Here is a 144179-nt window from a genome sequence, read left to right as displayed (position 1 = left end):
CAGAAGAGCTTGATCTATGTGTGTCACAGTCTTCATAGATCATTGTGAAATAATATATATTAACTTTACCAAAGTAACAAAAGATTGTAAAAACAAATATAAATCACTTAAAGGCAAAGAAATTCACATAGGCTATTATCAAAAGTGACATTCAAAGAAAATCTTATTCTCATAATGGAGAGAGAAAATCAAATTTCAGTCTGATACCAGCTTACTGTTAATAATAAAATTTATCTAGTTAATTTTAATTTCATCTAAGAGGGTCCTTTCCATAAATCTTGATGAGATGATAGTATTTTTTTGCAAGAGAATCAGAGTAAAATCGTAGCTGTCAATAATAAAGGCTTAAGAAGGCACATTTAAAATCTAATTATATTTCAATTGACACACAAATTCGTGAAGTGTTCCATATTTTTGGTGAACTCTGGGAGTTGGTGATGGACAGGGAGGCCCGGCATGCTGTGATTCATGGGGTCGCAAAGAGTCGGACACGACTGAGCGACTGAACTGAACGGAACTGACCTGACAAAATAACTTTGGTCACTGCTGACATGTAACTTTAATACAATAACTAGAATTATTACTTAGAACATTTTATCAGGACATATCAGATATTTATGAATTCTTTATAATTTTTAGAATATCTGCATTAGTAGTATTTACTGTACACAATAACCTGAGAAGACTTATTCCTTATTTAACAATACTTCCCACATACCTTGAACACACCAAATGAACCTAATTAGTTTAATGTCTTTCTTTGGGAGGCCTCAGGGGCCCTCTGAAGCACCCCAAAGTTAGCAGGGGAAATATTAATTAATTTATTCAATTATCCAAATGTCTGCTCTCCCAGCCTTCCTTGAAGGTAGAGTGCTGCTCTGTGACTGTGGGCAGGACAATTAGATCCAACTCTAGACTTTGAATTGAGATCTTAGGAATCAAATCAGCTAAAAGGTGATTGTGCCAGTGGAAATTTGGAAATTTCCATTATTCTGATAAAAGAAATTCCAATGTCCAGGAGTGGCAGGGCCTGCCAAAGATCCAGAATCTGATATCCATGGTGTGAACGTTCAGTTTAGTCACTCAGTGATTTCTGACTCTTTTCAACCCCATGGACTGCAATACGCCAGCCCTCCCTGTTCATCACCAACTCCTGGAGTCTACCCAAACCATGTCCATCGAGTCGGTGATGCTATCCAACCATCTCATCCTCTGTCGTCCCCTTCTCCTCCTGCCCTCAATCTTTCCTAGCATCAGGGTCTTTTCAAATGAGTCAGCTCTTCACATCAGGAGGCCAAAGTATTGGAGTTTCAGCTTCAGCATCAGTCCTTCCAATGAACACCCAAGATTGATCTCTTTTACGATGGACTGGTTGGATCTCCTTGCAGTCCAAGGGACTCTCAAGAGTTTTCTCCAATACCACAGTTCAAAAGCATCAATTCTTCAGTGCTCAGCTTTCTTTATAGTCCAACCCTCACATCCATACATGACCACTGGAAAAACCATAGCCTTGACTAGATGGACCTTTGTTGGCAAAGTAATGGTTCTGCTTTTTAATATGCTATCTAGTTTGGTCATAACGTTCCTTCCAAGGAGTAAGCATCTTTTAATTTCATGGCTGCAATCACCATATGAAGTGATTTTGGAGCCCCCAAAAATAAAGTCAGCCACTGTGTCTACTGTTTCCCCATCTATTTGCCATGAAGTCATGGGACTGAATGCCATGATCTTAGGTTTCTGAATGTTGAGTTTTAAGCCAACTTTTTCACTCTCTACTTTCACCTTCGTCAAGAGGCTCTTGAGGTCTTCACTTTCTGCTGTAAGAGTGGTGTCATCTGCATATTTGAGGTTATTGATATTTCTCCCAGCAATCTTGAGTCCAGCTTGTGTTTCCTCCAGCCCAGCATTTCTCATGATGTACTCTGCATAGAAGTTAAATAAGCAGGGTGACAATATACAGCCTTGACATACTCCTTTTCCTATTTGGAACCAGTCTGTTGTTCCATGTCCAGTTCTAACTGTTGCTTCCTGACCTACATACAGGTTTCTCAAGAGACAGGTCAGGTGTTCTGGTATTCCCATCTCTTTCAGAATTTTCCACAGTTTATTGTGATCCACACAGTTAAAGGCTTTGGCATAGTCAATAAAGCAGAAATAGATGTTTTTCTGGAACTCTCTTGCTTTTTCCAAAGGATGTTGTCAATTTGATCTCTGGTTCCTCTGCCTTTTCCAAAACCAGCTTGAACATCTGGAAGTTCATGTTCACGTATTGCTGAAGCCTGGCTTGGAGAATTTTGAGCATTACTTTACTAGCATGTGAGATGAGTGCAATTGTGCAGTAGTTTGAGCATTCTTTGGCATTACCTCTCTTTGGGATTGGAATGAAAACTGACCTTTTCCAGTCCTGTGGCCACTGCTGAGTTTTCCAAACTTGCTGGCATATTGTGTGTAACACTTTCACAGCATCATCTTTCAGGATTTGAAATAGCTCAACTGGTATTCCATCACCTCCACTAGCTTTGTTCATATGGATATAGAAATTTCCTCACCCATTTATTGAATAAATACCTGTATTCTTCCACAATGCAAAAAAAAATTCTTAATGCAAAAAATGAGTAAGATTATTCAGTAACGTGAAATATACTGAAGGTATAAATTATGGTTTGAAGAGAACAGAATTTTCAAAAGAGTATAATTTTATGAGTCCATTAAGAATTATAGTCCTCAAAACTACCCTTTATCTTCAAATTTTTAAAATATATTCTGCCTCAGGGTATGGAAAAAAGTGGATGTGCATAAAGTATTCATTAATACGAAAAAATCTTTTTCTTTAAATTTAAAATTCAGTTTATGTTAGAGAAGGCTACATATTTACACACACACACAAAAACCATCTATCCTCCCACAAAGCTTCCTGCTTTTGCTTTTGCTCAAAACATTGCTTTTCACTAATTATTATCTCCCCTTTGGTCAGCTATCTCATCTCTGCTACAGAATATCTTCTTCCATTTACTACAAACTCACAGAGTGATTCTTGTCTCCTATCCTGGAACACTGTTCATCTCCTTATTCCAATTAGTGGAAGGTATACATTCCACGGCAGGTGGCAGAGAGATCTCCTGATAAAATGTGCACGTGCTCAATGAATACAGGCAAAATGAAGGAAGAAAATGCAGTGCCCATGTCTTCAGTTTGCTGTGTGTCTCCAATCAATGTTGCCCACACAGTCAAGTCAAGGCACTGGTACCGTCTGTCACTCTCCTAATTAAACAAGGCATGTGGGAAGAGAGTTCCTCACTTGGCACCTTCCAGACAATTCTTTCTGTCCTTCTCCTGACAGTGAAGAATAGAGAGGAAATCGAGGGCACCCACTCAGGGGAGGAGGCTCATTGTGTACAGATACAAGAGTCTGTAGAGAAGTGTCTATGCTCTGGTTATTCCTATGTCCCTTCTCACTCCTTCCTGCCCAAAGCTTTACTTGCTTGTGCTACATTAAAAAAAAAAAAAAAAAGCACCCATCCTCACTGCAAAAGCTGTCAATACTCACAACTAGGCCACGTTTTTCTCATACTAGATATAAACAGTCTCACGGATGCCAATCTCAAACGTGTTTACTCTCACACTAAGTGAGACTAAGTAAGACTAAGCAAGGCCACTTTTTCATAGTGTCTAAGCAGAGACAAAACTAGGAACACAGTGCTACCCAGAGAACACCAAACATCCCTCTCTAGCTAAATGAATGACTTCTGTTCTTTATTCAACACAGAAGTGCCCCTGTGTCCTGACCACATCCAATCCTGAACAAATCCCTGTTTTCTCAGACCCTATGCCAAATCACTCAACTGAGCCTAAACTCGGTCTGACCCCCTCTCACAGAGACATTCCAGCTCCCATGGGTGCATCTTCCTTTGCTACCACGTGTCATCACCCAACTCACAGAACGACAGGTGTTTCCTGGTGGTCTCTGGGGCCCTGGCACCTGTGTGAAAAGCAGAGTATTTAGTGTTCAGAAAATGTGTATCAAGCACCTTCTGTATACCAGGTTCCCATTCTAAGTACTAGGAATACAGAAGTGAGCAAAACAGGCAAAACCCTCTGCCTCCACAGAGCTTAAATCCTTTCAGGTGTGCATGCATGCTCTGTTGTGTCTAACTCTTTGTGATGCCATGAGCTATAGCCCACCAGGCTTCTCTGTCCATGGGATTCTCCAGGCAAGAATACTGGAGTAAGTTGCCATTTCCTTCTCCAAGTGAAAACAGATAATAAACAAGGTGAATAAATAAATATACAGCATATTGGAATGTGGTAATAGCAAAGAAAAGAATTAAGCAAAGATTCTTTTTAAATATGAATGCATCAGTAATCTGAAAATAAGAGATACAAAAAGAAGATAAAGCAGAAGCTTGTAGGATGCCCTGGAAAGCATGGAGATGGGGAAGCAGATACAAAGCCCCCAAGGCAGGCACATGCCTGTCATGTTTAAGGGAATACAAAGAGCCCACTGACTAAGGAAAAAAGACAGAAAGATAAGAGAGAGGGTCTTGCATGTCCTTGTTGTGGTTCTGGCTATTAATCTAAGTGAGATGAGAAGGGATTGTAGAGTTTGGAGAGAAGAATGACACTGTCTTACTTGAGTTTAATCAGATTCCTCAGGCTGCTGTGTTGAGGCAAGCCTGAAAGGGAAAGTGCACAGCAAAGTAGAGACAGGAAGCTGGTGAGGAGGCTCTTGTCAATCCAGGACAGAGATGAGAGTGGCACGATCCAGTTATTTGGAAGAACTTAACAATATTTTTAACAATCACCAACACAGAAAAGGAGAAAAGGAAAGATATAAGCACCTGAATGCAGAGTTTCAAAGAATAGCAAGAAGAGATAAGAAAGCTCTCCTCAGCTATCAGTGCAAAGAAATAGAGGAAAACAATAGAATGGGAAAGACTAGAGATCTCTTCAAGAAAATTAGAGATGCCAAGGGAATATTTCATGCAAAGACGGGCTCGATAAAGAACAGAAATGGTATGGACCTAACATAAGCAGAAGATATTAAGAAGAGGTGGCAAGAATACACAGAAGAAGTGTACAAAAAAGATCTTCATGACCCACATAATCATGATGGTGTGATCACTGACCTAGAGCCAGACATCCTGGAATGTGAAGTCAAGTGGGCCTTAGAAAGCACCACTAAGAACAAAGCTAGTGGAGGTGATGGAATTCCAGTGGAGCTATTTCAAATCCTGAAAGATGATGCTGTGAAAGTGCTGCACTCAATATGCCAGCAAATTTGGAAAACTCAGCAGTGGCCACAGGACTGGAAAAGGTCAGTTTTCATTCCAATCCCAAAGAAAGGCAATGCCAAAGAATGCTCAAACTACTGCACAATTGCACTCATCTCACATGCTAGTAAAATAATGCTCAAAATTCTCCAAGCCAGGCTTCAGCAATACGTGAACATGAACTTCCAGATGTTCAAGCTGGTTTTAGAAAAGGCAGAGGAAGCAGAGACCAAATTGCCAACATCCGCTGGATCATGGAAAAAGCAAGAGAGTTCCAGAAAAACATCTATTTCTGCTTTATTGACTATGCCAAAGCCTTTGACTGTGTGGATCACAATAAACTGTGGAAAATTCTGAAAGAGATGGGCATACCAGACCACCTGACCTGCCTCTTGAGAAATCTGTATGCAGGTCAGGAAGCAACAGTCAGAACTGGACATGGAACAACAGACTGGTTCCAAATAGGAAAAAAAGAAAGAAAAGAAAAAAAAAGAAAAAAAAAAAGTTCAAATTACAATGGAAAATGTTGACTATATAAAAAAAAAAAAAAGGAAAAGGAGTACGTCAAGGCTGTATATTGTCACCCTGCTTATTTAACTTCTATGCAGATTACATCATGAGAAATGCTGGGCTGGATGAAGCACAAGCTGGAATCAAGATTGCCGGGAGAAATATCAATAAACAAATAACCTCAGATATACAGATAACACCACCCTTATGTCAGAAAGTGAAGAGGAACCAAAAGGCCTCTTGATGAAGGTGAAAGTAGAGAGTGAAAAAGTTGGCTTAAAACTCAACATTCAGAAACCTAAGATCATGGCATCTGGTCCCATCACTTCATGGGAAATAGATGGGGAAACAGTGGAAACAGTGTCAGACTTTATTTTTGGGGGCTCCAAAATCACTGCAAATGGTGACTGCAGCCATGAAATTAAAAGACACTTACTCCTTGGAAGGAAAGTTATGACCAACCTAGACAGCATATTGAAAAGCAGAGACATTACTTTGCCAACAAGGGTCCATCTAGTCAAGGCTATGGTTTACCCAGTGGTCATGTATGGATGAGAGAGTTGGACTGTGAAGAAAGCTGAGTGCCGAAGAATGGATGCTTTTGAACTGTGGTATTGGAGAAGACTCTTGAGAGTCCCTTGGACTGCAAGGAGATCCAACCTGTCCATTCTGAAGGAGATCGGCCCTGGGATTTCTTTGGAAGGAATGATGCTAAAGCTGAAACTCCAGTACTTTGGCTACCTCATGCAAAGAGTTGACTCATTGGAAAAGACTCTGATGCTGGGAGGGATTGGGGGCAGGAGGAGAAGGGGACAACAGAGGATGAGATGGCTGGATGGCATCACTGACTCGATGGATGTGAGTCTGGGTGAACTCTGGGAGTTGGTGATGGACAGGGAGGCCTGGTGTGCTGCGATTCATGGGGTCGCAAAGAGTTGGACACGACTGAGCAACTGAACTGAACTGAACTGAACACAGAAAAATAATATAAATCCATAAATTAATCCTATTAACCTAGTGAGTCAGTGATGTCGCTCAGTTGTGTTCAACTCTTTGCAACCCCATGGACTATAGGAGCCTAGCATGCTCCTCTATCCATGGGATTTTCCAGGCAAGAGTACTGAAGTGGGTTGCCATTTCCTTCCCCATATTAAGCATATTAGAAAACAGATACATTACTTTGCCAACAAAGGCCCTTCTAGTCAAAGCTCTGGTTTTTCCAATAGTCATGTATGGATGTGAGAGTTGCACTATAAAGAAGGCTGAGTGCCAAAGAATGGATGCTTTTGAACTGTGGTGTTGGAGAAGACTCTTGAGAGTCCCTTGGAGTGCAAGGATATCAAACCACTCCATCCTAAAGGAAATCAGTCCTGAATATTCATTGGAAGAACCGATGCTGAAGCTGAAGCTCCAATACTTCGGCCACCTGTTGTGAAGAACTGATGCCTTGGAAAAGACCCTGATGCTGGGCAAGGTGGAAGGCAGAAGGAGAAGGGGAGGACAAAGGATGAGATGGTTGGATGTCATCACCAACTCAATGGACATGATCTTGAGCAAGCTCTGGGAGTTGGTAATCGACAAGGAAGACTGGTGTGCTGCAGTCCACGAGGCTGCAAAGAGTCGGACATGACTTGATCGACTGAACTGAACTGAACTGAAATTAATCCTGCTAGTTTTAATTTTGATCGCAACCCTAAATTTGTGTTATATACTCAGTGTAGCTTTCTTTCATACAGTATGGTGATTCATACTAATCTGTAAGATTAGACAGAATATATAAAAACACACACACTCATATATCTTAATATTAAAGTGCTAGTGGAAGGAATTAGGCTTCCCAAGTGGCTCAATGGTAAAGAATCCGCCTGCCAAAGCAGGAGCCACAGGAGACATGGGTTCGGTACCTCTGCTGGTAAGATCCCCTGGAGGAGGAAATGGCAACCCACTCCTGTATTCTTACCTGGAGAATCCCATGGATGGAGGAGCCTGGTGGGCTACAGTCCCTGGGGTCACAAAAAGTCAGATACAACTTAGCAACTGAGCACACTCGGAAGGAATTAATTTTACAAATCTACAACTGTTCTGTTTGTTTTCTTCATGGTATTGGGACTTGTTTCCAAAACCTTTAAGATGCCAAGTGTGTCTGCCCCTAAATCCATAGGATTTAAAAAGATGTGCTGAAGGTCATGATCCCCATTTTTACTGGAAATTTTTAAAGGCAGTGTTTTATTTCCAAACCTTTAAGGAAAGTGCTTTCCAAGTGATATTTTGTTGTCACTAATAAATACATATGCTAAATATTTATCAAATGGAAAACAGAGCAAGGCTACTGAGTTTAACTCAACTCTGTAGAAATAATTGTTAAGCCGCTTTCTCATAATAGGCTTCTATTTTATTTTTTTTCTCTGATTGATGTTATTACCTTAGCCTGTTAATCACTGTCTTACGCTGATGAGTCTTAATTTCTTTGTCATTAAATATTAACATCATGAAAGCTGGCTGTAAGTGTTCCATTTTTTAAGAGTAAAAAAATGTATATTATAGACAACGTTTTCCCAATTAAGTTTTCCCATACCTTTTCTTAAAAACTTGATGCCTATAGTATTACAATATAATCTACTAAATGATAAGATCTCTAACGTTCCACAATTCTTCATTAGGTTATGAATTTTCTCATAACTCTATTTCATGCCATAATCAAAGAACACAGATGTCTCTCCATCTGAACAAATTTTAGAACTACTGGACTATCTTGATTGTACAAAACTGCTTCTCTTCCAGTCTTCCTAAAAATGAGCTTCTTTTGTAAGTATGTAAAAATGCCTATTTACTGTCACTTGTGCTAATGGGAAAGTCACTCTTCAGTTTGAAAGGCCATGTTTTTTATGAAGCAAGAGTGTTTTACAACCTGAAAGAGAGTGTAATTGTCATTATATAAGTGCATACCCGTGTCATTGTTGTTGTTTATTTGCTAAGTTGTGTCTTTTCGACCCCATGGACTATAGCCTTCCAGGCTCCTCTGTCTATGGAATTTTCTAGGCAAGACTACTGGTGTGGGTTGCCATTTCCTTCTCCAGAGAATCTTCCCAATCCAGATATCAAACCTGCATTTGCCGGGGACCAGCCCCGGCTGATCCAGGGTATTCGAAGGAGAGACGGCGTAGGCGAAGATCAGGAAACAATTGCTTAATTAAATGTTAATTAAGGATATACAGAGTAATAGAATGAGGATAGCTCAGTGAAGAAATTCAGTGGAGAAAAGAGGCTGAAATAAGGATAGCTCAGTGAAGAAATTCAGTGGAGAAAAGAGGCTGAATAATTCAGCCAGAAGGTAAGAGAAAGAACGACATGGTGAGACCAAGTTTCGGTGAACAAGGCCCGCACTTTATTTTCCAAAGTAGTTTTTATACCTTAAGTTATGCACAGAGGATAATGGGGGAAGGGGTAGAGTCTTGCAGCAAACCAGGCTTTCTTCCTGCAAACTTATCATATGCAAAAGCTTAGGTGATTTGCATCATCTTCTGGCCCAGAGGCCTGTTAACATTTTAAGACCTTTTCTTCAGAAAACTTATTTTTCTCTAAAGGTGATTGGTCAGGAGCCACCCTCCAAAAGCATTAGATAAAGTTGCATTCCTACAGCGTAAAGGTGTGGTGGGCTACAACAAGAAAAAGAATTAACTCAAGGGTCCCAGGTTACAAACATTAAAGCTACTATTTACACCAATTATATTAACCAATACACTGCCAGGGACACAGCAGGTAAGGGATATGGAAACTTAGCAGCAAACATTGGCCCAACAAGTGAAAATCCCTTCACCAATACAATTTCTAATCAATCTTTTAACTACTCAAAAGAATCTGTGTTTAGACAGTTTAGAACATCTCCTGCCTCTCACAGTTGGGAGGCTCTGAACAATCACATGTGGCCGGAAAACCTATTCAGGCAGGCTAGAGGATTTCCAAAGGAGTTTGTAGGTTAAACACTGTCACACCCAGGAATTATTAACTGGAGCTGTAAGCTAACTTTTTTCAGAGAGGTAGTGGGGGACAGCCCCCCCCCCCTGTAAAGTCTGAGGTGTAGGTGAAAGCACAAAGCAGAAAGTAGGCAGACTCTGGTTTTGGGGGTAGATTGCTCGAGAATTTCCAGGGAGACTCCTGAGGCTTGATCCCGCCTTTGCGTATGCCAAGCCTCCTTCCTCATGACCTTTGTCATGGGTGGAGTTCCTCACGCTGGCTACCGGCAGTGATAGAATTCCAGTTGAGCTATTCCAGATCCTGAAAAGTGCTGCACTCAATATGCAATATGCACTCAATATGCAATATGCCGGCTCCCGGCATGCATTGGCATGCGGATACTTTACCACTGAGCCAGCAGGGAAGCACCAGTACATGCATTTAGTCTTTGTCAAAAAGTATTACTTTTCTCTTAGGATTTGAAATTTCTTACATTCAAGATCAACAGCTTTCTTGGAAAAGTATACAAGGTCTTAGTACCACATTTTGAATAAACTGTTCCCTCTGTCAAACCAGTTCCCATGACCTCCTCCAGGGATCCTGCTGTTGCTAACTAAGCTGCTTAAAATAACATTGAAAGTGAAAGTGAAGCCACTCAGTTGTGTCTGACTCTTTGCGACCCCATGGACTGTAGCCTACCAGTCTCCTCCATCCATGGGATTTTCTAGACAAGAGTACTGGAGTGAGTTGCCATTCCCTTCTCCAAGAGATCTTCCTGACCCAGGGATTGAACCCGGGTCTCCCGCACTGTAGGCAGACGCTTTACCATCTGAGTCACCAGGGAAGTCAGGAAAATAACATTAGGTTGATTTAAATCCTCAATTTTCTACTCAGTTGTTGAGCTGTAAAGCAATTTAGTGGTCTTTGAAATGTTACTAAGGTTTTTTTTCAATGTCCATAGTCAAGATTATAACTTAAAACACCCCATTATCCCAGAAAATGATGTAAGCCAGAAGAGCTGGGATACTAGGCAGAGTAGGCAACAGAAACTAGAAAACTAGGCTAAGGCCAAACCTCAGGTCTAGGGACTGCTGCTGATGCTGCTAAGTCACTTCAGTCGTGTCTGACTCTGTGTGACCCCATAGACGGCAGCCCACCAGGCTCCCCCGTCCCTGGGAGTCTCCAGGCAAGAACACTGGAGTGGGTCGCCATTTCCTTCTCCAATGCAGGAAAATGAAAAGTGAAGTGAAGTCGCTCAGTCATGTCTGACTCTTAGCGACCCCATGGACTGCAGCCTATGAGGCTCCTCCATCCATGGGATTTTCCAGGCAAGAGTACTGGAGTGGGGTGCCATTGCCTTCTGCACTAATATTTAAATGGGAGAGTTTGATCTGGGTTCTCCAGATACCAGATCTGAATGTCAGGGTACAGACTGGAGTGGCAGGGCAGGCACTTGGAGGACAAAGGTTGTGGCCAGGTCACATTGTTTTGTCTTAGGCAAGCATGACTTAATTTCAGTTTCTGCCTTTGTCCTGACAGGAATGGCTTGGAATCTAGGGTTGCCCTTGCTTTGTTAATGGCACTCTTTTCTCTGTACAAACATACAAATTTTGGCAAGGTAGGAAATTTGAGCAAGGTGAAATGTGCAAGGACTGGCTCTAAACTGTAACAAAGAAAGAGTAAAGAATGAGGGCATATTCCTGGTGGAAATAGACAACTGGAAATTTATATCTGAATTACAAAAATGCACAAAACTTTCACCTAGAAATGTAGCTTCTGCTGTTCATTGCAGCATTGCCCATCATTTCCAGTTTGGAAACAGATGTCCATCAGTCAGGGACTGGTTAAATAAAATGTGGCTTTCCACACAATGGAATACTATGCAGCTGTAACAAAGAGGTTGCCTCTCCATATTGATACAGATATTCACCAGGTACAATTACTCATTAAAATACATATTTGTTTTATATATATATGTCTGCATATATATTTAAAATTTTTGAAGTATATGCTTCCATTATTTTTCTGAGTAAAGGATATACATATGTATAAATAAGTGAAGTGAAGTTGCTCAGTCGTGTCTGACTCTTTGCGATCCCATGGACTGTAGATTACCAGTCCTCCATCCCTGGGATTCTCCAGGCAGGAATACTGGAGTGGGTTGCCATTTCCTTCTCCAGGAGATCTTCCCAACCAGTATATGATATATATAATGTGTATATGTAAATATATGATATGTACAAAGGAATATCTCTGGCCATGAAATTAAAAGACGCTTACTCCTTGGAAGAAAACTTATGACTAACTTAGATAGCATATTGAAAAGCAGAGACATTACTTTGCCAACAAAGGTCCGTCTAGTCAAGGCTATGGTTTTTCCTGTGGTCATGTATAGATGTGAGAGTTGGACTGTGAAGAAAGCTGAGTGCCGAAGAATTGATGCTTTTGAACTGTGGTGTTGGAGAAGACTCTTGAGAGTCCCTTGGACTGCAAGGAGATCCAACCAGTCCCTTCTGAAGGAGATCAGCCCTGGGCTTTCTTTGGAAGGAATGATGCTAAAGCTGAAACTCCAGTACTTTGGCCACCTCATGCGAAGAGTTGACTCATTGGAAAAGACTCTGATGCTGGGAGGGATTGGGGGCAGGAGGAGAAGGGGACGACAGAGGATGAGATGGCTGGATGGCATCACTGACTCGATGTACATGAGTCTGAGTGAACTCCGGGAGTTGGTGATGGACAGGGAGGTCTGGTGTGCTGCAATTCATGGGGTCACAGAGATTCGGACACGACTGAGTGACTGAACTGAACTGAACTGAATGCTCAAGAGTTGACTACATTGTTTGCCTAGAGCAAGAAGAACATCTAGGAGAAGGAGAGGAGTGGGCAGGGGTAGGCTAAGACTTTTGGGAGAGGCAACTTCTGTTGAAATTTTTGTGCAGTGTTGATGTAACAGCTCTTTGAAACTATTACTCAAATTTAAAAATATATTAATAAATTTCTTTGGAAACAAGAAAGAAGATGCACATTGATTCTATGAGGAATAGGCATGGCTTTTTAAAAACTGGGTTGATTTTATTACAAAGATCATTTTTAATAGAGTTACTTGAGAAAATGGTATGTTTTTCTGCAATCAAAACTCTTTTCAGGAAATAACAGGGGCTTTTTTTTTTTTTGGTAGCTGAAGAAAACAGCATCAGCCAGAGCTTTAGGTTACCACTCTATTCTGACACATGGGTATTAAGTGCTAATTATAGGTTGTTTAATTATCTATGGTAAAGGAAAGCTAACTGTGGTTAATGGCTTACTAGGTGTTCAGTAGGAACACAGAGATAGACCTGAAGAAATTGATTAGTGTCATTATGCACCACAAAATACAATGCACAATATCACTACATTATTTATTACAAGTGGGAAAAAACACTGTAGAGTAATAGGATTTCTCAAACTGTAAACAATACAAAGCTCTAGTTACAACAATAAAAGTATTTGGAGGAATTGGTAATGAAAAAGATGTTGTTCTTTATTTCCTTGACTATGTATTGATTTTGGTGATTTATCCAAGTAATTTTAAAAAATTAAGTTGTATTTCACCTATTCAACTTCAGATCATTTTTAGTCTTGTATTTTCTTAACCACTTCAATTCCATTGTATCTTATCCAATTGTACCTGTCTGATGGAAATTAACTATTGACCTCTCTTTTTAAATTCTTCAGTCTTTATGGCATTGTTTTTATTATTTTATTCTTTGCCATACCTCCCTATCGTAAACCCTTTCTCAAATCTAATTTCTTTCTTTGAATTCTCTCCAACTACCCTGGTGTGTTTACAACACAAAATAAGGAAATCTCAAGGTAATATAACAGAATTATCTTCTCCATAACAGAAGCCAGTATGGAGCAGAGGTTATAATCTTAGACTCCAGGGCCAGTTACCATCATTAGCCCACTATAAAAAGTTTCACTATCTCACTTATTCAATTTTATTCACACAGTTTTAATTTGCCTCCCCAGCATATCACAGTACTGTCTTTGGTGGGAGTGGGGGATGGGGACAATGGTATGATGATAAATAATGAGAGTGTTTTATGTATCCAAATATAGTACTGACATCCATCCTCTGCCATGAGCTGAAGTCCAACATTTGAAATTTATTCTTGTGAACTTAAACCCTAATTTTTAAATTTATGAATATAGAATGAGATCTAGCCATTCACTCCTTCCTCCACTCCTCTCTGCAACTTTATAGTGCTTTGGTTGACATTTTCATACAGGGCAGATTTTCTAACCAAGATGGCAATCCCTCTGAATTGAACTGCTCTCTGGACATCTCACAACCATGGCCTGAATTCCTGATACTCAGTCATTTCATGCCTGAGTTTGCAGTGCCCTTTGGCATTGCAGCTAATATCCTTGTCAACCTTCACTAAGCTTGCCTATAAACTGTCAAATGCATTAAATTAAGCCATCTTAAAAGATTATGGCACATAAAAAAGTATGCATTGGCATAATTATGTTGGCATGCATTTTTCTTCACTTTCCAGGTTTGGATCTTGTATGTTTAGCTATCTAGATATCTCATATCTCCTTTTAAGGCTCCTGGCTTCCACTTAGGGTACAACTGGTGAATGAATGATAAAGTTCTTGATGTTGCAACTGGATGTGTTGATCAGCCAGAGATCCATCAGATTTTAATAACAAATAGTAGCTACAATCATGTAACCAAGAAATCATGCTTTGTTTTTAAAAAATTATGATAAACTATTGAAACACAAAATATAGTAACTAGTCATTAATTAGTATGAATTTGAAAAAAAACATTATAGAACTTATGCTCTACTATGGTTGCCTGTTCACATGATATGAGAAATGCATTCTACTTTAATATTACTAAAGAAAATTGAGTTTCTGCATTACTTATAGTAACATACTAACTATAAATGTGAAGTAAATGCTTTTTTATACAATGGATTTTTAATTCCTTAAAAATGTGTATTTGTTCAAGACTGTTAATTGCATGCAGTCTAATTACATAAGCCATGTAACTTTAAACTACTTAAAATTAGATCTTAGTTTCCAAATGTAACCTTGAGAGAATCTCCTAATACAATAAGAAAATTCAGAAATGTTCCATTCATAGTTTCTGGGTTGGACTAAGGATGAAACAAGTTTATTCTGGAATGCCTGTGACAAAGTCAGAGCAGTTCCAGCCTAAGATAATAGCAAATTCTTGAACCACCCAATATAATACATCTAAGAAATAGTGGTACTTGAAAAGTTGAATTTGGTTTTTTAAAATATACTTGATGAGAGAGAGCATGGGATTCATTAATTTGGATCTATTATGAATACTGGATCAATGCTTAGGTGGAAAACTCCAGTCTGTGAAAAAGACAATTGGAGATTGCTCTTGTTAGAAATTAATAGCATCTGCAATTCTATTATATGTAGAAAAATTCAAGAAATGTGTTAGCTTCTTAAGGAGGCTAGGTTTCAACAAACAAGTAATTATAGATGACGGTATAGCTATAACTTTAATTTCTGAATTTTCTAAAGTTTTTCTTAAGAAAGAATTCACTTCCTATAGGAGTTTATTGCCAAGAAAAATATAGCATATACTATGGCAGAGGAGCCTGGCAGGCCACAGTCCACGGGATCTCAAAGAGTTGGACATGACTGAGTGAATAAGCACAATGTGATTCTCAAAACTATTATAAAGAACATGAATGTCAAATATCTGCACATGAATATTTTATAACTTGTTATTTTTAAAAGTTTTCTTGACATTCTCCATTTAACATCTTTCAATTCTTTCCTTCTGACCCTACTTAACCATTAAGAATCTATGAATACTTCAAAAAGAGACCTTCTTTCTACTGAATTCTAATTTATATACAAGACAGAACTAAATTCTCTTAACTATTTCTACAATATCAGTATTGATTAGTAATACAATATCTCAATTAATAATGGTTCTAGATTACAGTTAGTCGCTTGGGGACTGGCAATGAAGCAGTTAAACATACCAAGTTTCATTGCTTAAGCTATCTGATTCAACTCATAATTTTTCAAAATTTTCACTTTAATTTTGATGTATGTAGCCAATGAAGTAAACAGCTTTTTTTCTCCATCATTAGGAAATTTCTTGATTTTCAGATTTACTCTCTCCAATAGAGTAAATGATTCAAGATTTGTCTTTCTCATATTGTTTTCATACTTGTTTTTGAAAATCACAACCTTTATGTATATGTCTATAGTCTCTTCCCAACTACTGATTTTCTTGTTTGAAGTGCCTGTTAATTTTCATCCTAAATTTTCAGTCCCTTTATTAGTACTTGGAAATAAAATTTAAAACCTACTTTTATAACAACAAAAAAAAAACAATTTCTGAACCAATTTAAATGTCATGTTTCCTGAAAACTGCAATGCTAGTGAAGTCGCTCAGTTGTGTCCAACTCTTTGCGACCCCGTGGACTGTAGTCTACCAGGCTTCTCGGTCCATGGGTTTTTCCAGGCAAGAGTACTGGAGTAGGTTGCCAACTGCAATACTTGTTACAAATAAATCCTCTAATATTATCCAGTAGAGTAGATATATAACTCTGTGACATATCTTTTAAAACATACTTAATTAATGATTGTGCAAAAATAAAATCTTCTGAAATAAATAAATGCATTTATACTATAAATAAAACTGTTTGGGTACATAAAGTTAGCTTGAGGGATTTTTCACAGTTATCAATTATAACAAATATTAAAATTTGGGCTCTGACATAAATCCATATGTTCTATGGTTTATCTAAGTGAGTTTTGGAGAAGGCAATGGCAACCTACTCCAGTACTCTTGCCTGGAAAATCCCATGGACAGAGGAGCCTGATAGGCTGCAGTCCATGGGGTCGCGAAGAGTCGGACACGACTGAGCGACTTCACTTTAACTTTTCACTTTCATGCACTGGAGAAGGAAATGGCAACCCACTCCAGTATTCTTGCCTGGAGAATCCCAGGGATGGCGGAACCTGGTGGGCTGCTGTCTGTGGGGTCGCAGAGAGTCAGACACTACTGAAGCGACTTAGTAGTAGTAGTAGTAAGTGAGTTTACTAACCTGCTTCAGAGAATACATTCTGATGCTATTGTAAGTTAAATATTAGATTATGATAACCCAACATATTACAACCAGAAATCATGCATGTGGAAGAGAAATGAAACAAGGCTTGAATAATTATTTCATCCTCAAATATAAATTTAGGTTAAGTAAAACATGACATGAACTTGAGTTTAAGTTCTATGTATCACCAACAAATTTTTTTTATTTTATTTTACGATGTTAGGTTTATAAAAGCAAACTCACATTTTGAAAGGTATTGAATTTGAAAAGAAGATAAGTTGGCCAAAAAAGAAACTGGGGTATTCCAAGAAATGAAACAAAGGAAGTTTTCTTCTAACTCCTCTGAGAAAGCATGTTTCTAAAAACAGCCCTTAAATTTTTTTCGAAACAAAAAAATGTGTATTTTACCTTTGCTTTTGTTTGCTGCCAGTCCTTTAGTCACCTGATGCAGAGCAGAGATTCAGTGGCAAAACGATACCCTGTGGCTATTCAGAGTAATGTTTTTTACAGAGGTGACTCAGTCCTCCAAGTTAAACTGGAGGCTGGCATTACATCCCTTTATAACCAAAATCAGACTCTCTTAAAAGCACATAGGTATAAGTGACCACTGCTTTCTGAAAGTACGCGGTTGAAATTCACTGACTTAAGAAGAAAACTTTGAGACATCAGTTGGAAAATAGAGAGGTAAAAATAACTGTACATTGAAAAGATTTCCTAGGATGTGCTATCCTTGATGTTATTGGAATTATCAACTCTTCTTGGGGTTTTAGCTCTTATTCAGAGTAAATCCATTAATATGCTAGAATCAGTGGCTCAAGATGATAAACTGGGAATATGTATTTACTGTGTCATCTGCAGTATTTCTCCTTAAAAAAAATATAAAGCTGGAAACGAGAAGGGGTGTCATGTCTCAAAGATCAAAAACAAAACTGAATCAGAGATTTATAACAGTAGAAATTTACTTTAGAGGTGTGAATGTCACTTCCATTGGACAAAAAAACCTTAGGTGCAGAGATAACAGATCCACAAAACACAAGTGCATGGAGGACCAATTGTCTGAGCAACCAACTAAAACATTGCTTCCAGTAGAGCAGAGTCAGTCAGACCATTCAGTTTCCCAGAGTATGTAGAAGGACAAGTAAGAGAGACATGTGACCCCAGGACACTTAAATATAGAGAAAGACCTTCCCAGGGAGGGTTCAGAGGGGCTGTGGAACCAAATACAAGTGAAAGTGAAAGTTGCTCAGTCATCTCGGACTCTTTGCAACCCTATGGAATTCTCCAGGCCATAATACTGGAGTGGGTAGTCCTTCCTTTCTCCAGGGGATCTTCCCAACCCAGGGATCTAACCCAGGTCTCCCGCATGGTAGGCAGATTCTTTACCAGCTGAGCCACAGGAGAAGCCCACCAAATACAACAGCAGTGCTAAACTGAATATAGCTGGATCTTCCCAGCAGGCATGGAGGGGAGAAAAAAGGGAAGGCTGCTCAGTCCTCGAGGGAATTATACTCCTCTTCCAAGATAATTTTCTCCTTACTTTGATAATTGTGAAGGTTCCTAGCAACCTGCCTGTTTTCTGCTCATATACTCCAGATGGACTCTTGCTTGTCAACACACCTCAACCCCTTTCACGGTCTACAGCCCATTCTCTCACTGTAAGAGTCCTGTTGAGTAAATATATACCCACACAAGTGCAGGAGGTTGGCAGGGGTTAGGGGAATCCTTGTGACAGTTTGCAATCACTCTGTTCCTTCATAAATATAAATGGATAGCCAAGGATTACATACACATACAAGAAAGGAATCTTTGAAATTAAAAATATGAGTGTCAGAATATGATAAAGCTAGCATTCTAAAAGAAAAAGTGGGCAAATCCATGATACAAAACAAAAAAGACAAAAGCTTAGAATACTTGAAAGAAAAACAACACTGAGTATAGCTCAAGAAGAGCTAAGATCCATCTGATAGTAATTTCCTAAATGAACAAAGAGAATGAAAATGAGCCGTTTGAAAAATAATGAAAGAAAATTATCTTGAGCTGAAGTGTCTAAATCAGAAAAGAAAGCTAGAAGGCCTTGTAAAGAATATCTCCTATATACAAATAAACACAATGATATGAATTTACTAAGGAACAAAAAGTATGATTATGACATACTACTTCTAAAATAAAGATATACATTCTTTCTGATTTAAAAATGAGTGGTGTTGAACCAAGTATCTCATCAAAAAGTCTGTTTCCAACCAAGCTTTTTAAACAATTAATTGGAGGTAAGAAACAACACTGCCTTAGACATCAAAGTATCTTTGTTCAGGTAATTTTAAAATGAGATGGGCACCCTTAGGGCTCCTAACAGGTATTACCATCATCTTAGAAGGTATATTTCATTTACTAAAGTGGTTTGCAGTATTTATAACTATTTTGCTTACAGTTGTACCCTTTATTAATGTCTCTTGGAGAATTATAACCATAGGGATGGTGTTTAAATTCTGGTCTTTTACTTAAGAAAAATGGAGGTGTTTATGTTTGTCTTTGGAGTAGATATAATTGATGACTTTTTATGAGATGGTTGTCTAGAAACTCAAAGTTATGCAAGTCTAAATAAGTAACAAAAATTCAATGTCTTCCATGATTTGTTTTTAACTTGCAGATTTTTAAACAAACCAAAAATTTGGAAGAACCTGTTGTTAGAAATGTGGCATCCTTTGGTTTTAGTTTCTTCTGCTTCCTATTAAATTTAAGTAAAATAAAATTGTAACTTTGAAAAAATTTTTTGGCTGGGCTGTGCTGCTTACAGGACCTTAGTTCCCCAACTAAGGATTAAACCTAGCCCTTGACAGTGAGAGCACTGAGTCCTTACCATTGGGTTGCCAAGGAATTCCCCAAATTTAATATTTTTTATTTAGAAAAAGTTAAATGATTATTTGTGGGTCATAGGATTTGGAGTTTCCTTTTTATTTCTATGTATTTTCCATATGTCAGCTCTTTTTTCTTGTCTGCCTTAATTCTTCTTACACATTGACTATTAAATCGTGGAAAGCAGTCATTTTAGATTTCAGAAAGAATATAAATGATTCTAATCTTACACATAGGAGTTTATGCCTTTGCAATCTTGCCCTCTACCTTAGGTAGCTCCTCAAAGTATTTCTTCCAGACAAATACTATGCTGCCTAAAAGAATAAATTTAGAAAATACTACCTATCTCATTATATGTAAACATCAATAAAAAATTATGTATCTCTTAAGCTTCACATTCTCTTAACCAAGATATGAAGAGGCTAACCTTAACCCTGACCCTAATCCTTTTTTCCTCTGATTTATGATATGAATCCCACAACAGTTGAAGCTAGTGAAAATGTACTTAAAAATATAATTGCCACATCAAATAGACAGTCATAGGAGTTTCAGGGTAGGGGCTTCCATGGCTGTTTAGTGGTAAAGAATCTGCCTGCCAATGCAAGAGACATGAGTTTGATCCCAGGGTCGAGATGATCCCCTGGAAGAGGAAATGGCAACCCACTCCATATTCTTGCCTGGAGAATCCCAAGGACAGAGGAGCCTGGTGGGCTAAAGTCCATCCATATGGTCACAAAGAGTCAGATATGACTGAGCAACAAACAGACCCAATATCCCAGTTCAGAAAAACAACTTAGAAAAACCTGCATAATTAAATTATCCTGTTTGTGTTTCTTTCAAAAAAAGAAAGAAAGAAAACAAAACAGTGGAGAACAGTGATGTGTATACCATCCTTTATGTATTCACTAATTAGTGAGTAAAACTGGCTATACCTCTCATTCTCTCCTTATCTTCAAAATGATGATAATATTTGCCCTTGTCTGCCTTACTGTAATTCACTGAATATCAAAACTCAAAAAAATAATTGTTAAAATCCTATCATCACTGTAATGATAGAAGGAGCTATTCTTTTTCACTTATCATGGTCTAGTACTAACTTTAACAGTGGTAAAATCATTTCTAACTTGAGCAGGAGAATCTAATTACTGTAATTGTACCCTTGGTACAGCAGGATACCAACAAAATTGAGAAACTTACAAATAGCCCTCAATTTAGCTTACTCGATTTCACTGCCTCTTTAACTTTTTACTTTTCCTGAAAATGCATAAATAAATAGACAAACAAATGAAATGGGAGTCTGAATCTGACTGTGGTCTACTATCAACATTCTACGTGGGCTCAGTCACTTCAATCACACAACTCTTTGTGATCCCATGGACTATAGCCCACCAGGCTCCTCTGTCCATGGGGATTCTCCAAGCAAGAATACTGAAGAGCGTTGCCATTTTCTCCTCCAGGGGATCTTCCTGACCCAGGAATCAAACCTGTGTCTCCTACGGCTCCTGCACTGCAGGCAAATTCTTTACTCTGAGCCACTGGGGAAGCCCATCAGCATTCTATACACCTGGATAAAATACATATAAAAGTGTAATAATTGGAAGATATCAGGCAGGAAAATACCTTCCCTAAACTATGAAGGGAAACAGTATTTGATGGGTTTGGGTGGACTCCAGGAATTGGTGATGGACAGGGAGGCCTGGCGTGCTGCAGTTCACAGGGTCGAAAAGGGTCGGACACGAATGAGCAACTGAACTGAACTGAATGTCTTTTGAGTCTTTATAAAATAAAATTATCTGGATTGTAACTAGGTCAGATCAAGTGCCCAAATGAATTTTACAAAAGACTTGCCATTCATTAAGAACTAAAAGGAAATTAATTGCTTGGATACACTATACTTCAATGAAGAACAAGCATTACAGCAAAGAATCTCCTATATAAATTCCATCTTATGGGAGTATAATAGGGCTTACTTTCTGATATTGATGACTACCAAATGAATTTTCAACAGCCCTAGTGATACTTTGGCTAGAAATGAATCCTAGAGTATTCAGTATAGATTTCCTCTGGTCCCACGACTCGGTATCCTGGGGTCATTTGTATTGTATAGGAATTCCCAGTCTCTGGAGCAGAAACAGCCATAACCCAATGGTTGCCTTCCTTAGCTCCCATGTGCATTCCATATCTCTTATGACCTTATTACAAATTTATCTGCTATTAACAATCGGAGTCTCAGAAACATTGTAGCACCATCTAATCATAATAGATGTTCTTGTTGCTATCCAATTTAAGTGTATATTTATTTTTTAAAAAATAAAAATGAAGGGACATCTTTCTTGATCACTTTCCTTCAGAAATTTCTCTTAAATTATTATTTTTTTTTAATTACCTTCATTTAACCTCTTAGTTCAAATAGTTAATGACCTGACTCACTCTTCCTCCTGCATCAGCCACACTGGCCTAAACCTGCTCTCACATAACAACTCTTGCATTTGCTCTTCCTTCATCTGAGGATGCTCTTCTCAGACCATCTTGTGATCTGGTCCTCCTACCTTCAGGTCCTCTCATTAGGGAGCCATACCTGACCACCCTGTAAACAATCTCCACTGCTCTCTCTTATCCCTTTACCAAGCTTTGTTATTCTCCACAGCACTTAGCACCATTTGATACAAATGAATTTGTTTATTATCGTTCATCTCACAAGAATTTAAGTTCCCCAAGGACAGAGACTTTGGTACATTCACATCCTTATCCTTAGAGCCTCGCATGAGGTAAGCATCCAAGCAAGAATTGCTCTATCTAATGGCCCTATAGAGCCAAAGATACCCACCAACCCACCCCTCCTTTTTTTTTTTTCCACTTTTAAGAGAACAAATATTTTAGAAGTATATTGAAGTTAAAGAAAAAAAACAGCATCTTCTGCTTTTCAGAATTTCAAGGAAAAAATGACATTGTCATGAGGGTAGAAAAATGAAGAGAATCACAGATAAGGTCATGCTGAGAAAAACTGATACTTTAAAGTTAGCAATACAGGCCTTATTCTTCCCTCTCAGGACATCTGAAGAAAGTTGCTGGCAAGACTCTCCATGCCAGCCATGATAGCAATGACACACAAACCCATCCTTCATGTCCTTTATTGTCTTCTGTTTATTGGCTGGGGAAATGATGACTCTCAAGCTCTTGCGTAGGCCATATTTCTTACTGCTACTTCCCGGCATATGCAGATAGGAGGAGGATTCAGATGTTTTTCGAATACATCTTCCATTATTGTTACATAGACTTTGACTGCAGAGTTTGGCTGCAGTTGTCACATTAACAGCATAATGGCCCAATGGCCCTTGAATAAATTTTTGCACAGACAAGCAGGTCTCCTGTGGGAAAAACAGAGATCTATTTAGATCACTTTCAAAACATGATTCAATGGTCCAGGGAGTATTTATTAATATTGACTTTTGTATTTGATAAGCCTGAGGAGAAAGAGTTTCAGTGGATTTAGCATTTAAATGAAAGACTAAGCCCTTATAAAATTCCTTAAGTGATGATCCATGCCTTTGGTTAGGAATACTCTAATGAACCAATTTCATACCATTTTCTGGGGAGGAGGATTCCACATTTTTCCACAAGAGCATCCTTTAAGAGATATTTGTACTGACACTTTAAAAAGAAAATCTTTAATGTAGGGTGATTTTTTTGAATTTGTGAAACAGTTTTGGTGCTGATACTTCATATATGTTAACATCAGGTGAGATTTTTCTCAGACTACCAAGTTATCCCATTCTTCTCCTTATTTCTTCAGAGGTAACAGTTCTCCTGAAGTGGGGAGGGGTACTACTTACATCCATGTTTTTATAACTTTATTGCATGTAAATGTAATTATGAACAATGTGTATAATATTATTTTGTGTTTTTAAATTCTTATACAAATTTATATCATTTGGAATATTTTATTTTCTACAACTTCCTTTGCAAACATTTTCAAGATCCTTTCCCCATATTCATATATGTAGCTCTTTAAAAAAAAAAATGTAGCTGTGGTTCAGTCTCATAGTAAAAATACATTGTACTTTATGTATCCATTGGCTGGGTTGTAGGAAGGATTCTATAAAAGATTATTATTTATTACCAAATTCCTGAGTCATTTGTATAGCATATGGAAAATTAGATTGTCTTCCTATAAATCTGCCACTAGGCACCATTGATTGTCCACAACCTTGAGTTTTAAGGCTAGTACACAGTTCTACCTACTGATGATCACACTGTGCAGCTAGGATGTGCTGGCCAAATTGAAATGACACCATCAGCTAGCCCAGAAGAATCTGGCTAGAATCTTCATCAACAGTTGCCTTAATCCATAAAGGAAGTACCATGGGAAAATCCTAGTAGATTCATTAACAAAAGTGTGTTTTCTATCAGCACTTCAATTATTTTGACCAATACTAACTCTAATGGAAGGGCTTCCCTGATGGCTCAGCTGTAAAGAATCTGCCTGCAATGCAGGAGATGCAGGAAACTCAGATTTGATCCCTGGGTTGGGAATATCCTTGAAGGAGGAAATGGCAACCCACTCCAATATTTTTGCCTGGAAAATTCTACGGACAGAGGAGTCTGGCAGGCTATAGTCCAAAGGGTCGGACATGACTGAGCATGCATGCACACATAACATGAATGCATAATTAAATTCCAATTAATTTAAAACAGTAGGACAGTTTCTCTTTGAGAAGAGGCCCCAAAACTGTGAATCCATGTGGAAAGGATTCAGGGGTTCAGATGGAAAGTCATAAGGCAGAATAAACTACTAATGGCAGGCAGTTGAACAAGGTGTCACTTTGGGCAATAACAAGTTCTGAAAATCGTGTATAATATTTTTGTTCCAGGCACATTCAGTCTAGGTCAGCCTCACATTATGTTTAGGAGTAAATGCTATTTTTAGTCAAGGCATGGCTCCTTATCTGGGGCATCAGAGGAAGTTTGTAGGACAGATGGGAAAGATAGAACAGTGAAACCACTGAACAAAACAAGAAAAGGAGAAGTAAGAAAGAGGGGTGGAAGAGGAAGAAAGAAGACCTGGGGGAGAGATGAATGAAAGAGAGCACAGGGTACAGGTAAACCCAATCAGGTTCAACTTGGGTTTCCCTGTTCTGTCCCTGCCCTCTTCCTCGAAATTCCTTCTTCACTTATCTTCTGGTATATCACACTCTTCTGGATTTTTCCTTTCTCACTGAATGCTCCTTCTTAATCTCATTTACTAGCTCATCTTCCCTACCTCTTAACCCTGGAGTGCCCTAGGCTTAATTTTTCTCTTTTCCAGCTATACTCTCTCTGGTTAAACTTACCCCTTCTCATTGCCTTAAATAGAACTCCCAGATGTGTATTTCCCAGAATTTATCTCTGATCAACTGTACACCCACCTACCTATTACACATCTCTACCTGGATGTCTCATGAACATTTCAACAACCTTAACCCATTCCAATGTGATCCCCTGATCCTCTTCCCAGCATATCTCAACATATGTAAGCTCCCTCTCTCCAATGCCTCAGGAGCAAAACCTGGAAGATGCAAGTTGTGTGGGGGTTGGAAGCATCTCTAACCTCATGCAAGAAAGAGCCAGACCCTACATGGCAGCCATGTGGGATGGTCTTCAAGAGACCACAGTAATTTTAAAAGCCAGCATATAAATAAAAATTACTTTGCCTGCTTTGCCTCCTCTCTATCCCAGTCTCCTGCACTCATCCTTGAAGCAAATGAGCAAAGAAATGAATGGTACTCCTCTTCCCCATAACTGAGACCCAAGCTTGGGGTGTGGGGAGGAGAAGCAAGAAGTTTTAACCTGGATAATAACAACCACCATTTACATGGCACTTGGCATGTGCCAGGTACTGTTTAAGTGCTTTACATGTATTAATCATGTAATTCTTATAACAGCCCTATGAGATAGATACTATTATTCTTACCATTTAACAGATAGAGAAATTGTAGAGATTTGTTCAAGGCCATTGGCTAGTAGGATACAAAAAGTGAACATTGGAATCCAAGTCGTTCAGTCTTAGGCCTCCTCCTCTTACCAATACCAGCATGCTGATTTGTAGAATGCAAAATGAGAAAGAGCTGTTTTTACATTTTTTGAGACAGAATGTTTTAATACTTGAAAAGTGAACTATTTGTTAATACCTGTGCATAAGTGTGTGCTCAGTCACTTCAGTCGTGTTCTAACTTTTTACGACCCCATGGACTGTAGCCCACCAGGCTCCTCTGTCTATGGGATTCTGCAGGCAAGAATACTGGAGTGGGATTTTCCCCACTCAGGTATCAAACCCATATCTCCTGCATCTCCTGCATTGCAGGCAGATTCTTTACCCACTGAGCCACCTGGGAAGCCAATTCATTAATACCTAAAAATGAGGAAAACTGTGGTTTCTGAATTTTCACTTAGGTAGTACAACAGGCCACCAACTGAACATGTTCAAAGTCAGTTGTGGAAAATAATAGAGTTACTTCACGTGAGAATTGCTATCAAGAGTAGAATGTTTATAATAAACGTTTATATTATATATGTGTATATATATATATATATATATTTTTTTTTTTCCTCCCATGAGCATTTCTATGATAGATAATCAGAAAATAAAGAATCAATTTTGGAGAATTCATCCTTTGTGTGGTTGAAAAATATTTGTTTTTAAAATTTGGTATTCTCTCTCTCTCTCTCTTTTTTTTTTTTGCATACGTATTATATCATTCTTGCTGTTGTTTGATTGTTAAGTTGTGTTGGACTCTTTTGCAACTCCCATGGATGTAGCCCCACCAGGCTCCTCTGTCCATGGGATTTTTCCAGGCAAGAATGGTGGAATGGGTTGCCATTTCCTTCTTCAGGAGGTCTTCCCAACCCAGGGATCGAATCCACATCTCCTATATTGGCAGGTGGATTCTTTGCCGCTGAGCCACCATCTACCAAAATTCTTACAAAGTAGGTTTTCTTTCAATACTTTTTTTTTTAGATGAAGACATGGATACTCAGAGAGGTTAATTAATTTGCTCAAGATTACACCCCTAGAATGTAAAATTTGTATTCTTATTTAGGATTGTCTGATTGGAAAATTTATGCTCTTTTTACAACACTGTGGCTGGTACAGACAAATTGCTCAATGTGAGTCCCTGTGCTCTCTGAGTTTTGTTAAAGTCAACTGAGCAGATAATTAGCAACCATTTGTCTCTGACGTGAAAAATTAAAACAAAAACCAGAAGATGGTGGAGGAATAAGACAGGGAGACCTCTTTCTCCCCCATAAATTCATCAAAAGAACATTTGAACGCTGAGTAAATTCCACAAAACAACTTCTGAATGCCGGCAGAGGACATCAGACAGCCAGAAAAGCAGGCCATTGTCTTTGAAAGGAGGTAGGAAAAAATATAAAAGATAAAAAGAGAGACAAAACAGGTAGGGAAGGAGATCCGTCACAGGAAAGGAGTCTTAAAAAAGAGAGAAGTTTCCAAACACCAGGAAATACTCACTGGCAAGTCTGTGGTGAGCCTTGGAACCTCAGAGGGCAACATAACTGGGAGGAAAAATAAATAAATAATTAAAACCCACAGATTAACGTGCCCAACGGTAACTCCCCCAGCGGAAAAGCAGTGCAGATGCCCGTATCCACCACTAGCAAACGGGGGCTGGGCAGGGAGGCACGGGCTGCATTGCTTAGAATAAGGACTGGGCCTGAATGCCCCGAGGGCAATCTGAGGGAACTAACTTGAGATAGCAAACCAGACTGTGGGATAGCTACCCTGCAAAAAGCCCTAACCTAAGACACCGCCAGGCCCGCTCACAGAACAAAGGACTGACTAGAGCTCTCCGGCTGTGGACTTGCCCATCCCCCTGCTGGAGACAGGCAGGCGAGGGCTGCCAGAGCTGAAAGGGGGCAATCGTGGCCCCAGAGAGGCATCATTTACCAAACTGCAAGCAGGCTTCATTGCTAACCAAGACTTCTTGGGATTCTGGATGGTTGACATCCACCTGATAAGGTGCACCAGTTGTACACCCAGAAAACCGAGCGGCAGGGACAGGAGAGGCAATAAGTTGCAGCGACCACACTCGCCAAACACCTGGTCACCTGAGCTGCTCGGACCTGGGAAGGGCACAAAACGCAGGCCCAACCATGTCTGCGCCTTTGAGAAGTACCCGAGTACCTAAACTTGAGCGGCTTAGACCTGGGAAGTGCATACAACCCAGGGCTGGCCTCAGACAATTCCCAGCATAGCAGCCTAGAGCCTAAGAAGTTTAGACAGGGAAAGCACACACGCTGTGAGCAGGGACAAACCCAGTGTGGCCGAGACACTGCGAGCACATGCCAGTGTTATTTGTTTGCAGCGTCCCTCCCTCCCTACAGCACGACTGAACAAGTGAGCCTAAAAAAGTGTCCACCACCGCCCCCTTGTGTCAGGGCAGAAATAAGACACTGAAGAGACCAGCAAACAGAAGCTAAAACAGAGGGAACCGCCTTGAAGTGACAGGTGCAATAGATTAAAACCCTGTAGTTAAGCACCGACTACATAGGAAGGGGCCTATAGATCTTGAGAAGTATAAGCTGGATCAAGGAACTATCTGAAAATGAACTGACCCCACACAGTCCACAACACCAGAGAAAGTCCTAGATATATTTTTGCTATTTTCATTCTTTAATTTTTTTTTTATTTTTAAGTCATCTATTACTCCTTTAATTTTCATTTTTATAACCTATTACTTTGCAAAAAAAAAGAACCTATTTTTAAAGAAAACTTCATATATATATATAATAATTTTTGTGACTTTGTTTTTTTTTCTTTAATATTGTATTTTTGAGAATCCAACCTCTATACTAGATTTTTAATCTTTGATTTTTGGCATTTGTTATCAATTTTGTACCTTTAAGAACCCAATCTTCAAAAATAAAAAAAATAAAAAAGAACCCAATCTTCAGTACCCATATTTACTTGGGAGTGAGATTACTGGCTTGACTGCTCTCTCCCCCTATGGACTCTCCTTTTTCTCCACCAGGTTAGCTCTATCTCCTCCCTTCCCCTTCTGTTCTTTATCCAACTCTGTGAATCTCTGTGTGTGTTCCGGACTATGGAGAACACTTAGGGAACTGATTACTGGCTGGATCTGTCTCTCTCCTTTTGATTCCCCCCTTTATCCTCCTAGCCACCTCTGTCTCCTTCCTCCCTCTTCTCTTCTCTGTATAACTATGTGAACTTCTCTGAGCGGTCCAGACTGTGGAGAGCACATAAGGAAGTGATTACTGGCTAGCTTGCTCTCTCCTCTTTTGATTCCCCCTCTTCTTCTCCTGGTCACTTCTATCTCCCTTCCCCCTCTTTTCTTTTCCATGTAACTCTGTGAACCTCTCTGGGTGTCCCTCACTGTGGACAGACTTTTCATCTTTAACCTAGATGTTTTATCATTGGTGCTCTGTAGATGGAGAAGTCTTGAGGCTACTGTAAGAGTAAGACTGAAAACCAGAGGCAGGAGGCTTAAGTCCAAATTCTGAGGACACCAGAGAACTCCTGACTCCAGGGAACATTAATCGATAGGAGCTCATCCAATGCCTCCATACATACACTGAAACCAAGCACCACCCAAGGGCCAACAAGTTCCAGAGCAAGACATACCATGCAAATTCTCCAGCAACACAGAAACATAGCCCTGAGCTTCAATATACAGCTGCCCAAAGTCACTCCAAACACACTGACATCTCACAACGCATTACTGGACACTTCATTGCACTCCAGGGAGAAGAAATCAACCTGCCTGACTTCAGGCTCTACTACAAAGCCACAGTTGTCAAGACAGTATGGTACTGGCACGAAGACAGAAATATAGATCAATGGAACAAAATAGAAAGCCCAGAGATAAATCCACGCACCTATGGACACCTTATCTTTGACAAAGGAGGCAAGAATATACAATGGAGAAAAGACAAACTCTTTACCAAGTGATGCTGGGAAAACTGGTCAACCACTTGTAAAAGAATGAAACTAGAACACTTTCTAACACCATACACAAAAATAAACTCAAAATGGATTAAAAATCTAAATTTAAGACCAAAAACTATAAAACTCCTAGAGGAGAACATAAGCAAAACACTCTCTGACATAAATCACAGCAGGATCCTCTATGACCCACCTCCCAGAATATTGGAAATAAAAGCAAAACTAAACAAATGGGACCTAATTAAACTTAAAAGCTTCTGCACAACAAAGGAAACTATAAGCAAGGTGAAAAGACAGCCTTTAGAATGGGAGAAAATAATAGCTAATGAAACAACTGACAAAGAGTCTCAAAAATATACAAGCAACTCCTACAGCTCAATTCCAGAAAAATAAATGACCCAATCAAAAAATGGGCCAAGGACCTAAACAGACATTTCTCCAAAGAAGACATACAGATGGCTAACAAACACATGAAAAGATGCTCAACATCACTCAGTATCAGAGAAATGCAAATCAAAACCACATTGAGGTACCATTTCACGCCAGTCAGAATGGCTGCTATCCAAAAGTCTACAAGCAATAAATGCTGGAGAGGGTGTGGAGAAAAGGGAACCCTCTTACACTGTTGGTGAGAATGCAAACTAGTACAGCCACTATGGAGAACAGTGTGGAGATTCCTTAAAAAACTGGAAATAGAACTGCCATATGACCCAGCAATCCCACTTCTGGGCATACGTACTGAGGAAACCAGAATCGAAAGAGACACATGTACCCCAGTGTTCATCGCAGCACTGTATGGAATAGCCAGGACATGGAAGCAACCTAGATGTCCATCAGCAGACGAATGGATAAGAAGGCTGTGATACATATACACAATGGAGTATTACTCAGCCATTAAAAAGAATACATTTGAATCAGTTCTAATGAGGTGGATGAAACTGGAGCCTATTGTACAGAGTGAAGTAAGCCAGAAAGAAAAACACCATACAGTATATTAAAGCATATATATGGAATTTAGAAAGACGGTAACTATAACCCTGTATGTGAGACAGCAAAAGAGACACAGATGTATAGAAAAGTCTTTTGGACTCTGTGGGAGAAGGCGAGGGTGGGATGATTTGGGAGAATGGCTTTGAAACATGTATATTATCATATGTGAAATGAATCGCCAGTCCAGGTTCAATGCATGATACAGGATGCTCAGGGCTGGTGCACTGGGATGACCCAGAGGGATGGTATGGAGAGGGAGAGGGAAGGGGGGGATCAAGATGGGGAACACATGTACGTCTGTGGTGGATTCATGTCAATGTATGGCAAAACCAATACAATATTGTAAAGTAATTAGCCTCATTTAAAATAAATAAATTTATATTAAAAAATAAAATAAAAATAAAAAAAAACACAATATCTGTAATATCTCCAAGATGCTGGTAGGGAAACCACTGCTTACCTTTGAATCAGAATAGTCATATCCTCCCCACAATATTACTCCTGATGCCCCCAGTGCTGCACTCTCACCAATTGTATGCACTAAGTCCTCCTAAAAAAGAGAAGGGTCGCAAGTAGATTCTGCCACTCATATTTAATCACTGACAATTCAAAAATGTTTCAGTCTATCAACTGTGGTAAAGAACATACTGATAACATTATCTTTGTTTCTAAAACAAAGGACTATAGAGCAGAATAGGAAAAGGTAATTCTGCCTGGGATACTTACCTGATAAATATGTATGATGTTCCAAGCAGTATTCTAGACACTAAGAATATAAAAATGAAATAGATTCCATTTCTTGTTCTTGAGAGTGTGTTTTAGTGTGATGATTATGACAGACATATATAATTTCAGGGTAACAAATTAAATTATATATTAGCACCCACAGACATACATAGATTAGAGAAAGTGGTTAATGTTGCATGGAAGTGTATTGGAAGATTTCCTTCAAGAGGTGAAATTTCAGAGTGGTCTTTGGAAAGGAGTATAAATTGATAAAATAGACTTAAGAGAGCAGAGTTTTTTTTATCCAGTAGGAAAAAAAGAAAAGGCAGAGTCATATGTAGGAAAAAGTGCGATTCCTTGAGAAGTGTCAGTAACTCTTATGGTAGGTAAAAAGCACTGGGGATGTGGGGAGAAGTAAATGTATCTGAATCCTTGTATTAGGTTAGCCAAAAAGTTCTTTGGAGTTCAAATAAAAATAAAAGACACATTTTTCATTTTCATGAAGAATTTTACTGAACAAAATATTCACTGTTTTGCTCCACTGCCTTCTGCTATTTTTCAGGCAATTTCATTTTCCCAAAACTTTTTATCTTTTTGAGCAAACAACTCCTTTCCAGGGAGTTGAATTTTTTTCCATTAATAGAATTTTGTAAAGACTGAAATAAATGGACATCCAAATGTGTAGTGTCTGATGAATATGGCAGATGAATCAGAACTTCCCAGCCAAGCTATAACAGTTTTGCCTGGTCATCAAAGAAAGATACAGTCTCAAGCTATCCTAATGGAAGATAATGCATTTTATGTTTGAGTAGCTGTTGGAATTGTTTGGTTTCCAGAAGGAGCTCATAATAAAAGCCACTCTTTCTAATCCCACCATATAAACAACATCACCTTCTTTAGATGAAGATAGGCCTTTGGTGTGGTTGGTGGTGGTTTATTTCACTTGCCCCATGATCTCTTCCATTCCACGTTATTGTACAATATCCACTTTTCATTGCCCATCACAATTTGTTGTAAAAACGGAACATTTTCATTATGTTTAAGTGCAGAATCGCATGTGGAAATTTGGTTAAGATAGGTTTTTTTCTGCTTAACTTATGTGGCACCCATATATCAAAACAATGAAAATAACCAAGTTAGTGCAAATGATTTTCAAGATTTGGATATTTTGAGTATGTTGGCTATCTCCCAAGTGGTATAATGTTGATTGTTCTCAATTAATGGTTTGATATGATCACTATCAATTTCAACTTGTTTACTTCACCTTGGAGCATTGTCCAGTGAGAAATCTCCAGCATGAAAATCTGCAAACCACTTTTGACATGTTTGATCAGTCACAGCACCTTCTCCATACACTGCACAAATCTTTTTATGCATTTCTATTGTTTTTACCTTTCTTGAAATAATAAGCATAATATGCAGAAAATGTTTTGCTTCCATCTTCAGTATTAAAGTGGCTACACAAAAATTCACTCATTTGGATAAGACATTTTTAACTTTTAATTTTTTATATTTTTAATGAAGTATAAATGATTTACAAATATTGTGCTAGTTTCAGGCATTGGCATAGTGCTTTGATTTTTTTATGTATTACAAAATGATCACCATAAGCTTAGTTACCATCTGTCATCATCATAGTTACTACAGCATTATTGACTGTATTCTCTATGCTGTACGTTATATCTCTGCTGCTGCTGCTAAGTCGCTTCAGTAGTGTCCGACTCTGTGCGACCCCATAGATGGCAGCCACCAGGCTCCACTGTCCCTGAGATTCTCCAAGCAAGAACACTGGAGTGGGTTGCCATTTCCTTCTCCAATGCATGAAAGTGAAAAGTGAAAGTGAAGTCGCTCAGTCATGTCCGACTCTTCGCAACCCCCTGGACAGCAGCCTACCAGGCTCCTCCGTCCATGGGATTTTCCAGGCAAGAGTACTGGAGTGGGTTGCCATTGCCTTCTCTGACATTATATCTCTAGGTCTTATTTATTTTATAATTTCCAACCCTCTACCTCCTTCCATGGGACACGATCAGTTTCTTATCTGTATCTATGAGTCTGTTTTTGTTTTCGGTTTGTTTACACTCTGATATGACAGCTGTCACAATACAATCTAAAAAAAACTGTTTTGAATGAAGGTAAAGACAACTAAGTGCTACCAGAAGTATTGTATAGAAAAACACAAATGAACTTTCTGGCCAACCCAATAGATAAGTAACATCCAAATACAAGTGTCTTTTGTGTATATTTTATTACACAATTTTAAAGTGTTAGGGCTTAGCTACAAGAAAGTTTTGACACTGGAAGGCCACACATTTGCAACTAAGATATTTTCAGCTGTCATAAAAACATATTGAAGAAGGAAGTCAAGATGACAGTCAGGGACCCCAATTAGAGATGATGAAAACTGTTCAATGAGAAATGATGAGAGCGTCAACAAAGGCAAGGTCAGTCCTTGTAAAGCATAGAGGACAGATTGAACAGTTCTTTGGAAATTAAGATGGATAAGATTTAGTTACCTACTGGATAATAGACAGAGAAGGAAGGCATCCAAGTGACTCTCAAGTGGGATGACTAAGTAGATTATAATTCACCAGGATGAGAAACAGAGGAGGTCATGTTCATGATTATAGACCAAGAGCAAAGAAGCAGGAAATAGGAAGAGATGAAAGAGAGAAGGAATGATAGATGGACAGTCTGCATTCTTTCCTTCCCTGCAAGGTATGGAGAATCAGAGATCCAGTATAAAGGTAAAATATTCAAAAGCCAGAATGAGAAAATGGCCATGCTTCAGCAAAGCTCCTCTGCAGTATATGAAGTCTCCAGTAACCTAGCACTCTGTTTCACAATTTGTCTACATAATGAAACAAGAAAAAAAAAAATCATTCTTCCATTATACTAACTAGCATTGCCTTCATTAAATGAAAATCAGGTCTCTCATTCAAATTGAGACACTGGAAAGAAAATATCTAGCAGAGTTAGCTTTAAGTGATTTCATAATTACAATATGCAGAACATAATAAATGATGTTGTGCTTAGTCACTCAATCATGTCCAATTCTTTGTGACCCATTGGACTGTAGGCCACCAGGCTCCTCTGTCCATGGGATTTTTCAGGCAAGAATACTGGAGTGTGTTGCCATTTCCTTCTCCAGGGAATAAAAGATGTTATAATAATGCTATTTAAACAATAAATGAGATTCATGCTGTTTGTTCATGTGAAAAGGGAAAGATTCATGTGAAAAGGGAAAGGCAATTGCATAGTATTAAAACACTTCAGTATACTATTACTCAGATAACACTATAATTTTGGTTTTCTGAAATAGAGCTCAGAGGTGATACTTAGCCCATAATTGACTTTGAAAATCAAATATTATCCCAAAAAGGGGACTTTACAAACAAGAATTTCATTAAAATGTGGCTTATCTCATTCTATCCTTTTCTATCAAGACAAAATATCTGACTGCATGGCTTATTATTTTCTACTCATTATTCATAATACATTGTGACATACTGTAGACACTCAATAAGTATTTTTTGAAGGAATAAATATAATTCCCCAATGGATTTGAGAAAGTGACATGATTTGAGAAATCTGTTACTTGAGGAATAATTTATTGAGAAGATTTTGGTAGATCTGACTGACATCATCCAATACTTGGAGAACTGACTTTTGAAATAGAGATTTGATTTATTCTGTATTGCACCAGAAGTTAAGATTATAACTAATAGTGATATGAAGTTATCCAGAGGCAGAGTAGACTTAACATAGTCAAGAACTTTTCAGGGATTAATTGGGTTCCCAAGTGGCAGTTTTCCTTCTAGAATAGGAAGAACCCCATGAAAAAGAAAGTGCTAAAGCAGGTAACAAAAGATCCGTGTTTGAGGGTGAGGCAGATTAGGCATATCTGACATCCTCCAACTTTTTATCATGGTGCTATATTTCTTTTCCTCCTAAACACTGAATTAATATTCCATTTTGAATAATACTGAGTAATCCTACAAGAATAGCAATGTAAAGCTTACTAAACAGTATTTGGGTCAATATATTTTATTCTGAAATATTTGAGGAAGAACTGATATTTCATTTAAATGTTCTTATCACAAATGTAAGTGATTTCAGTACTGCTTCTGTGTTGTGTACTAGAAAAACTGAATTGTGAGCTCACAGCTATTGATGGAGATTTAAGGGTTTTCTCACCTGACCACCCACCCAATAATTGAATCCCTACAAGAATATCCTATATAAGTGACCATCTAGATAAAGCTTGAATACTTCCAAGACTCTACAAACCCATTATCTTCCAAACCAGTTCATTCCTACATCTTTGTGCTTCCTACCTTGTGTATGCAGATGACACCACTCTTATGGCAGAAAGTGAAGAGGAACTCAAAAGCCTCTTGTTGAAAGTGAAAGAGGAGAGTGAAAAAGTTGGCTTAAAGCTCAACATTCAGAAAACTAAGATCATGGCATCCAGTCCCATCACTTCATGGAAAATATATGGGGAAACAGTGGAGACAGTGGCTGACTTTATTTTGGGGGGCTCCAAAATCACTGCAGATGGTGATTGCAGCCATGAAATTAAAAGATCCTTACTCCTTGGAAGGAAAGTTATGACCAACCTAGATAGCATATTCAAAAGCAGACACATTACTTTGCCAACAAAGGTCCATCTAGTCAAGGCTATGGTTTTTCCAGTGGTCATGTATGGATGTGAGAGTTGGACTGTGAAGAAAGCTGAGCGCCGAAGAATGGATGCTTTTGAACTGTGGTGTTGGAGAAGACTCTTGAGAGTCCCTTGGACTGCAAGGAGATCCAACCAGTCCATTCTAAAGGAGATCAGTCCTGGGTGTTCATTGGAAGGAATGATACTAAAGCTGAAACTCCAGTACTTTGGCCACCTCATGCGAAGAGTTGACTCATTGGAAAAGACCCTGATGCTGGGAGAGATTGAGGGCAGGAGGAGAAGGGGACAACAGAGGATGAGATGGCTGGATGGCATCACGAACTCGATGGACATGAGTTTGAGTGAGCTCCGGGAGTTGGTGATGGACAGGGAGGCCTGGCGTGCTGTGATTCAGGGAGTCGCAAAGAGTCGGACACGACTGAGTGACTGAACTGAACTGAACCCTGTGTAAGTCTAAGAATACTTTTATATAAACCACTTTCATTGCCTTGACACTCATCACTAGATTACATTTTAGATTTTTGAAGATAAAATCAACAATCTATATTATTTTTAAGTAACAGAATCAATTAAAACATAAAAATGCAATATATTGAAAACATAGTTGGTAAATAATTTACCCAAGCTCTCCTTTATACAGTTTTGATTTGGAAAATTGCTGCTACTGTTTCACGTTAAGAGTTTCTTTAATATGAATTTTCTTCCTAGTTAAATTTAATCTGTTGCATGATTAAACTTAAACTACAGTTCTGCAGGAAACCCTTGTAAATGCTAAGCTGGTAAAAATCATCACTTACAAACTCTTAAGCAAACACCTAATTGTCAATGACATTGTTTCAGAATTGGCCTGACATTTGAAGGACTACATGGTTTTAGTAATAGAATAGCATTCTGTTATTAAGGGGATATAAGCATCCTAAAACATTATTCCCTAAATTTCATATTCTACTAAATTTCCATTTTTTAATGTGTGACTGTATTTTTTTTTTCTTACCTGTGACAAAGCTTCAACACTATTCAAATAAAATGGTCTGGAAAAAATAAAAACTGGTAAAACATAGTCATCTTTAGCCATTTCAGCAATTCTCATAGCTTCTCTAACTCGATAGTGAACAAATTTCAAAGCATTTAAACTTGACTTCAATATTTTATCCAAATATACTGAAGTATAAAGTGCTCTGCTTTTTTCCCATAGCCACTGAAGTTGGTCATTGCGGAAAATTTCGTCACTTGGGCATTTACCTGTGTAGGTCTGTGGATTTATCCTATAATCATAATTGTAGCAGTCTGGATAGAGATAAAAGCCCCATAGACATTTTGGTCTCATTTCTAAAGCCAGTGTGAGAGTAGCATTCATAATACTCTTTCCAGCAGTTTCAAATTCCTTTTGGGCAACTGTTCTCACTTTCATTTCTGACCAATCAGGATGGTGGTTTCTAGTAAAGTCTAAGGAGTGGTTTTTATATATTACTCTATTGCCCCAATTTCTGTCCCATTGTGGCTTCCAGCTTTCCCAGTCAATGATAACAAGACCTTCTGATCTCCACCAAGGAAAAACTTTTGCAATGTCATCAGCGGTCTTCCTCAGGTGTGTAGGAAGGCTCATATTCTGTGGTATCCCTCCATTAAAGGATTTTCCCTCTGGAGAGAAATAAGGATAACACCCTAATTCATTTGGATAAATTATGGCAATTGTCGATCCACTCTGAGTCTCCAAAGGATTTGATATAATATTAAATAACTGAAGATTCAGATCCACATTGAAGAAATGCTGGCACTGCATTGTTGGGGCGGCCCAGAAAATGTTGAAAGGTCTTTTCGTGATCACTGGAGGCATTGCTGGCTTGAGGGCTGAGTGAGTGAACACCGTCAAGAGCAGCAGCACTCCTAACCATGCCACCCGGGGGTTACACATGGTTCATAGTTTTCACCATCACGTTAGGCAATCTCCTTAAAAATAAGAAGAGGAAGAAAAATTAAACATGATGGAGTCAAATGTTCCTTAAATCAAGTAAACTCATGGTAGTGTTTAAGCTACTCTTTGAGTTGTAGACTGACTTTTTACAAGATTTATGAGATTTATTGATATCTAGGCATAATTTATACTTTTAACAGGGAAGAAAAATGAGGTGCTTTAAAAAAAAAAAAAAAAACTAGAAAAGTAAAAAAAAAAAAAAATCCAGTGAATAGAAACCAAAGTAAAAATTTTCACACAACTCCTCAGTCATGAAAACTGTGTCTGCTACTTGTTCTAGCTTTAATTTCCTATAATTCTGACTACATAACCATCTGGTACTTTTAACAAAAATTAAATGGAACCAAAACAAATAGCTAATGGTACAAACAGTAAATAACACCTTGCTTGCTATTTCGAATTCACTGGACTCAAAAGTGGGCTTCTTCATTTCTTGGTTTGTTTGTTTTTAAAAGATGGTAGTTATATTTGGAATTCATACAGGCTAAAGTAGAAACAGGTAGAAATGGCATTTACCTGCTGTTGATTATGGATTTTGTTGTTATCTTCTCTTGGTACATAAATTTAGAAACCAACAGATTGTTTAATTCCCTGGTTTTCCCATGAAGAAGTTGGTCTGTATTTTCACCAATCAATTCCCAAGTGAAACTTGGCTAAATCCCTTCTAAACAGACAGTTGAGCCAAAAACTGCCAAAGAATCCTCCCAGACAAGGATGGTTTAATAGTTATGCATTCCAGCCAATGAGATTTCACCATGAAAGCAGTGTGGTTGAAGTTATGTATCAAAATGATTTTATCATGAAGATTTTTTTTAATAAATGAATCACAAACTTGTCTATGATGTAATTAAACTCAATGTCTTTTTAAGAGTCAAATCTTCTCTTTTTTTTTTTTTTTTTTTAGTTCTTGCTGAGTTTATCTAATATATTATCTAATATATTAAATGCAGGAAGAGGTACTGACCAAAGTCATATTTTAACTTTTGCAACACAGCATCCCAAGTTTATAAACAAACTTGAATAAGTCATTGTCTCTCTGTACATTGAAGATTTATTCATAGCTATGAATTATAACTTACTCTTTTAAGTAAAGTAGTTATTATTTTTAAAATAAACATCATGAGGAATTTGTATCATGGCATCAGATGAGTCCCTCAGTCACCAGAGATACTCTATTCTCTTCACTCTTCTCTAGCCATGGATCTTAAGGTGACTTCTCCCCTCAAAAAAAGAAGAGCCAATTTTTTTATCTTTGTCATTCAGGGAAAATGAAAGAGGACCCACTATCCACAAATATTACTCTTTATCTCCCTCTTCTCATGACAGCATGTATGGTATAAATGGGTATATATATTTAGTTAAATGTCATATTACATTAAATTTATTAAAGAAAAGGGGCTATAAATCTAAAAAAGTGTGCTTTAATAAAATGCAATTATAAATTTTCTTTTCTAAAGTATTTTAATCATGCATTCTATTTATATAAAAGTTATACCCTGTCTCTGTGTCACTACTCGAAGGAAAACTTATTAGTTTAGCATTATCTTCTTCACCAGCATACATTTTGTAACACTACTTCTACAGTAACAGAATTAAGCACTACGAATTGTTCAGTTCAGTTCAGTTCAGTCCAGTCCCTCAGGCATGTCCAACTCTTTGAGACCCCATGAACTGTAGCACGCCAGGCCTCACTGTCCAACACCAACTTCCAGAGTTCACCCAAACACATGTCCATTGACTTGGTGATGCCATCCAACCAACTCATTTTCTATTGTCCCCATATCCTCCCACCCTCAATCTTTCCCAGTAACAGGGCCTTTTCAAATGAGTCAGCTCTTCACATCAGGTAGCCAAAGTATTGGAGTTTCAGCTTCAACATCAGCCCTACCAATGAACACCCAGGACTGATCTCCTCTAGGATGGACTGGTTGGATCTCCTTGCAGTCCAAGGGACTCTCAAGAGTCTTCTCCATCACCACAGTTCAAAAGCATCAATTCTTTGTGCTCAGCTTTCTTTACAGTCCAGCTCTCACATCCATACATGACCACAGGAAAAACCATAGCCCTGACTAGACAGACCTTTGTTGGCAAAATAATGTCTCTGCTTTTTTAAATATGCTGTCTAGGTTGGTCATAACTTTCCTTCCAAGGAGTAAGCATCTTTTAATTTCATGGCTGCAGTCACCATCTTCAGTGATTTTGGAGCCCAGAAAAATAGTCAGCCACTGTTTCCACTGTTTTCCCATCTACTTGCCATGAAGTGATGAGACCAGATGCCATGATCTTCGTTTTCTGAATGTTGAGCTTTAAGCCAAATTTTTCACTCTCCTCTTTCACTTTCATCAAGAGGCTCTTTGTTCTTCTTCACTTTCTGCCATAAGGGTGATGTCATCTATATATCTGAGGTTATTGATATTTCTCCTGGAAAACTTGATTCCAGCTTGTGCTTCTTCCAGCCCAGTATTTCTCAGGATGTACCTGCCCTGCCTCTTGAGAAACCTATATGCAGGTCAGGAAGCAACAGTTAGAGCTGGACATGGAACAACAAACTGGTTCCAAATAGGAAAAGGAGTACGTCAAGGCTGTATATTGTCACCCTGCTTATTTAACTTTTATGCAGAGTACATCATGAAAAACACTTGGCTGGAAGAGGCACAAGCTGGAATCAAGATTGCCGGGAGAAATATCAATAACCTCAGATATGCAGATATACCACCCTTATGGCAGAAAGTGAAGAGGAACTAAAAAGCCTCTTGATGAAAGTGAAAGAGAAGAGTGAAAAAATTGGCTTAAAGCTCAACATTCAGAAAACGAAGATCATGGCATCTGGTCTCATCACTTCATGGCAAGTAGATGGGAAAACAGTGGAAACAGTGGCTGACTATTTTTCTGGGCTCCAAAATCACTGAAGATGGTGACTGCAGGCATGAAATTAAAAGATGCTTACTCCTTGGAAGGAAAGTTATGACCAACCTAGACAGCATATTTAAAAGCAGACACATTACTTTGCCAAAAAGGGTCCATCTAGTCAAGGCTATGGTTTTTCCTGTGGTCATGTATGGATGTGAGAGTTGGACTGTGAAGAAAGCTGAGTGCCAAAGAATTGATGCTTTTGAACTGTGGTAATGGAGAAGACTCTTGAGAGTCCCTTGGACTGCAAGGAGATCAAACCAGTCCATCCTAGAGGAGATCATTCCTGGGTGTTCATTGGAAGGACTGATGCTAAAACTGAAACTCCAATACTTTGGCCACCTCATGCAAAGAGTTGACTCATTGGAAAAGACTCTGATGCTGGGAGGGATTGGGGGCAGGAGGAGAAGGGGACGACAGAGGATGAGATGGCTGGATGGCATCACCAACTGGATGGACATGAGTTTGAATGAACTCTGGGAGTTGGTGATGGACAGAGAGACCTGGCATGCTGCAGTTCATGGGGTCACAAGGAGTTGGACACAACTGAGCGACTGAACTGAACTGAAGTGAACTCTGCATATAAGTTAAATAAGCAGGGGAACAATATACAGCCTTGACGTACTGCTTTTCCTATTTGGAGCCAGTCTATTGTTCCATGTCCAGTTCTAACTGTTGCTTCCTGACCTGCATACAGGTTTCTGAAGAGGCAGGTCAGGTGGTTGGTATTCCCATCTCTTTCAGAATTTTCCAGTTTACTGTGATGCAATACGGTCAAAGACTTTGGCATAGTCAATAAGCAGAAATAGGTGTTTTTCTGGAACTCTTGCTTTTTCAATGATCCAGCAAATGTTGGCAATTTGGTCTCTGGTTTCTTTGGCTTTTCTATATCCAGCTTGAACATCTGGAAATTCATGGTTCATGTATTGCTGAAGTCTGGCTTGGAGAATTTGAGCATTACTTTACTAGCGTGTGGGTCTTCCCTGGTGGCCTGCCTGCAATGCAGGAGACCTGGGTTCGATCCCTGGGTCAGGAAGTTCCCCTGGAGAAGGAAATGGAAACCCACTCCAGTATTCTTGCCTATAGAATCCCATGGACAGAGGAGCCTGGTGGGCTATAGTCTATAGCCCATGGGGTCGCAAAGAGTTGGGCATGACTGAGCGACCTTACTTACTTACTAGCCCGTGAGATGAGTGCAATTGTGTGGTAGTTTGTGTATTCTTTGGCATTGCCTTTCTTTGGGATTGGAATCAAAACTGACCTTTTCCAGTCTTGTGGCCACTGCTGAGTTTTCCATATTTGCTGGCATATTGACTGCAGCACTTTCACAGCATCATCTTTTAGGATTTGAAATAGCTCAACCTGAATTCCATCACTTCCACCAACTTTGTTCATAGTGATGCTTCCTAAGGCCCACTTGACTTAACATTCCAGGTTGTCTAGCTCTAGTCCAGTGATCACACTATTGTGGTTATCTTGGTCATTAAGATCTTTTTGGATGGCATCACCAACTCAATGGACATGAGTTTGAGTAAACTCTATTAGTTGGTGATGGACAGGGAGGCCTGGTGTGCTGTGGTTCATGGGATCGCAAAGAGTTGGACACGACTGAGTGACTGAACTGACCTGAAGATCTGTTTTGTATTGTGTTGGTTGGTTTAGTCGCTAAGTCTTGTCCAACTCTTGTGGACCCAATGGATTGTAGCCTGCCAGGCTCCTCTGCCCATGGGATTCTCCAGGCAAGAATACTGGAGTGGGTTGCCATTTCCTCCTCCAGGGGATCTTCTCAACCCAAGAATTGAACTCGGGTCTCAGCATTGCAGGCAGATTCTTTACCGACTGAACTATGTGTGCTAAGTCGCTTCAGTCATGTCAGACTCTGTGTGACCCCATAGACGGCAGCCCACCAGGCTCCCCTGTCCCTTGAATTCTCCAGGCAAGAACACTGTAGTGGGTTGCCATTTCCTTCTCCAATGCATGAAAGGAAAAGTGAAAGTGAAGTTGCTCAGTCATGTCTGACTCAGCACTCTCATGGACTGCAGCCTACCAGGCTCCTTTGTCCATGGGATTTTCCAGTCGAGAGTACTGGAATGGGTTGCCATTGCCTTTCCCAGAACTATGTATAGTTTTTCTGTATATTTTTGCCACCTCTTCTTAATACCTTCTGTTTCTGTTAGGTCCATACCATTTCTGTCCTTTGTTGTGCCTATCTTTGCATGAAATGTTTCCTTGGTATCTCCAGTTTTCCTGAAGAGATCTCTAGTCTTTTCCATTCTATTGTTTTCCTCTATTTCTTTGCGTTGATCATTGAGAAAGGCTTTCTTATCTCTCCTTTCTGTTCTTTGGAACTCTGCATTCAGATACTTATATCTTTCCTTTTCTCCTTTGCCTTTCTCTTCTCTTCTATTTGTAAGGCCTCCTCAGACAACCATTTTGCATTTTTTGCATTTCTTTTTCTTGGTGATGGTCTTGATTACTGCTTCCTGTACAATGTCATGAACCTTGGTCCACAGTTCTTCAGGCACTTTATCAGATCTAATTCCTTGAACCTGTTTGTCACTTCCACTGTATAATCATAAGGGATTTGATTTAGGTCATACCTGAATGGTCTAGTGGTTTTCCCTACTTTCTTCAATTTATGTCTGAATTTGGCCATAAGTAGTTCATGAACTGAGCCATAGTCAGCTCCTGGTCTTGTTTTTGCTGACTGTATAGAGCTTCTTCATCTTTGGCTGCAAAGAATTTAATCAATCTGATTTTGGTATTGACCATTTGATGATGTCCATGTGTAGAGTCTTCTCTTGTCTTGTTGGAAGAGGGTGTTTGCTATGACCCTCTTTGCGTTCTCTTGGCAAAACTGTTAACCTTTGAGTTGCTTCATTTTGTACTCCAAGGCCAAATTTGCCTGTTACTCCAGGTGTTTCTTGACTTCCTACTTTTGCATTCCAGTCCCCTATGATAAAAAGGACATCTTTTTTGGGTGTTAGTTCTAGAGGCTCTTGTTGGTCTTCATAGAACCATTCAACTTCAGCTTCTTCAGCATTACTGGTGGGACATAGACTTGGATTACTGTGATATTGAATGGTTTGCCTTGGAGTCAAACAGAGATCATTCTGTCATTTTTGAGACTGCATCCAAGTATTACATTTTGGACTCTTTTTTTGACTATGAGGGCTACTCCATTTCTTCTAAGGGATTCTTGCCCACAGTAGTAGATATAATGGTCATCTGAGTTAAATTTGCCCATTCCAGTCCATTTTAGTTCACTGACTCCTAAAATGTCAATGTTCACTCATGCCATCTCCTGTTTGACCACTGTTTATTTACCTTGATTCATGTACCTAACATACCTGGTTCCTATGCAATATCGTTCTTTACAGCATCGGATTTTACTTCCATCACCAGTTACATCCATAAGTAGGCACTGTTTTTGCTTTGGCTGCATCTCTTCATTCTTTCTGAAGTTTTCCACTCTTCTGCAGTAGCATATTGGCATCTACCGACCTGGGGAGTTCATCTTTCAATGTCATATCTTTTTGCCTTTTCATACTTTTCATGGGTTTCTCAAGGCAAGAATACCGAAGTGGTTTGCCAATCCCTTCTCTAGTGGACCATGTTTTGTCAGCACTCTCCACCATGACTCGTCTGTCTTGGGTGGCCCTACGTGCCATAGCTGACAGTCCCATTGAGTTAGACAAGGCTGTAGTCTGTGTGATCAGTTTGATTAGTTTTCTATGATTGTGGCTTTCATTCCATTGAGGAAGAAGGATAAGAGGCTTATGGAAGCTTCCTGATGGGAGAGACTAACTGTGGGGGTAACTGGGTCTTGTTCTGATGGGTGAGGCCCTGCTCAGTAAATCTTTAATCCAATTTTCTGTTGATAGGTGGAGCTGTCTTCCCTCCCTGTTGTTGACCTGAGACCAAACTATGGTGGAGGTAATGTAAATAATGGCGACCTCCTTCAAAAGCTCCCATGCAGGCACTGCTGCACGCAGTGCCCCCAACACTGTAGCAGGCCACTGCCGACCCACGCCTCTGCTAGAGACTCCTGGACACCCACAGGCAAGTCTGGGTCAGTCTCTTGTGGGGCCACTGCTCCTTTCTGCTGGGTCCTGGAATGCACAAGGTTTTGTTTTTGCCCTCAGAGTATGTTTCCCCAGTCCTGTGTAAGTTCTGGTGACCTCAGTTCAGTTCAGTTGCTCAGTCATGTCTGACTCTTTGCAACCCCATGGACTGCAGCACACCAGGCCTCCCTGTCCATCACCAACTTTTGGTGTTTATCCATTAAGTCAGTGATGCCATCCAACCATCTCAGCCTCTATAATCCCCTTCTCCTTCTGCCTTCAATCTTGCCCAGCCCTAACTCTAACCCTAACCCTAATTTGTCTTTTCTAATGAGTCAGTTCTTTGAATCAGGTGGCCAAAGGATTGGAGTTTCAGCTACAGCATCAGTCCTTCCAATGAATATTCAGGACTGATTTCTTTTAGGATGGACTGTTTGGATCTCCTTTGTAGTCCAAGGGACTCTCGAGAGTCTTCTCCAACACCACAGTTCAAAAGCATCAATTCTTTGGCGCTCAGCTTTCTTCACAGCCCAACTCTCACATCTATACATGACCACTGGAAAAACCATAGCTTTGACTAGATGGATCTTTGTTGGCAAAGTAATGTCTCTGCTTTTTAATATGCTGTCTGGGTTGGTCATAACTTTCCTTCCAAGGACCAAGAGTCTTTTAATTTCATGACTGCAGTCACCATCTGCAGTGATTTTGGAGCCCCAAAAAATAAAGTCAGCCACTGTTTCCACTGTTTCCCCATCTATTTGAAGTGATGGGACCATATGCTATGATCTTAGTTTTCTGAATGTTGAGTTTTAAGCCAGGTTTTTCACTCTCTTTCACTTTCATCAAGAGGCTCTTTAGTTCTTCTTTGCTTTCTGCCATAATGGTGGTGTCATCTGCATATGTGTAAGGTTATTGATATTTCTCCTGGCAAACTTAATTCCAGCTTGTGCTTCATCCAGCCCAGCATTTCTCATGATGTACTCTGCATATAAGTTAAATAAGCCGGGCGACAATATACAATCCTGATGTACTCCTTTCCCAATTTGGAAACAGTCTGTTGTTCCATCCCCAGTTCTAACTGTTGCTTCTTGACCTGCATACAGATTTCTCAAGAGGCAGGTCAGGTGGTCTGGTATTCCCATCTCTTTCAGAATTTTACACAGTTTGTTGTAGCCCACACAGTCAAAGGCTTTGGCATAGTCAATACAGCAGAAGTAGACGTTTTTCTGGAACTCTTGCTTTTTCAATGATCGAATGGATATTGGCAATTTGATCTCTGGCTCCTCTGCCTTTTCTAAACTCAACTTGAATATCTGGAAATTCATAGCTCATATACTGTGGAAGCCTAGTTTGGAGAATTTTGAGTATTCCTTTACTGGTGGCTCTATGCTGGCGTTAATGCTGACCTCCTCCAAGAGGGTTTATGCCACACCTAGGTCTGCTGCACCCAGAGCCCCTGCCCTTGTGGCAGGCCACTGCTGACCTGGACCTCTGCAGGAGACACTCAAACACTCAAAGGCAGGTAGTCTGGCTCAGTCTCTGTGGGGTCTCCTCGTGCACTCTAGGTTTTGTTTGAGCCTTCTGAGTGTCTCTGGTGGGTATGGGGTTTGATTCTAAACACAATTTCGCCCCTCTTACCATCTTGCTGGGGCTTCTGCTTTGCCCTTGGAGGTGGGGTATTTTTTTGGTGGATCCAACATTCTCCTGTCGATGGTTGTTCAGCAACGAGTTGTAATTTTGGAGTTCTCACAGGAGAAGATGAGCATACATCCTTCTACTCTGCCATCTTGGGTTTTTTCCTGGATAGTTCAGGACTCTTGAATTCACTATCAGTTCAGTTCAGTTCAGTTGCTCAGTCATGTCCGACTCTTTGTGACCCCATGAGCACGCCAGCCCTCCCTGTCCATCACCAACTCCCGGATTCCACCGAAACTATGTCCATTGAGTTGGTGATGCTATCCAACCATCTCATCCTCTGTGGCCCCCTTCTCCTCCTGCCGTCAATCTTTCCCAGCATCAGAGTCTTTTCAAATCAGTCAGCTCTTTGCATCAGGTAGCCAAAGTATTGAAGTTTCAGCTTCAACATCAGTCCTACCAATGAACACTCAGGACTGATCTCCTTTAGGATGGACTGGTTGGACCTCCTTGCAGTCCAAGGGACTCTCAAGAGTCTTCTCCAACACCACAGTTAAAAAGCATCAATTCTTCAGTGCTCAGCTTTCTTTACAGTCCAACTCTCACATCCATACATGACCACTGGAAATACCATAGCCTTGACTAGACGAATTCACTATACTCAACTTATTTACTCCTGATGAACTAAAAGATCAAACTGATACTAGGTTGAGAGTCATAGCAAAATAATCAGGTGTGTGGAGCTTGATGTCTTTTAGTTTTGAAATACTAGCAAGGTCAGTTTTGACATATTTAAGAGATAATGGTAATGGTAGCTTTTACAATAGTATTCTACTGTAGATACTTCATAATCTAAAAAGTATATTACATTTGAATAGCATTGTATCTTTCTTTTTAATTTATTAAGCCATCTTATTTTTTTCAAACAGTTTAAAATAGGCATTTGTTAATGTTTAGCTTTGCCTTTAGAACCTTTTGTTTCTGATTTTAAAATTAAAGAGTCAATAAAGGGAAAGAGCTATAAGCTGCTCAACAGTGACATATATTCAAGCTGCAAACTTTTGTAGGGAAGTCTTTAAAAGATGAAAAAAAACAAAAACTTCCCAACTTGGGCTCCCCAACATTGGGTTAGGGTTTAAACTTTGGATTAATAATAAATGTAGCTCTAGAATACACAAAATAAAGTGGTTTGAGCTTGATTTTCACCCTTAATGGGTACAAAAATTCAAAGTATAAATTTAAATTTTATTAAACAGGATTCTCAGAAACAGAGAAGCCATTTTTTGATAATATGGAAAAATGAGAAGAAAGTGTTCATTTAAAGACTCTCTACCTGAAGATTATGAAAAGGTTTATAATAGAGAGAGCTGTAGGGAAGAGAGAGATATTTTTAAATTTAATTTTTTAGAACTCCATATGGATATTTAAATTTAGAATTATCAAGCAAATTTATTTTATAAAATATCAGAAACTTCTGGGGAAATAAAGAAAAAACTTTCTGGGGAAATCTTTATTTTGGGAGGTATCAAGTATTATATTGGTTGCTTTAGCAGTCGTTATACTTGGAGATTTCATGCTCAGCTTTCTCCCAAACTCATCAATCTCTTCTTCTTCAAGGGATGGATAAGAGATGAGGCAGAGAAAAGATAGAAGTGTTCCTACCATACTATTCTGGAAACTTGTTTCTCTTCAGTACATGAAAATGGTGGGAACAAATTTCTAATACATGTCTATAGGCTGAGCAGATGTTCTGATGTGCTGGCTTAGTGGCTCAGCTGTATCTGACTCTTTGTTACCCCATGGACTATAGCCTGGCAGGCTCCTCTGTCCATGGAATTCTCCAGGCAAGAAAACTGGAGTGGGTTGCTATTTCCTTCTCCAGGGGATCTTCCCAACCAAGGGATCAAACTTGGGTCTCCCACATTTCAGACAAATGCTTTGTGTGCTAGGGAATGTCACAATTACACCCATTATCCCAGATGATTATTAGTAGTGCACCTTTTAATTCTTAATTTAGCTACAATTCAGACAATAAATATGTACATCTAGCATATGTAGTAAGTGCCCTATATAGACTGAGGAGAAGAATAACACAGATCTTTCTCAGTTTACCATGGGATTAAGTCTTTGTGGCTCAGCTGGTAAAGAATCCACCTGCAATGCAGGAGACCTGGGTTTGATCCCTGGGTTGGGAAGATCCTCCGGAGAAGGCAAAGACTATCCTCTCCAGTATTCTGGCCTGGAGAATTCCATGGACTGTATAGTCCATGGAGTCACAGAGTTGGATACGACTGAGCAACTTTCACTTTCACAAGTCTCAATAAGGCCATTATAAGTTGAAACTCCATTTAGTAAACCTAATCTATAGAACATCATAGTTGTGTGCAGCCTACCTTAAACATACTCAGAACACATACATTAACCTCCTGTTGGGCAAAATCAACTAGCAAAAGTCTATTTTATAATACAATGTTTAATATCTCATGAAATTTATTGACTACGCTAAGGAAAAGAAAAAAAAAAAAAGAATGGTTGAATGGGAGCAGAATAGTTATAAGTGTATGAGCTATTTACCCCCATGATCATGTGGCCAGCTGGAAGCTGTGGCACTGCAGCTGCCCAGCACCATAAGAGAGTAAGTAAGACAAATCACTAGACCCTGGAAAAGATCAGAATTCAAGACTGGAAGTATGGTTTTCACTGGATGAATATTGCTTTTTGCATCATTGTAAAGCAGAAAAATCATGGAACCACCCTAAGTCGGAACAATCTGCACCAAAAATAGAAATTTCAAATTTCAAGGATCATTTCTATGAGCTTCCCTCATTGCTCAGACAGTAAAATCGTCCGCTTTCAATGCTGGAGACCCGGGTTCAATCCCTAGTTCATTATGAAAGAAGTTTCTCTGAATGTGTAGAGCACCTGAATCCCTAAGTAAGAAGCTCAGTGTTCCCTTGTGAGTGTGAAGCTGCTTTTTGGTGTTGGTTCTGCAACTGCCATTTGCCACTGATGATCATTCTTCTTTTCCTTTGGGGAGCAAGAGGGAGAGGACACTGCCTGAGTAAAACAAAGGACAAAAAATAAGCTTTAAAGTACTTTCTAATTTGCCTACAAACTGGAGGAATATGTGAAATTGCAAAAAATGTAAAATTGAAACAATAAATTGGTGACATCAGTTCATATGAGAATTTTATTAACTTTATTCTTTATTTATGGGAATTTAACAGCTTAGAAATGAGTAGGTTTTTTTATTTTAAAATTTAACTACAGAATTATTAGTAATCTTCATTAAGCCAATTTATACTTTTTCCCCTCTTTCTTCTCATGAGAGGAAAGTCTTCATATAATCTTTGGTTTAAGTTAATGAGCACATTGAAATATTTTATATATTTGCAAGAGAATGTTAACATTCATTCATACAGAGTAAACAAAAATTTCTTTTCTGGATTCATAACTACAATGCTACCCCCAACACCACCCAATACCACTTAAATTTAAGAAATAATAGTTTTGGACACATAAATTGATAGAACAGAATAGAGAGTTCAGAAATAAACCCACTTATATATATAGTTAATTAAATTATGAGAAGGGAGCCAAGAATATACAATGGGGAAAGGAAGCTTCTTCAATAAATGGTGTTGGGAAAACCAAAAAGCCACATGCAAAAGAATGAAATGGGACCACTAACTTATACCATATGCAAAAATTAACTCAAAGTGGATTAAAGTCTTGAATGTAGGACCTGAAACCATAAAACTCCTAGAAGAAAGCACAAGTCACAAATTCCTTGAATTATTTTTTATAATGATTTTTTTTAATTTTATACTAGAAATAAAGGCAATGAAGTTGAAAATAAACAAGTTGGATTACATCAAAGTAAAATTTCTACACAGCAAAGGAAACCATCAGCAAAATTAAAAGGCAACCTACTGAATGGGAGAAAATCTTTGCAAAACATAAAGGATCAAGGGTTAATATTCAAAATATACAAAGAATCAGAACAACTCAGTTAAAAAAAACAATGATTTTAAATGGGCAGAAGACCTGAATATTAATTTTTCCAAAGAAGACATAGAGAAGGCCATCAGGTACATGAAAAGGTGCTCAACATCACAAATCATTAGGAAATCCAAATCAAAATCACAGTGAAATACCACCTGACAGCTATTAGAGTGAATATTACTAAAAAAGCTAGAAATAGGAAATGCTGATGAGGAAGGATGTGGAGAAAGACAACCCTTGTACACTAATGGCTGCTGCTGCTGCTAAAGTAGCTTCAGTCGTGTCCGACTCTGTGCGACCCCATAGACAGCAGCCCACCAGGCTCCCCCTTCCCTGGGATTCTCCAGGCAAGAACACTGGAGTGGGTTGCCATTGCCTTCTCCAAAGCAAGAAAGTGAAAAGTGAAAGTGAATCGCTCAGTCGTGTCTGACTACTAGCGAACCCATGGACTGCAGCCCACCAGGCCCCTCGGTCCATGGAATTTTCCAGGCAAGAGTACTGGAGTGGGGTGCCATTGCCTTCTCCACACTAATGGCAGTAAAGTAAATTGGTGTAGTCACTGTGGAAAACAGTATAGAGGTTCCTCAAAAATTAAATGTGCTGCTTTCACATGATACAGAAATTCCACTTCTGGGTATTTATCTAAAGAAAACAAAAATACCCAACTAGAAAAGATATATGCATTCCCATGTTCAATGAAGCATTATTTACAATCAAGATATGGAAACAATCTGTGTTCATGGATCAATGGATTAAAAAATGTGATACACACATATGTATATATAATGAAATGTTATTTAGACATAAAAAGTGATTGTCATTTTCAACAACATGGATGGATTTGTGGGGATTACATTAGGTAAAACAAACCAGACAGAGAAAGACAAACACAATAGGAGCCCATTTATATGAGGAATCTAAAACCAAGCTCATAGATACAGAGAACAGACAGCTGGGTCCCAGATTGGGGAGTGGGAAGGAGGAGATGGGAGAAATGGGTAAAGTGAGTCAGAAGGCAAAAACTTCCAGTTATAAAAGAAATAATCCAAGGGGATGTAATGTACAGCAGAGTGATCATCATTAATAATACTATATTTCATATTTGGAAGTTTCTAAGAGAATAAATATTAAAATTTTTATGATTAAAATCAAAATTATAATAAATTAAAATTATTAATATTAAAAAATTTGTAACTATCTATGGTGACAGATAGTTAACTAGACTTATGATGGATACCATCTAGCAGTATATTCAGATATCAAATCATTATGCTCTACACCTGACATTAATATAATGTTGTATGTCAGTTATGGGGCTTCCCTGGTGGCTCAGACTGTAAAGGATCCCCCTGCAAAGCAGAAGACCTGGGTTCAATCCCTGGGTCGGGAAGACCCCCTGGAGAAGGAGATGACTGCCCACTCAGTATTCTTGCCTGGAGTGTTCTTGCCTGCTCCTCAGTCCATGGGGTTGCAAAAGAGTCAGACATGACTTAGCGACTAACACTTCACTTCATAAGTTATATCTCAATTTCTTTTTTGTTTTAGTTTTTAAATGTTTTAGTTTAATAAGATTTTTTTCAAGTGTTTCAGTATGAACCAAAAATTAATGAGAAATATATAAGTAAACATCAAAATTGATACCATCCACATGAGTCAACAAGGGACAAGAAATGAGCAGTTGATAAAGGAAAATTAATGAGGCTTCAAGAGAATGAAATAGAAATACAAAATAATAAATTATGTTTCAAAATAACATTGAGATTTGAAATGGATGAGTATTATACTAGAAAGAATTTTTAAATGCAGAGAAATAGTGACTGCATTCTAATTAAATCATAACAGATGATAGACTTTTTTGACTTTTTAAGTACCAAAAGAAACATCTATTTTTACTTTATAATGAATTCATGTACTAAAAAATGTATTCAGAAAAAAATTCATATTGGGATTGAAGTCAAAGAAAGACCTAGTTTAAAATGCAAGACATTCATTGTAGAAAAATGTCTGCTAAAAAGAACAAAAAGAACAAAAAATATGAAGCCAAAATGGATAAATAAAGTGATTAACAAAAATGTTAACAAAAGAATTCATAATTGCCTTTCAAAGTAGTATATATTTGAAAAGATCTAGGAAAATGAACTGCTCATGAAAGAATAATGAATTGAAAATATTACCTAAAAAGGAGTTATGAAAATAAGTCATTTTTTTCTTGCCTCATAACAAGAAAATTACAGGCAATGTACAATTAAAAGATAACACATCTTTATGTAAGGCCGTGAGGGGAAGGAAGAGAAGAGAATACTTTGAATGTGAATCAGTCATAGAGAACTGGCCCTACTATTTAACAATATGAAAGGAGTTTGGAATAAGTCTACTGATGTATTTAGAGTTAACTGATAAATATGGGTGCCTCACCTGAATGATTGTAATACCCTCTTACAAGTCTTCCATGAGCTTCTCAGGTGGTGCAGTGGTAAAGAATATGCCTGCCAATGCAGGAGGCCCAAGAGATGTAGGTTTGATCCCTGGGTCTGGCAGATCCCCTGGAACAGGAAATGGCAAGTACTCCAGTATTCTTGCCTGGAAAATTCCATGGACAGAGGAGCCTACAGTGGACTACAGTCCATAGGGTCACAAAGAGTCAAATGCAACAGAGGGCATGCACACACACACACACACACACACACACAAGTCTCCCAACTTATACTCCTGCATCCTCCAATCTAGTTGCAACATGACAACCACAGAGTCCTCTTAAAATCTTAAGTCAGACAATACCCCTCCTGTGCTCAAAGCTCTTCAATGATGCCCCATGTGCCTCAGCATAAAACAAGGTTTTATATGATTCTGGAAGGCCCTGAATGATTAGGACACAGTTACCTACCTCTCTGACTTCCTCTCCTTACTCTCCCCAGGATCACTCTCTGTAGTCACATGGGCACCCTTGGAGTCATGACAACAGACCAGTGAGGTGTCTTCCTCAGAGCCTTTGCACAATAAATATTATATCTATTGTCTATCTCTACAACTCTAGAATGCAGGCTTTGAAAGGGTGAACACTATGGTCTCTTTCGTTCACTGATCGATCCCAAGAACATGGTAGAGTCTCTGATACATAGTAGATTCTTGCCGAGTGAATACATGAATGATGAAGAGTTAATAAAAATAGATTTCCAAGATATGTTGAAGTAATAGGTTTATAAAATGAAGCAAATGCTACACAAATTCATCAAAATTTAATAATTGGGGGAAATTTTTGCACTGTGCTTAGTTGCTCAGTCATAGCTGACTCTTTTCAACCCCACAGACTGTAGCCCACCAGGCTCCTCTGTCCATGGGGATTCTCCAGGCAAGAATACTAGAGTGGGTTGCCAGTCCCTTCTCCAGGGGACCTCCTCCACCCAGGGATCAAATCGAGTCTTCTGCATTGCAGGTAGATTCTTTACCATCTGAGCAAACAGGGAAGCCCCTAAACACATAAACAACAAACAATAATAAAAAGCAACATAAAGGCTATAGCTTTCTTTGGTGAAACTATGGCAGAGGAAAAAAATCTTTGAAAGACCTTGCATCAGTAATTATATGATCTTGTCTGGGAATTACATATAACACTTCCATCACAACCCATTACCCATTAACTAGAAATAGCCACGTGGCCCCACCCAACAAAAACAGGGACCAGAAAGTACATTCCTACAATTTATCTGAAGGCAAGAAGCTAGAAACACTTGATGAATTAAGTGTTCATGATTAAGTATTGAATCCAAGTTTCCTGCATTGCAGGTGGATTCTTTACAGTCTGAGCTATCAGGGAAGCCCTAAGATATGTTACAGTCATCCTAACAAATTTCATTAATGATTTGGACTTGAGGGCATTAATCTGTTACCCACATCTTTCCTTCCTTCCTTCTTCATTTTCTTCCTTTTTCCCATACCTCTTCCTCCCTTCAGCAAATATTTAGTGAACCCTTCTATGTGCAGCTAATGGTACTGGACTATGAAGACACAACACTTCATAGCAAGATTCCTGCCCCCACAGAGCTTATAGTCTACCAACAATAAACAGGTGAGCAAAATTTTTAAATGTAAATAGTGATGGATTGTGGTAAATGTTATAATGGAGATAAATACTTGATAAAGAATGAGCAGGATAGTCAGGAAAATCTGAACAGATATTGGAGATGAGATCTGGGGACTCATCTGGGGATTGCAAAGATCCAGCTGAATTCTGAAGAGAATTCCAGACATAAGGCACATGATTGAGAAATAAGAGAGTCTTGTATGGTCTAAACTGTAAGAGAGAGAAGGAAAGTGATGAAGAATGAAGTTAGAGAAGCAAGCAGAGACCAACCTATGCAGAGCCTTACCCATGCAGAGCCTTATTGATGAAGGTGATGGGTTTTGATTTTATTCCAAGATCAATGGAAAGTAATCAAAGTTTAAGCAGGATTAATATGATTTGTTTTATGCTTTTAAAAGATTACATTGACTTCTAGGAGAAATATAGAATGGATGGGAGATTATTAGGAAGTCAAATGCAGAAATAGAGTAGGTCTTCATTAATTTTAGGAAAGGAAAGGAATCAAACATATTTAATAAGAAAGTCAACAAGACTTCCTGTTGGATTAGCTGTAGAGATAAAAGGGAAAACTCAAAGACTGAGGAAATTGACTGAAGAGTGAGGCCATGGAAGAGACAGAGAAGAAATAAATCGGAATTGAGGATAGTCAAGAATCCTTTATTTAACACACTAAATTATAAAGGCTTCTCAAATATCCAAGAAGAGATGCCATGTGTGCTAGACGTTTTAACCTTGATTTAACATTTATTAAAGCGTCCCAGTTAGTGCTAGTGGTGAAGAACCTGCTTCCCAATGCAGGAGACACAAGAGACAGGTTTAATCCGTGGTTGGGACGATCCCCTGGAGGAGGGCATAGCAATCCACTGCTGTATTCTTGCCTGGGGAATCCCATGGACAGAGGAGCCTGGCGGACTACAGTCCATGGGGTCACAAACAGTCAGACATAATTGAAGCAATTTAGCATGCACACACACACACTTATTATGAGCATTGGATGCATTATTTAATGTGTATAGCATGGTCATAACTTTAAGTCATATTGTGTCATATATACATTTCACATATATATGTTTATTTATGAATGTACTTATTGTCTTAAAAAGTTACATAAAATGCAACTGCTTTCTCTACAACTACTTTGGTTTTCAGTTTCAATCCTCTACATCTGAATAAGAAAAAATTTAACTGTCCAATTCCATTTAAATTTAATCCAATCCAACATCTTTAAAAGTATAATGTTTCTTTCTATAGTAAAAAAGTCTCAGCTGGTCTTCTCAATTTTGCCTCTCCTCTAGAGATGGTGTGCTTTCACGCAGGGGTACCTGGGGGCAACTCCTACAACCTCACAGCAGCAGGGAGCCATCAGGGGTCTCGAGTATCATGGCCTCTGCCTCTTCTGGTTTCAGTGGAATTTCTTTATCCATCAGGATGTTGCTGAAAGCTCTCCAGCCCAGTGTTCAATTTCTTGAGGTCAGCTTATCCTATATAGGCTCAAAGGCAACGCAGCTCCAGGCCTTCCTCCTCCTGACCTTGGTTCATTCTCAGGTTGGAATATGACCGCCCACATGTGTGCTTCCTCCTAGAGCCTCAGATGGAGAGTAGAGGGTGAAAGTGAACCTCCCCACTCTTGGTGTTCCTCTCACTTAAAGAATGCCCAGATCTAGATGGGATTCACAACCCAGAGAGGGAAAAATGTGGAGAGACATCCGCTTTGTTCGCTCTCTTACTGTTCTCTTCTTCCCATAATTACCCTACCTTTGAAAGTGGTGAGTTTTACCCAGAGAGGGCCTGGCTGCTGTCACAGGTAGAAGGGGTAAGATCTCTCCATCACTGGTGAACTGCTAAGCCAAATCCTCCAAGCTTATAAGGCTGTCATCCTACTATACAATCCAAATGTATAAGTCAGAATCAGAATTTATTAATATATTCTATTTGTATTCCTCATATAACAAATTTTAGATTTATCCTGCACAGAAAGAAACTTTCTTAAGACCAAGATAAAAGTCATGAGTTCAGAGAAGTCAAAAAGAAAATTATTTATTTTAAAAATTACTCAAAATATATTTATTATCTAATTTAACCAACTCTCACATCAAACTTCTAAGATCAGTGTTTTTATTAATCCTATTTTAGAAAGGAGATGAATGATATGAAGTTTCTGTAACACAAGTTATAAAATGACTGTTGGGATTTCAACCAATTCTATCTACCAAGTTCCTGCTAAAACGCCTTTTCTCGAAATTTTTGTGGTTAATCCTTACAAAGAGAAGGAAATGAAAGTCAAGGATTCCAACACAATATGTAATACAGATGAATATAGATCGATTTAAAATCTATACATTAACAAGAGCCCCAAAGCTAAATAAACCTGAAATGGATTCAAGTCATGTATTCGTTAGGAATGATGTAAGAAAGTAGAACATATTTGCTGAGAGAAAGCTGGCGTCATTCTGGGCATGTGCTCAAGGGTTACGATCAACCCAAAAATCTGAGTAGCTTAACATAAGAAGTTTATTTTTTGTCCACATTACATCTTGTACTATGAGGTAGCCAACTTCCTGCACCACACAGTCATTCAGAGACCCAGGCCAGTGGAGCTGCCACCGTATTGGAGCTGCACCAGCCTGAGCATGCAGCTTCCTCAGGTGTTCTGTTAGGGGTAAGGGGAAACGAGCCACTTGCAAAGGTGTTTCAAATAATACAATTACACCCATTAGGATTTCGCTGCTCAGAACTAGTCCCTCGGACCCATCCAATTGCGAGGTGAGGAGAAAATGCAGGAGAGCAAATGGAATGTTTGAGCTGCTCTGCCACGGTGCCCTGAACATAATCCGCGTATCCAGCCTCCTGCCCACTCCTGACTTCAGCTCTTTCATTTCCAAGGTTGCTTTTACATTCAGGATAAATATTATTATCCTTGTTTCAGAGACTGCTTTACATATCATGGTCAAGGAAGAATACTACAAAATCTTTACAAATCTTTATTAAAGGCTACGTTCTACAATCATTGTAGGTAATACCGTGTGAGTGTTTTATAATGAAGCAGTGTTTAGGGAATGAGAAGACATCTATTCTTATACCTGTCAGTGGTAAGGCACCACACAAGTAGAAGAGTGGAGTCTGCTGATTGCATGGTTTCTATCCCCATAGCTTGCCTTTAACTTTGGCCTTACTTCTAGTTTAAACACACAAGAGTGACTTCAGAGTTAAACATCTGAATGTGTTGCAACCGGCTTTTCACCTACAACCGACTGGGTTCCATTTACAAAATTCCTTACTACATTATGAGTCTCGAATAACAGAAGTTTGAGAATTTGAATATTAACACGTGGAATTAAACCTCCTGAAAAAAAGTTACTTCAGAAGTTGAGGTCTTTAGGAAATGTAAGGAAGTAGCACCACCTGGTGGGTAAGAATGACAGGAGAATCCGGAGATTTGTTAGAAGAAATGATAATGGCTATAAATATAATCATGTTCCCAAATAAAAGCCTTTAGAGAGCTTTGGAATTGAGACTTGAGGAATGAAATTCTCTTCCTAGGAAACAGGGACAAATAGAGGGTGTATGACTTTAAAAAAAAAACAACTCACGTTTTCGTTTCTGATTGACAGCTACTCAGTGGGACCTGGGGAAACCCAGGTCAATGAAAGTGGCCTATGGTAATGATGAAAGGGTGGTTTACAACTAACCGGACACTATTATCACCAAAGAGCTGAGTGTCTTGGAAAGCTTAGAAAGTTTACACACGGTAGACCAAGGCACTGACCACGGGCTCCAACTCACTTAGTATCTGAGTCAGCAGGAGGTCCGTCTTCACATCTGTTTATTGGTCAGTATCGGAAATTAATGGTGAGATTTTTTTGACAAAAGCAAGAACAACAAAAATTTTCCGTTTTCAAGTATCTGTGCCTCATTTATTTAGCTGACATTTTCTCACAGTGTGAAGATTGCGTTGTTAACCTGAAACAAATATTTCTGCCAGGTATTTCTCCAGCAAAGATAGGTTTGTTTGGGATCAGTAAAGAATCCCAATTCAGGGTCTGCAACCAGGTCAAGCCACGAGAGGGGCAAAGGAAGTTGGGAGGGCTCTAGTAGACAGAGTCCATGACTTTTCACTGGCTGAGTCCTTGCCAGGAAAGAAGAGGAGTCTTCTCTTGTTGGGGTACAAGCTGAAATGGCTCCCACCATAGCGCAATACCATGACTCTCCCTGGTGATTATTGTACATTCCACTAATTCTATTTCTGATTAAGCCAGTCAAGCTGATAATCATGTAGACTACATTAATAGTAAGCTCTCAAGTCCTGAGGAGCTCTATTTAACAATAGGGACCAAGAGATATTTGGATCTCAGATTTTACCACTGTAAAATCAGTTTGCTTGGCATAAAGATAAAATATGCTTTATAGTCATCTGTCTAGCAAATACATCAAATTGTTCTTAAGCGAAGAATACAGAAGGGGACTTCTATTTGCTGAGAGCTTACTATCTTGCACATGCTAGTTGCTATAAGGAATATTTTGGACCAGGTCAAGGTTCAGCATGTCATAAGGTCCTCTATGTGTGCCTGATAGCAAAACTTCTTCTCACAGAAAGTTCAGAGGGGTTGTGACCATCGCAGAATGCTCTTAAGGACTGATACAGATGCCCTGACACACATTTTGTTTTGCACAGGTCCAGGATATCTGTAGGTGAGAACTTAAACTTAGTCCACATATTGTATTCGGGCATCCAAACCAGTCTAGGAGCCTGGGATTCCTTGAAGAAGGCTGGCCTGGAGAAAGGGACCTCAGAAGCTATAAGAAGATATGGAAGAGCAACTCTAAGCTGGTAACTTGTCTGGATGTCAAAGGGAGGCAGGATGTGGCAGCAGGAGGCTGCACATGACCTTCCCTGATATTGCTCCTCATCAAGTGTGAGTGTGCTATGGCTGAGACCTACCTGAAGACCTGGCTCGAGAGAACTTACTTGAAATATCTTTCATCACGAGACCCGACAGGAGTTTTTCTACTATTCAGAGAGGGAAACATGAGAGCAGTGGCCTGGGACTAAACATAGAGGATGTGAGGACAAAGTGACTGCAGGCAAACCTTACCCATAGGGCCCCCATACAAAATTAAGATAATGGGAAGAGCTGTCACCAAAAACCTGACTTTTTTATTAATTTAGCAGCTATAGACTCAAAGCCTTGAGATTCAGGATATTATCAGAAATGTGAAATACTTATATGTCCTGTCAGCTGAAGTCTAAGGCTATAGATTATGTTCATTTAACCAACACAATTAATTTTACATAAAAAAATTGAGGCTGGATGAAATAAGTCATCTAAGTGCACAGAGATAATAAGCAGCAGAGCCAGGATCAACACCTGAGCTGTGTGACTGCAAAAACCAGGATCATTCCTTATATCCTTTGCTTCATGAGATACAGAAGGTTTGGTGGAGCATAATCAACATGCATTATAGTCTTCCAAATAACACCGACAAAAAGCAACGTATGTTGAGCAACTACTCAATGCCTGTGCATCAATGTAGTTACTGAATAATTAATATATTGATTTTATTGGGTTTTCACCAAAGAACAATGCCAAGGCTCTATGCCTCTGAAATTCAGATTTCTTTTAGCCTCAGAGTGAGAGTATAGAACTCATTCCAAAGTCCTCAGCCAAAATAGGGATTAAACTGGATTGTCCCAAAGGAGATGAAAATGGAGGCTTTGGGAGAGTGGCTCAACCCTGGAGGTGGTCCCTGAAACATGGGGAGAATTGTAGATTTCTTCAAGTGCCTAGACTCAGCATTCTGGAGACAACAAGCCCTTGTATGAGAATGGATGTTTGAATACCTGTGAGAATTATCTTTAAATGTTGCATCTTGAGTACCTCCAGTAAGACATTTTTGGCTATGAAGTCAGCAGAAAGGAACACTTTCAAGTATTAGTATATATTGGTTAGCTCACCCAAGGAGGCCCCTTTCAGTTTATGGTATAGAAGCAGTGCCCAGCTATTGTGGAGCATTTAAAAGACTGAGCTGCCATCCATTTCTTTGAAGGTTGTACCCCAGTGTATAACAAGCAGATGGAGCCAATGGGGAAAATGGTTGTCCCTATTGACCCAGAGCCAGGCCCTTCCCCATTTTCCTAGGAATATGTAAGCCCCAGGGATTTTGTAAGCATCAGTGAAAATAACCTCATCTAATCACTTAAATTGGATTCAGTAAGTTGATCTTAATAAATTGTGATTTGGAGAAGGTTTTATTTACAAAAAGAGAATCATGACATCTCTTGCACCTTGATTGTTATGGAACTAGTCATATCCACTATACATATGGTAGGCTTCCCAGGTAGCACTAGTGGTAAAGAACCTTCCTGCCAATGCAGGAGATGTAGGAGATGTGGGTTTGATTCCTGGTCCTGGAAGATCATTGGAAGGACTGATGCTGAAGCTGAAGCTCCAATACTTTGGCCACTTGATGCGAAGAACTGACTCATTGGAAAAGACCCTGATGCCGGGAAAGATTGAAGGCAGGAGGGGAAAGGGACCACAGAGGATGAGATGGTTGGATGGCATCACTGACTCAATGGACATGAGTTTGAGCAAGCTCTGGGACTTGGTGATAGACAAGGAAGCTTGGCGTCCTATAGTCCATGGGGTCACAAAGGGTCGGACATGAGTGAGCCACTGAACTGAACTGATACATATAGTAACTCACTTTCTATTCACACAACACATCCTTAAGGTTCTAGTATCTTCCTCCTTTTTAAAGATAAATTAGACCTTAAAGAAGTTGAGCAATTTGCCCTTGTTCACACAACTCTTGAGCCTTTCTTAATATAGATAATTTAGGCTTTTTTTTTTTTTGACTTGCCAGCCTTATCAAAGGCACTGCAATATAGCTTCTTCCACATGCCTTGAAAATTTTATTCAATGAGTCTGTCACCGCAAGCTATATAAACAAATGGTTATCAGCATTAATAGGATTTGTAGCAGAATTAATTCTTTAAAAATGTTTATTGATAGTCAATTATATATAGGGCATAACAGGGTTATCTGTAATAAGGCAAGTCTTAGAATTTAGTTGGAGACAATATATATCAATAAAAGTACAGTTAACTAAGTGTCAGAAGAGTGTTACAGATAATAAGTACTATAGGAATTTGGATTGGAAAAGTAATAGATGGTACAATGAAAAGATTAGATGAGGCATAAGATATCAGTTCTCTTCTGACACCAACTGTGCCACTTTTAGCTCCCTAACCTTCAAGATTCTGAATTTCTCAGCGCCTCAGATTTGTCATTTAGAAATTGTTCCCACTGCTGGGCATACACACTGAGAAAACCAGAAGGGAAAGAGACACGTGTACCCCAATGTTCATCGCAGCACTGTTTATAATAGCCAGGACATGGAAGCAACCTAGATGTCCATCAGCAGATGAATGGATAAGAGAGCTATGGTACATATACACAATGGAGTATTACTCAGCCATTAAAAAGAATACATTTGAATCAGTTCTAATGAGGTGGATGAAACTGGAGCCTATTATACAGAGTGAAGTAAGCCAGAAGGAAAAACACCAATACAGTATACTAACGCGTATATATGGAGTTTAGAAAGATGGTAACAATAACCCTGCGTACAAGAAAGCAAAAGAGACACTGATGTATAGAACAGTCTTATGGACTCTGTGGAAGGAGAGGGTGGGAAGATTTGGGACAATGGCATTGAAACATGTATAATATCATGTATGAAATGAGTTGCCAGTCCAGGTTCAATGCACGATACTGGATGCTTGGGGCTAGTGCACTGGGACGACCCAGAGGGATGGTATGGGGAGGGAGGAGGGAGGAGGGTTCAGGATGGGGAACACATGTATACCTGTGGCGGATTCATTTTGATATTTGGCAAAACTAATACAATTTTGTAAAGTTTATAAATAAAATAAAATTTAAAAAAAAAGATGCTAAATCAAAGATGAAGTAATTGATTTAGAAGAAAATTTGATGATATATAGTTAAATAGATGAATATGGCTATATATTAACCTAATAAAAAGTCCTTTAAAAAAAAAAGAAATTGTTGATAGCAATGTGTTCCATGATTTCCTCACAGAGTTTTTAACATTATATGTGAAAAAATGTTTACAAAACTATGATGAACTATACAAAGATACTATTTCTCTCTTTTTATTACTGACAGGTTTTCATGATTCATGGTAACTATTCATATGAAGATACTTTTGTGTGTCAACTTGACTATAATGCCCAGTTGTTTCATCAAATATCAGTCTAGATGTTGCTATGAATTCTTTTTTTTTTATTTTTTTACGTTATTATTTAAATAAGTAGACTTTAAGTAAAGCAGATTACCCTACATAATGTTGCCAGGCTTCATGCAATCAGTAGAAGAACTCAAGAGAAAAACTGAAGTTCCCTGAAAAAAGAAGGAAGTTTGCTTCCAGGCTGACTTCAGACTCAAGGCTACAACAGCAACTCCTGCTTATTGGTCAGCTCTCTAAATATCAGACTTGCCACCCCCTGAAATTGTATGAGACAACTCTTAAAAAAGCTCTCTCCCAAATCAATATAAAATGTATATATATATATATACACATACATATATAAATGTATATGTATATATGTGTGTGAGTATACATAAATAAACAGTCTTCCCTTGGTGTCCATGGGGGATTAGTTCCAGAAGCCACCATCGATACCAAATCCATGGATACTCAAGTCCCTTATATAAAATGACATAGTATTAATACAATGAATACCGTTGGTGCTCCTTATCTGCAGATATGGAGACCTCACCATATGAGTATATATACATCAGTGAATATGTACACGTGCACACACACATGCATCCTATTGGTTCTGCTTCTCTGGAGAATATTGACTAATATAATAACTGTTCTGAATGAGGAGCTTACTTTGACAAGAAAAACGTGTAAAGCAATCCAAGAAAATTCAGAAAATACTATTTTATTCTTAACATATTTTCTATTGGTAGATTTTTTAATTATATATGAAATAGTAATTAAAGAGTATATTTCATGATAATACCTTTCATTAGTTAATGAAATATTTACACACATTTAATATATCCAAGTAGGAAGTATGATGAAATACAAATGTTTGCTACTGGGGGAGCTGATTGGCCTGTTGCGGCCTGAGTGTGTGCCTTTGCTCAAGGCACCCCTTGCATTTGAAATACCTTTCCTCCTAGACACCCTTTGTGTAAATAGTAAGCAACCCATTTTTCTAAGGCATAGTTGAATGACTCCTCTAAGGGGGAAATGCCCAATTGCTCTAGCTGAAAGTTGTCACTACATCTTTTACTCTGTTCCTCTTACAGTATTCATCACTTTATGTTCTGAAGTACAGTTATTTGTGTTTGTGTTTTTCCATCTCTGTAAATCGCAATTTTCTTGAGGACAGTAGTCACTGATAAATCATAGTTTTCATCAGGGTCTGCAGCAGCTTGCCTAAGATATCTTGATAAATACATACTGCATAAATAAACCTTCATGGGTCATTTTGGTCTCTCAATAAGCTCTTTTCTCTAATTTGTCTATAACAAGTGCCATAAGGAGTTTCTATCAGAGTGACTGTGATCACTCACATGTGGCAGAGCTCCAGTGGTGAGTATTTATTTATTAGGTAGTGAAAGAATGAAAAGCAGCATCATGGGGCTTTAGCTGCAAGGTTGAAAGTTAACTTAAAATGCTATTTTAAATGAGGGAATTTTATGAACAGAGGTAGCTGAAAGCTCATAGGCTTTGAAGTGCACTCTGGTGACTTCACAATAACCAAGGTACTTCCTTGTTGTCCCATGTTTTTGATATTTATCAGTGAAATAAACTCACTGCTAAATATGTAACAAAAGCAAACCACAAGTATCCATGTACACATCAAATATTTCACTTTCAAAGATATTTCTGTGTCCTCAATGAACACTGTGTACTTTCTATCTGAATTTAGAGCACTTTATTAACTTTTCTCATTGTTGTCACTCAGTCACTCTTTAGACCCCATGGACTGCAGCACACCAGGCTTCCCTGTCCTTCACTATCCCCTGGAGTTTGCTCAAATTCATGTCCATTGAGTCAATGGAGCCAACTCAATGTCCATCCAACCATCTTATGTCCATTGAGCCATCCAACCATCTCATTCTCTGCTGCCTCCTTCTCCTCCTGCCCTTAGTCTTTCCCAGCATCAGGGTCTTTTCCAATGAGTCGGGTCTTTTCTAATGAGTTGATTCTTTGCATCAGGTGGCCAAAGTATTACAGCTCAGCATCAGTCCTCCCAATAAATTTGTTGTTGTTCAGTGGCTAAGTTGTGTCTGACTCTTCATGACCCCATGAACTTCACCACTGCAGGTTTCCCTGAACTTCACTATTTCCTGGAGTTTGCTCAGATTCATGTCCACTGAATCAGTGATGCTATCTAAACCATCTCATCTTCTGCTGTTCTGTTCTCATTTTGCTTTCGATCTTTCCCAGCAGCTTTTCCAATGAGTCAGCTCTTTGCATCAGGTGGTCAAAGTACATGAGCTTCAGCATCAGTCCCTCCAATGAATTTGTTGTTGTTCAGTTGCTCAGTCATCTCTGACTCTTTGTGACCCCATGGATTGCAGCATGCCAGGCTTCTCTGTCCTTCACTATCTTCCAGAGTTGGCTCAAACTCATGCCCATTGAGTAGATGATGCTGTCCAACTATCTCATCCTCTGTCGTCCCCTTCTCCTCCTGCCCTCAATCTTTCCCAGCATCAGGGTCTTTTCCAATGAGTCAGTTTTTTGCACCAGGTGGCCAAAGTATTGCAGCTTCAGTTTCAGCATCAGTTCTTCCAATGAATATTCAGGGTTAATTTCTTTTAGGATTGACTTGTCTGATCTCCTTGCAGTCCAAGGGACTCTCAAGAGTCTTCCCCTGCATCACAGGTCAAAAGCATCAATTCTCTGGCACTCAGACTTCTTTATAGTCCAACTATCACATCCATACAGGACTACTGGAAAAACCATAGCTTAGACTATATGGACCTTTGTTGGCAAAATGATGTCTCTGCTTTTTAATACATTGTCTAGGTTGGTCATAGCTTTTCTTCCAAAGAACAAGCATCTTTTAATTTCATGGCTACAGTCACTTTTTGCAGTGGTTTTGAAGCCCGAGAAAATAAAGTTTGTCACTGTTTCCATATTTTCCTCTAATTATTTGCCATAAAGTGATGGGACCAAATGGCCATGATCTTAGTTTTTTGAATGTTGAATTTCAAGCCAGATTTTTCACTCTCCTCTTTCACCTTCACCAAGAAGATCTTTAGTTCCTCTTTGCTTTCTGCCATAATGCTGGTGTTATCTGCATATCTGATGTTACTGATATTTCTCCCCGCAATCTTGATTCCAATCACTTGTGATTCATCCAGCCCGGTATTTCGCATGATGTACTCTGCATATAAGTTAAATGGGCAAGGTGACAATATACAGCTTTGACATACTCCTTTCCTAATTTTGACCCAGTCTGTTGTTGACATGTTGCTTCTTGACCTGCATACAAGTTTCTCAGGAGACTGGTAAGGTGATCTGGTATTCCCATCTCTTTAAGAATTTTGCACAGTTTGTTGTGATCCACACAGTCAAAGGCTTTAACATAGTCAGTGAATCAGTAGTAGATGTTTTTCTGGAATTCCCTTGCTTTCAGAACAGAATATAAGCCATTAGAAACCCAAATTTAGTAGAACTTTTCAGTTAAGAGCTATAGGATTAGAAGTTGGCCAGTGGGAAACCCAACAATGTATTTGTTGAAGAAAGAATGCTGCTGCTGCTTGGTTGCTTCAGTCATGTCCAACTCTGTGCAACCCTATGGACTATAGCTAGCCAGGTTCCTCTGTCCATGGAATTCTCCAGGCAAGATTACTGGAATGGATTGCCATGCCCTCCTCCTCCAGGAGATCTTCCCAACCCAGGGATCAAACCCAGATCTCCTGCATTGCATGCAAATTCTTTACCACTGAGCCACCAGGGAAGCCCCGAAGAGAGGATATGCATTATAATAAAATAATAGCAACAGGCAAATGAGAGAAACATCAGGAATTGGCCTTGGAAAGCATATCTTTGGAAGGAAGTAACCCTAACCCAAAGAAAGGCAATGCCAAAGAATGCTCAAACTACCACACAATTGCACTCATCTCACATGCTAGTAAAGTAATGCTTAAAATTCTCCAAGCCAGGCTTCAGCAATATGTGAACCGTGAACTTCCTGATGTTCAAGCTGGTTTTAGAAAAGGCAGAGGAACCAGAGATCAAATTGCCAACATCTGCTGGATCATCGAAAAAGCAAGAGAGTTCCAGAAAAACATCTATTTCTGCTTTATTGACTATGCCAAAGTCTTTGACTGTGTGGCTCACAATAAACTGTGGAAAATTCTGAAAGAGATGGGAATACCAGACCACCTGATCTGCCTCTTGAGAAATTTGTATGCAGGTCAGGAAGCAACAGTTAGAACTGGACATGGAACAACAGACTGGTTCCAAATAGGAAAAGGAGTACGTCAAGGCTGTATATTGCCACCCTACTTATTTAACTTAAATGCAGAGTACATCATGAGAAACGCTGGACTGGAAGAAACACAAGCTGGAATCAAGATTGCCAGGAGAAATATCAATAACCTCAGATATGCAGATGACACCACCCTTATGGCAGAAAGTGAAGAGGAACTCAAAAGCCTCTTGATGAAAGTAAAAGTGGAGAGCGAAAAAGTTGGCTTAAAGCTCAACATTCAGAAAACAAAGATCATGGCATCTGGTCCCATCACTTCATGGGAAATAGATGGGGAAACAGTGGAAACAGTGTCAGACTTTATTTTTGGGGGCTCCAAAATCACTGCAGATGGTGACTGCAGCCATGAAATTAAAAGACGCTTACTCCTTGGAAGGAAAGTTATGAGCAACCTAGATAGCATACTCAAAAGCAGAGACATTACTTTGCCAACAAAGGTCCATCTAGTCAAGGCTATGGTTTTTCCTGTGGTCACGTATGGATGTGAGAATTGGACTGTGAAGAAGGCTGAGCGCCGAGGAATTGATGCTTTTGAACTGTGGTGTTGGAGAAGACTCTTGAGAGTCCCTTGGACTGCAAGGAGATCCAACTAGTCCATTCTGAAGGAGATCAGCCCTGGAATTTCTTTGGAAGGAATGATGCTCAAGCTGAAACTCCAGTACTTTGGCCACCTCATGTGAAGAGTTGACTCATTGGAAAAGACTCTGATGCTGGGAGGGATTGGGGCAAGAGGAGAAGGGGACGACAGAGAATGAGATGGCTAGATGGCATCACTGACTCGATGGGCGTGAGTCTGAGTGAACTCCGGGAGTTGGTGATGGACAGGGAGGCCTGGCGTGCTGCAATTCATGGGGTCGCAAAGAGTCGGACACGACTGAGGGACTGATCTGATCTGATCTGAAAGACGGCTTTAGGTAGAGTAAAGTGATAAAAAATGAAACCTGACCTAACAAAAGAGAGTGATAGAACATATCCAGAGAATAAAGCTCCTTGTGACCATGCTTTGCTTCCTATTCTTTGGTATGAAATAGTTTTGGTCATAGCCTTGGCTTAAACTGTCTTAATTGAAGTTCTTTCTCCAATGAATGATTACATTTTAAAACCTTGACTGGCATAAATCCATAACATATTATAGCCTCAACAATTGTATATTGTTAATTTCTCTCTTTACTTACAGGCTTGGTCTCTTTTTCCTATTCCTGCCCAACTGGCTTAGAAAACAAGATTGTTCAATACAGGCAATACCACCACTTGATTATCTGCTTTCTTCATTCTCAGTGTAACAATTCATTTTTTTAATCACTTGTAGCTTTGTTAATTCAAAAGAAATAAAAGACAAGAGCTTCCAGACAAAGGTATGTTCCTTTTTCCATGAGAAATTTACAAGTTTTCTGATTAATATATACTTTGAATGGTAAATAAAATGTTCAAAATGATCAGCTTCTGTCTTTAATGTTGCATTTTTGCAGAGGAAGTGTATTCTATTCTACTATTATTGCATGCATTTCTATCACTAACAGTCATTGCCACCTTCAAAATAAACTTATTTTCTTTGCTTATGAAACTATCATGTATCAGGAGTGTCAATAAAGTCAAGTAAGATGGGACAGGGAGCTGGCACCTGGCAAAAGCTCTCCCAGTGAAAATGGGAGAATTTTGAAAGAACTTACCTGGCTGTTTTTTGTTTGTTTGTTTGTTTTTCATTCGCTCAGTTGTTGTCCGACTCTTTGCAACCCCATGAATCACAGCACGGCAGGCCTCCCTGTCCATCACCACCTCCCGGAGTTCACTCAGACTCACGTCCATCGAGTCAGTGATGCCATCCAGCCATCTCATTCTCTGTCATCCCCTGCTCCTCCTGCCACCAATCCCTCCCAGCATCAGAGTCTTTTCCAATGAGTCAACTCTTCGAATGAGGTGGCCAAAGTACTGGAGTTTCAGCTTTAGCATCAATCCTTCCAAAGAACACCCAGGACTGATCTCCTTTAGGATGGACTGGTTGGATCTCCTTCCAGTCCAAGGGACTCTAGAGGGGAGCTTTACCATTGATATCTTGATGAATCAAAACAGAAATCTCAGCCGGGATTTAAAAATTTTGCATTGGGAAAGCCAAGATTATTTAGAAGAAAAGGAGATGGAGAACTACACAATATAAAGTAGTTTATTAGAACTCTGAACAGTCTTATTTTAGATTTTCCCTCCCTTCCCTTCCCTTCTATGTTTTTTCCAAATTTTAGACAACAAATATTTATTGAGAATCTATGCTAAGCAATGGGGAATCGTGCAACTGAAAAATTCAGATATATGGGATTGTATGCACATCCAAATATCACTTGCCCACATGTTCATGAGAGTAAGGAATTCTATTTGCAGTGTAATTTCCCACTTACATTTTCCATATTTTAGAAAAGAGAGTTGGGAGAACCCTAGAGAAAAGCAAAAATAACAATGAAAGGGCATAAAATAAGAACTTAATTTGCAATATTGTGGACAAAACCATACTTACAATTTGAAGGAAAGGTTAAATAAATATTTGGGGCTTGAGCCAAAACTTATGGTTATTATAATTTTTCACCTTCTTTTATAGAGAAAAGAGAAGGGCAAGTAGTTAACAAATTGCATTTAGAAATGTTAGGTAGGAAGTTAGGCATGAGTAACGAGGCCTAGCCAAAAAGGATGTAAACTGATGTCTAAACTCCATCCTAGACATGCCCATAAACCAAGTCAACAGATACAGATAAGATGTTGAAAATTTTCTGACAGAAAAAAATCAATTAAGACATATATAGTCAAGGCTAACAAGAGATTGTAAAAGGACTGGAACCCAGCAGTTCTCAGTATGGGATAGATTCTTCAACTCGTAGCTATTGTTCATTCATCTGTCCTCCTATATAGCTTCTTTTTTTCACAATGTTTTTCCACATCTCTCTCCCCCATCTTCAAAACAGTTTGGTAGTCTACAAGTTTAAAAACTGGCATTCTGGCATAAAAATTACTATCTTTCATATTTTAATAATTAGAAACATTAGATTCTTTCTCTAGACTCGTAATTTAAAAAAATTTTGGAATTTCTCCAAAAACACTTCTGGGATACATACAGCCTACATGGCATAACTTAATAGCCTAATTAGAAATTCTGCTAACAAAGAAATTATGCCCCAAATCCACCACTATATATTTGAAGAATTACAATGCAGATTCTTTACCGACTGAGCTATGAGGGAAGTACTTGAAGAATTACATAGGATGCCAAAAATGAAGGACAGTTTCAAAGTAGCAGGCTTAGATGCAACAAGGTAAAAATAACACTTCAACTCAACAACTTGTTCCCTTAGCTAAGTGAAGGCAGAGCAGACCACAGGAAATGATGGTCAATGACAAAACAAATAGTATTTGAGTAACAACTCTGCACTGGTAATTTACACATGCAACCTTGGTGAATTTTATAACTTTCAAGTAGGATTAATGATTTCTATTTCTTTATTAAATAAAAATTATTTTCATTTTATGGATAAGGAAGCAAACTTAGAAAAGCAACTTGGCCAAACCCATAAGGTTAAAGTGGAAGAACCAGAACTCCAATTTAGGACTACCTGAAATCTACATTTTTGTCACTATCCTGGTTCACAGGTTTGAAACTATTAGGGCTCTAATCTCTACTTCTCAGGAATTTATAATGCTTTCCACTCTCAATGCGGCTTTAATTCACAGGAACCTCACTTTTGATACTAGAGGCAAACTGATTCAGCTTCTAAGTTTCTCTTGTTAGTTATGAAATTCAGGGTCAACTCCTGGTGTATATTTCTAATATTTCCCTTCTAAACCTGATTATTTTATAAAAAGTTTGCTTGCTTTAAAAAAAAAAAAAATCACTTTTTAACCTAACATTATTAATGAAGTTTAACCCAAATTTCATGTGAAAATTCCTAGGACTATATGATCACATTTTCTTTTGTAGATTTATTACTACTTAGCTAATTTCATTATGAGCAGCTTTAATTTTTTGTAACATTTCTTCTTGCTTGTGTCCAGGCCTTCAGGCTGTGTGGGATCTCAGTTCCCCCACCAGAAACTGAACCCAGGCCTACATAGTGAAAGTCAGAATCCTAACCAGTAGGCCACCAGGGAACTCCGGAATTTTAACTATATTTTTAAAGAAAGTGAAAGTGAAAGTCCTCAGTTGTGTCCCACTCTTTGTGACCCCATGGACTATACAGTCCATGGAATTCTCCAGGCCAGAATACTGGAGTGGGTAGCCTTTCCCTTCTCCAGGAGATCTTCCCAATCCAGGGATCGAACCCAGGTCTGCCATATCGCAGGTGGATCTCCGACATCGCAGGTGGATTCTTTACTAGTTGGGCCACAAGGGAAGCCCAAGAACACTGGAGTGGGTAGCCTATCTCTTCTCCAGGGGATCTTCCGGACCCAGGAATCGAACCAGGGTCTCCTGCATTGCAGGCGGATTCTTTACCAAATGAGCTATGAAGGAAACCTCATATTTTTAAAGTGGTTTAACAATCTGTTTAGTACATTCATAATTTATACTGCGGCCTTTCAGAAAGGTTAAAATCAAATCGTTCTACCAAATTTAATTTGGCATAGATGTCTTAAGTTTAATATAGGGAACTTTTTTGTTTATTGAAATGAAATAATCGTCAAGCATAAAAAAGTTTATGCAACAAACGCTACTTTGTTTAAAGTGGAGATGCTTACTCTATAATTCACAGCCGTGGTTATCATATATTATTTCCATACTCCAAAACTTCATTTTAAGGCAGTTGTCTAGTATTTAATTTACTGAACAGAGGCGGTTATCCTAGGCAGTTTTCAATATTCTGAGGCATATAAACTTAAACAAACAAACAAAAAAACTCCTGAAATTTAGTGTAAGGATTAGATCGGATGGATGTATTTTTCCTGAGTGACATCCCTAAATGGGTACATTCATTTTCGATAAAAAGAAAACAAGTCCTTTGGGGTCTGAGAGAAAAGGGCGAGGGCGGGGGAAATATTTTTCAATTCACAGAACTTGGGGGTGCGAGATGTGTGGAGGACTCTCAGAGACATAAGCCTGAATTGCAATGTTACATTTATCCTATTAGACACACCAGAAGGCGGTAGAAACTTTTCTATGTACGTTGCTTTTTTGAAACATCCATCAGCAAGAACTCTCACAATCCTGGGAGAGGCCTGTTCGTCCATTCCCAAAAGTTTGGACAAAGTTTGAGAAACCGCGGGCAACTGCTAAGGAAATCGGCAAAGAGCACAGAGGAGCGCGTCCGTTCTCCCATCTTCGTCTCCAGCTTCCTTTCTGATAGGAGGTGCAAATGTCCCGCTGTCACTCCTCAGAAAGAAGAGCTATTTCAGGAAGGGAGAACAGAGTCTTCACTGACGCACCGCAAAGGTGTGCGTCGCAGAAGAGAGCCGGGCAGCTTGGCCGCGGAGACCTCCTCTCTCCGGGGCTCTGCTAACCGAGAACACCGGAGGGAAGAGCCTAAGACCCCGGAGCCGACAACCGACCGGTAGCCCCGCCTTGGACAGAGCTGCCCTTGTCTCTGCCGGAAGGGGCGTGGCCTCGGGCGCCGCCAGCCTCGACGTTGGTGGGGGCGGATCTTCCCCACCTCTTGCGTCATGTGGTTTCACCAGTCCCCGCCTGGTGGGATTGTCCGGCTGCCAGCGAAGCTGCGGTCAAAGGAGGGTTGGAGGAGTTGGGAGTTTATCCCATTCACAGGAGGAGACGACGCTGGCCTTCCTACTCCGCAGGAGAAACATAAGCTCCGGCCAGCAGCAGCCGCCGCCGCCGCCGCCGCCGCGGAGGATCACCAACGTGGGGTTCCTGCTACTCACCCTGCAGGAGAACGAGTCCCTCTTCACCTTCCTTGGCAAGAAATGTGTGGTCAGTGGCCGAGACCCGCATCGCCGCCCCAACCTTAGCCTCCGGAGCCCGGAAGGGAGCGCCGGGAGGTGGGAGTGGGGAAGGAGGTGGGAGCGGCGCGGGGAGGGTCGGACTGCCGGCCAGGCCTCTCTCTTACCCGGCTCCGTGGTTCCGGGCAGTGCGGGCCGGAGGCCGCCTCTAGGACCTGCCGGGGGAGCAGGGAAGTGTCAGGTCCGCAGGCCTGTCCTGGAGCACTGCTCGCTCGGACTCGAGTCCGTGCCTCTGCTGCAGGTTCAGACTTTACTGTCAGGCCTCGCGGGGATCTTTTTTACAGGAGCTGCTTGATCGTAGTAACTGGGCTCCTGGACTGGCCCTCGCTTCTCCTCCTACGACCCCGATGTAGGGGACACCTTTCTTCACCTGGGCTTCTCAGGCGGCGCCTTGGTAAAGAATCAGCCTGCCAATGCAGAAGACTCAGGAGGTAGGGAAGGGGTTGGATCCCTGGGTGGGAAAGAACCCACTCCAGTCTTCTTCCAGGAAAAGTCTCAGTCTCATGGGCAGGGGTGCCTGGCGGTCTGCAGTCCATGGAGTTGCTGGAATGGACTGAGCACGTGTAGTGTTGTGATCTGCACAATGCCAGAGATTTCAGGAGTGGGTAGATCGGGGACTGAAACCCAAATATGAATGAATCGGACCATAAAGGTGGTTTTTTTTAATCTCCCTTTAAGATCTCAGGAGAGAATGGAGCCCAGTGCCTCGGTTCAGAACAGGGGGCAGGAAATGCTATTGCTCACCACTGCAGAGAAACGAGGTTTATTTCTCCAGCAGTCTCGCTCAGGCCTGGTTTCTCTCTCCTCTCCACTGTTTTTGTTGTTGTTTGTTTGCATTGGTGGGAGATGCTGCTCTCCCAGAACCAAGCTCAGGGGAACCGCGATCTCCAGCAGTTCTTGGCCTTTTGGGATCTGAGAATGGGTCTTAGGTCGGTGCTGTGCGGCCTATTCCAACTCCAGATGGCCGGTTGGAGCCAGCAGCTCTTCTGTGGGAAGGGGAATGTGTTGTTGATGGAAGCATTCATTACATTGGCTGCTGGTGCTTCTGGGGTTGGGGAGGTTGTGCTCTGTGGGCACAACCAGTAAGATGTCAGCCTGCATCTTACTGGGGTGGCCGAGTTGAGCTGTGGTTGAGATTGTTGAAACGCTGTTCAGGTCCGTTTCTCCCCACTTAACTGGTTAACACCTGCAGAGTCTGTGCCACTGGCCCCAGGGAACCACCAAGGGAAATGTCAACAGTGGGTGAACATGCTAAGTTGCTTCAGTCGTGTGCGACCCTATGGACTGTAGCCTACCAGGCTCCTCTGTCCATGGGATTCTCTGGGCAAGAATACTGGAGTGGGTTGCCATGCCCTCCTCCAATGGATCTTCCTGAACCAGGGATCAAATCTGTGTCTCTTAAATCTCACACATTAACAAGCAGGTTCTTTACCAGTAGTGCAATGTGGGAAGTCCATGTGTTACATACCAGACACAATAAGTTTAGGCAGAAAGTATATTACATTTATGCACAAGTATACTGTCTAATTGCTTTGTGTTTACCTGTAATGTTTACTGGTTTAGAAAAAAATGACAGGTATAGAAGAATACAAGAGAGTTAGAATGAATTTTTGTCATTTAAGTGCCTCAATGTTGTGAAATCAAGACGCCAAGGACAACTATTCACAAATAGTCCACTAGGTGTTAAACTCTTTGCAACCCCATGGATTTACCAGGCCAGAATTCTGGAGTGGATAACCATTCCCTTCTTCAGGGGATCTTCCCAACCCAGGAACTGAACCCAGGTGTCCCACATTACAGGCAGATTCTTTACCAGCTGAGCCTCCATAATTTCCTTTCTTTGTTTCTGCACTTTCTCTGTATAAGTCTCACCCCTGGCGCCTGACCTCAGAGTGCCCCTAACCACTTCTGGTTTGGTGCTACTGAATTCTCTTTGATTTTTGCTCAGATAAACTTTTTAAATTGTTCATTTGCCTCATTTTACCTTTTAGAAACAAACACACAAATTCACTTCCTTATTCCTAGGGAATTTCTGGAATTACATACAAGAAACCATAACCAGAAGTTATCACTGGTAGAGGGAAGAGGAAAGAGGATTTTTGATTTTCCACTGTGTAATGGGAAATAGATGGGGAAACAGTGGAAACAGTGTCAGACTTTATTTTTGGGGGCTCCAAAATCACTGCAGATGGTGACTGCAGCCATGAAATTAAAAGATGCTTACTCCTTGGAAGGAAAGTTATGACCAACCTAGATAGCATATTGAAAAGCAGAGACATTACTTTGCCAACAAAGGTCCATCTAGTCAAGGCTATGGTTTTTCCAGTGGTCATGTATGGACATGAGAGTTGGACTGTGAAGAAAGCTGAGCGCCAAAGAATTGATGCTTTTGAACTATGGTGTTGGAGAAGACTCTTGAGAGTCCCTTGGACTGCAAGGAGATCCAACCAGTCCATTCTAAAGGAGATCAGCCTTGGGTGTTCTTTGGAAGGAATGATGCTAAAGCTGAAACTCCAGTACTTTGGCCACCTCATGTGAAGAGTTGACTCATTGGAAAAGACTCTGATGCTGGGAGGGATTGGGGGCAGGAGGAGAAGGGGACGACAGAGGATGAGATGGCTGGATGGCATCACTGACTCGATGGACATGAGTTTGAGTGAACTCCGGGAGTTGGTGATGGACAGGGAGGCCTGGCGTGCTGCAATTCATGGGGTCGCAAAGAGTCGGACACAACTGAGGGACTGAACTGAACTGAATGTTATATTATTCTACTGTGAGCAGTAATAACTTTAAAAGAATAAAAAAAGATTTTAAACCAAAATAATATAAAAGACTGTACATGTTGACACATGTATAAAAAATTATTGGAGCTTAAAAATGTACAGTAACACTCTGAATCATGATTGCTTTTGCAATTCCATCAAAGTTTAGACATAAAGAGAAAAAGTCTGTAACAAATAGAGCATGTTCTTTTTTCCTCACAGGAAATAGAATGCCTCAGACAGTTTACTTTTAAGACATTAGTGACTTTGTACCACAACCTGCAAGTCTGTAGCCCCCTTGGATTTGGCACATACCGCACAGTGCCACCGCTGTGTGCCTTCGTGTTTGCTTCTTAAAAGAAATCCGAGGCCCAAGTAGAAGGAGGTGGCAGTGACATTTGTGCAGATGAGCCCAGGTAGGGCATTCGAGTACAAGCACTCTTCTGTTTTACAGGGAATTGAAGGCTAACTGTGGCTACATCTGAAGTTCTTTTCAACCCTGTGCAAATTAAGTCCTCAGTGGAAGCAGAAAGCATTCTATTTCTTTTTCCTTGTCTCTTCTCTCCTTTTCTTTTCTTTTCTGCCAAGCCTCCTTTCTTCCTTTGCCATCTGACTGCAAGCAGAGGAGAAAAGAAAATACTGAATTTTATTGATGGGTTTTATCGATAGGTTTTCAATTTCCAAAGTTTAACCACTCCATATGAAATTGCAGTGTCATCAAAATGTCAGTATCTTGTGCGGATGACTGTGTTGACACAATCCTGGCAGTTTTGCCTGTGAAGCAGATCATGTGAGTCTCAGTCCTCTAAGCTGGGGCCACTGGTGGGCAAACTGCTGAGTCCTGAAATATCAGTCCTAGACCCAGGATTGAGATTGCACTGTTTGTCAGGTTCAAAGGAAACTGCCATTCACCAGGTATAGTAATTCAAAAAGGTCTTTCCAAAATGAGTTCTCCATGAGAGATGCTCCTTTGGGACCCAATCAGTATACAAAGCACACCTTAAAATGGGCATATTGTTCATTTCAGCTACCAAATAGGCTTATGAACTTATTACAGAGGAACACAATACTAACAAAGGGAAAAGAATTTCTGCTTTCCCATTTGTTCTGTGAGTCTTCATTTATAAAGGTGACTGAGTGGCTACATAGAGGACCACATGAAAAACATCAGATTTTGGACAAAACACAGAAGCAGGATCAGGGGAGAACTTATACCAGGGTGAACAGTTCAGTACAGGCTCATTTGAATAACAACAGCTGGCTTTGGGCTGCAGGGAGGAAAACATTCTATTTGACCCTCTTATGGTCCTTGATTGGGTCTGAAAATTAAACTGACAAAGGCAGATTACCAGAAGAAAAGCATACAAATTTATTTAATATAAGTTTTATAGGACATCAGAGCCTTCATTAAAATATGAAGGCCCCAAGAAAGTTAAACCTGTGTGTTTTTATTCTAGGCTGCATTAAGAAGGGCAGTGGGAGAGAAATATAGGTTAAGGAGTATAAGGTAATTGTAGGAAGCCAGGGGAAACAGCAAGGGCTGTTGGTTAGGTTCTTCTTGGCATCCCTTTGTCTTCAGTGAAAAAGCTGCTGCTTTCCTCCAGGTCCACAGGGGACAACTTTCACATGAGGATTCTAGTGTCTGTTTTGGGGAAGAAGGGTGAGGTGGGGAGGTTCTTAAAGTGATCTTCCTGCTCCTGCTGTTTTCTCAAAACTCCTTCAGCTGAAAATTTTCAGTATGTAAAAGTGACATATTTAGGGAAGTATGTTCTGAACTGCATCAGGGCTATCGAGGTGCTCTCTAGTTGCCTGGTACCTGGCCCTGGGATAATGAAGGCAGAGGAGTATTGCCTCCTGAGGCTTCCCTGATAGCTCAGTAGGTAAAGAATCTGCCTGCATTGCAAGAGACCCCGCTTCATTCCTGGTCAGGAAGATCCTCTGAAGAAGGGCAAGGCTACCCAGCCCAAGTACTCTTGGGCTTCCCTTGTGGCTCAGCTGGTAAAGAATCTGCCTGCAATGAGGGAGACCTGGGTTTGATCCCTGGGTTGGAAAGATCCTCTGGAGAAGGGAAAGGCTTCCCACTCCAGTATTCTGGCCTGGAGAATTCCATGGACTGTATAGTGCATGCGGTCCCGAAGAGTTGGACAGTACTAAGTGACTTTCACTTTTCTGTGCAGGCTGCAGAGAGGAGGTAGGACTCTGGATTGGTTAGTTTTCATATCAAATAGCATGTTTTTTGCTACCTCTCAAGATTGACTAGCTTTGGAAGAGACAGTCCCTTCCCTGCAAGAAACGTGTTTTAAGATGTCGGAACATCCAAGTATGCAGAAAGTAAAAAAAAAAAAATTATTAATCTGTTTTTATTAAACAGGAATTTAGGAGTGAGATCATTTTCAGCATGTGCCCAAAGAAAGAGGAGAGTGGTAAGGAGCATTTCCAAAGTTGAAAAACTATTTTTAAATGAAGTAAAAAATAATTTTAAATGAAATGTTTCAAAATAAATACCTTTCTAGCAAAGAAAAAAATGCATTCATCACATGGTAGCTAACCAACTAAATTAGAAACATATCAAATTGGCTCTCAATCCATAGTAATTATATTCAGTAATCATTGCAACATTTTTTCAACTTTTTATTGAGCACCTATTCTGTGCCAGGAATTGTGCTGTGTCATAGGATCTCAGCATGTGGTTGTGCCTTCACTAAGCTTATCTGAGAGTGGGGCGGAGAGAATACAGGTCAGAATCCCTAGAGCAGTGCAGTGTGAAGATACATGTCAAATAAATGTCCTCACCATCCTCAAACATCTAGTCACACGACAGTAGTATGTGCCTAACTGTCCTCCTCCTCAGTGCTGGGTTATGCACCTTCTAAAGTGAAAGTGAAAGTCGCTGAGTCATGTCAGACTCTTTGCCCCACTATGGACTTCACAGCCCATGGAATTCTCCAGGCCAGAATACTGGAGTGGGTAGCCTTTCTCTTTAAAGACCAATAAATTTGCAAATTTATTTTTAAAAATTGAGAAATTTCTTTTATTGCCTCTACGTTACCAAATAAAGCTCAGAATTTTGAAAATACTTCTTGTTCCGTGGCCTTCTACTCTCCCTTTTATCATATCTACTCCTGTGGGCTATCATTTTCCTGTTAGTCATTTTTGTGTTAGCATAAGCCAACAACTAATTTTCCTAAATGAGTATATTTATCCAAAGTTCACTCTTAGAGGTTTTTAACACTACATCTCATTACTACTTAATACCCTTAATTCATTGCATTAGTGAATGTCTGTTTACTTCCCACAATATTGAATTATATCTATGCAGTAAATCCAGAGGTCTACTATATATTATTCTCCTTTCAAATTCACTTGCAGAAATAAAAGCATATATTCTCTGTATAACTTTGGGACCGAGCCCTCTGCTGGAAAGGAGACAGGTTTTGTATGTTAGCTGAAAGTTCAGAGATGCCATGTATATCTAACAAATTAATTCCCTATCTTTTGAAATGAAATTACACAATTCCTTTGTACTCTGTTAATTAGATGAATCTGTGTTCTCGTAGCACTTTTTTTGTACTTCAGAATTATGCCACATTCTGTGGACAAGTTCTGTTTACACACCTAGCATTTCTATCATTGTGCAAGTTCATGAAGAGCAGGGGTACTGTTCTACTATTCTCTTTGTATCTCAGATACAAGGATGATTCCTGCAAAAATCCTGGATCTAAAGGGAAATACAACTTTGCCTCTATGAACCTAACCATATACAAAGTTACATAGAATATTCCTGCCAAGTCTCTTTGTCTGTTTAATGGTCTCTTTTCTCATGGGCTTCATGGCTAAGTCTGCCATGATGGAAGTTTACTGTTTGGACCTTCCCCCAACAATAGTAACATAAGCGTCTTCCATACTCATTGAAAACATATCCACCCCTCCCACAGACATTTACTGTGTTATTTCTAAGGCCAAATGCTTTTCATGTGCTATTCAATAATCTCAAGAACCTCTAAAAGGTATAATTATTGCCATTAAAACCTAGAGAGCATATTAAAAAACAGAGACATCACTTTGCCAACAAAAGTCTGTATGGTTAAAACTATGGTTTTTCCAGTAGTCATGTATAGATGTGAGAGTTGGGACCATAAAGAAGGCTAAGCACCGAAGAATTGATGCTTTCGAACTGTGTTATTGGAGAAGACTCTTTAGAATCTTTAGGACAGCAAGGAGATCAAACCAGTCAATCCTACAGGAAATCAATCCTGAATATTCATTGGAAGGACTGATGATGAAGCTGAAGCTTCAGTATTTCAGCCACTTGATGCAAAGGACCAAGTCATTGGAAAAGACCCTGATGCTTGCAAAGATTAAAGGCAGGAGGAGAAGGGGACAACAGAGGATGAGATGGTTGGATGGCATCACTGACTCAATGAACATGAGTTTGAGCAAACTCGGGAGAGAGTGAAGGACAGAGAAGCCTGACATGCTGCAGTCCATGGCGTCTCAGAGCTGGACATGACTGAGCAACTGAACAACAACAAAATATAATAGGAACTGATCCAAGTTAACATCAGGTTCATATAGCTAGACAGTGTTGAAAGTTGGTATTTGCCCTTGTAACTGTCTATCTCCAAAATTCATACCTTTTTCAATTCATCTTGCTATCTCCATTCTGTCACCTGACAATCATTTATGTATTCTAAGGAACCTAGTCCATATATAGCGTCCTTTTCAGAGCATTATCAAATTGTCTCTTTTTGTGGCTTACTTGTGAAAACATGACTTTCACAGTAGAATCATAATTGGAGAAAAAACTGAAGGACAGAACTAAGGAAAAGGGCAGCATCAGTTCAAGATGATTCAAGTGACTATGACAACTCCCACACTTAAAATTCTTTAGTGGCTCCCCATTGGCTTTGATTTGTTCAACAAATATTTTGTGGGCATCTACTAAGTCCTGGAGAAGGAGATGGCAACCCACTCCAATATTCTTGCCTGGGAAATCCCACAGACAGAGGAGCTTGGTGGGCTACAGTCGATGAGGTCACAAAAGAGTCCAACATGATTTAGTGATGAAACAATGATGACTGAGTTTCAGATGCTATTCATTACACTGTGAATTACAGCAGCAAGATATTTCCCTTATAGGAAGGTGATGGGAAGTAAAAATGGAGAAATATGTCATGCTATGATATATGTCAGAGAAGGCAATAGCACCCCACTCCAGTACTCTTGCTTGGAAAATCCCATGGACGGAGGAGCCTGGTAGGCTGCAGTCCATGGGGTCGCTAAGAGTTGGACACGACTGAGCGACTTCACTTTCACTTTTCACTTTCATGCATTGGAGAAGGAAATGGCAACCCACTCCAGTGTTCTTGCCTGGAGAATCCCAGGGATGGCTGAGTCTGGCGGGCTGCCGTCTATGGGGTCGCACAGAGTCGGACATGACTGAAGCGACTTAGCAGCAGCAGCAGCAGTATGATATATGTGCATGGGGAAAAAATGAGGTAGGTCAAGAAGTTTGGGAGCATCTTCCTTGTAAAGTCCAGACATCTTAGTATGTTTACAGCAGCCCTCACCAGGTGACTACCATCTACATCTACTGAATACCATCGTAATAACCACATTCAGTATTCTCTTCTACTGAAATTCCATTTTTCTCATGTACTCACATGAGCTAACTGCTGTTCAACCTACAATGCAAAGGACACATCATCTCATGATGTCTCTGAAATCTTTCTTCTCTGACACCCTCAGATTCTTGTTTGTATGCCAGAGCATACTGAGCTATATCTGTGTTGTAATTTTCCACTTTCAATGTCTATCTTCAAATATACAGCAAACTCATTGATGGCAAGAAGTATACTATTTCACCTTGAATCTGGGACTCTTAATTTTATGCCTAGCAGAGAATAAACACTCAATAAATGCTCTATGAAAGATGCAGATGCTTAAATGAAATAAGACATTTTAATAAGATATACAAGATTGTCAAATTTGACAATCAAGGATGAAAAGAAAATTATAATAATTTATATAAGAATTCTAAAGACATATTAAACCATGTACAGAAGTTGACAGGGTAATCACTTTTTAAAGATTATCTTTTTATAAAACAGAACGAACACATTATCAAGGTAAAATAAAAAACATGATTCCATGTTTCAGACAGACTAGTACACTTAGGATATTACATTTTAAAAGATAAGATATTGGAATTAATATTTTCTTGACAATTTTATTACATACTACAAACTACTTGTAAAGATATTTTATTTGCAGTAAATTGGTATTATTCACATCTTTACTTTTCTCAGAAGAAAATTAGGCCTCTAAGTATTCTAGGCCTTATAATCAGTCTTTGGTAGAATCAAGAATATAACAGGTACCTCTTAGTATATATACATTCACAGTATGTAAAATATTTGCAATACACTCATGGCAATTGGGCTTCCCTGGTGGCTCAGCTGGTAAAGAATCCACCTGCAAAGCGGGAGACCTGGGTTCAATCCCTGGATTGGGAAGATCCCCTGGAGAAGGGAAGGGCTACCCACTCCAGTATTCTGGCCTGGAGAATTCCAGGGACTGTATAGTTATGAAGGGTTGCAGAGTCAGACACAACTGAGCAACTTTCACATGGCAATTAGAAAATACAAAATTGGATATCTTCCATAGCAAATTCTATCTATCTTCTTTATCAAGTGTCTACTTTGAGTTTCAAAAGCAAAATGTGGTATGAGTGGATTTATTAACACTGCCCCAACTATGAGTTTGAAAGTTAAAGGCACTGGTCACAATTCTTTATCAATTAATAATAACTCCAGGTTCAATTTAATCATGAAAAACAATCTTTGCTCAAAAATTTAAAATACTGTCTTGGCCATGAGTTTTGATTCACATTTCAAATGTAAAAGTTTATATAGGTATCATTACTTGCCTAAAAAAAAATCATCTGGCTAAATATTAAATATAAAAATGTACAAAATATAAAAGCACAAAGCATGTAGACAGGAAACTTAAGGACTGAATTTAATTTTAATAGGTTGTTTGATTTTTAATATTTTGAATAGGTGACTGATAGGAAATGTTCTTCAATTTAACACTTTGACACGCCTTTTGGGTGACGTTGGGGATGACTTCCGAACACCTGACTTTGAGGCACTCAGGGGAGTGTTTCTCAGGAGTACATGGAGATACTGTGGCAGTTGTAGTGGAGGGTGAGATACTGCTGAAGGTGGTAGTAGATGCCTCCTTCTGGCTGGAGGAATGATCACTGGGTTGTAACTTCACAGGGCTGTCTATACAAATGTCTTCTGCCATACATACGTTAACACTATGAACATTTTTTATATCAACTCTCTTCTTACAGTGGATGTTGGCATAACAACTGCAATAAAATGTATCAGAAAACTTTTGCAGGTCTTCAAGTGTGACTGTCCCAGGTACTATGTATTTTCCACCTTCCCCAGTTTGAATAGCAAAATTCATTGGGTTCAGGTGAAGATAGTCGCTTGAATTCCAGTGTTTCCTTGTACACACTCCTTCATCGTGGCAAAGCACTTGGCTGCACATTTTGGCGGCTAGGGTGACGTTGATTATGTAAGGATTCAGTGTAGTGTTCAAGTAAGTGCCTAGGTTCATGCAAGATTGCTGTAAAATTATAAGATCAGATTATTAAGATCTAAGTAAATTAGTTCATATATGAATTAATTCACTACATAAAGCAATTTTAAAGGAAGTACCAAAATATCAGTAAGAGGTAGGAAATATTTCATCTTTTTTGCTTTATCAAGACCATTCCAGCTATTTTTGTGTGTGTGACATTTGTAAGTAAGTTTCACATGCCATTTCATGTCACTAAATCACTGACCCATTGAGGTTTAATACATCCTAGCCATAGTCTCCTCAATAATTCCTACACTAACAGGGATGGAAGGGGCGGAATGGTACAGTGGAGTGGAGTGGGGGTGGAGGGCTTAGAGCATGGAGTCTGGAGCCCATCTGCCCAGATTGGAGTCACAGTTCTATCAATGGCTAGCTATGTGAGCTTGGGAATCCCGTAAGCTTTCTAAGTCTTGGTTTCCTTTCTGGGTGACCTTGGGAAAATTAATTAACCTGACTATGCTTCAGCTTCATCATCTAAAGATAATTATAGAACCTACCTCATAGGGTTGTTGTGAAGATGAAAAGATACAGTACATAAAAGGGCTAAGCACAGGGTCCAGCATATCATTTTTTACCTCAATGTGTAGCTAATATGAAGTACAAATAAAGATAAGAAGTATCACATTGCTCAGACACTTTTAAGCACTGGAAAGAGTGGTTTCTGAATTGCTAGCTCACCAGCTATCCCATCTTAACACCTGAGAGTGTGTATGTTGGTGCTGCCTTCTCCCTTCATCCCACTCTCTCCCTCCCCCACTGCGTGCACAAGTCCATTCTCCACATCTGCATCTCCATTCCTTCGCTGCAAAGAGGTTCATCAATACCATTTTAGATTCCATACATATGCGTTAATATATTTGTTTTTTTTCTTTTACTTTCTTCAGTCTGTATAACAGGCTCTACGTTCATCCACCTCACTAGAAGGGGTGAGAAGTTGCTGTGTAGGTCAAGGAGCCCGATCTGACACTCTGATACCTGGAGGGATGGGATGTGGGGAGGGGAGGAAGGCTGAGGGAAGGGATCTATATATAATTATGGCTGATTTGCATTGTCGTATGACAGAAACCAACACAACCTTGTAAAAAAAATTAAATATTTAAAAAAAGAAAAAAATTGCTAGCTCAAAACACCTAAACAGGTTCATCCGACTATATATTAAATGTTATATATAATTCAAGTATGGTTGAACTATGACAGCTGTTTTGCAGATATACTTATTTGGCAGAGTATGAGTGATGAGTCACTAAAATGATTCATCTTGAAATGGATACTTCTTAAAAGTAGGAATCCATCCTTTTCAAAACATAGAAGGTAGTTGCTTTCTTTCATGATCAACAATTCCATTGAATGAGTTGGCTGTGCTCATCCTTCATTAAGATCAAAGGAAGTGTTTATTTGTGGTAGGTTGGCAGGCAAGTTGAGGAACCTTGGCAGCTTCCACTTGAATCTATTTCTTGTTACCTTCTTGAAATGATGCCATCAATGGTAGGCAGAATAAGATCCTTCCAAGGATGTTCATACTCCAGTCCCTTGGAACCTGTGACTGTGTTACTTTACATGGCAAAAGGGACCCTCTAGATTTGATTAAGGCTGTGGATCTTGAGATTGGGAAAGTCTAAGGCCAAACCACCCTGAATATACCTGATCTCATCTGATCTTGGAAGCTAAGCAGGGTCGGGCCTGGTTAGTACTTGGACAGGAGGAGATGGGGAGAATATTCTGAACCATCTGATGGACTCAATCTAACCACGAGTCTGTAAAAATGTAGAAACGTTTTCTATTTGGATTTTAAAAATGAGCTGGGAGAAAGAGGACAAACACAAAGGTAAGGGAGACTCAACCCAGCATTGCTGGCTTTGAATGTAGAGGAAAAGGCCAAAAGCTAAAGAATATAGTGACCTCATGAGAAACGAAATCACTTTAACCATAGCCAGACAGGAAATAGAGATCTTTATGCTATAAACACAAGAAAGTGAATTCTGTCAACAACCCAAATGAGCAAATGAGGGTCTTTCCCTAGACAGGAACGCAGTCCTGCTGACATCTTGATTTTAGTGCATTAAGGTCCATGTTGGACTTTTGAACTACTGAATTGTAAGATAATAATTTTCTGCTGTTTAAACCACTGTTTGTTGTAGTTTTTATGGCAGCAATAGAAAACCTCTTCTTAATCCTCTAATAGCTTTACATGGTGTTAAGAATATAATTCAACTTGTCTACAGCCTGCTGAGGTGTAACCTCACCCATCTCTTGTACCCTCACCCACTTGGCCTTAGACACACTAGTTGTTTCACAAGCATGGCAGGTTCATTTCAAGCTGCACTTACTGTTTCCTCTGCCCAGAATGCTCTTCCATCTCATTTTAAACATTACTGACTCCATCTTGTCTTTCAGATTGCAGTTTTCATTAGACCAGACCCTTCTTAGACACCTTTCCTGTTCATTTTCTTACATCTCTCTATTTAAATTTTCTGCATAGAACTTACCACATAAAATATTTTTATTGTTTTGTGTTGCCTCTATTGGGCTTACCTGGTAGCACAGTGGTAAAGAATCTGCCTGCCAATGCAGGAGACGTGGGTTCAATCCCTGGGTAGAGAAGATCCCCTGGAGTAGAATATGGCAGCCCACTCCAGTATTCTTGCCTGGGAAATCCCATGGACAGAGGATCCTGTGGCCTACAGTCCATGGGGTTTCAAAAGAGTCAGACACAACTTAGCGACTAAACAACAAGAACAATTATTTTTATCCCTCCAACTGTATGAGCTTCATGAAGGCAGGGACTTTGTCAGTATTCTTCAACACAGTATCACCAGTGCCAAGGGTATATGAGAATTTATACCAAGATCAAAGACATTGATCTGGGCTGCCTAGGTGGCACTAGTGGTAAAGAACCTATGTGCAAAAGCAAGAGACATAAGAGACAAGGGTTCAATCCCTGGATCAGGAAGATCCCCTGGAGAAGGAGATGGCAACCCATTCCAGTATTCTTGCCTAGAAATCCCATGGACAGTGGGGCCTGATGGACTACAGTCCATAGGGTCGCAAAGAGCTGAACACCACTGAAGTGACTTAGCACAGATGACATTAGAGTTGTCTACAGAGACAAGAACTAGGCAGGAAGAGGAGTGAAAGGATGAGAATGTTTGAGAGTCAGTAGCCTACACAAGATGCAGTCTTTGTAGGCTTAAAGTCTTTCTCTAAGACATAAAGTCTAGTTTATAGTATTCATCAAAATCCATGCTGTAAATACTCCTACCATGGCCAATTTTAAGCTACCAACATGACATCACCATTACATAGGACAGGATTATGGTAGGAAGAAACACACCATTGCATAATACCATTTCCACTTACACATATATGATTGATATAAATAAATCAAAAGTATGGATAATAGGACAAGTAAATAATTGATACATTTTTAGTATTTATTGCTTTTGTTTTTAGCATACTTAGCATACTTTTGTTTTTGCATACTTATTCTAAGTTTTTGTAATTTAATTTTTAACAAACAGTTCACAAAATTTCTGAATATTTAACAATGAGGTCTCATGAACTAAAGCCAGTAGAAGCTGACTCTGTCTCACAGTTGGGTCTAGTAAGATGAAATGGAAGGAATGATTTGCCTACATTTGATAACCATTGTTTTAAGTCAATTCCAATCATTGCAAGTAAACTTGGAATTACCAGTTTTTTAAGTTGTCAGTGGATCAGAGAAAACACAAACAATCCATGACAGTATTGATGACATAGGAAAAAGGCAAAGTAATGATAGAATTAACATTCAAAATGATTGTAAATTGGGAAAGGTCTACAGGGAACAAGTTCAAATCAGTGTCATTAACTAGGAAGTCTTCATATTAAAGTTGAAGGACTGTCTCTATGTGAATACTGAAGGTGATTTGAGAGTCATGGTAGAAGAATGCGAATCTAAGATTGAAGTGCAATTAAAAAAAAAAGTGTAGCAGTTGAATTCTATGCCATGTCATACTGCTAATGTCACCCTACTAATTGGAGAAGGCATGATTCATTCCTTATCAGAGTAAGTGTGAAGTTCTCAATTAAAAAAAAATTATAAATGGGGAATTTATAAATGGTTCCATCAAAGAACTAATGGGATCCTTGAGAAGAGAGTTTATACATTTGAGAAAACAACTGATAAAAATCAGGAATATTCCTACGAGAATTATAATTCTTAAATAATTTTCTGACATATAAAAGATATTACAAAAGGGACATATCCCATTATCTGAACTTATAGTCTATATTATTTCCCTTTACTGGTGATCAAACCAGAGATAATAGAATCTACCAAATAGGTAGGAGGGCTCAGATAATCTTGAAACGAATTTCAAAAAGCTAAATACCTTTACAAATGAAGGAGAAATACAGCTAGTGTATCTGAAGGACAAGATACAAAAGATCTCTTTTGGTCTTAGAGTGTAAATTCTGTTCTTTGTAAGTCCTAGGATGAAACCTCTGGACCAAGAGCTTCATAAGACACACTCCATGGCACCTAGGTTACTAGTATTTCCACATCGATCAGAGAAGGAAAGTTCAGCTCCAACTCAGCAGTGTCCATGTGACAGCTCTATTCATGTTTTGAGTCAAGAAAACTGAAGAGGTAAAGGATAAAGACCTGATATGGAGAAGGAAAGAGAGAAAAGAGAAAGAAAGAGATAAAAGGAGTAGGTCATGATAGAATGGTTTAAGGCTTTTTGAAGTAAAGAAAATGCATTAGGAAAAAATGAATACAGTTCATACTATGTAGAGCTAAATAAGCCTTCCTTCCTGATAAAACAAGTTTTGCTTAAAATAGACACTATTAAATACAACCTGTGGAAAATAAAGTGTTCCTTTTCCTCTCCCTTAGGGAAGCTTTGAACAATCTAATACATTTTCAAAGACTAACTGCCAACTGCCCACACCATCCCAGTTGCTGACCCCCCACAGTAAACTGTCATCAACTTAGTAAATAAGTAAGTGCTTAATAAAACAGTAATTGGGTGAATGAAAGAATGAGTGAATGAATGTTGACTAGTTGAGCTCTTCTTTTGAGAAGCAACACGGCACAATAGAGTAAGTAAAAAAAAAAACAAGAATATAGTCCTGTTTTTGCTACTTCTTAGCCAGGTAGCATAGAGAATTTCAATTAATCTCAACAAATTTCTGTTTCCTCACTGGAAAGCTGCCTTATAACACAACCATACAATTGATAGTTTGATTTAACCACTATTAATTGAGCACCAACTACTTTGTGCCAAAGATCATGTTTATTACTCAATCCCACAACAATTCTCATAAACATTCAAAGTAGAAATGTTTTCATCTGTTTCCACATCTATTTTCATCATTTCAACTTACCATAGATAAGCTTAGATTGAGACTGCCCCACATTATAATCCCAGAGGCACCTAGAGAAACGATCTCACCAACCGAATTCACAAGGTCACCCTGGCAAAGGTGATAGGGAGAGTTAACAGGGAGGAATACAATGAAGTGTTATACACAGGACAGTAACGCCAAAGCCAAGAATGCTAACCCAACAATAATTATGTAAGTATTTCTCCACTATTCATTTCTATCTTTTATGCCACCACTGTCCTACTATAACAAAAACATGAATTTTCTGCTACTATTTTAATTACTTTTATTGACAAGAGAGTAGGCCCATAAAAGGAGCTAAATTAATACATTGTTTATACTACCCAATTGTCTATGGTTGCTAAAATATTGTATGATTACATTAAAAATGAAATATATTCTTATTTTACATTCATATAAGGATGCAGATCTACCTGAGTGCATATTCCTAAAGATTATTAAAAGCTAAGTTTTACTCCCTTCAAAAATGGTGTTCCATTCCACTAAACACCATTTGTGGACAGTATTCCATAGCTTTCTTACCTTGCTTTATTTACTTACCTGAGAAAGATATGTTGAAGACCCATCAGTAAAAACTGGACGGGCATATACAAAAACCGGAAGTGGACTTTCGACATTCGCTATTTTAGACAACCGAATGGCTTCCTGGACACGATTACGAACATACAAGGCAGCATTTTGAGTAGATTTTAACCTGATATTCAAATAAACAGAAGGGAAAAGGGCAGTGCTTTCCTTCCACAACCACTCGAGATCATCATTTCTCCTTTTTTCTACATCAGGGCAATTTCCATTGTAAGTAGGTTGGTTATGATTATGATTGTAACAATCAGGAAAAAGATAATAACCCCATAAGTGATTTGGCCGAAGTAATTTTCCCAGTTTTAAAGTCTCTTGCATGAAACTCTTTCCTGCTGTCTCAAAATCCACTTTTGCAATCTTGGAAGCCTCTGGGAAACTGAGTTGCGGATTTTTTTGCAGAACCAACTCAACTGACTCATCCCTGTAAACATCTTTAGGTTTCCAGTTTCTTGCCCAGGTAGGCCTCCAGTTTTCCCAGTCAATGACCGCCAAGCCCACGCTGTCATTTGGTATGTAATAGGCAATGTCATTTTTTGCTTTCTCCAAATGACTTTTTAAGTTTCCCAACTGGGGAATTCCTCCGAATACGGTTTTGCCTGTTTTTTCATCTATATGAGGATAGTAGCCAAGTCTATCAGCATAAAATAATGTAATAAATTGTCCGGTAGCACTTTTCTGGGGGCTTCCTTTTACAGAGAAGAGTCTCAGATCTGGAGGTAGTTGAAATCTTCTGTTAACACAACGTTCAACTGGGGCATTCCAGGCCCAGAGGAAAGAAGTGTTTGAAATAAGAGGGGGTGCTCTGAAGTCCAGAGCCAAACAACACGGAAGCAGAAGGAAGGTGAACACTGCCTGGGGTGTTCCGCTAGACCCAGCAAAGCTCCGAAAGGAGATATGGTGGCGCCTCAGCATTCTCATCACAAAGAGCGATGACTATGAAAGGCACTTTTTTCTCCTACACGCTTTGGTGTACCTAATATTTGATGCAAGATATGAACACAGAATGAAGCCACTTTGATGGATAAAAATGAATAATGATGATTTACATTTAAATATTCTTCTTCCTTCGTATTTAGGAATGTTTTGCAAGTTGCTTCATCTGTAACTGAAAAAAAAAAGTAAATGTAGAATATGTCATTACACTACATTTCCATGTCAGAGATTGTAAGCTTCACAGTCAAGTTCTTGACTTTAAGTGCAGGGAGTTTAATTCAGTGTTTGAAGATGAAGGACTCCTGTGTTTGAATTAATGAAATTATTTTCTCTTATGTGTGATACAGATTGTATAGTGACTAATGCTTGTCTCATGTTTCCAAATCACTGTTGAACCTACAGAGAAATGAAGGTGGCTCTTTTACCTTGTGCCTTCCTAGCTGTGCAGAATGCTGTACCAAACAATGCCTTAGCAACAAACTGTTAAATAAAAATAAATTCCAAGTTGAACCTCTCAGTTTGTTATTTCTTGAAAGAACATTTTTCAGTGTTCTGCCAAAAAGTGGGAAAAAACCTCTCATGGAATGGTGAGATTTCACCATTATTTTTTTTTCCCTTTCTTAAGGAAGGCAGGTAGAAGAGGTAAAAGTCACTTCTGCCAGAGGAAATAAGTCAAAAGTTTGCTCGAAACTATTGAATCAAATAAAATCGCCTTTTGAGGGGTACGTTGAAGTGCTATTTTTTGTGCTCCATACTATATCAAAGTAATGTACATTTGTGTTTAAAGTTAATAAAATATTTTATGACTTTATATCTTCCAGTAAAAGGATTGGTTCTGGCCTACCTCATGGAAAGGAATACATGAACTTTGGCCTTTTATAGTCTTCTATAGTTGACATTGTATTATATCATTTTGATTGTCACAATGTGAAGTGTTAGGGCACATTTTGTGGTACAATAAAACATTCTGAGTCAAGGATAAGAAATTAAACTATGTATTATTTAACATTTGGTATTTGTAAAAATTACCTGCAAGAAGACGTGTTTAAATGTTCTGTAATTCTAGGAGGAAACTAGAATGTTGAATTGGATTACTAGCATACTGCTATGTAACTGTATAAAGAGAATTTAACGTTTTTCCCAGGAACATGTGGTCTTACCATAAATATCCATTTATTCCCATTGCTGAAAAGCAGTTGCTCTAAAGAGACCACCACAGGCAGAATAAAATAAAATCTTAAGAACCATTACAGTCTCATGCTTTGAAGAAAATGGATTTTCCCTGCTAATGTTTAAAACATATAAAAGAACTAAAATTTTTCATAGTTTAAGCCCTTATAAACTTTCTTACTTAGGAGTTAGAAAATCTTCACCTTAAGTAGCATTGGAGGAAACACTCCTCTAAACTACCAATACAAACACCTGAATGGCAGCTGGTGAGACAACTACATGGAATAAAGAAAGGATTAGGTTAAACTTGTTGAAATAAGGTTCATACCTAATTTCCACATGATCATTTTATATAAAAAAAGCTTGGGGAAGAATGAGCCTAATGGGAAGATCTCTACTTACAGAAATTGTCAAAAAAAGAATGGACACTTCTATCCTTAATTGTGAATTTAAATTTTAAAAAGTAACAAAGCTATGACATTTAAAGGAGGATAGTTACTCTAATGGGTTGAACAGTGTGCCCCCCACAAATGCAATTCTACCTCAAACCTCATAAGAATATGACCTTATTTGGAAATAGAGTCTTTGCAAATATAAATAGTTAAAGATATAAGATGATATCGTCTTGGATTGGGGGAGGCCCTAAATTCAGTGACTGGTACCCATAGAAGAAGAGTAAAGGACACAAAGATGTAGGGAAGAAGGCCATGTGACTATGAAGATGGAGACTGAAGTAACACAGCTTCAAACCAAGGCATGCCAAGGTGCCCTGAGCCAACAGGAGCTAGGTAAAGACAAAAAAGACTCTTTTCTGGTGTCTTGAAAGGGAACACAGCCCTGCTGACACCCTGATTTAGAACTTCTGGCCTTCAGAACTAAATCATAAATGTCTGTAGTTTTAAGCCACTAAGTTAATTGCAGTTTGTTTCAGCAACCCTGGAAAACTCGTTCTAATCACCAAAGGTAAAAAGGATTGTAGTTTCTACAAGTTTCTTTTCTCAAGCCAGTTTCATCTTCAAGATTAAAAATTAGCATGTTTATATGCATCATAATGTAACTCTTTTACTCAAACTGACCTAATTATAACAAACCAGTGACAGAGCCAGAACCAGAAACTGCATTTCTGTGGAATAAAACCTTCTTGAAGTCTTCAGAGTTTAAGTAAAACTCCATCCTTTGGCCCACCTGATGATCATCAACCTAACCTCAAATGTCACTGTTTCATACATAGCAAGATGTTTGGTGTCTGTGTGAGCCAAGGCAATGACCAGAGGCAAAAGCCCATGAGGCCAGGAAGACTCACTTGAGCTTGAAACTGATTGCAGGTTTGAGTTTCAGTGGGAATCGCTCTGTGTGTGTGTGCTCAGTTGCATCACTCTTTGCTACCCCTCAGACTGTAGCCCGCTAGACTCCTCCGTCCATGGAATTCTCCAGGCAAGAATACTGGAGTGGGTAGCCATTCTCTTCTCCAGGCAATCTTCCCGACCCAGGGATCGAATGCACATCTCCTGAATTGCAGGTAGATTCTTTACTGTTGACCCACCAGGGAAGCCCTAGGAAGAGATCTACAGGAATTTAATTTTCCAAACAGATAGTTGGGAGACTGCTGTGTTAATTCATAGGTGAGAGAAAATAAACAGGAGCATTTTTAGGTCTAAAATACAAAGGCAAGATTGAGAAATCACAGATCAGAGGTTTCTGACTATAGTCAGAGAATTAAATGGATTACATTTACAGCAGAAACTTCGAGGTTCTCAACATTGACTTCTGAGACCCAGTTAAAGGAACTAGCCTAAGTCCAGAGCTTTATGAGTAGCAAAGAGCATATTTGGACTAGCTGGGATCTTCATTGTCATAAGCAATTCTTGTTAATAAGAATAAGTCATGATGTTTTATAAGTAATGTGGCCGGAAATAGGTAATAAACTTGATTCAATAAGAGAAGTTAATGACATTTGTGGCTGCATTCCATCGACTCCTTTCCCTTTTCCCTTTATCATTATCATCACCAGTATTCTTTATTATTCATTCCTTCTCCTACTTTGTCTCAGGTTTGTCCGTATCTCCCACAGATTAAATTTACACAGACTGGAGACCCTCAAGGCTAAAGAAATTGCTAATTTTTAATCTGTGTATCCCCTGTAAGATAAGTTGCTTCAGTCATGTCCAACTCTTTGTAATGCTATGGACTGTAGTCCACCAGGCTCCTCTGTCCATGGGATTCTTCAGACAAGAATACTGGAGTGGGTTACCATTTCGTTCTCCAGGGGATCTTCCCAACCCAGGGATCAAACATCTCTTATGTCTTCTGCATTGGCAGGCAGGTTCTTCACCTCTAGCGCCACCTGGGAAGCTCCTAGCAAGCACAGTTAAGTGCCAAACAACTTCCAAACCCAGAGTGTTGGTCTTAAAAACAGCACATTACGGAACTTCTAATTTTTTTCACCAAAAGTCATACCTCATTTTCCCTATAAACTTTAATTTTAAAAGACAACTTATTTTTGAAGCACCTTTAAAAGTTTTCCTCTAAGAAGTCAGTAGGTTAGAAACTGTTTCAATCTATTAGCTCTGCAGTGTTTAACCTACTGGGTGAGAAAAGGCAGATCTTTGCCCAGTCAGTTAAAGACTTAAATCTTTTGAGATGTTATTGTATGATGGGGGGAAAGGGGCTTTTCTGTGTGTGCCTGTACATGTGTGTGTATGTTTGAATATGTGTGTGTGAATCCTGGAAACTCAAGTGCCTCCTAACCAAGAGGGTTAGCAATGATGGTAAATTAACATAAGAATGCTATGAATTTTTCTATTAGCATTTGAAATGAGTTTAAGAATTCAATGATAGAACAAATTCTCATTTGCAGTAATTTTGATGTGTTTTGTTAAATAGTGACAAATTTCTGTAGTGTAATATAGATGAAGAATGGACTCAAGGCACCCATTTCAAGGAAGTACAGCATTCACTGCAAAGGTAATCTCTCCTTACAAAATTGGTAAAAATAATTAGATTCCACATTTTCAAAATGTAAAGCTATACTTGATATCTGTTAGCTAAAGGAAAATATTAATTTTCTGAATTCTGCTCCTTAAAATGGGAAGGGAGAGGAGAAAAAAAAGAGCCAAGTAAATAACAAAGTTCCTCAAGAGGAGTTCTGAAACTCTATTTAATGGCTGTAGTGGAACACAGAGATGTAATCTATACATGCTCACTTTATGCAATAAAAGTTTGTCCTATTGTGCCATGATAAAATCAGGGAGTAATATAGCTAAGAAGCTAGAAAACCACAGTATTGTTAAACATGAAAATTCTAAATATTAAAACTGTAAGCAAAGTTATATTGTTACTTTGTAAAAGATATAAATATTTCAGCTTTGGAAAATGCTTGGTAGGTCAATACCTAGGACAATGTTTAATTGAAAATAAGAAAGCAGTTTCATCTTATTCTTAAACAAAAATCCCTTTGGAAAGAATATGAATGTGCTTATAAGGACTTTCTGTGTCCAGAATACCTTTGCAAAATCCAGAGGCCTTGTAAAAGAAGTACATAATATACCTTTAACTGTAGGATTAGGTTATTGTCAACTTTCTAAGCCACTAGTTGATACACAATAGATACACACAGGGATTAGTTATTAAAGGAATGAATGACATACTTTGAATTTCAATAAGCTGAAAATCATGGCTTATGGTGACACTTTAAAGTGAAGATGTTTAAACAAGAACCAAAATGTATCATCCAGAAGCCACAGAACTATTAAATAAAAACCAGAACAAGACAGTAATTAAAGCAGTAAAAACAAATTTTGTGAAGACAAACTACTGCAATAGGGGAAAAGAGACCTCAGCATACAACTGGGCTCCATTTTTGAATACAGCAAGGACTCTGAGAATTTATAACCGAGGAACAGAGGGCTGAGGGTGGTCAGTGGCTACAAAATTACTAAAGGAAACATCAGGGGTGAGGGGAGAGTCTGGCTAAAGACACCTGACAGGATTCTTGCTGAATGCAAGCCAGGTGGTCAGAGGTCATGTGGGGGATGGTGGCAGATGAGGAAGCTGCTACAGGTCCAGGGGACAGAGAAGGAGGATGGGGCATTCGTGGTAAACTGCCTTCAGAAGGTTCCTGCTAGAATTGGACTCTACAAGGAAGGCTACAGAAGAAGCCCAGCGTTTGAGGCAATGACGAAAAGAGACCTTATCGAGCCTGACACGTAGGGTCCAGTGGAGAATCTTTGTCAGCCCCCTGTTTGTAGATGCAGAGTGAGTTAACCAGTTAATGAAATAAATGACTTTAATGTATCTGAAATTCCAGTAAACTCAAAATCATGGCTTGTGGTGACACTTTAAAATGAAGATGTTCAAATAGACTAAAAAAGAACTGTAGCATCCATAGCCAGAATTCAAACATTACTCAGAAAACAAGTATGTCTTCTATAGCCAAGCATGACTTCCTGATACACTCAGATGTGACTGAAATGAAGTAATTGAACAGTGGAATAAAGCCATGAAGAGTCTCTAAATCCTAGAGGCTAATTAGAAGTACAGTAGCTTCCCCAGGGGTGCTCCTGTCAGACTGCAGGCTGAGCGCCATGACGCCTGACTTGCAGTCATCCCACCAACATTCCATCACGTAAAGCTGGGACCAGGGCTGGTTCTTCTGTGGTTCCAGTGCCTCAGCTGCCTGGTACTGATGGACAAAGGGGGCTTAGCAGGTTGGAGTTCAGGGCACACAGCCTGCCCCCAAAGATGCCAAAGCTGCATATTGATTATTTCTAATTAATGTTACTTGAAAAGCAGCGCATATGTGAACCCTTTGATCCTTCTTTGTCTCCTTGAATACAGGAGATAAATCTCCCCTCTGAAGGCTGCTAGTAGAGATATCTTTATCACCAGAGATAATTCATTTCAGGGTTGAGAAGCTCATATACACAAACCCTGTTCCTTCTCTAATAATTTATTACACACATCTAAACTTTCCTTCGGAGAAGGCAATGGCACCCCACTGCAATACTCTTGCCTGGAGAATCCCATGGGCGGAGGAGCCTGGTAGGCGGCAGTCCATGGGGTCACTAAGAGTCGGACATGACTGAGCAACCTCACTTTCACTTTTCACTTTTTATGCATTGGAGAAGGAAATGGCAACCCACTCCAGTGTTCTTGCCTGGAGAATCCCAGAGATGGGGGAGCCTGGTGGGCTGCCGTCTATGGGGTCGCACAGAGTCGGACACGACTGAAGTGACTTAGCAGCAGCAGCAGCAAACTTTCTTTAATTTTCTTATTTATTACGGCTCCAAACCTAAACTTCTTTGTCCTATCCAATGCTCACAAATTTATTCTTTACATAAAAGATATAAAAGCTGCCCACTTTTGATCAATAAGCATCATTTTATGATCTCTGGTGTACATGAAATTAATTTTTCTCCTGTTAATCTATCTTGTGTCAATTTTATTACCTGTCCATGCACAAAAACTCAAGAGGGGTAGCAAGGAATAGTTTCCCCTTCTGGACAATACCAGTCAAGTTCAAATTCAGGAAGAATAATGAAAACCTCCAATCTTACCAGTGCTTTGCACAATGAAATTCACAACAGTAAAATAGATATAACATGGGCCATGAGTTTGCACTTGGCCTCCTATTAGCCATAAGCATCGTTTCTCCTCCCTTGACGAGTCAGATGACTTTTGGGTTTTATTTCTCTGAATCATCAAAGTCCCAGTTACTAAATCTTCTACATATGGGATTATAGCAGAGGTCCAAATGGTCGCTATAGTCTAACATAAACAGAAAACACCTGTCTATTCATAAATTTCCTTTCTCTAGAGACAAGAGGGACCCAATGGCATTAAATGTATGTGAGCACATTTACTCAGGGTGAAGATAAATACTGTTAAAGATGAGCTCAGCTTCAGAAGACAATACAACAAACAGATGTTTTCATCATATCTGTTTAAGATATCTGAAGCCTACAGAGATATCAGGCTTCTACATGGAAGACCCAGGATGCAGACTGAATTTTTTTCTTAGAATAGAGGACTGGTTCAAAAATGTCAGAATTTGAAGTGATTTAACATTATCACCCTAAAAAGCCACGCTCTTCAGTCTACCATAAGAATGCGTAACCGTGCTTTGCTTTTGTGAAAGCAAAACCATTGGCTGAAGTCTCAAGCAACTAGATGATTTCTCAGCAGGCACGTGTGACCATCCAGTCTAGGCCAGCTTTTCAGCCAAGATGCAAACAAAAATAAAACTCAAATTTTTCAGTATACCTGAAAGTTCCTGTTCCTTTGAAGGAGAAGTTTGGGGAGTTACAGGTTCTCACAGACAGAATTAATTCTATATGGAAATTCTATATGTCTTATTCCAGTGAGATCCTGCTATGTACCTTTCATGTTAATCTTTCTTAGATTTTAAAAATCTCTATTACAAGCCTAGGGATATAACTCTATAAGACTGTTCCCACTATGCAGCCTTTCCAAATATCAACAGATCTGACAAGGCTATTTTAAGCGTACCAAAGTGGTCAGAAAAAATGTACTTATTTCTTAGTACACCAGCCACAATTCCTGTTCAAATTTGAAATATCTCCCTCCCTGACAGACTGTAAATTCACTGTTATGTTCCAGTTTCCAGTAGTGTGCCTGTCATGTAGTAGGAGGTCCCTAAGTACTTAATTGAGTGGATGAATAAATGAATCTATCTATCTGTTAATCATTTTATCAAATTATTTTTTTCCTTTGCCTAAGTTTTACTGCATCAGTTTTATTGTCCTACCATTCTCCCTGGCTTCCCTGGTGGCTCAGTCAGTAAAGAATTAGCCTGCAATGCAGGAGACCTGGGTTCGATCCTTGGGTTGGGAAGATCCCCTGGAGGAAGGCATGGCAATCCACTCCAGTAATCTCCAAACCTGGAGAATCCCTGTGGACAGAGGAGCCTGGTGGGCTATAGGCCAGGGGAGTCACCTAGAGTCAGACACGACTGAGCAACCAAGCACAACACAGCACATTCTCCCAGAGGCAAGTTATCTATTGGATAATACTCAGTTTATCTATAGCCACTATGGAAAACAGTATGGAGATTCCTTAAAAATCTACTTGGGAAAGGAGTAGGTCAAGACTGTATATTGTCATCTTGCTTATTTAACTTTTATGCAGAGTACATCATGCAAAATGCCAGGCTGGATGAAGCACAAGCTGGAATCAAGATTGCTAGGAGAAATATCAATAACCTCAGATATGCAGATGACACCACCCTTATGGCAGAAAGCAGAGAGAGGAACTAACTTGATGAAAGTGAAAGAGGAGAGTGAAAAAGCTGGCTTAAAACTCAACTTTCAGAAAACTAAGATCATAGCATCCAGTACTATCACTTCATGGCAAATCGATGGGGAAACAATGGAAATAGTGACAGACTTTATTTTCTTGGCTCCAAAATCACTGAAGATGGTGATTGCAGCCATGAAATTAAAAGACACTTGCCCCTTGGAAGAAAAACTATGAGAAACCTAGACAGCATATTAAAAAGCAAAGATATTATTTTGCAAACAAAAGTCTGTCTAGTCAAACCTATGCTTTTTCCAGTAGTCATGTATGGATGTGAGAGTTGGGCCATAAGAAAGTTGAGTGCTAAAGAATTGATACTTTTGAATTGTGGTGTTGGAAAAGACTCTTGAGAGTCTCTTGGACTGCAAGGAGATCAAACCAGTCAGTCCTAAATGAAATCAGTCCTAGGTGTTCATTGGAAGGACTGATGTTGAAGCTGAAGCTCCAATACTTTGGCCATCTGATGTGAAGAACTGACTCATTGGAAAAGACCCTGATGCTGGGAAAGATTGAAGGCAGGAGGAGAAGAGTAAGGCAGTGGATGAGATGGTTGGATGGCATCACTGACAGATGGACATGAGTTAAGCAAGTGCCAGGAGTTGGTGATGGACAGGGAAGCCTGGCGTGCTGCAGTTCATGGGGTCGCAAAGAGTCGGACATGACTGAACTGAACTGATGACACAGAAATCCCGCTACTTGGCATATAAGCCTGAGAAAACCATAATTGAAAAAGACACGTGTATCCCAATGTTCACAGCAGTACTGTTTACAGTAGCTAGGGCATGGAAGCACTCTAGGTGTCCGTCGACAGATGAATGGATAAAGAAGATATGTATATACAGTGAAATATTACTCAGCCTTACAAAGAATGAATTTGAGTCAGTTCTAATGAGGTGAATGAACCTAGAGCGTATTCCAAGTGAAGTAAGGGAATAGGAGAGCTCACTCAGTGCTTGCATAAGAGCACAGCTAGTCTCTGCACTGAGATCGTCGCTGGTCAAAATCTACTCACAGAGAGCATTTCAGAGCAGAAACTAAATCACCTAAGTAGTCTGTGCATTTTAGGCACAAATGCAGGGTAACTGTGAGCATGATTATCTAAGAAAGTGATGTTGAGTAGGCTTATCCCTAAAATTTCCCTTACAAATTGTAGGTCGCAAACTAACAGTGGACCTCGGAATTGATTTAATTGGTTGGAATGAGCATTTAAAGAAAATAAGTGAAATAGACAATAATAGAGTGGAATACAATAAGATAGAATACAATGGGACAGAATAGGAAACTCAGAAAGTACTACACCCCCACACAGTAAGCATGAGTATGAATTTATAAGCCTTTTCTATATATATTATACATGTGTGCACTGGGTCACAGTGTAAGCTGCATTTTTTACTGTGGAATGGATCAAACCACTTTGATACTCGAAAGCTTTCAGTCTGACACACCTGGATACTGCATCTTCAGTCAGCTGTTTTCTAATTATGTGGTCTTGGGTAAGTTATTAATGCTCTTTAACCTCTTCAGCAACCACAACAGAATTCTGAGCTGTCTCAGGGCTCCTTCATGTCTGTAAATGAATAAACTACTGGACTAAGCAACTTGGTTTTCTATGTGAGGACCAGCAGGCCTGGAATCTGGCTTCTCAACTTGGGAGCAATGTGACTTTGCCCAAACTATTTAACTTCACTACACTTTAGTTTTTCTTGTCTTTAATTTTTTTTCTAACTACAAAAATGTAGGTATTAATAGCAGCACTTTCCTGGGTCTGTTGGGAAATTTTCATTAGGTAAAGTGCACTGACCACTTAACACAAAGCCCGTGAAGGATTCAGACAATGCTACCCCTAAATGTGCCACTTTCCCATATTTGATTATTTTGAGCTGAAGGTGATGCAGCAACAGAAAAAACAGACAGTCTCTCTAACTTCCCCATTTCTTCCTGAAGATTTCCCATGTAAAATGTGTACTCTGTACCAGGATGCGAGGAACATCTTACCACCAGAGGAAGGTAGTTGATGCCAAAATGGACCTGCACAAACCTATGAAAATGACCCTTAGCTTCCAGTAGTTTCCCTCAGATATTTCCTAGTCACAGTTACTGCTCATCAAAGCTCTTTCTCTTTGTCTTGTCACTCCTTCATAATTTATCATTCTCTATTGAAAAGATCTGTAAACTCTTGATCGTAACTTCTCCTTTGGGTCTCCCTTTTTGCTATGGAAGCTTCCATGTACATGTAAAAATATTCAATAAAGTTTATATGCTTTTCTTCTCTTCACCTGGTTTTTTTACCAGTTGAATTTTCAGGCCCCAGTTACAGAACCTAAGAGGATAAAGTTCCTTTTCCACTATTCACCAGACACATAGTACATACCAAATAAATGGAAGCTGTTCCTGTTGTCATTATTAATGAAATCATCCCTTGTCTACACCCTCTTGTATATGAAAGGAAGGAAGAACATGAAAGAAATGGAAACCCAAAGACCATTTACTGATTCTCAGACCTGCTGACATTAAAACTTCCCTAGGAAACCACTGCCCCCTCCCCCCAAGTTTTTAATGTAAATGTGTGACCCACAGGCAGTTGTCCTGGTGGAAATGAAATACTAAGCACAGTCATAGTACAGAGAAGCCAGATCTAATGGTGGCACTGTGCCTCAGTTTATCACTGTGCTATGTGCCCTGAGAGGGAGCCTACATGAGGTCTCCATGGATTCTGAGGTCTCCGTGTGCTTTATCAGCACATCAGACTAACTCAAGCCTTAGTGTGTGCTGTATGTGGCATTAATATGTCTTCCTCTCTTTTTCATTTGTTTGCCTCTTTGCAACTGGTGGACAAGTCTACTAAGTCTGACTGGAATGTTTTTCTGACCTGTCAAATATGACTTCAGTCTTTTAAATTGGATTATGGGACAAGCAAGTGGCATATAAGTAAGTAACATTTTAAAACAAATAGTAGCAGAACAAACGATTAGTATAGATTCCAGATCTTTTTACAATGTTAGGTTTTTAAATATTAGTATGGCCAAACAGTCTTCTATTTCACAGAAAAGAAGGAAGTAGTTACCAAAAACCAAAGCAGCAATAATTAACAGGAGTATTTCTCAACATCAAACCTACTTTGGCTGTTAGCAGGTTTATTACATCTACACAATAAGAGTCATCATTAATAACCATTATTATTGATGTTATAAAAACAAATAGTACACCTAGCACATCACATATATATCAAAACATGTAACAGGTGCTATTGAAAAACCAACTACGATGTCAGCCTTCTAGTGGCATTACAAAGGTGTGTGAATAGACCTTGTCATCTCTGCCCCTCTCCACTACTCCATAAAGAGCTGAGCACATTTACCCTTGCGGATGAGCACAGCAATCAATTCTGTCTGTCTCCTCACCAAGAACAGAGATAAACAGGAGCCCCCTATGATTCCCACCTGAGACCAGAGAATTAGGAACACAGAGCTATTGTGACAGGCGACTGAGAATCTGGCCACTTTATGACAGGATAGGAGGGTCCTTGAGGTTCACCAACTGGGAAAAGGCACTGGGAAGACAGAACTCTGAGAAGACGGGGAAATCAGCCATAGACATATCCAGAAATATTCATTAGGATGGTAGGCTGTTCCGCCTACCATTCTAAAGCAGGATTAGAATTTTTGAAGAGTTTGAACCTAGTTTGAGATTGGGGGATGGATTAACTGAGTTTGAGGGATGGGGATAAGAGCTTCATAAGACCTATGGTTCTTGCAACAACAACAAAAAGCCAGAATAGATGGATAATAAGATAACTTCAAAGACTTAAAAAGAAATTTCAAAGGCATGTGCTTACTTGTCAACTTAATCATAAGGCAGTAGGTCTCCCAAGGTTGCATCTATTTAATACTTTAGCTCCTTAACTGTTTCTATTCATTTTTATGGCTTACTTGATTTTAATGCTTAACTTATAATAGTTTAAAAAAACCCAAGATATAAGTAGTATTTATTGATGGCCTAAACTGCCATCAATCAAGTGTGAAATATTAAATTTTAAGTGTTAACATGAGAATAGCAAGAGTTTCATCAAAATTAAAGAGTGTTTTCACAGGGAAGCGATTTCAACCAAATCTCTAAAACTCAGACAATCAACAATCAGTCATGAAATTATCTAAGGACTCCCAGTAAACAGTTAATTACGGTATTTAAATATTTTAGTAATGCCCTGGTATAGGAATTATCCTCATTTCCCAAATGAAGAAATAAGCATTAGAAAAAGATTAAATAACTGGCCCACCCATCCTAAAACTAGAAAACCCAGTTCTAGCTAATTCTAATGTTCAAGCTCTGCCCAGTGCTCTCTATTATATGAGCTACTACTATAGAGATGAAAATATGAGACAAACACAGGACATTTTCCTGAATGGGTGCTTGAATACTTTAATTATCTAAGTATGTAGATGATGGACATCTTTCTGTTTGTATATTTAGCCATCATATGGCTATTAGAATTAACCTCACTTGAAAAAGGAATTAAAACTGTCTAAATATCTTCAAAGGTATGCATTTAGTTAGACCCTAGTGCAGTTCTCTTGCCCCTAAACTATTATCTGCCTGTTTTTGGTTTAGATAATTTTTACAGAATTGTTAGTCCTTTTATTAATTTTTTTCACTCAGCTATTTGTGTCTGTCTGTGTGTTTGTGTGTGTGTGTGTGTATGCATTTACTCCAAATGATCAGGAGTGTTAGTGTGGCAATTATGTCTTATGTTTTAAGTTAGTTTACTCAGTCTTGATCCAGAAAATGGAAATGCTATATTCATATTTACTAACTTTCCACATCCTGGGACCCAGGAAGTTAGAATGCGAAGTCCTTTAAACTAAAAGACCAAAACTTTACCTAAAGTAGAAGTGAGTTGAATTATTAATCTTTGTGGAGGTCTTTCATCTCCTGGTTAATGTTGTAACCTTCTAACTCTGCCAATAGTGACTAATTAAAGTTATATATTGAAGCCTTGTTCTATTTTCAAAGACATAGAATAAAATTTTTATCATTTAAAAAATTTTGGCCACACCACTCACTTTGTGGGATCTCAGTTCCCTGACCAGGGATTGAACCTGGGCAGTGAAAGCACCAAATCCCAGAAGCCTTGTTCTATAACTTTCTCAGAAAAAAATGCCATAGAGAATGGGCAAGTTTGGGTCATCACTACCGAGCCTACATACCTTGGGGGTATAAAGCACCACAAGGGAAAGGGAAAAGTATACTAGCTCAAGTCTGGTCTTAGCCCCAAACCTGAGAGGAGTTGAAGCGTCATTAATATTTTAACTTTTCTTCTTTTTTATTCCCTCCCTCTTTCTTCCTTCCTTCTCTTTCAGACACTCTACACATATTAATACCTTTAATACTAATAACAACCTTATGAAGTTGGTTGTCACTCAACAGATGTCACTCGATTTCTTTTTCCTCAGGCTGAGCAAATTTCAGTTGAATCCCTTGGATTCAGATTTCAGAACCATTCTTAGTCCATTGGGAAAGTCCTGGAGAGCCGTAGTACAGAAGGTCAGGTGAAGAAAAGAAACCAGTTGCATGAGGCCCTGTGGGTTCTTCAACTCAAGAGATTCATTTCATCAAAAGACTGGTTGGGGTGCTGTCTGAGAATTTCTGGCTATCTTCAAAGACATAGAATAAAATTTTTATCATTTTTAAAATGTTGGCCACACCACTCAGCTTGTGGGATCTCAGTTCCCTGACCAGGGATTGAACCTGGGGCCGTGGCAGTGAAAGCACCAAATCCCAATCACTGGACCACCAAGGAACGCTCCCTTAGAATAAATTTTTTTTAATCTGAGGAAGACAACTCAGAAAGTGCCTGAAGAGCTGTGACTGGAACCAAAATGCCAAACCAGCGGTTTGGCTGAACCTAGGCTGTGTCCGGAGCCCTCTGTCTCCTGTAGCATTGGTCTGCAGTCAAGTGTAGCCCTGGCAGCATCTGGACCATGACAGAGGGTCCTACAAGGAAGGACAGAGACTGCTCCATACCTCAACCCTGCCCCTTCCATATTCCTACTAGTGGTAAAACTGGGGAGTCTCCTTTATTTCAGTCTAAAATCACTGGCACTTCAAATGCTTCCCCTTCACCCAGAAAATGGATTCTACTCTCAGCCTTGCTGTTCTCTCTAGGCTCTTGCTCTAATCTGCTGCTTCTCTGCTTGAATTGTCCCAATGCATTCAGTTTTCCTCTGTGCCCTCGCCTTCACTTCCCTGTTCAGAGCATCCTGATGGACACTGTAGTCTTCCATCTGCTTTGGTTTGGAATCTGGTTTCTCTTCTGTACTATCTTAAGACATCTTTTGTCCTACTTGGGTTGGATAATCTCCACAACCCAAGTGAGGCTCCCCACCCTCCCTCCAAGATCTGTCATCTACTTGTTTGCAATCAATTAAAATCTACTGCATGATTCTGATCTCAACTTGTCCACAGCCTCAGTTAAAGTTTACTCTTTTCTTGCTCCAGTTCCTTAGCTAATTTACTTCTGTTTATATTTTCGTGAAGGAATAGTTTAATAGGCTCTCTCTGTGTGTTCATTGACTGCCTAAATGAGAATTTCAGACATTGCAGGGGGCTATAGAGGAAGTGTTCTAGAATCACTGGGGCATGTCAAACCACACTACAAGTGCCAACTACTTAACGGTTCAACTATTTAAAGTGGGGCATTCATCACATCCAAGCACAGACATGGAGGATACCACATAGACCAGGATCTATTTTTCTGGAGTTTGCATTCTAATAGGAAGAAACAAACAATAAGAAAAACAGTAAACAAGTATTTTCAGACTGATAAATGCTTACTTAATCCATCTGATCTGCTGTAACAAAGTACCACAGACTGGGTAGCTCATGAACAACACAAGTTTATTTCTCACAGTTCTGCAGGTTGGGAGGCCCCAGATCAAGGTTCCAGCATGATCAGATGAGAGCCCTCTTATGGGTTGCAGTCCTCACTTGGAGGAAGGAGTCTTGCAAACTCTTTGAGCCTTCTTTATAAAGGCACCCATCCTTCATGATCTAAACACCTCCAAAAGGCCCACATCCTAATATCATCACAAAAGGCATTAGGAGGTCAGCATATGAAGATTAATGGGCACAAACATTCAGAATGCAGCAAATGCTGTTACAGAATTCAAAGAGAAAAATGAGAAAGGGCAGTCAGAGTTGAAAAGACAATTCTTATCTATATAAAGCTGACTCCTAAAGACATTGTACCAGTTAACAGTTCCTCCAAAAATTAGTGCTTATTCCCCATACCCAGACTACACTGTATTATGATGCTTTGCAGAGCCTCTGCCAATCTGAGTAATGTAAAAATGGTATCTCATTTAATAATAATGTATTTTATTTTGAGAAATTGGGCTATGCATCTTTTCTTTGCTTTAATTTCTGGTCCATCTCCTTTTCCCATGTTAGGTTTGAGATGTTTTGAATTGATTTGCTTAAGAGCTCTTATCGCCTGCAATTCAGGTTCGATTCCTGGGTCAGAAAGATTCCCTGGAGAAGGAATAGGCTACCCATGCCAGTACTCCTGAGCTTCCCTTGTGGCTCAGCTGGTAAAGAATCCACCTGCAATGTGGGAAACCTGGGTTCAATCCCTGGGTTGGGAAGATCCCCTGGAGAAGGGAAAGGCTACTCAGTCACTCCAGTGTTCTGGCCTGGAGAATTCCATGGACTACACAGTCCATGGGGTCACAAAGAGTCGTACAGGACTGAGTAACTTTCACTTTCAAGAGCTCTTATATATCAGGGAAATGAGTGTTTTGTCACATGTCCCAAATGTGTTTTTCCAATTTGTTTTGGCTTGTCTATGGTATTGTTTCCATGCAAAAGGCTAGCTTCTTTTTTTATGTTTGTTTGTTTTCCTAAATATTTGGAGAGTAAACGAGATTCAGCTGGTATTCCCCGTAGCAGACCCAAGGATGAGGTTTCACGTGCAAGTGATTTGTGAGGGAAGGTTTTTCAGGGAAAAAACCTCTTGGAGAATAAAAGCCACAGAAGGAAGGGCATGAAGCTAAGAAAGGGTGCAGCTTCATGTAAAGTCCTGCAGGAGGCAGCATTAGCCTGACTATATCAGGGATACATGTAAGGGCTGCAGGAAGCAAAACCACACTGAATGGGAGAGAGGGAGGAGGGAAGCACAGTGAATCTGGGGGAGGGGATACACAACAGGCAATAGTAGGGACCTTGGGGGAATCTGCCAAGTGTCTGTTAACATTGGGTGGGTCAAGAGTCAATGAAAGGATAGAATTAGAGAAGTTCAAGCCCACGTTTAATTTCAGTGTGGTTATATCTTAGTATTTACTTGTGATTAATTATTAAATGAGATGACAGAAGGAATCTACCCAGTCGGGACAGTTTAGTCCATTCCGCTTTAGCCACTAATGATTAATCATGTCTAATGAATTTTCTCCCCTTCTTCACCTCTTTTTGGATTTCCACAGTCAGGCCTGATGGTGACAAAGTTATTGGGAAAATCAGTTCTCAATAAGTTGAAGGCCAAATAAGTCACTGTAGATATTGATCTTGAGAGTTTACGAAAAGAGGTACTGGATTGAAAAGAAGATGCTTGGTCTCGGTTAAGGTACATGGAATTTGGTCCTGAACTATCACTCATAAAGGACATCCTTGCTATATTTTTGGAGTAACTAGAAAATAGTCCCTGATACTGACTTTAATTAGTATCACAGATTATTTTCTTTCTGAAGGATGTGTAGGGTCCACTAAGTAAATGTCTTTGTTTCCTTGTGGAGAAAATTTTGATCTGTTAGGTATTAAGTAGAGAGCATTGAAAGACTTACAGCTCTTTTAGTGACAAACAGCTGTATAGCAGAACACAGCTGTATAGCAGAACATATTACCCAATTAGGCCTGGTGGCCTCTCTCAAATGTCACTCCCACATATGCCCACGTGTGTTTATGCAGATAAGTGATTCCCTAAGGAGGCTGGGGATTGGGTACAATAGATAGTGACTGCTAATGGGCTTGGAATTTTTTGCTGGGAGTGATATCAGGATCAGTTCAGTCACTCAGTCGTGTCCGACTCTTTGTGATCCTATGGACTGCAGCACACCAGGCTTCCCTGTCCCATTACCAACTCCTGGCGCTTGCTCAAACTCATGTCCATCGAGTTGGTGATGCCATCAAACCATCTCATCTTCTGTCGTCCCGTTCTCCTGCCTTCAATCTTTCCCAATCAGGGTCTTTTCCAGTGAGTCAGTTCTTCACATCAGGTGGCCAAAGTATTGAAGCTTCAGCTTCAGCATCAGTCCAATGTTCCAAAATATGATGGGGTGATGAAAGCATAACTCTGTGAATAAACTAAAAACCATTAAATCATGCACTTTAAATTGATGTAATACGTGAGTTATATCTCCATTAAAATATTATAACTTTAAAAACTCTTTCTGAAGGAAAGCAACCCAAATTTTGACACTTAGAATTCCCACACACTAAGTTTAACAAAATACAAACTCATAATCAAAGGTTGGGCTTCCTGGATGACTCAGCAATAAAGAATCCATCTGCAATGCAGAAAATGCCAGGAGTTGCCATGGGTTTGATCCCTGGGTCAGGAAGATCCCCTGGAAGAGGGCATGGCAACCCACTCCAGTATTCTCATCTTGGAGAGTCCCATGGACGGAAGAGCCTGGCAGGCTACAGTCCATATGGTTGCACAGAGTCGGACACAACTGAAGCAACTGAACATACAAAAGTAGCCGAACACACAAATAAACAAACTACCATGACTGAGCTCAGCAAGAATTTAAGATGTGATAGCTACGAAGTCATTCAGCATCTTGAGAAGCAGTGAGTCTGACAACTCTTGTCCCTCTCTTCTTTGTAAAGCAGAGCCTTGAACTATCTGCCTCCAGAGGGAAAAATAAACTAATATTTTTTTAATTTTATTTTTAAACTTTACATAATTGTATTAGTTTTGCCAAATATCAAAATGAATCTGCCACAGGTATCCATGTGTTCCCCATCCTGAACACTCCTCCCTCCTCCCTCCCCATACCATCCCTCTGGGTCATCCCAGTGCACTAGCCCCAAGCATCCAGTATCGTGCATCGAACCTGGACTGGTGACTCATTTCATACATGATATTATACGTGTTTCAATGCCATTCTCCCAAATCTCCCCACCCTCTCCCTCTGCAACAGAGTCCATAAGACTGTTCTATACATCAGTGTCTCTTTTGCTGTCTCATACACAGGGTTATTGTTAGCATCTTTCTAAATTCCATATATATGCGTTAGTATACTGTATTGGTGTTTTTCTTTCTGGCTTACTTCACTTAAAAAGGGAATGAGAGCAGATTTCTTAAATCGAGGGGGAAATATGGATTGCTAGAATATAGGCAAATTAAAATTGACAAATGCTTCTAGGTGAAAAACTGTAGCACCCAATTATGGTTAGTTGTACAAACACAGTGCAATCATTAGAAGACCAGAAATACATCTGCTATATATATATTTTGTCTTGACGAAACAATTTTAAGTTATTTTCTTTCAGTATCTGAATAGAACAAAATGTAATCAGTGGAGGAGGTCTTCCCTGGTGGTCCAGTGGTTAAGAATTCGCGTTCCAGTGCAGGGGACATGAGTTTGATCTCTGGTTGGGGAACTGGGATCCCACACGCTGCAGGGCAACTAGGCCTGTGCATTGCGACTACTGAGCCCACATGGAGCCCATGCCAACACAAGTAGAGAGAAGTTTCAGTGCAATGAAAGATCCAGCATTCTGCAGCGAAGATCCAATGTGTCACAGCTAAGACCTGACCCAGGGGAATAAATAAATAAGTATATTTTAAAATGCAGTAACTAGTCTCAATAATGACCTAAGACTTCTACTTTCCAGACACAGAACAGAGTACCCTGTTCTAAGTTTGCACAATAAAAGTGGTATTTGAAATGAAAAATTGATGGTTCTTGGGCTCGCAGAGAGGAACAAAGTGTCAAGTTCATAAACGAACATTCAGTAACATTAAACATTTTCCAAGTTCTTAAGATTAGTAATAAAGACAAAGGAAGAAGTAACTTTTTATATATTTAGTCCTCTGATAGAAACGAAAGGGATAATATTAATATGAGCATTCACTTTGACAAACTATTTTCCCAGTATTAGATTTTATTCTGTAATTTTAAGTTATAATAACAATAGAGCTGCTGCTCAACATTTAGAATAAGCAAATAGCTTAAAAATTGATAGCTCTATATATCACTTTATATTTGATGTACATGGCTTGGTAATGTTTTCTTCTGGTTCTCTTTTCTTAATGAGATTATTATGTCCTTGAACTTAGTTGGCCAGTCACTTATGGCTTTTATATTTGTGTATTTTAGAGTTGCATCCCCAAAAGATGCTTAAGAAACTTCAGATTAGTTTAACTATCTCTGGGAATTCTTTCTAAAATGTAATTGGACATGGGTAAGATTGAGTCTCCCTCAATATGATCAGAGAGAAGTCAAAATAAAACCTAAACAAAACACTTGTATTTTAGACTTCTTTGACATTAGCAGATAGAGAGCTTCCTCATTCCTTTTTAAGCTGAATGCTATCCCACTGTACTGTTGAAAGTGCTTGGCAATACATTTGGTAGGGGATTTCTATGTGCCAGGTATTATGCTAAGTATTTTATCTACTTGATATGATCAAAACTATATAAAAGGGGAAAGGATACCATTATCATCTTCCTTCTGTCAAGGAGAACACTGAAGATCAGAGAGCCTGAACACCTTGCTGTTTCCATAAAGGGAAGTTAGGACAGTCCCAAGAAGCTGTGGCCATCATTAAGCAGCTTTTAAAGGTGGACTTCCTGTCCAGGAGCATTGAGCCAAATTAAACAGACCATCTGCAGCTGGGAGATCTGGAGACTGACAACATAATCAGTAGTCACAGCCCAAATTAGTAAACACATATTAAGTTGATGGTCAAAAGCTGAATGGATATATTTGGATTGTGTTGCAATAAGAATTATGGTGAAGAGAAAATGTGGCAACTCAGATTTCATATTGCTCTCTTTTGCAAACTGGCTCTTTGACTTTGCTGAGTGATTTATTCTCTTCAGGCCTCAGCTCTTCACAGGGGAGTTGAACTATGTGATTTCAGAGGCTCATGCACTAGGATAAGAAGAGAACGACGCTGGAGAATGATTTGCGGTAACTATCAATGTGCAGAATTTTTTTTAAAAATCTGTAACATAACTTCCACTGATTCAGGTTTCTGAAACACTCATTTATTCATTCACTCAAGTACTTATTGGGCACCTACTGTGTGCCAGGTACTGTACCAAGCAGTGTTCTGGCAGTGAACAAAATGTAATCCTCATTTTCCTAGTTTACATTCTAGTAAGAGAAGACAGAAAATAAGCAAATATGTATAACCTGTACTATGTCAGATGGTAATGAATGCTAAAGACCAGAAAATGATAGGGGAAACTGATGGTAAAGGGAAGTATTCCACCACAGTGCACTCTAGGCTCTGCCTGAACATACCAGGCCCACTCCCAAATGTGCACTTCTGATACATTTGCCTGCAATACCCTCCCCCAAATATCCCCACAGCCAACTCTCTATCATTCAAACATTATCTGCTCAAAGCCACCCAACATATGAATATCCACCCTCCCCAACTCTGTTCTATTTTTCCCATAGATCTAACATCTGATGCAAACTGCTTTTTTGTGCATTGAAAGTCTGTCTTCCCAGAAAGACTATGAGCTCTATGAAGGCAAGGCCTTTTGTTTTGTTCAGGATATATTTCAAAGCCTGATGAGAAGTAATGTTTAATATGTTGATTAATGTCCAAATTAATTAATAGGTGAGTGAATGAATGAATTAGAAAGATGATACAGAAATTGTCTTCTCTAATGAGGGGTTGATGTTATTGTATAGTTGCTCAGTCCTGTCCGACTCTGCAACCCCATGGACTGCAGCACGCCAGGGCTCCCTGTCCTTCACCAATTCCCAGAGATTGCTCAGACTCATGTCCATTGAGTCAGTAATGCCATCCAACCATCTCATCCTCTGTCGTCCCCTTCTCCTCCTGCCTTCAATCTTTCCCAGCATCAGGGTCTTTTCTAATGAGTCTGTTCTTTGCATCAGGTGGCCAAAGTATTGGAGCTTCAGCTTCAGTCTTTCCATTGAATATTCAGGATTGATTTCCTTTAGGATTGACAGTCCAGGGGACTCTCAGGAGTCTTTTCCAAAAACCACAGTTCAAAAACATCAATTCTTCAGTGCTCAGCTTTCTTTATAATCCAACTCTCACATCCATGCATGACTACTGAAAAAATCACAGCTTTGACTAGACGGACCTTTGTTGACAAAGTAATGTCTCTGCTTTTTAATATGCTGTCTAGGTTTGTCATAACTTTTCTTCCAAGGAGCAAGCATCTTTTAATGTTATGGCTGCAGTCACCATCTGCAGTGATTTTGGAGCCCAAGAAAATAAAGTCTGTCACTGTTTCCATTGTTTCCCCATCTATTTGCCATGAAGTGATGAAAGGAATAAATAGTAAATGTTTGATATTTAAAAATCAAAATTTAAGGAAAATTGCTATGTCCAGATATGACCTTAAAATAATTTAAATAATATTTATTAAGACTATGAATTAGCATGAAAACTGTAATGTATAGATAAATGAAAAACACAAGATGCAAAGGTATGCATGTATTTTTATTTACAATCATGTTTAAAAAAGCATTTTTAGAAGAAAGGTTAGAAGGAAATATACCAAAAGTTACCAGTATATATTATAGTGATTATTGGTGATTTCCATCATTTCTTTTAGTTACAAATTTTCTATAAGGTTTCATGTCTTTGATATGAAAATTACAAAATGAAAAATTTTAAAAAGTTAACCTACATGATGCTACCTGTCTTTAGTGGTATTATAAAATTTTTTATTTTGATTTGATTGTATTTTACATTTAGAAATTAGACCTTCACAGTGTCACAATGTCAGTAACCCCTGACAAGCAGGGACACAGAGTTGAAAAGGGCACACCTGTATCATCTTTCACAGAAAGACAACAGAGGCAGAGGCGAATGGTGAATCAACTCTCACGCCTTCTATAATAGCATCATACCTTCTTGAGTTTACCTTCCAAGTAGATCATCTCCTAAAAGGAAATCCTATCAACTGAAACAGGCCTTTCAAGAGAACACATGCATAAGTGATTATATATAGAACATAACATCAGAAAGACAAAATTGCCCAAGACTCTGCTTTTTCCTATGTGTTTCCATTACTTTGGTGATCAAGAAAGATAACTGAAGATCAGCAACATGTATTAATAGCTGAAGTATGCATGGGATGTGTTATCCCACTTATTCTTCAGAACAATTCACTGAGTTAGGAATTATATTAACAAATTTCAGATGAAAAAGGACTATGAGTAACCTGCCCAGAGTTACAAGGCCAGAAGGATAGTGAAACAGTGATTCAAATCAAAATTAAACTGATTCAAAAATCACTACTCTAAACTTACATATGAGGGCCAAAATATTGAATATTTCTTAGTAGGATCCCTTCACAACTGCACTTCTGGGTCCCTTAAATGTTGTTTACTAAAATATTTTTTATTAATGATTTTGGGTTACTAGCATGGCTCCAGTTTCTACATCTAGAGCAATGTCAGCCTAGGCAAGCATGAATACTATCCTGAAGTCTTCCACTGTATCTACATGACCAGCGTCTATGAGGGAGGGACTCATGGTGGGTGAGAGAGGCACCACAATGGAATAGATATCTTCACAGGAAGTTGACTACAGCTCCCCTTGCCTCAGTTCCCGTGCCCTTCTGAGAAGTTAACATCAGTCACTGGTTCTGCATTCACTGACCCCGGGCAAGGAGAAGAAGCCAGAAGAAGTTTGAACATAGGCTTGAATGGGAATTCTGCATTTGATCCTCTTCAATGGACCAGATGACCAGGTCACACCCTGAGGTGACCCCATTTGTTAAAGCAGATAATTGCTTAGTAATATACACTTAAGTAAATTGCTAGCTGGAAAACCAGTCTTTGAACTCAATAATTTAGTATTTATATGTACACTTTTATGTATTTATATTCATGTGAAGACTAAAATATATTAGTTCTAGGTTAAATACAGCTTAAACATTCCAGTAAGGAAGAAGAGTGCATTGATTTTACTCCTGGGTCTGGCTTCTTAGCCAAATTGGAGCCAAAGAATGCAATGTTTCCTGTTTATATCAAGTGACACACATGTCTACGTATAGTGCCTCTCAATGGATTTCATGTGAGAAAAAAACTGTCACAAGTTTCATCTCTTCCCTAAGTGATGACTCTAGAGACCAAACAATTCCCTTTAAGCTCAATTATCTCACCACTGACGGCTCTGACAACCTGTGGAAACCAGCAGACACAGTGTGAGTAGTGAGCCCGAAAAAGAGGAAGGCCCAGAGCAGCCATCAGCCGTCTTCATTTCCCTGCAGTCAGCCCCTTGGTATCCCTGATAACAATGACAGGAGAATCTCTCCACCAGCACTGCCAGGTCTGTATCAGATGCTCTGCCTTTCACAGTAAATTCTCCATCCTCAGAGGCCTCTATGTGGTAATTCGCAGGGTTCAGGTGAAGGTAATCAGGCCTTTTCCATACCTTCCTTATGCATCTCCCGTTATTCCTGCAGACATGAAGGCTGCACACCTCAGCGGCTCTGGTTACATTGACTATGTAGCTCCCTAAATCAGAACTCACAAACTGCTTCACCTTTGTACAGTTGCCCTAGAAATGTAGAAACAAATGGGATTTAGTGTTTTTTCTAGTACTGGTAGGGTGGGTGCATCTAGACCCACAAGGCAGCTCGTTGAACTGGATTGAAACTTAATGGCTTGGTTCCTGCCTGTGAAGTTTTAGGCTCAGGTGCTGTATCACAGGGGACCCAGACCTGAAAATGTGAGAGATGGTCATGACAGGAGATGGAGATCAGGTTACGGTAGGCTAACTGAGCTTGAAAATGGGCCCCAGCATCAGCATATGTGACCATGCCTTCTTACAATTTACATCCTTGTTTCTTCTTCCTCCTAGATCCCAAGTTAATCAGTGTGAAAAAAAGAGGAACAAGCCGAAATTTAGAAATCATGCCAGATTTCTGTCTTCTAGCCACCATTCAGGTGTGTGTACCTTTCAGCGTTGTGTTAGAACCTGAATCCTCCTGTTCTACCAAATTATTGTTGACTGTCAACCTGAGCCTTCTGGATTTTCCTGTTAGTTATGCTCTAATATCTAACGCCCTGGGATCAAGCCACCTCTGCACAGTTCAAAGACAGGGATGCCTATAAGGCTGACCGGGTCATTTGTGCATTCTTCCTATTGTGTGTTCCAAATGGAGGCCACCTGGTTGTGCACCCAGCTTCCTGATGACCATCTTTTCAGGAACCACATGGACTGGAGGGGAAATATCACAGCTGGAGAGTCAGATACTGATCCTCTCAGTGTCTACCTAATTCTCATAGGTGGACAGAGGAGACTTAAACTTTATATCGTCACAAATAGTTTCATGAGCAGCATCTTAGGAGCAACAACTTGAGCATGTGAAATTTAAAAAATATCAAATCACCATGAACTTGCAAAAATTCAATTTAATAAAATCATTGAGGAAACAAATAGTATAATTCAAAGCAAAATGTATTACACTATAGAGATATGAACAGACAGCATTTGGAAATACAGAAGAGATTGCAATTACTGTGGACTGGAGAAAACTAGAGAGACAGAGTAGATAGTATTTGAGCTGGAAGAAATTTGAAAAAAAACATACACCTTACTTTAAATACTATTAATTTTCAGCTAATTTCTCCAAAGAAGAAAAATAGGTTCAGTGTAGATGTTAAAAATTACTATCTGATTCCATTTTTCAAAATACGCTATCACACATTTTATATAACGGCTAAACGTAAGGGCTCCAGAGTTGTACCATTTGTGGTTAGTGGCAGCTTCACCGTTAGCAAGCCTAAGTAGCTCTTATAGTTAGATTTCCTTCCATTTCCTCATCTATAAATGAGGATGCTAGTCCCTACCTCATTAGGGTTTTATGATTAGTGAGCAAATCCAAAACAAAAAAGCACTTAGTACAATCCTCAGTTCAGTTCAGTTCAGTTGCTCAGTCGTGTCCCACTCTTTGCAACCCCATGAATTGCATCATGCCAGGCCTCCCTGTCCATCACCAACTCCTGGAGTTCACCCAAACTCATGTGCATTGAGTCGGTGATGCCATCCAGCCATCTCATCCTCTGTTGTCCCCTTCTCCTCCTGCCGCCAATCCCTCCCAACATCAGGGTCTTTTCCAGTGAGTCAACTTTTCGCATGAGGTGGCCAAAGTATTGGACTTTCAGCCTCAGCATCAGTCCTTCCAATGAACACCTGGGACGAGTCTCCTTTAGAATGGACTGGTTGGATCTTCTTGCAGTCCAAGGGACTCTCAAGAGAATTCTCAAACACTACAGTTCAAAAGAATCAATTCTTTGGCACTCAGCTTTCTTCACAGTCCAACTCTCACATCCATACATGACTACTGGAAAAACCATAGCCTTGACTAGATGGACCTTTGTTGGGAAAGTAATATCTCTGCTTTTGAATATGCAATCGAGGTTGGTCATAACTTTCCATATAGTAAGTATTCAACAATGGTCAGTATTATGATTAATATCTTAGCAAAATTTCCCCTTTATTGCACCTTCTATATATCAGGTGCTAAATTGGACTTTAATCATAAAACAGGTTTACTATGGGAGACCTGAGAGATCTGATTAAAGTTTTATTGGAGGACAGAGCAAGAATTTAAATAATAGTAACTACACCCCTAAGGTACTATCTTACCTTAGATGAAGTCAAATTCATGTCTCCCCAAATAACAATGCCCGCAGCTCCCAAGGCAGCACTTTCTCCAATAGTACTGATTAGATCTTGCTAGATTGAAGACAGTAGAGTTCATTATTCATTTAAATATAAAACAACATGCCAGGAATTAGGATTGGAAGCTAAATTCAATAAAATAGGATGACCCTATTCTCCAACTTCTTAGAGTAATGCAAATGTTATAAATAAGTGAACCAGGGCTCAGAAATTATACTCTATAATCATACAGAAAACATATTAAACATATGTTTTTAAAACATATTTTGCCAAACAGGATATTATTTTTAAGACATGTAAATCCAAAACAAACAATCCATTACATGTAAATGTAAATAGCCATTAAAAGTTGTTTAATCAAGTTACATGAACAGAGGAACCTGGAGAGCTACAGCACATGGGGTCTCAAAGACTTGAATACAACTGAGCAACTAGTACTTTCCATCAAAGTTGACCAGGCCATACACACACAAATCAACAATAAGTATATGACCTGGAAACAGAATCCAAAGTTTTCCTTCTCTAAATGTGAGGAATGCCTTGCAGTCATCTCAGCCAAGTTCCCTTTTCAGTTTGCAACTCTCCTGAAAACTTTGCTTCTGCAGTGGCCTGGGGTGGAGGGTGGGGAGAGTTGGGTTTTTTTTTTTTTTTTTTTTTCTTTTTTCTTTTCTATTGGAGGGGTTTTGTGTCATTTAGATTCCCTGTCTAGGCAAAGGAACACAGTGTTATAGATCCGCAGGATCTGATTTGATCTGGCGCTTATATTTGGTCCCTGAAATTATTTGTATTTAATTATTTGTACCTGATTAACGGATTTATTTATGATTCATCCAGTCAAGGTAAGGCCACTGGGATTTTTCTCAATATGGTTAAGATAGATTAAAACAAAATTTCAGCAGAGAGAGTTTTGGTTTTGTAATCCTAAAGGATTACTGTTTTAGTGTTTAAAGATTAATATGAATCTAGGTAATTTCGGAGGGAAATTAAAACTTGAGTGTGTACAGTTGGCTTCCTAAATTAAGTTTTTGCAGTTGATTTTCTAAATAAGTTTGCTATGTTATAATATATTCTCTCATTCTTCTGAATGCTAAGCATTAACCTTCTACTTCAAGGATTAATTTCCATCAGTTATGTGCTAGAAATATAATTGGGCAATCCGTAGAAATTAAAAGCAGAACTTTTAAATGGTGTTTTATCTTAGGCATTTTATATTAATATCAATAGCTGAGAGAGATGTCTCCTTACCTGCACTTTTATAGTCCACCAAATGAAAGATTTTACAATCTCAGTTTTCAAAAAAAATTTTTTTCCTGGGCAATTTTCTGGTAATTTTGGTTTAATTTGTTTTCAGGTGCACATCTCTTTCCATTTCCCAGGACCACAATGTCTGCTGAACAGATCAGAGATGACATGACAGGAAGGGGAGGAGTTTTTGTGAGGTTCAAATGAGATAGTGTAAGTGAAATGGTTTTGAGAATTATCTATGATTTGAGAAATATTGGAAAGAGGAGGAGTAAGTGATGCAGAGCCCAGAATGAGGACTCTGCTGGGTCCAGGTCCATTGCTTCTTTTAACAAAGACCTAAAGGAGCAGAGCTTCTCCCTCCACTCACTTTGAAACTTTCCTGAATATAGAGATGTCATAGTCACATATCATGATTAGAGGGGCAAAATCCCCTAACAGTCTCCCATGATTTCCTGTAATGTGTATGTTACACCTTAGCTCTCTCACAGTTCTTAGATATTCTGTTCTGTTGTGTTTCTTTTTTTTTTTTTTTTTTTCTGTCTTTGCTCTCTCTGCTTTTTCAGTTTTGGAGGCTTCTACTGAGATATCTCCAAGGCCAGAGATTCTTTCTTCAGCTGTGTCTAGTCTAATAATAAAGCCGTCAAAGATATCCTTCCTTTCTGTTACAGTGTTTTTGATTGCTAGCATTTCTTTTTGCTTCTTTCTTGGAACTTCCATCTCTCTTATGTAGCTTATGTTGTCTGTTTTTGCATTCGTTCTGCTTCATCCATTAGAGCCCTTAGCATATTAATCATAATTGTTTTAAATTCCTGGTCTGATAATTCCAACATCCCCGCTGTATCTGAGTCAAGCTCTGGTGTTTGCTCTGTCTCTGCAAGTTGTGTTTTTGCCCTTTCCTGTGTCTTGTAATTGTTTCTTTGATAGCTAGATATGATTTGATTTTTCTCCATAAGTAGAGAGCTCATACTAGGTAAAAGTGAAAGTGTTAATCATTCAGTTTTGTCTGATTCTTTGGGACACCATGGACTGTAGCCCGCCAGGCTCCTCTGTCCATGTGGGTTCTCCAGGCAAGAATACTCAAGTGGGTTGCCATTTCCTTCTCCAGGGGATCTTCTCAATCCAGGAATCAAATCCAGGTCTCCTGACTGCAGGTGGATTCTTTACCCTCTGAGTCAAGAGTAGCTGCTATAAGTAGACCTTTAGTAATATGCCAGTAAGGTGTGGGCATAATGAAAGACTTTACAGTCCTATGATTAGATCTCAGTCTTAGTGAGGTTTTGCCTCTGGACTTCACAACTGCTTCTCAGTTTTTGCCCCCACTCCCTGTTAGATGGGACAGGCTGGCTAGATGGGGCTAGAGATGGGTATGTTCCTTCTTCCAAGTGGAAATCTAAAATCAGATGGAGTTGAGTATTTCCTTTTCTGCAGATCAGTTAGGTTCTGGTAAAACCTCAGCAATTTGGCTGTGGTTAAACAGTTTCTCCTGGGAGTGGACCTTGTGCAGAAGAACAGAATGCTCTGGAATACTCAAAATGCTTCCTTTTCTCCTTCACCTATTAGATACATGAGGGGAGGGTTTTTCCAATATTCACTGGAGGACCTAGTGAGCTCCTGCAGGTGAAAGTGTGCTCCCCCAGTCCCCATGGCTGGGTGCCCCTGGAGTTTTTAATCTCTCAGTCTTGTTGCTGCTGAGCCACCAGCAGTTTCCTAATTATAGTTCAGCTTTCCATACTCTGTCACTGGTTCCCACAGAGGTTTCTGCTTAAGGGTTTCTGATCTGGTAAGCTGGGTTTCTCTGTATTTACCTGTCTGTCTCTCCAAATTTGAAGGCAGCAATTTTCCCTGTGTGTCCATACTTCTCTTATTATTCTAAGAAGAGCTGATTTTTTTTTTCAATTTGTTTAGCCTTTTATTTATTAGGGCCAAGTGGCAACTTTCAAGCTTCTTGCATGCTGAACTGGAAACAAGAAATTGTCCATGAATTCCTTTAGTTTAAGGCTTTGTCATCAGAGGGAGGGGAGAGACACAGAATTTACTATTCTTTATATGTTGTTGACCCATATGCAGTAACTAGGGAACTACAGATGTTCGTGGTAAAAGCTACCCATTTTGAGGCTGATATTAGGAGGAAATGTTGGTTTCTTTCCAATGTGTCATTGAGTCATTATCAAAGAGAGTTTATTGGGAAGGATTCAAAATGGAAAGTCTTCTAGCATGTTAACTGGAGGTAAGGAGTCATTGGTAGATATTTAGGCCATACCCTCTCAGTGACCAAATTAGCTCACTGTCACCTAGTGGAGAGCAGGGTGCTGAATAATCACGTAACAGCCATGTTTAGGGGACCAGAAAACCAAGGACAACTCAGTGGTTGAAGTCACAAGTAAGATGCCTCTAGGAGTAAATTGGGACCACCTGAGAGCCGGGCCACATGAGTGATGTCACACGAAAGGAGAAGTAACTGAACAGCATCGTAATAGCAACACATCTTTCAGGTCCCAGCATGTTGTAGGGCTGCCATGCCCCACCCACGATTCTCTGCTCAAATCAAGGTTTTGGAAATAGAAAGCAGGGGCACACAGAGGATTTATTCTTTACACTTGGGTTTTAGTCCCTCGAGTTTTACCGCAGTGCATGTAAGGAGCCCACTGTGGGGAGCTGGAGCATCACTAATGAGCTTCCTTTGTGTGTTACCAGAGGGAATTAATTCCCGGGAAAAACACCTTTAAATCAATAACCAAGAAAATCCCTTTTGTTATTTTTTTTTAAAGCACAGCTCAAGTGATATCAACATTGCATTTATATATGTGGTTTAGGCAATCTGTTGTGTGAAATGGGATTTTACAACCCCCATATAATGGCTACTGACTGAAATTTCATTTTTACATATTCCTCTTTCAAGTTCAAGGCTCTGATACTTATTAGAAAGTGAGCGGCTACACCATATATATTTTTCTAATGCTTTATATTTTCATTTTTATTTTCTCACTTTTCATTATGTTTCTCCTAGGTAGGTAAGGCAGGTAATATCATGCCATTTTGTAGATTAAGCAGTGAGGTGCTGAGGTCTGGAGAGATAAAAGATTTGCCACTTATTGATAAGTTGTTTTTCTAATCCTAATTATATTTGTGTACACATGCACACACACATTCTAAAATTCAGATATCTTCAGAAAGTCAGAAATGGAAGTCATTACTAGTATTTACAATTTGGTATAAGTGAATATCAGATTTGTAATAATTTATGGGCAGATTTTTATGGAAGATGAAATAAAGTGGTGGTTTGATGGTTTCAAACATGAGGAAATGGCTTGCCATCCAGAAAGTTTACAGAGTGATACCATGGGACTCAAAAAGAAAATTGTTTTGGGGTGAGACTCTAACTGTTGTTCCTTATTCCCTTAGAACAGTATGTCTCTGAGGCTGTAGTTATTCAAGAAGGAGCTTACCATCCGCTTGCAGAATGCACAGAATGTAGCAGTTGTTTAATCTAATCTTTTAAAATGAACACTTTGTCCTTTAAAGTTTATTATTTCTTCCAAAACTTAATGTGTTATCACTAAAGAAAGGAACTTGCTTGAGGCAAACATTGAAAAGCAAAAGAAGTTTCATAGATAAGAAGGTGTTGTTCAACTTTCAATTCTAGAACTTTTCCTATCATTCTCAATCACTTGTTGCTGATTATTCTAGGTAGTATGACGATCAGTTTACAAGAGAGAATTTTTTTCCTTACTCATCTCATCAACAGTGTCAGAGGCATAGTGTTTACCAAATCCTGATGATTTGTGTCATTTTGCTTTCTGAGAAGTAAGCTCCACTCTCTCTCTGCTCCACAGATACCTACTGGTCATGATAGAGCCCTCACTAGGGTGTTTACTGAATCTCTTCCTTTGGATGCTTAATACCAGAACATCTTTACAGTTTAATACATGCTGGTGAATTGAAACTCGTAATGGTGGAGAAAAAAGAAAAATGATCCACCCCTAGTTTACAGCAATATCTAAAGACACCTCTATTCTGCAAACGTGAAGGTGAACTAGGCTCAAACCGCCTCATCATAAAAAGTTTATGCCTGGAGAAATTTATTCTTTTGCCTAGAGAATCCCATGGACAGAGAAGCCTGGCAGGCTACAGTTCATAGGGTTGAAAAGAGTCGGACAGGACTGAAGCGACTTAAGTTTAGCTAGCTTCATCTATCTTAAAAGTGACACAGTTTGTGTGAGGTCTTTGGCTACATATATGACTTGAGTAGAGTAAATAGAGCAAAACTTCTATTTGTAAGTTTTAACCTAGAGTTACAAAGCCATCTACTAGTAGTGACTTTATTATTGAATTCAGAAATTCATATCACTCTTACCAACTTTCCATGAGTTGTGGTCATAGACTCAAGAATAAATCTATACAGCTACCTACTTTTAGCAGATTCATAATTCCCTTATACCCTTAAAAATTATTTTTAATTTTATTTATGAAGAAAAACATAAATTTACTATCTTAGCTATTTCTAAGTGTATTCATATTGTTGTGGCTCCCTTATGCCTTTTATCAAACCTGCTATTGTACATTAAAAAGAAAATACTTTTATTCTCTTAAGATTTTTAATGGTGATGCCAGCAGCAGAAATGCCTACAATTCTGCTTCCATACATATGAACAAACTATTCCATTTGACACTATCCTCTCTGATTTTCCAACCTGTTCACCCCCAACCATTTCAATAATCTTTGCAAGAGAGCAATCAAAGTCAGGGAGCAGAAGTAGTTATTGACATTGTACTTTAACCCCCTTCCCTACATACTTTGTTCCTTGAAAGACTAATAATAAATAAGATAATCCAAATTCAGTATGTATAAATGGAGGATCTGAGTGGATGACTACTCAAAGGAGGAATTATGCTCCTAATGGACTACTAGAATCCTTAAAAGAACATAATTAACAAAGCACTGTCTCTTTCAGAAATAAGAAGATATCTTACCTTTGGCAAGAGGCGTCTTACCTTAGAAAGAAAAAGTAAAGGCTGGTCTCTGTAGCCCAGCCTTGTGTAGACAAACACAGGTAGGGCATGATCACGGGATGTCATGATAGAGATCCTCATAGACTCATGCACCCGAAATTGCGAGAAACGCAGGACATTCTCGCTGTCTCCGAGAGATCTCCTGACACCAATAGAAGGATATAAAGCAGCACTGCTGTTCCAGAGCCAAGAGAGCTCATTGTTCCTCAAAACTTCTTCTTCCGGGCAGGACCCAGTATAGTTTGGGCCATAAACATTATAATTGTGACAATCGGGATATAAATAGTACCCCCAAAGGCCTTTGGGTCTGCTGTTAATCCCCAGTTCAATGGTTTCCTTCATGAAAGCTTTTGCACTTTCTTCAAAGGTTGCTTTGGCTAAATATTCAATATCAGCAGCTGATGCATTCTCTTGCGTCTCAGAAATAAGCTTTCTTGACTTCTGTCTGTAGATGTCTTTTGTGTTCCAGTTCCTGGCCCACTGGGGTCGCCAGTATTCCCAGTCTATAACAGCAAGTCCACTGAAATCTTCAGAAGGGATGTAATACCTGATATCTTGGTCGGCTTTTTCCAGATGTACCTGCAAACTTATGTTCTGGGGGAGACCTCCGTTAATGGGAACTCCCTGGGGTGTATACCATGGATAGTATCCCAACCTGTTGACATAAAATATAGTAACGTTTTGCCCCCTGGCCCTGGCCAGTGGACTTCCAATCACCTGAAACATTTTCAAATTCAGCCTTATATTATATTTTATCAAACACTGATCTGTTGGAGCATTCCAGGCAGCTATAAAGGGCTTTCTCTGATAAACTGGAAGTCGGGCAGGTTTCAGGGAAGAGATAGACTTCAGAATGAAAAGTATGAATAGCCATGATATGAGATGTATTGCTTGAACAACATAAAACCTCAGCTGTCCTTCAGATAATGGTTTCATGATGAGATAAAAATGTTATCTTCCACTTTAATATCACTCTGGAAGACCTGTGGAGAGATTTAATTTTCTGTTAGTGATAATTTTGAGGAAAAAGACTTAATCACATTAGCTGGTTATTATAGTTTTTATATTGATATCCAAGTGCATTTTATTTAAAGGTCTTAAAGATCCCTATAAATAAATTGAGACACAAAAGTGATTGCAGTGACCCAGTTTCTATTCAAGGGCAAGCAATGCAATTCAACAAACATTCATGGAGCATCAGATGCTGTGTCCAGAATACAAAATGACTAAGATGTGGTCCTTGCCTTAAAAAAAAATCTTTAAAAATCTTTAAAAAATCTTATGATCAAATAAAGATGTAAAATAGTATTCACTACCATTTTGGAAAATCTATCAAATCTCAGGTTCTGTTCTTAGGTCTTGAATAAATATTTATTTAATCTTATAATATCTCTCATCATTTCATTCAATAAGCCAAATGTCTGGTTGCTTTGCTGGCCTTCCTTGCAGCTAGGGTGCTGATATGTGACTGTGGCCAGGTCACTTATATTTATCCCACTTTAGACTTTGAATTGAGATCTCGGGATTATCAAAGGGGCGAAAAGATGGTGCCAGTGATAACAGAAATTCCTGTGTCCAGGAGTGGACACTTGGAACATTCAGAATCTGATATCCACGGTGTGAATATTAGGTGGCAGCACTGTGCTCATGGAACAGTGCCTTTCTGCTCAGGTCAGAGAGACTTTGTTTTGGTTACTTCCAAGCAGGAACTCAGAAATGCTTTCTAAGGAAAGTGTGGCTTGTATTTCTCACAGCAAAGCTGATCACCACGGGCTGCATGTTGTATGTAATTATCATTTTTAACCACCAGGTGTCACCAGCCAAACCTCATAAGATTTCTCAGACCTAGGACACTGAGGTAAACAAAAATTGTAAGACTTTATTCAAAGATATTTAAGAAGTCTTAAGGAATGAGCTTCCCTGGTGGTTCAGACAGTAAAGAATCCGCCTGCAATGCAAGAGACCTGGGTTTGATCCCTGAGTTGGGAAGATCCCCTGGAGGAGGGCATGGCAACCCACCCCAGCATTCTTGCCTGGAGAATCCCCATGGACAGAGGAGACTGGCGGGATACGGTCCATAGGGTCACAAGAATCAGACACGACTGAGCAGCTAAGCACAGCACAGCACAAGTTAATGAACATGCACAAAATATCAGTTTTTAAGAGCTCACCCATTCATTGAATAAATATCTGTATTCCTCTTCACTGCACAAATGAGTGAGATTACTTAGTAACATGAAATATACTGAAGGCATAAATTATGGTTGGAAGAGAATAATATTTTCAAGGGAGTGTAATTTTATGAGTACAATAAGAATTGTAGTCTTCAAAACTGCCCCTTATCTTTGAATTTTTTTATTATATTTTGCCTCAGGATAACAAAAAATGAATGCACATAAGGTAGTACATTAATAGAAAAAAACTTTTTCTCTCAGGTTATGTTAGTGAAGTTTACATATGTATACAGAAAAAAAAATCTGTTCTCCCAGAATGCTTCTGGCTTTTGCATTTATTCAAAACATCACCTTCCACTGATTATTGTTCCCCTTTGCTCAGCTGCCTCATCACTGTCACACTATGGTCTTCATTCATTTACTACAAAGTTACCAAGTGGTTCTTGTCTCCTATCCTTTGTTCATTGTTCATGAACATTGTTCATCTTTTTATTCCAGTTAATGGGAGGTGCACATTCCATGGCAGTCAGCTGGCAGACCTCCTGATAAAATGTGCAGGTGGAAGGGAATACAGGCAAAAAAAAATAAGGAAAATTCACTGCCTGTGTCTTCTGTTTGCTGTTTGTCTTCCCACACAGGCAGGTCATGGCACTGGTGTCCTTCAGTCACTCTCCTAATAACCATGGCTTGCTGAGAGGAGACTCCCTCACTGGGCACCTCCAGACACTTTTTCCTATTCCCTCCCTGCACTGTGCAATCATTATCTGTGTGCTTCTCCCACCCTCCTTCCTTCACAGGGGAACCTTTCCAGGCCCGCCCTTTGCTTCAGAATCTCCCTAGACCACTTCCCCTCACCCCACTCAGGCCATCAGAATCCTAACTGCCCAGTTCTACCTGTATCTTGACTAGTCGTCAGAGCATAGCAATATGTGAATTATCCACACTTAACCATGAGTCACCAGAAACACCTTCCTTGTTTTTTTCCCTTCCTCCCTCTCACAATCTGTCCAGGAAGTTTTACTCCTTTAAAGAAATCTCTAAGTGGTGACATTTTAGGAAGAACTGGCAGGACATTAGGAGTGGGAATGCAAGAGTAGTTCAACCTGGATTCTTCCCCTAAATTTTATCAACCAGTTTTCTCTTTTTAGGTTTGTTTTGGAGCATGTATTAAGGACAAACTCCTTTCCTCCAACTGGGAAGCTTCAATGAAGGCACTTTGAAGGGCCCTGGATAAATGATCCCAAAGTGACATGTACAGGAAAGCCACAGAGTAAAGAGAAGTAGTTTTCTCCTCAGAACCTCCTCTGGTAGAAGGAAGTCACAGTGATGAAGGCTTAGCTGCCACTGCTTTGACCTTCACTTCACAGTTCTGACCTTCTTCATCCACTGAGAGGAGAGTGTGACACCAGCAACAAGAAGGTGGGGAATGTTTACTATCAAGCAGGCTTCAGCCTTCATCTCAGTAAGCCTACCCTGTCCTGACTGTGAAGGATGGTGAGGAGGGAGAGGGCCGCCCCTGGGGAAGAAGGCCCGTTATCAGTTCAGTTCAGTTCAGTCACTCAGTCATGTCCAGCTCTTTGCAAACCCATGGACTTCAGCACTCCAGGCTTCCCTGTCCATCACCAGCTCCTGGAGCTTGCTTAAGCTCATGTCCATCGAGTTGGTGATGCCATCCAACCATCTCATCCTCTGTCGTCCCCTTCCCCTCCTGCCTTCCATCTTTCCTAGCATCAGGGGCTTTTCCAAGGCCTGTCATGTACAGATGCAAGAGTCTGAAGAGAAGTCTCTCTGCTCTGTGTATCCCTATGTCCTTTCTCACGCCTTCCTCCCCCAAAGTTTACTTGCTTGTGATACATTTTTTAAAAAGCATTCCCCTAACCACCGCTGATTTCAGAAGTTGTCAACACTCACAACTAGGCCTTGTTATTCTCCTTCTAGTTATAAACAATCTCACAGAATGCAAACTTCAAACGTGTCTACTCTCACACCATAATAAAATGAGACTAAGCAAGGCCACTTTTTCATCGTGTCTAAGCAGAGATAAAACCAGGAACCCGGGGCTACCCTCAGAACATCAAACATCCCTCTCTTGCTAAATGAATGACTTCTGTTCTTTATTCAACATAGAAGTGCCCCTGTGTCTTGACCACATCCAATCCAGAGCAAATCCCTGTTTTCTCAGACCCTCTACCAAATCACCCAACTCAACCTAAACTCAGTCTGACCCCCTCTCACTGAGACACTCCAGCTCCCACAGGTGCATCTTCCTTTGCTACACGTGTCATCACCCAACTCACGGAACGACAGGTGTGTTCCTGGTGGTCTCTGGGGCCCTGGCACCTGCATGAAAGCAGAGTACTTAGTGTTCAGGAAACTTGTATCAAGCACCTTCTGTATACCAGGTTCCCGTTCTAAGTACTAGGAATACAGTAGTGAGCAAAACAGACAAAAGCCCTCTGCCTTCACAAAGCTTAAATCCTTGCAAGGGAGACAGACAATAAACAAGGTGAGCAAATAAATATACAGTCCATTGGAAAGCGTTAATAGCAAAGAAAAGAATTAAGGAAGGATTCTTTTTAGATGGGAATGCCTCGGCAATCTGAAAAGAAGTGATATGAAAAGAAGATAGAGTGTAAGCTTGGAGGATGTCTGGGGAAGTATGGGAGCAAAGCAGATACAAAGGCCCTGAGGCAGGCACATGCCTGCTGTGTTTCAGAGACTTCAAAGATCCCAGTGACTAAAGACAAGGGACAGAGAGATAAGAGAAGGGTCTTTTCATGTGTTTGTTAGCCATCTGTATGTCTTCTTTGGAGAAATGTCTATTTAGTTCTTTGGCCCATTTTTTGATTGGGTCATTTATTTTTCTGGAGTTGAGCTGTAGGAGTTGCTTATATATTTTTGAGATTAGTTGTTCGTCAGTTGCTTCATTTGCTATTATTTTCTCCCATTCTGAAGGCTGCCTTTTCACCTTGCTAATAGTTTCCTTTGTTGTGCAGAAGCTTTTAAGATTAATTAGGTCCCATTTGTTTATTTTTGCTTTTATTTCCAATATTCTGGGAGGTGGGTCATAGAGGATCCTGCTGTGATGTATGTCGGACATCACTCATTATCAGAGAAATGCAAATCAAAACCACTATGAGGTACCATTTCACGCCAGTCAGAATGGCTGCGATCCAAAAGTCTACAAGCAATAAATGCTGGAGAGGGTGTGGAGAAAAGGGAACTCTCTTACACTGTTGGTGGGAATGCAAACTAGTACAACCACTATGGAGAACAGTGTGGAGATTCCTTAAAAAACTGGAAATAGAACTGCCTTATGATCCAGCAATCCCACTGCTGGGCATACACACTGAGGAAACCAGAAGGGAAAGAGACATGTGTACCCCAATGTTCATCGCAGCACTGTTTATAATAGCCAGAACATGGAAGCAGCCTAGATGCCCATCAGCAGATGAATGGATAAGAAAGCGGTGGTACATATACACAATGGAGTATTACTCAGCCATTAAAAAGAATACATTTGAATCAGTTCTAATGAGGTGGATGAAACTGGAGCCTATTATACAGAGTGAAGTAAGCCAGAAAGAAAAACACCACGACAGTATACTAATGCATATATATGGAATTTAGAAAGATGGTAATAATAACCCTGTGTACGAGACAGCAAAAGAGACACTGATGTATAGATCAGTCTTATGGACTCTGTGGGAGAGGGAGTGGGAGGGGAGATTTGGGAGAATGGCATTGAAACATATATAATATCATGTATGAAACGAGTCACCAGTCCAGGTTCGATGCACGATACTTGATGCTTGGGGCTGGTGCACTGGGACGACCCAGAGGGAGGGTATGGGGAGGGAGGAGGGAGGAGGGTTCAGGATGGGGAACACAGGTATACCTGTGGCGGATTCATTTTGATATTTGGCAAAACTAATACAATATTGTAAAGTTTAAAAATAAAATAAAATTTAAAAAAAAAAGAGAGAGAAGGGTCTTGCAGGACCTTGTTGAGGCTCTGGCCATCAGTCTAAATGAGATGGGAAGGAATTACAGAGTTTGGAGAGAAGAATGACTTGGGTTTAACTGGATTCCTCAGGCAGCTGTGCTAAGGCCAGCCCAAAAGGGAAAGGGCACAGGAAAGAAGCAGGAAGCCTGGGAGGAAGCTCTTGTCAATCCAGGACAGAGATGAGAGTGGCATGATCCAGTTATTTGGAAGAACTTCACAGTATTTTTAACACTCACCAACACAGAAAAATAATAATATTATACATCCAGAAATTAATCCTGCTAGTTTTAATTTTGATTGCCACTCTAAATTTCTGTTATACACTCCGGGTAGTTTTTTCTTCCATAGAACATGGTGATTCATACTAATCCGTAAGATTAGAGGAAATACTCTGGGAAGTATTCCCCTAAAACATACACATGCATCTCAATATTAATGTATTAGTGAAAGGAATTAATTTCCCTAATCTACAACTCTTCTATTTCTTTTTTTTTTTTTTTTTCTTTTCATGCTACTGGTATTTGTTTTCAAAATCTTTAAGACTCCAAGTGCCTGCCCCTAAACCCACAGGGTTTAAACAGATATCCTGAAGGTCATGTTTCCCATTTTTGTTGGAAATTTTAAAATGCAGTGTTTTACTTCCAAACCTTTAAGGGAAGTATTTTCTGAGTGGTATTTTGTTGCCAATAATAAATATATATATGCTAAATGTTTGTCAGAATGGAAAACAGAGCAGAGATGCTGAGTTCAAATCAACTCTGTAGAAATAATTGTTAACCTGCTAATTAGAGAAAAAGCCTTTTTCCTCTGAAGGATATTATTGCCCTAGTCTGTTAATCACTGTCTTATCCTGATGGTTCTTAAGTTATTCTCTCATGAAATATCAGTATTGTAAAAGCTAGACCTAATTGTTCCAGCAGAAGAAAATTTATATTGTAATGGTAGAGATTTTCCCATACATTTTTCTTAACAACTTGATGCATATAAGTTTATAATATAATCTACTATATGATAAGATCGCTATAAGTTTCACAATTCATCACTAGTTACTGACTTTTATTATAACTTTATATCATGATTGAAGAACACAAGTATTCTTCCATCTGCACAAATTTTAGAACTACTGGACTTTCCTGATTGTACAAAACTGCTGCCCTTCCTAAAAATGAACTTAAGTTTTGTAAGTATATGAAAAATGCCTGTTTCAATGTTATTTGTGCTAACAGGAAATTCACTCTTCAGTGTGAAAGGCCATGGTTTTTATGAAGCAGGAACATTTTACAACCTGAAAGAGTAATTGTCTTTACATAAGCATATACACTTAGTCATTGTCAAAAAGTGTTACTTCTGCTTCAGAACTTGAAATTTCTTGCAGTCAAGATCAACAGCTTTCTTGGAAAAGCACACAAAATCTTAGGACCACATTTTGAATAAAATGTTCCCTCTGTCAAGCCATTTTTAACTAAGCTCCTTAAAATAACATTAGGTTGATTTAAATCCTCAGTTTTCTACTCAAAGTTTTTGAACTATAAAGCAATTTAGTGGCCTATGAAATGTTACTAAGATTGTTTTCAATGTCCATGGTCAAGATTATAACTTAAAACACCCAATTACCCCAAAATATTTTGCAAGTCATTGACCAGAAGAGCTGGGATATAGGCAGAATAAGCAACAGAAACAAGGAACAAGAGCCTGAGGCCAAACCTCAGGTCCAGGGACTGCGATGATATTTAAATAGGAGTTTGATCTACATTCTGAATGTCAGATACCAGATCTGAATGTCAGGCTACACACTGGAGAGGCAGGACAGGCATGTGGAAGGACAAAGGTTGTGGCCAGGTCATATTGTTTTGTTTTAGACATGCATGACTTAATTTCGATTTCTGCCTTTGTCTTGGAATGGCTTGGACTCTAGGGTTGGCCTGGTTTTGCTTGCAGCACCCATTTCTCTGTACAAGCACACATATTTTAGCAAGGTAGGAAATTTGAGCAAGGTGAAATGTGCAAGCACTGGCTCCAAACTGTTTGTAATGAAGAAACAGGAGACTGGAAATTTCTATCTGAATTACAAATGCACAAAAACTTTCCCCTAGAAATCACACTTCTTCGTTATTCACTGCAGCCTTGCCCATCATTTGCAATTTGGAGAAAAATGTCCATCATCAAGGGACTGGTTAAATAAACCATGGCTTTCCACACAATGAAATACTATCCAGCTGAAACAAAGAATGAGGTTTCTTCTCTTTATAAATAAGGATATTCACCAGGTTTCATAATTATTCTTTAAGGTATATATTTGTTTTATGTATATGTCTTACAATATACTTAACATTTTTTAAAAGCTAGCTATGCATATAATGCTGCCATTATTTTTCTGAGAAAATGATATATACATGTATATATAAGTATGTGTAGGCCATGGTGTCTGAAGGTAAAGAATCTGCCTGCAATTGATCCCCTGGAGAAGGGAATGGCTACCTACTTCAGTATCCTTGCCTGGAGAATCCCATGGACAGAGGAGTCTGATGGGCTACAATCCATGGGGTCGCAAATTACTGAATGACTAACACTTAATATATGTAATGTGTATATGTAGATATGTGATATGTGTGCTATGGAGTATCTCTGGAAGAATACTCAGTTATATTGGTTGCCTCGAGGAAAAAGACCTTGTGGCTGAAGGAGAGAAATGGGTAGAGGTGGGATGAGATTTTGGTGGGAAGGAAACTTCTGTTTGGATTTTGTACTATGTTGATTTAGCAGCTATTCAAAACCATTACTCAAATTAAAAAAAAAAAAAAGATCTTTGGAAAAGAAAGAAGTGGTACATTAATACTGACTATAAGGAATCAGGCATAACGATAAAAAAGGTAACATTTGAGTTGATTTTACTACAGAGATCATTTTTTATGAAGTTATTTGAAAAAATGGTAGGTTTTTCTGCAATATGACAAGAAAAAGCCCTTTTCAGTAAATAAGAGGGGCTTTTTTTGTAATTGTAGTAAATAGTATCAGCCATGTAACTTAACTTACCAGTCTATTCTGACACATGAATATTAAAAGCTAATTTTGGGTTAAATATTTGTGGTAAAGGAAAACTAACAGTAGACAGACCTGAAAAAATTGATGAGTGTTATTACTTTCTACAAAAGGCAATGCACAGTACCACTATACCGTTTATTACAAGTGAGAAAATGTGTTGTAGAGTAATAGGCCTTCCCTGACTGTAAACAATGCAAAGCTGTAGTCAGAATGATAGACGTATTCATAGAGAGACTGGAGACGAAAATGATGCTTGGGGCGTTCTTTTTATTTCCTTGCCTATACTTTAACTTTGGTGATTTACCCAACCAATTTTAAATAACACAGGAAATTGGATTTTACCTATTCAACTTCAGATCATTTTTTTCTTGTGTTTTTTTAAGCACTTCAATTCTGTTGTGTTTTGTCCAATTGTACCTTTTTGAGAGAAATTGACTTCCTTTTTTCAAAAAACTCTTCAGTTTTTATGGCATTATGTTTTATTTTTTATTCTTCCGCATGCCTCTCTTCCATAAATCCTTTCCCAAACCATATTTCTTTCCTTGAGTTCTGTCTAACTACCCTGGTGTGTTTACAACACAAAATAAGGAAATCTCTGTGCAATATAACAGAAGTCAAGATGGAGCAGAGGTTAAAATCTTAGATTCCAGGACCAGTTACCATCAGTCCACTAGGAAAAGTTTCACGGTCTCACCTATTTGATTTTTATTTATATCATTTTAATTCGTCTTCACAGCGTATCACTGTATTTCCAGGAGGGTAGGGACAAGGGTATGATGATAAACAATGATAGCACTTCATATTTCTAAATATAGTACTGATATCTATCCTCTGTTTCTCAGCTTTTGAAATTTATTCTTGTGAACATAAACTCTAATTTTTAAATATGTGAATATGGAATGGAATCTAGCCCATCACCCCTTCCTCCATGCCTCTCTGCAACTTGGTAGCCTTCTGGTTGACATTTTCACACGGGACAGATTTTCTAACCAAGATGGCAATCCCTCTGAATTGAATTGCTCTCTGGACATCTCCACTACGGCCTGACTTCCTGATACTCAGTCAACACATACCTGAATTTGCAGTGCCCTTTGGCATTGCAGCTAACATCCTAGTCAACATTCAGTAAACTTGCCTATAAAATGTCAAACCCATTACAGTTAAGCTTTCTGAAAGGACTGTGGCACATAAAAAAGTAAACATTGGAGAAATTATGTTGGCACATATTCTTCACTTTTCAGGTTTGGATCATACATGCTTAGCCACCTAGATATATCTGCTTTTAAGGCTCCAGGCTTCCACTTCAGGTACACCTGCTGGATGAAAGATAAGGTTCTTAACATTGCAACTGAATGTGCCAGTCAGCCTGAGCTCCATCAGATTTTAATAAGAAATAGTATCTATAATTGTGAAATTGCAGAAATTATGCTTTTTTAAAAAAAATTATAATAAACTGTTGAAACACCAAATGTAGTAACTAATTAGTCATTAATTTGTATGAATTTGTAAAAGATCATTATAGAACTAATTCTCCACTGTGGTTGCCCATTCACATGATAGAAATGTGTTGCACTTTAATATTAGTAAAGAAAGTTGAGTTTATACATTAATTATAGTAGTATATACTAACCATAAATGTGAAGTAAATGCTTTTTTATACAATGAATTTTTAGTTCCTTAAAAAGTGTATTTGTTCAAGACCATCAATTGTATGCAATTACATAAACCATAGAGGCTTCCCCAGTGGCTCAGAGGTAAAGAATCTGCCTGCAATGTAGGAGAGATGAGGGTTTGATCCCTGGTTGGGGTAGATCCCCTTGAGGCAGGCATTGGCAATCCACTCCAGTATTCTTGCCTGCAGAATCCCATGGACAGAGAAGCCTGGTGGGCTACAGTCCTTTGGGTCACAAAGAGTCGGACACGCCTGTAGTGACAGCGTGCACACACCTGCTTAACATAAACCATATAACTTGAAAATATTTTGAAATACATTTTAGTTTCCAAATGTAACCTTGAGAGAATTTCCTAATACTATAAGGAAATTTGGAAATATTCCAGTCTTAAGATCTGGGTTGCACTAAGGCTGCAACAAGTTTATTCTGGAATGCCTATGACAAAGGCAGAGTAATATCAGCCTAGGATAACAGCCAATTCTTAAACCACCCAATATAATGCATCTAGGAAATGGTGGTCCTTGAAAATTGAAATGTGGTTTTTTTTTTTAAATAACTTGAAGAGAGGGAACTCGATCAAGAATTTATTGATTTGGATCTATTATGAACATTGGACCAATGCTTAGGTGAAAAACTTCAGTCTGTGAGAAAGACTACTGAAAATTGTTCCTGTTAGAAATTCATAGCATCTGCAATTCTATTATAGGTAAGAAAAATTCAAGGAATGTGCTTCAGGAGACTAGGTTCAACAAACTAGTAATTATAGATGATTATGTAAGTATAATAACTATAAATCTAATTCCTGAATTTGCTAAAGGTTTTCACAAAAAAGAATCAGGTTCCCATGGAAGTTTATTGCTAAGAAAATATGGTATATATTATGATTCTCAAAAACATTATAAAGGACATTAACCCTGAATCTCTGAACATGAAGTTTTTTTATAGCTTGTTGTTTTTTAAATATTTTTTACACTCTCCACTTAACATCTTTCCAACTCTTTGCTCCTGATTCTATTTAAACATTAAAAATATATGGGTAAAACGCCTGCCTGAAATGCAGGAGATCCAGGTTCAATCCCTGGGTTGGGAAGATCCCCTGGAAAAGGAAATGGCAGCCCACTCCAGTACTCTTGCCTGGAGAATCCCACGAACGGAGGAGTCTGGCAGGCTACAGTCCATGGGGTCGTAAAGAGTCAGACATGGCTGAGAGACTTCACTTTCTTTTTTAACAAGGAACCTACTTTCTGTCATCAGACTGAATTCTAACTTATAGATGAGGCTGAAATAAATTGTATGATTAAACTCTCAAGTATTTTTACAATATAAGTATTTATTAGTAACATAAATATCTTACTAATGGTTCTAGACAGAAGTTCATTGTTCAGGAGCTGGCAATGAAGGAGTTAAAGAGGTCATATTTAACTTCATTTGTCTTTCTCATATTGTTTTGGAACTTGTTCTTTCCATCCTGGAAAATCTAAATCTATCTATCTTTATGTATGTGTACATTTACATCCTCTTCTCAATTACTGATTTTCTTATATGAAGTGCCTGTTGATTTTTATCTCTAAATATTCAGTCCCTTTATTAGTATTTGGAAAGAAAATTTAAAACCTATTTTTATTCTTCCAAAATAACCATCTTCTGAACCATTTTAAATGTCATATGTTTCCTAAAAACTGCAATACATGTTCCAAATAACAGTTCTCTAATACTATCCAATATAGTAAGTATGATAACTATGTAATATATCTTTTAAAGTACACTTTTATTAACAATCATGCAAAAATGAAATCTTCATCAAATAAAGAAATACGCTTATACTCTAAAGAAAAACATTTAGGTGTATAAAGTTAGCTTGAGGAATTCTTCACAGCTACTTGTTATAAAAAGTATTAACACTGTGGCTGTCTCATAAAGCCATATGTTCTATGTCTTATATAAGTTAGTTTACTAACCTGCTTCAGAGAATACATTCTGATGCTATTGTAAGTGAAGTACTAGGTTATGATAACCCAACATAGTGCAAAAAGATGCTTTTCAGAGAAATTGTGCATGTAGAAGAAAAATGAAACAATTTTGAATAGTTATTAATGTGAAAATAATCCTCAAATACAAATTTATAGTAAATAAAAAATGAATTGGAGTTTAAGTTCTATGTATCAGTGACAAATGTATTTTTTACAATGTTAGGTTCAGAATAGCAAGTTCATGTTCTGAAAGATACTGAATTTGGAAAGTAAACAAAAGTAAGTTAGGCTGTAAAAGAAATTACGGTATGCCAAGAAATGAAACAAAAGTCATTTTCTTCTAAACTCCTCTGAGAGAGCATGTTTCTAAAAACAGTCTAAAATTTTTCAAACTAAACAAAAACTATATTTTTACCTTTGCTTTTGTTTGCTGCCAGTCCTTTAGTCACCTGATGCAGAGCAGAGATTCAGTGGCAAAAGGATGCCCTGTGGCTATTCAGAGAAACATGTCATTACAGAGGTGACTCAGTCCTCCGAGGTAAACTGGAGGCTGGCATTATATCTCTTTATAACCAAAGTCAGACTCTCTTAAAAGCACATAGGTATAAGTGACCACTGCTTTCTGAAAGTACCCAGTTTAAATTCACTGACTGAAGAGGGTGAAAGAAAACTGATTGACACTTTAGTTGGAAAATGAAGAGGTAAAAATAGCTGTAAGCTGGAAAGATTTCCAAACGTCCTTGATGATAATGGAATGACAACCTCTTGGGGGGGTCTTAGTTATCATCCTGAGTAAATACACTAATTTACCAGAACCAGTGGTTCAAGATGAACTGGGAACATGGGTTAACTGTGTTATCTGGAGTAGATGTCCTTAGAAAAAGTACAGTTAAAGCTGAAAATAAGAAGGGGTGACATAAGTCAAAGATTGAAAACAGAAGGAATTGAATCAGAGAATTTTTAACAGTAGAAATTTACTTTAGAGGTGTGAATGCCACTTCCACTGGGGAGACACTCCTTAGGCGCAGAGACAACAGATCCACAAACAAGTGCGTGGAAGACCAATTGTCTGAGCAACGAACTACAATACTGCTTCCAGGAGAGCAAAACCAGTCAGACCACTCAGCTTCCCAGCGTACTAGAAGGATAAGTAAAAGAGACATGTGACCCCAGGACATTTAAACATAGAGAAAGATCTTCCCAGGGAGGGTTCAGAGGGGCTGTGGGGCCAAATACAAGAGCAGTGCTAAACTGAGTACAGCTGATCTCCCCGCAGGCATGGAGGGGACAAGAGGGAGCGGCTGCTCAGTCCTTGAGGGAGTTATACTGCTCTTCCAAGGTAATTTTCTCCTTGCTTTGATAATTGTGAGGGTTCCTAGCAACCTGCCTGTTTTCTGCTCACTTGCTCCAGATGGAATCTTACTTGTCAGCATACCCCAGCCCCTTTCACAGTCTACAGCCCATTCTCCCTTTCAACATAAGAGTCCTGTTGCGTAAATATATGTCCAAACAAATGCAGGTTACCGGGGACTGGGGAGATCCTTAATGACAGAGAATCACTCTGTTTCTTCATAGCTATAAATGGATAGCCAAGGATCACATTACACACACAAGAAAAGAATTCTTTGGGATTAAAAACATGAGTGTCAGAACATAGCGAAGACTAAAGTAGTATTCTAGAAGAAAAAGTGGGCAAATCTATGATACAAAGCGAAAAAAGACAAAGGCTTAGAATACATGAAAGAAAAGCAACACCAAGCATAGATCTAGAAGGACAAAGACCTATCGGATAGCAATTTCTTATATGAACAGAGAGAATGAAAGAAAGGGAACCATTTGAAAAATTATGAAAGAAAATTATCCTGTGCTGAATACAAGAGTCTAAATTAGAAGAGAAAACTAGAAGGCTTTGTGAAAAATAGCTCCCATATACAAATAAACACAATGACACGAATATGCTAAAGACCAGGAAGTACAATTATGACATAGTGCTTCTGAGATGAAGACATATACTCCTTCTGATTTAAAAATGCATGGCATAGAACAACTACAACACTGGAAGAGAACAAATATCTCGTGTGTCTCCAATCAAGCGTGCTGTGATTTTAACAATTAATTGAAGGTAAGAAATAACACTGAATTAGAGAACAGACAAAGTATCTTTAATTCAGGAAGGAGATGGGAGCTCTCAGGGTTTCTAACAGATATTATCTATCATCTTAGAAGGTATGTTTCATTTACTAAAATGGTTTGTAGCATTTATAAGATATTTTGCTTACATTTGTAACCTTTATTAATGTCTCTTGGAGAATTATGCCATAGGAATGATATTTAAATTCTAATCTTTAAGAAAAATAGAAATGTTTGTTTTTGGATTAGATATAACTGATAATATAATTTAGATAAAACTTTTTGTGAGACAGTTGTCTGTAAACCCAAAGTTACACAAGTCAAAATAAATAACAATAATTCAGTGTTTTCCACAATCTATTTTTAACTTGAGCAGATTATTTTTAACAAACAAAAAATTTGAAGTATCGATTGTTAGAAATATGCCATCCTTTGGTTTCAGTTTCTTTGGGTTGCTATTAAAGTGAAGTAAAACATTTTTAATTTAGAAAAACTTAAATGATGATTTGTGGGTAATAGAATTGAAGGTCATATTTTCTATGTATTTTCCATATGCTTTCCCTTTTTCTTTTATCTACCTTAATTCTTCTTCTTACGCCTTGACTATTTTGGAGGCACCGCTAAACAATGGAGAGCAGTCATGTATATGACATCTTTTACATATTCACTGATTTGTGGGTAAAATTTGCTATACCTCTAATAGCGCTATATCATATTTCTTATTTTCTTTATCTTCAAAATGGTGATTATATATATTAATATATACATTTGCCTGCCTTATTAGAATTCACTGCATATCAAGACTCATATAATTGTTGAAAAAGTTTTCACTGTAAGGATAGAAGGAGATATTCTTTTTCACTTATCATGACTTAGCACCAACTTATTAACAGTGGTTAAAAAAAAAAAAATTTCTTGCTTGGGCACAAGAACCTAATTACTTCAATTGCAGCTTTGTGACAGCAGGATACCAACAAAATAGGTGAACTTAAAAATAGCCCCCAATATGACTCACTGCCCCTTTAACTTTTACTTCTCTTGAAAATTAATGAATACACAAACAAATGAAGTTTGAATCTGAAAGGGATCTACCTATCTATGTTCTATATGCCTGGATAAAATACATACAAAAGTCTAATATTTGGAAAGAATCAGGCAAGTTAACACATTCCCTAAATTAAGGAGGAAAACAATATTTGAGATTATAATTTCTTTGGGGTCTTTATGAAAGAAAATGATCTGAATTACAGCTAGGTCAGATCAAAGGGCATTGAGAAATTTTCAAATGGCTTGCCATGAATTTCAAACTAAGAGAAAATCAATTGCCTAGATATAGTATACTTTAATAAACCAACAAGTATCACATCAAGGAATTTCCTATATAAAACCCAGGTCTCTCACACTGTAGACAGACGCTTTACTGTCTGAGCCACCAGGGAAGTCCTAAATTCCATCTTATGAGAGTCTAACAGGACTTACCTTCTGACACTGATGATTGCCAAATGAATTATTTGGAACAAAATGGAGCCCTGTAGTATTCAGTATAGATTCCTTCTTGACCCATGATTTGATAACCTGGGGTCTCTTCTGTCATGTAGAATTCCCAATCGCTGGAGTAGAAACAGCTACAACACAACAGGTGCCTTCCTTAGCTCTCATGTTATTGTGCGTTCCATATCTCATATGGCCTTATTACAAATTTCCCAATTTGTGGTTAACAACTGAAATCTCAAGACCATTGTCGCAACATCTAATCATATTATATGTTCTATCCAATGTACAGGAGACAGGAATCAAGACCATCCGCAAAAAAAGAAATGCAAAAAAGCAAAATGGCTGTCTGAGGAGGCCTTACAAATAGCTCTGAAATGGAGGGAAGTGAAAAGCAAAAGAGAAAAGGAAAGACAATCCCATTTGAATGCAGAGTTCCAAAGAAGAGCAAAGAGAGATAAGAAAGCCTTCCTCAGCGATCAATGCATAGAAATAGAGGAAAACAATAGAATAGGAAAGACTAGAGATCTCTTCAAGAAAATTAGAGATACCAAGGGAATATTTCATGCAAAGATGGGCTCAATAAAGGACAGAAATGGTAGGGACCTAACGGAAGCAGAAGCTATTAAGAAGAGGTGGCAAGAATACACAGAAGAACTGTACAAAAAAGATCTTCATGACCCAGATAATCACGATGGTGTGATCACTTACCTAGAGCCAGACATCCTGGAATGTGAAGTCAATTGGGCCTTATGAAGCATCACTATGAACAAAGCTAGTGGAGGTGATGAAATTCCAGTTGAGCTATTTCAAATCCTAAAAGATGATGCTGTGAAAGTGCTGCACTCAATATGCCAGCAAATTTGGACAACTCAGCAGTGGCCACAGGACTGGAAAAGGTCAGTTTTCATTCTAATCCCAAAGAAAGGCAATGCCAAAGAATGCTCAAACTACCGCACAATTGCACGCATCTCACATGCTAGTAAAGTCATGCTCAAAATTCTCCAAGCCAGGCTTCAGCAATATGTGAACCGTGAACTTCCTGATGTTCAAGCTGGTTTTAGAAAAGGCAGAGGAACCAGAGATCAAATTGCCAACATCCGCTGGATCATAGAAAAAGCAAGAGAGTTCCAGAAAAACATCTATTTCTGCTTTATTGACTATGCCAAAGCCTTTGACTGTGTGGCTCACAATAAACTGTGGAAAATTCTGAAAAAGGTGGGAATACCAGACCACCTGACCTGCCTCTTGAGAAACCTGTATGCAGGTCAAGAAGCAACAGTTAGAACTGGACATGGAACAACAGGCTGGTTCCAAATAGGAAAAGGAGTACATCAAGGCTGTATATTGTCACCTTGCTTATTTAACATCTATGCAGAGTACATCATGAGAAACGCTGGGCTGGAGGAAGCACAAGCTGGAATCAAGATCGCCAGGAGAAATATCAATAACCTCAGATATGCAGATGACACCACACTTATGGCAGAAAGTCAAGAGGAACTAAAAAGCCTCTTGATGAAAGCGAAAGAGGAGAGTGAAAAGGTTGTCTTAAAGCTCAACATTCAGAAAACTAAGATCGTGGCATCCAGTCCCATCCTTTCATGGAAAATAGATGGGGAAACAGTGGCTGACTTAATTTTTGGGGGCTCCAAAATCACTGCAGATGGTGATTGCAGCCATGAAATTAAAAGACGCTCGCTCCTTGGAAGGAAAGTTATGACCAACCTTGACAACATATTAAAAAGCAGAGATATTACTTTGCCAACAAAGTTCCATCTAGTTAAGGCTATGGTTTTTCCAGTGGTCACGTGTGGATGTGAGAGTTGGCCTGTGAAGAAAGCTGAGTGCCGAAGAATTGATGCTTTTGAACTGTGGTGTTGGAGAAGATTCTTGAGAGACCCTTGGACTGCAAGGAGATCCAACCAGTCCATCCTAAAGGAGATCAGTCCTGGGTGTTCTTTGGAAGGACTGATGCTGAAGCTGAAACTGCAATACTTTGGCCACCTGATGCGAAGAGCTGACTCATTTGAAAAGACGGTGATGCTGGGAAAGATTGAAGGCAGGAGGAAAGAAGGGGACGACAGAGGATGAGATGGTTGGATGGCATCACCGACTTGATGGACATGGGTTTGGGTGGACTCCGGGAGTTGGTGATGGACAGGGAGACCTGGCGTGCTGTGATTCATGGGGTCGCAAAGACTTTGACACGACTGAGCTACTGAACTGAGCTGATACTTATTTAAAAAAAAAATAATATATAGATATATCTTGACTCATTTTCCTCCAGAAATTTCTCTTAAATTATTTTTTTTAAGTTACCTTCACTCAGACTCTAGTTCAAATAGAGTTAATTAGTGACCTGACTCGCTCTTCCTCCTGCATCAGTCACACTGGCCTTCTTGAGGACTTGAATCCCTCCACACCTGCTCTCACATAACGCCTCATGCATTTGTTCTTCCCTAATCCGAGAATGCTCTTCTCAGACATCTTGTGATCCGGTCCTCCTAACTTCAGGTCCTCTCATTAGGGAGCTCTGTCTGACGACCCTGGATACAGTGCTCTCCCCAGTCCTTTTACCCTGCTTTGTTATTCTCCACAGCACTTAGCACCATTTGATATAAATGTATTTGCTTATTTAGTATCATTCATTTTCCTAAAAGAAGCTAAGCTCCCCAAGGACAGAGACTTTGGTACTTCACATCCTTATCCTTAGTGCCTTACATGAGGTAAGCGTCCAGTAAATACTTGCTCTATCAATGCATGAAACCAATGATTACCTGTTTTTTAAACTTCAAAGGTAACAAATATTTTAGAAGTAAATTGAAGTTAAAAAAAATCAGCACTTTCTACTCTTCAGTATTTCAAGGAAAAATTGACATGCCATAGGGGGTGAAAAATAATGAACAGAATCACAGATAAGGTCATGCTGAGAAAAACTGATAATTTAAAGTTAGCCATCGGAGCCTTGTTCTTCTCTCTCAAGACATCTGAAGAATGTTTCTGGCAAGAGTCTCTACGCCAACCATGACAGTAACAGCAGTGACACACAAATCCATCCTTCATGCTCTTTATTGTCTTCAGTTTATTGACTAGAGAAATGGTGACCCTCAAGCTCTTATTTAGGATATATTTCTTACCGCTACTTTCAGGCATATGGAGACAGGAGGAAGATTCAGCTGTTTTTCAAAAACATCCCCTATTATTGTTACATAGACTTTGACTGCATATTAACATAAACAGCATAAGCCCAATGGTCCTTGAATAATATTTTGCACAGACAAGCAGTTCCCCCATAGGGGAAACAGAGATCTCATTAGGATCACTTTCAAAATGTGATTCTATTATCCATGTGTTTGCATGCTAAGTATCTTCAGTCGTGTCCAACTCTTTGCAACCCTGTAGACTGTAGCCTGCCAGACTCTTCTGTCCATGGGATTCTCCAGGCAAGAATACTAGAGTGGGTTGCCATACCCCTCTCCAGGGGATATTCCTGATCCAGGGATTGAACCCACATCTCTTAAGTCTCCTGCAAGGGCAGGAACGTTCTTTATCACTAGCGCCACCTGGAAAGCCTAGTATTACTAATACCTGACTTTTGTATTTTGGTAAGACTCAGGAGAAAGGTGGAGAAGGCAATGGCAACCCACTCCAGTACTCTCGCCTGGAAAACCCCATGGACAGAGGAGCCTGGTAGGCTGCAGTCCATGGGGTCGCTAAGAGTCAGACATGACTGAGCAACTTCACTTTCACTTTTCCTTTCATGCATTGGAGGAGAAAATGGCAACCCACTTCAGTGTTCTTGCCTAGAGAATCCCAGGGACGGGGGAGCCTGGTGGGCTGCCGTCTATGGGGGTCACATAGAGTCGGACCCAACTGAAGTGACTTAGCAGCAGCAGCAGCAGGAGAAAGAGCTTTAACAAAATACAAAGAGGATTAATCATTTAAATGATAGACTAATCCCTTATAAAGTCCCATAAGAGTTTTATATCCAATATGAAGCAAAATAGTGGAGACTCATACACAGGGATAAGCCTGGTCCATCCAGTGAGGTGCCAGTAACTCTTATGATAAAAAGTACAGAGGAGTTGGGGAGAAGTAAAGGCATCTGGATCGTTGTATGTAAATAGAATCCAAATACAGTGTCTTTTATGCTATTCTTTATTAAGCCATTTTAAAGTATGAGGGCTTAACTATAAGAAAATTTTGGTACTGCAAGACCACACATTTGCAATCTTGATAGATATTTGACTGTCCCATAAAGATATATTGGAGGAGAAGTCAAGATGGCAGGCAGGGACCCCAAATTAAGAGACTACGTAAACCATTGGGGGAGAAATGATAAGGGTCTCAACAAAGACAAGGTCAGTCTGTGTAAAGCAGAGAGGACAGATTGAACAGTTCTTTGGAAATCTAATGGATATCTAATGGATAAGATTTAGTTACCCACTGGATAATGGAGAGAGAAGGGAGGCATCCAAGTGACTCTCAAGTGGGATGACTAAGTAGATTATAATTCACCAGGATGAGAAACAGAGGAGG

The 144179-nt window shown here is 39.1% G+C and overlaps 3 protein-coding genes, 1 long non-coding RNA gene and 1 pseudogene across 5 annotated transcripts; 2 read left to right on the top strand and 3 right to left on the bottom strand.

Moving 5' to 3' along the window:
* Nucleotides 1–22380: 22380 nt before the first annotated feature.
* LOC109557935 (hyaluronidase-4-like) lies at nt 22381–38685 on the bottom strand. The gene is made up of 4 exons (XM_019959462.2): nt 38534–38685; nt 37037–37992; nt 31096–31185; nt 22381–23055 (listed from the first exon to the last, which is right to left on the bottom strand). The coding sequence occupies exons 2-4, from the start codon at nt 37955–37957 to the stop codon at nt 22639–22641; spliced, it is 1428 nt and encodes a 475-aa protein (XP_019815021.2). The 5' UTR covers nt 37958–37992; nt 38534–38685; the 3' UTR covers nt 22381–22638.
* Nucleotides 38686–49510: 10825 nt separating this feature from the next.
* LOC139182861 (small nucleolar RNA U3) lies at nt 49511–49689 on the top strand (annotated as a pseudogene).
* Nucleotides 49690–72876: 23187 nt separating this feature from the next.
* On the top strand, nt 72877–120083 carry LOC139182754 (uncharacterized). Its single transcript, XR_011566297.1, has 3 exons — nt 72877–73615; nt 111090–111180; nt 115073–120083. It is a non-coding gene; the product is annotated as an uncharacterized lncRNA (long non-coding RNA).
* Nucleotides 82899–102448, bottom strand: SPAM1 (sperm adhesion molecule 1). 2 transcript variants are annotated; one of them, XM_019959017.2, is made up of 4 exons: nt 102348–102448; nt 89531–90677; nt 88970–89059; nt 82899–83587 (listed from the first exon to the last, which is right to left on the bottom strand). In XM_019959017.2, exons 2-4 carry the CDS (start codon nt 90488–90490, stop codon nt 82973–82975), a joined length of 1665 nt encoding a protein of 554 aa, XP_019814576.2. In that variant the 5' UTR covers nt 90491–90677; nt 102348–102448; the 3' UTR covers nt 82899–82972. The 2 variants fall into 2 exon arrangements, with proteins under 2 accessions (XP_019814576.2, XP_070644183.1); XM_070788082.1 differs by lacking the exon at nt 88970–89059.
* Nucleotides 114236–124099, bottom strand: LOC109557586 (hyaluronidase 4). Its single transcript, XM_019959015.2, has 3 exons — nt 123137–124099; nt 116864–116953; nt 114236–114769 (listed from the first exon to the last, which is right to left on the bottom strand). Exons 1-3 carry the CDS (start codon nt 124088–124090, stop codon nt 114368–114370), a joined length of 1446 nt encoding a protein of 481 aa, XP_019814574.2. The 5' UTR covers nt 124091–124099; the 3' UTR covers nt 114236–114367.
* Nucleotides 124100–144179: the final 20080 nt, after the last annotated feature.

Source organism: Bos indicus, chromosome 4 (assembly GCF_029378745.1).
Source record: "Bos indicus isolate NIAB-ARS_2022 breed Sahiwal x Tharparkar chromosome 4, NIAB-ARS_B.indTharparkar_mat_pri_1.0, whole genome shotgun sequence".
NCBI classification, from domain to species: domain Eukaryota; kingdom Metazoa; phylum Chordata; class Mammalia; order Artiodactyla; family Bovidae; genus Bos; species Bos indicus.
This window is presented reverse-complemented; position numbering and strand designations above follow the sequence as displayed.

Excerpts from the sequence above, each read along its gene's own strand:
- LOC109557935 (XM_019959462.2), bottom strand. The coding sequence starts at position 37,957 with ATGTGTAACCCCCGGGTGGCATGGTTAGGAGTGCTGCTGCTCTTGACG. Across the intron at positions 31,186-37,036 it reads GTGTTGAAGCTTTGTCACAG|GAGGACTTAGTGCATACAAT; the intron begins GTAAGAAAAAAA and ends TCTCTTTTTTAG. Across the intron at positions 23,056-31,095 it reads ATGACTATTCTGATTCAAAG|GAGACCTGCTTGTCTGTGCA; the intron begins GTAAGCAGTGGT and ends TTTTTCCCACAG.
- SPAM1 (XM_019959017.2), bottom strand. The coding sequence starts at position 90,490 with ATGAGAATGCTGAGGCGCCACCATATCTCCTTTCGGAGCTTTGCTGGG. Across the intron at positions 89,060-89,530 it reads CTTCAACATATCTTTCTCAG|GGTGACCTTGTGAATTCGGT; the intron begins GTAAGTAAATAA and ends CACCTTTGCCAG. Across the intron at positions 83,588-88,969 it reads TCAATCTAAGCTTATCTATG|CAATCTTGCATGAACCTAGG; the intron begins GTAAGTTGAAAT and ends ATAATTTTACAG.
- LOC109557586 (XM_019959015.2), bottom strand. The coding sequence starts at position 124,090 with ATGAAACCATTATCTGAAGGACAGCTGAGGTTTTATGTTGTTCAAGCA. Across the intron at positions 116,954-123,136 it reads CTTTACTTTTTCTTTCTAAG|CAAGATCTAATCAGTACTAT; the intron begins GTAAGACGCCTC and ends TCTTCAATCTAG. Across the intron at positions 114,770-116,863 it reads TGAATTTGACTTCATCTAAG|GGCAACTGTACAAAGGTGAA; the intron begins GTAAGATAGTAC and ends CTACATTTCTAG.